Source organism: Microcaecilia unicolor, chromosome 3, assembly GCF_901765095.1.
Source record: "Microcaecilia unicolor chromosome 3, aMicUni1.1, whole genome shotgun sequence".
NCBI classification, from domain to species: Eukaryota; Metazoa; Chordata; class Amphibia; order Gymnophiona; family Siphonopidae; genus Microcaecilia; species Microcaecilia unicolor.
The window spans coordinates 396,259,443-396,403,621 of record NC_044033.1 but is presented as its reverse complement, the minus strand read 5'-3'; the positions used below and the strand labels follow the sequence as shown (position 1 = coordinate 396,403,621).

The window sequence follows — 144,179 nt, the reverse complement described above, 5'->3', positions numbered from 1 at the left end:
GTAGGTTCCCACCGCCTTCTTGCTCTGCCCGCAGCCCCAGTCCCAGCCCTCTCACACTCATCAGTCCCACCATCAGAAGTCCCAGCCGTCTCCCCAGTCACAGCAGGAAACCTGCTTTTGACTTTCTCCAGGAGAGCATAACCACAGTCCAAGTAACCTTCCTGGATCCACCTTCCAGTAGTGGGGGGGACCTCAGTTTTTTCCATCAAAGGTGGCCCCTTGTAATCTTTGATTGGTGAGTTCTTCAAATAGTCCATCTCTGTTGTGCACTTATTGGCACCAGAAACCACCAAATTGTTCACCCAGAGCATATTCATTACCTCTTGGAACAAGCAGGTATTGTAGAGGAAATCTCTGCCCTTCTACAGGCCAATGAGGTTGAACCCATGCCACCAGAGGAAGAAGGGAAGGGATTCTATTCCAGGTACTAATGGGCAGAATTCTGTCCCAACCTAGACCTAAGGGCCCTAAATAAATTCCTGTTCAAAGAAAAGTTCAGGATAGTTTCCCTGGGTACCCTTCTTCCTATTATTCATGAAAAGAATTGGCTATGCTCTCTGGACTTGAAGGATGCCTGTACCCATATATTGATACTTCCCAGCCACAGGAAGTGTCTCAGATTCTGAGTAGGGAAACCCCCATTACCAGTATCGCATTCTGCCTTTTTGATCTTGTATCAGCTCCCAGGGTATTCACTAGATGCCTAGCAGTAGTTGCAGTGTTCCTAAGCAGACAGGGAGTATACGTGTTTCCATATCTGAACCTTTGGATGGTCAAGAGTACATTGCAGGAGGGGGCGCAAGAGTCAATGCAGAGAACTATTCAGGTACTGGAGCTACTAGGGTTCATCATAAACTACCCCAAATCCTACCTTCTCTCAGTACAGCAATTGGAATACATAGGAGCTCTGCAAGCTCGGGCTTTTCTGCCCCAAGCGAGAGTGTATGCCTTGGTGGCAATTGTCTTGCAAGTCCAAAGCAGCAAGCAGATCACAGCTCGGCAGATGTTGAAATTGTTGGGTCACGTGACCTCCAAACTGCTTGTCACACCCATGGCTCATCTTCATTTGAGAGAGGCCAAGTGGACCCATAGCTTCCCAGTGGTCTCAGGCAACTGGGAATCTAGCAGTTGTCATCCAGTTCCCTCCAAAGTTGAATTTTTCTCTGGTGGACAATTCAGTCGAATTTGACTGTGGGACTACCATTCCAAATTCCGCCTCCTCAGAAGGTTCTGACAACAGATGCATCCAACCTGGGATGAGGAGTTCATGTTGATGAGTTTCACGGCCAAGGGACATGGTATTCTAAGGAAACAGATCTCCATGTCAACCTCCTCAAGCTGAGGGCCATTTGGAATGCTCTCTAAAGGTTTTCAGAGATCAGTTGCAGAAACTGCTCCACCTTACACTAAGTTTCATCATAATAAATGAGTTCTTCATACGCACCCTAAGTTCTTTCCTAAGGTAGTGGTGGAGTTCCGTCTTAACCAGTTAATTGTTCTGCCAACATGTTTCCCAAAAAACACATGCCCATCCTGGCAAAAGCGTGCTGCATATCTTAGGCTGCAAGTGAGTCTTAGCCTTCTATCTGGAATGGACTAAAGCCCATAGAAAGTCCACCCAGTTTCTTGTTTCTTTTGACACAAACAGTGGGCCTGGATGGGCTGGGGCCCACCTACTTAGGGTTCAGGCCCACCCAACAGTAGCACACATTTAGTGGTAGCTGGTGGGGATCCCAAGCTCAGCCAGCTGAAGACTTCCCCCTGATGGTAACAAAAACACTACTCTCCACGATACCGGCACCTGCGCATTCTCTGTTTTCAGAAAGAAGCATTTTCCCACCAGCTGAGATATTTTTTGGGTGGTGCTTGGGGGGGGGGGGGGGTTAAGCACTTGGTGCCCATCCACTTCTTGCCTAGGCCCACCCAAAATCTGTAGTCTGTCTACGCCCCTGCCTGGCACTGGTTTTAATTTTTAACTACTGGAATTGCGACTGAAGTCCTCTGCCAGGCAGACTTCTATGGTCTGTGTCCCAATTATGGCTGGACAGATCTGGTTGGACTGGTGAGGACTTCAATGGCAATTCCAGTAGTTAAAAATTAACTACTACTAACTACTGGAGTTGCTGTCTAAACATGGCTAAGTTTTGTTTGATTCCATTCTCTTTCCATATAGGAATCATTTGTTTATCCCATGCATTCTTGAATTTTGTTACTGCTTGTCTGCACCACCTCCCAGGGGAGGAAATTCCAGGTATCCACCACCCTCTTCATGAAGTACTTCCTGATGTTACTCCTAAGTCAACCCCCCTGCAACCTCAATTCATGTTCTCTAGTTCTATCACTTCCCCTTCTCTGGAAAAGATTTGTTTGTATATTAATATTTTCAAGTATTTAAATGTCTGTATCATATCACCTGTATCTGTTCTTTCCTCTAGTTTACACATATTCAGGTCCTCAAAGTCTCTTGAGGTGCAAACCCCATACCATTTTTGTCACTTTTCTATGAACTGCTTCAAGTCTTCTTATGTCCTTAGTAAGATATGACCTGAAAAACTGAACACAACTGAACACAGTACTCCAAGAGGGGCCTTACCAATGACTTTCTTGGTACCACATGTACTTTTATGCACATAGGGGTATATTCTATAAGTAGCACCTAAAAATTGTCACCAAAAATGTAACGTGCTTAGGGGCCCTTTTACCAAGCTGTGGTAAAAAGAGCCCTGAAATAGTGGTGGGGGCTGTTTTTGCTGCACGCCAGGCCCTTTTTACCGCAGTAGGTAAAAAGCTCTTTAAAAAATCATTGCCGTGCGGTAAGATTGTTCTTACCGTGTGGCCTTGTGGGGGAAAACACTTACCATCACCTACTGAGGTGGTGTAAGGTCTCTCATGGTAACCCAGTAGTAATTGGGCAGTGCCATTACTGCTGGGTTAGCACTGTGCTAGAAATTATGGAATAATTTTCTGTAGCGCTGGAAATCCCATGCTCAAGGCAGAACTACCGTGCTGGGCTGGTGGTAGTTCCCAGTTGTTGCGCAGCAACACTTTAGTAAAAGGGCCCCTTATGCATTGAAGAGTATACATCGTTTATAGAATCACTTAGGCATAAATGCATAAAGAGTATGCGTCCTTTATAGAATCATGCTTAGGCATAAACTATGTCTAACTATAGGCACCTGCAATTAGGTCTGCTATGAGCAGGCTTTTTTTTAGGCAAATTAATAAAGGAAAACCTTTCCCTTTTTAATTGGTTGCTCAAAGCAAGTTACATTCACATATACATGCATTCCCTTGTGTCATGATTGTGCCCATGTTTCATGCTCTCGTTCATTTTGCCACCTGGTGGTCATACCTGGTGGCTGCGATGGACTGGCTGCTTGCTGTTTCCCATGTTCCAGAAAGCATTCCGGTCCGGATCTTCCAGCCTTCCAGACTGTCTTGGGATTTTTGGAATTAAGCAGCACCCTTACCTGGTGACCTCCCTGGTATTTTGCCTTTATTAACCACCTGGAACCTTTCTAGTTTGCCTTTGCAACAGAGGTCCTCAGAAGAGTTTTCATTTGTGAGAGTTTGTTGCAGTGCTAACCTTGCTACTTTCAGTTTCAGCTAGACCCGGCTTGTTTCCTGGTTTATTCTACTGTTTGCTGCCTGCCCAAGACCCTGCTTGTCTCCTGGTTTATTCTACTGTTTGCTGCCTACCCAAGACTCTACTTGTTTCCTGGTTTATTCTACTGTTTGCTGCCTACCCAAGACTCTGCTTATTTCTGGGTTTATTCTCCTGTTTGCTGGCTGCCCAAGTCCCTGCTTGATTCCTGGTTTACTACTGATTGCCGCCAGCCTATAGCCTCTGTTTGGTTCCTGGTTTCCCTTCTGCTTTGCTGCCTGCCAGTAAGATTCTGCTTGATTCGTGGACTATTCTCCTGCTTACTGCTTATTGCTTCTGTTCCAGTCCAGCTGCTCCAGTCCGGCCTGTGCCCGTCTGTCTGGGGTCCGCCTTGCTGCCTGTTTGGGTGGTTCTCCTGCCGCTGCCGGCTATCGGTAGTGGCCCAAGGACTCACTTTTCCTGACCAGTGTGACAGAGTGTGACACCTTGTCACCAGAGGACTTCCATTCTAAGCTTCTATCTTAGTGGCAAGGTCTCATGCATTAACTGGGCGGCAACCGCCAGCATGCATACACTGATGACCACCACCCGGCTAGCACCACACGGTAGAAAATAGAAATCATCCTCCGCCGTGTGTTTTGGATGCGCATCAAAAACAGAACCACTGCCCAGCGTACACGGTATCTGGGCGGCAGTTCCAATCCGACGCGCATTGTATGCATGTAGGTACCTACGTACCCTAGCAAAAGGGCCCCTATGTGCATTGGTCTTGGAAAAAGCTGAAATTTCTTATAATTCTGGTACTCTTAACTGAACCAACAACAACAACAAACTATGCTGTGCTGGTACTAGAACTTTTGAAACCATGTAGACCTTTCCTCGGAGGCATTTTGAGTGGAACGTCCGTGTGCTGTAACATTTTTATGTTTCAACATTTTTTATTGGTGATATATTAAAACACACACAAAAAAAGAACAATATTTCAGCAACCTCTACACATTTCAAATTGCAAATCCAATTTGTTCAAATATGTGCAGACTAATACTTATATCATCCACATTTACACATTTTCTTTCCCACCCTGACCCCTCCCTAGCCCACCCCTCCTTCCACTGCTATTCACCAGAGCTTAGTTATTACCATATCAACTCGTGCAACCTTTACACTTGGTTGCTCAATAGGACGCAAGGTCTAGGAGCTAAAGAGATACATTCAATGTACTCCCTACTGTCATGAGCCATCTGGAGATCTTGCATTGATACATTCCCCAATCCAAAATTGACTTTGGTGGCTCCCCTCCTCCCCTCTTTCAGCTTAACCATTCTTTAGAACTCCAACCTGGATCTGTTACCGTTCCGTACGTCTAATACCATTTAGATGTCCCACACACTAAAACACCCCAACTTAACTGGATGAAAGATCATTCTAACTCCCTCCCTCCTAACAAAAAAAAGGGTCCTCCTCCTCCCCCTCCCTCCTAACAAAAAAAAGGGTCCTCCTCCTCCCCCTCCCTCCCCGGATCATCCTATGAGCAGGCTTAAATGAAAATGCCTACAGTTAGGAGTAGTTTGGCCATATACTATATCAATGCACATAACACTTGGGAATACCCCCATCCACGCCCCCAAATATGTACGTGCGTTAGGATTTATGCATTTATTATTATAGAAAACAATATGTGCATAAATCCTAATTATTGCCATTTAGTACTGATAATTAGTTATCAGTGCTGTTTGGCTCATTACTCAATTAAGTTATGCACGTTAAATTGGGCAGGCACCCAATATACCATGCGTAACTTTTAGCGTCATATTTAGAATTTGGCTCATAATTACTGGGGTAATTTTTATAAAAAGCCCTTTTACACATGTAATCAGGGTTTTAACAATGGCAAAAGTTAATAAAATTACTCCCATAGTTAGTAAGTAAGCCTCACTGAGAATAATAGGGCTTGCATTATTTAGGGTGCATTAAATCATATTAACTAGTTAAAGGCATGTAAGAAAATAGAACCTTAAATCCTGGGGCATAAAAAGCAAATAACTGAGAAAAAAGAAGAGAGAAAAGAAGAAGGAAAAAGACCCAGTGCATTCCAAATTAGTTACCAAGGAAAGGATACAGAGAAAAAAGATGTCTTTTTTTTTTTTTTACAATGAATTCAAATTTTCAGTGCTTTGAATTTCTTATTACATTTATCAGCAGCAGCTAATTTGAACTTATAAATCATATACATAGTATTCCTCCAAACCATATTATTTAACATACCACAGTCTTTCCAAGTATATGTAACATTTGTAAAGCAACAGCTAATAATATATCCAGTGGTTTACACTCACTAGACAACAAACTTCCCATGGTAGAACTGATCTCAAGATAATCAACTGATACAACAACTCTTGTTATAAATACAGAATTTGCTCCCCAAATTGCCTGCCAAACTGTTTGAACCTAAATTCAATCATAAACCATGTGTCAGAGCATTCCGGAATTGTTGGCACTGTAGAAGTCTTGTTTCGTTTAATTTCGCTGAGTCCATGCACTTCTGTGAGTACCATAGTAAAGAGATTGGATTTTAAACTAGTGAGCATGGCCATCTTCATCTATGTAATCCAAAATTAATTTTAGCAGAGGAGTAGCCTAGAGGTTAGTGCAGTGGCTGGGGGGTTCGAATCCCACTACAGCTCCTTGTGACTCTGGGCAAGTCACTTAGGGGTCCCTTTACAAAGACGTGCTGAAAAATGGCCTGCGGTAGTGTAGGCATGGGTTTTGGGTGTGCGGAGAATCATTTTTCAGCACACCTATAAAAAAAAGGCCTGGGGGTTTTTTTTTGCCGAAAATGGACGTGCGGCAAAATCAACATTGCCATACGTCCATTTTAGGTCTGACACCTTACTGCCAGCCATAGACCTAGCGGTAAAGAATTTGGGTGGTAATGACCTATGAGTTTCAGATGCCATTTGGCTCGCGTCCGCTACGCGTGCCAGAAAATAAAAAATATTTTTCAGACGTGCGGACGTGCACCAAAATTAAAATTACTGGAAGGGCCACTTGGTAACTCCAATTTGGCGCGCGTTGGGCTCATGTAGGCACCTACATGGCTTAGTAAAAGGGGCCCTTAATCCTCCATTACCCCAGGTACAAAATAAGTACCTGTACATAATATGTAAACCACTTTAACTGTAACCACAGAAAGACGATATATCAAATCCCATCCCCACATTTCTTATTAGTTTTAAATAGTCTTCCTAAACTCCCTGTTACACCCCAAAGATAGTGGTCATTGAGCTGGAAGAAACTGGTGAGCCAAAGCAACAATTCAGGTATCAGCAGTGACTGATGTGTGTTTAGTTAAAATAGGTGTCAGAAAAACAAGGACACCACTTATCTGGCCACAGATCAAGTGGGATTAGAGAGGCAAACCTATGCTTCAAAAGGAGTCACTTAATTCCCTACTTTCGGATGAAAACCATTAAGCTATGGAGGTCATTTTAAAATCTTTTCCATGTGCACATAGTGGCATTTATATGTACAGATTTTCAGAAATCTGCTGTTTACATGTGGGGTTAGTGAAGATGTAGAGTGTACTGGTGTTTTAGGGTGAGCCAAATATGTATATATGTATTATTCATATTACAATGGGAATACACATCACTGAAAAAAAAAAAACTTCCTCATTGGCTTCTGCACCAGCAGAAAGTTTAAGTTTTTGTTTTATTACATTTGTACCCTGTGCTTTTCCACTTGTGGCAGGCTCAATGCAGCAGGCAATGGAGGGTTAAATGACTTGCCCAGAGTCACAAGGAGTTGCATATGCCGAGTATCAAACTCAGTTCCTCAGGACCAAAGTCCACCACCCTAACCACTAGGTCACTCCTCCACTTGCAAAAGCCAAGAGGGATTAAGAGAGTAGTTTTTCTTAAACCCCTCTTTCTTATTTTATCTGAACATAAGAACATAAGTGTTGTCATACTGGGACAGACCAAAGGTCCATCAAGCCCAGTATCTTGCTTCCAACAGTGGCCAATCCAGGTTACAAGCACCTGGCAAGATCCCAAAGCAGTAAAATAGATTTCATGCTGCTTATCCTAGAAATAAGCTGTGGGTTTTTCCCAAGTCCATCTTAATAATGGCTTATGGACTTTTCTTTTAGGAAGGTAGCCAAACCCTTTTAAAAACCTGCTAAGCTAACTGTTTTTACCACATTCTCTGGCAATGAATTCCAGAGTTTAATTACACATTGAGTGAAGAAATATTTTCTAAGATTTGTTTTAAATTTACTACTTAATAGCTTCATTGCATGTCCCCTAGTCCTAATATTCTTAGAAATGGTAAACAAGCGATTCATGTCCACCCATTCCATTCCACTCATTATTTTATAGACCTCTATGATATCGCCCCTCAGCCATCTCTTCTCCAAGCTGAAGAGCCCTAGCCGCTTTAGCCTTTCCTCATAAGGAAGCCGTCCCATCCTCTTTATCATTTTCGTTGCCCTCCTCCGTTCTTCTTCTAATTCCACTATATATTTTTTTGAGATGTGGTGACCAGAATTGCACACAGTATTTGAGGTGCAGTCGCACCATGGAGTGACACAAAGGTATTATAACATTCTCATTTTTGCTTTCCATTCCTTTCCTAATAATACCTAACGTTCTATTTGCTTTCTTTGCGGCTGTTGTACACTGAGCAGAGGGTTTCAAACTATCATCAACGATGACACCTAGATCCTTTTCCTGGTCAGTGACTCCTAATGTGGAACCTTGCATCACATAGCTATAGTTTGGATTCCTCTTTCCCAAATGCATCACTTTGCAATTGCTCACATTAAATGTCATCTGCCATTTAGATGCCCAGTTTCCCAGTCTCTTAATGTCTGTTTGCAAGTTTTCATAATCCTCTTTCGAATTAACAACTTTGTTTCATTAGCAAATTTAATTACTTCACTAGTTACTCCCATCTCTAGATCATTAAAAAGCAGTGGTCCCAGCACAGACCCCTGGGGAACCCCACTATCTACCCTTCTCCATTGAGAATACTGACCATTTAACCCTACTCTCCATTTTCTCTCTTTTAACCAGTTTTTAATCCACAATAGGACACTACCTCCTATCCCATGACTCTCCAATTTCCTCTGGAGTCTTTCATAAGGTACTTCATCAAATGCCTTTTGAAAATCCAGATATACAATATTGACCAGCTCATCTTTATCCTCATGTGTGTTCACCCCTTCAAAGAAATGTAATAGATCGGTGAGGCAAGATTTCCCTTCACTAAATTCATGTTGGCTTTGTCTCATTAATTCATGCTTTTGAATATGCTCTATACTCTTTATAATAATCTCTACCATTTTGCTCAGCACCAACAACAAGCCCACTGGTCTATAATTTCCTGGATCACCTCTGGAACCTTTTAAAAAAATTGGCGTTACATTGGCCATCCTCCAATCTTCCGGTACCAGGCTTGATTTTATGGACAAATTACTAACAATAGTTCTGCAAGTTCATTTTTAAATTCTATCAGTACTCTGGGATGAATACCATCCAGTCCAGATGATTTGCTACTCTTCAGTTTGTCAAATGCGCCATTACATCTTCCACGTTTATAGAGATTTCTTTCAGCTTCTCTGACTCATCAGCTTTGAATACCATTTCTGGCATCGGTATCTCTCCCAAATCTTCCTCGGTGAAGACTGAAGCAAAGAATTCATTTAATATGTCCGCTATGGCTTTGTCTTCCCTGAGTGCCCCTTTACGCCTCAGTCATCTAGTGGTCCAACCAATTCTTTTGCCGGCTTCTTGTTTTTAATATACCTAAAAAAATTTTTTACAATGTGTTTTCCTCCAACTCAATCTTTTTTTCAGTCCTTCTTTGTCTTCCTTATCAGCACTGTGCATTTGAGTTGCCATTCCTTAATCTGTTTCTTCTTATTTTCAGTTGGATCCTTCTTCCATTTTCTGAAGGATTTTTTTTTTTTTTTTAGCTCTAATAGCTTCCTTCACCTCACTTTTTAACCATGCTGGCTGTTGTTTGGTCTTCCTTCCTCCTTTTTTAATACACGAAAAACATTTCTGATGTAAATTTTTGAACTTTGCAGCTGCTCCTCTAATTTTTTTTTCACAGTTCTTCTCATTTTATCACAGTCTCCTTTTTGAAAGTTAAATGCTAACGTATTGGATTTCCTGTGTGTACTTATTCCAAAGCCGATATCAAATCTGATCATATTACGATCACTGTTATCAAGCAGCCCCAGCACCATTGCCTCCTGCACCAGATCATGCGCTCCACTAAGGACTAAGTCTAGAATATTTCCTCCTCTTGTTGACTCCTGTACCAGCTGCTCCATAAAGCAATCCTTGATTTTGTCAAGGAATTTTACCTCCCTAGCATGCCCCGATGTTACATTTACCTTGCCAATATCGGGATAATTGAAATTGCCCATTATTATTGTGTTCCCCATTTTATTAGTCTCCCTAATTTGTGATACCAATTTTACATCCGTCTGTTCATCCTGGCCAGATGGACGGTATACACTCCAATCATTATCCTTTTCCCCTTTACACATGGAATTTCAATCCATAGGGATTCCAAGATATGTTTTGTTTCCTGCAAAATTTTCGATCAATTTGATTCAAGGTCCTTAACATACAATGCTACCCCTCCACCAATTCAATCCACCCTATCACTATGATATAATTTGTACCCTGGTATGATCAGTATCCCACTGGTTATCCTCCTTCCACCAGGTCTCAGAGATGCCTAATTATATCTAATTTTTCATTTAGTGCAATATATTCTAATGCTCCCAGCTTATTTCTTAGGCTTCTGGAATTCGCATATAGACATTTCAATCTATGTTTGTTGTTCCTATGTACATCTTGCTCACCAGCTGTCAGTGTTAATTTGTAATCTTTTGTCTGCTTTTTCTTTAAAGACACATTGAGGCATATTTTCAAAGCACTTTGGGAGGCTAAGTTCCATAGGTTTCTATGGAACTTTGGGAGGCTAAGTGCTTTGAAAATGAGCCTCCTGGTCTACTATGGTCTCTATTGTAACCTCGCTATCGGGATACCCTGTCTTCCCTGTTTTGGTGATATCTTTGAAAGATACCTTGTTCCAAACCATGTGCTTTTGAATGACTGTCGGCCTTCCCCCAGGTTCTAGTTTAAATGCTGCTCTATCTCCTTTTTAAATGCCGATGCCAGCAGCCTGGTCTCACATTGGTTAAGGTGGAGCCCATCCTTCCAGAATAGGCTCCCCCTTCCCCAGAATGTTTCCCAGTTCCTTACAAATCTAAAACCCTCCTCCCTGCACCATCGCCTCATCCACACATTGAAACTCTGGAGCACTGCCTGTCTCTTGGGCCCTGCACGTGGAATGGAGAGCACTTCAGAAAATGCTACCCTAGAGGTTCTGGATTTGAGCTTTCTACCTAAGAGCCTAAATTTGGCTTCCAGAACATCTCTCACACATTTTCCTATGTTATTGGTACCCACATGTATCAAGACAGCCGACTCCTCCCCAGCGCACTCTAAAATCTTATCTAGGTGATGCATGAGATTTGCCACCTTCGCACCAGGCAGGCAAGTGACAAGCGATCCTCATGTCCACCAGCCACCCAGCTATCTACATGCCTAATAATCGAATCACCAACTACAACAGCCATCCTAATCCTTTCCTCTTGGGCAGAAGCTCCTGGAGACACATCCTTGGTGTAAGAGGATGTTGCATCCCCTGGTGAGATGGTCCTGGCTACAGGATTACTTCCAGCTGTACCAGGGTGATGCTCTCCTTTAGTAGGCCTTCCTCCTCCAAGGCAGCACAAGGGCTGCCAGACTGGAGGTGGGACTTCTTTATGTACCTGTAGGCCCTGTAGGTCTCCTCTATGTACCTCTCTGTCTCCCTCAGCTCCTCCAAGTCTTCTACTCTAGCCTTAAGAGAATGGACTCGTTCTCTGAGAGCTAGTAGCTCTTTGCATCGAACACACACATATAACCTCTCATCAACTGGAAGATAATCATACATGTGACACTCAATGCAAAAGACTGGGTAGCACACCTCTCGCTGCTGGACTGCTGTCTGCATCTTAGTATTATAGAGTTATTTAATTAGAACTTCTTAAGGTACTGGGGATATCAGATGAATATAAAGAGCCTTAAAATTATATGCTGCAATATGTAATTTATTTATTTAGTGTTTGCTTCTCAGAAACTAATTAAATGTATTTAAAACTCTAATTAAACTCTCCTCTTGTTGTCCTAATTAGAATAATTCATATAAATGAAGAGTTGAGCTGGGGTGGGTGGAACCTGGGGAGGGAGGGTGGGAATGAGGACTATACTAGGCCCTTATATGCCTTCTAGAGTCTACCTGTTAATGCTGTGGCAGAAAATTCAAGTTTTAAAACTATGGGGGAAAGGTTATGGCAACTAGCTAATAACCTTTGCTTTTTTAAATTCTATCTGTGTTTATCAATATTCTATAATTCCTCTTTTAAACCCAATCTTTAAATTACCAAGCACAGAGCAAAATAATTTCACTTATCTACAGAAATATCCTCTTCTCTCAGAACTTCTCAGAAAGAAAGTTAAGTGGGACCTTTCCTCTCTATATAGTTTGGATTCTAAGGAGACTGTTTCAAACAAACTCTTTGATGCTAACTCAGTAATCAGATTACACTTAGTAATCTTTGCAAATATTCTACTTCCTCACACCTTAACACCTAATTCAGGTCAGTAGCAGTGCTACCTGTCCAGCAGGTAAAGAACAGAAAATAACTCTGTTTTAGGACAGTTTGAGCCTTGTTAATATCCTTTTAATACTCTTGGCTGTTAGATTTCTACCTCTAGAGAAAGTTTCAGTTTAAAACTATGTGGAAAATGATTGCACACAATGGAAACTAGTTAATAATGCATTCTTCTCTTCTTCTTTTTTTATTTGTATTTTTTTCTAAGACTGAAGTAGGCCATCCTGTGCCTTCTAGAGTCTATCTGTTAATGATGTGACAGAAAATTCAAGTTTTAAAACTATGGGGCAAAGATTATGGAGACTAGCTAATAAGTTTTGCTTTTTTGTTTTTATTTTTTAATTCTATCTGTGTTTATCAATATCCTACAATTCCTCTTTTAAACCCAATCTTTAAGTTACCAAGCACAGAGCAAAATAATGTCACTTACCTAGAGAAATGTTCTCTTCTCTCAGAACTTCTCAGAAAGAAGGTTTCTTGGGACCTTTTCTCTATATATAATTTTGATTCTAAGGGGACTGCTTCAATCAGACTGTTTGAAAGTTAACAGAGTAATCAGATTGCCCTAGTGACCTTGCAGCTATTCTACCTTCCTCACAGTACCTTAATTAACATCTAATTCAGGTTAGTGGCACTACTACCTCTCTTCCTGGCAAAGAACAGAAAATAACTTTTTTTTTAAGGGCAGAAAGTTTGAGCCCTGTTCTGCTACTATCCTTTTTAATGCTCTAGGCTATTCTACCTCTGACAGAAAGTTTCAGTTTAAAACTGTGGGAAAAAGGATTGTATACTATGGAAACTACTTAATAAAGTTTGGTCTTTTTTTTTTAATGAAGATCTTTATATACATCTCTTCTTCCTTCAGAAGTGATTAAGGGTGAAGAAGGGTAGTGATTGATATGATACTTGGGAAGGTGCAAGAGAGGGACAGTTTTCTATCACCTTTTCCATCTGCCCTGTCCTCACATTTTCATAATCCTGTCACCTGATGCATGCGAGATCCCATGCTACCTGCTATCCATTCTCTTCATCAACTCTGAACTGGTGTTCTATTCTTCTACCTAGTTCTTGACCCTGACGAGGTGAGAAGGTGTGCAGCTAGGAGATAGATGATGCTGTTGGAAATGCAGGTTGTCCGGTTACTGAAAATCCAAGGATACAGTTGTTCTTTTCTGGCTCTTGGCTTCCTCTACTCCTTTCCTCCTTCTATTCCACCTTCTGTCCTCGTTCTTCTCCTCCTCTCCTGCTCTTTTGTCTATGTTTCTCCTTGCTTGTTGCAGAATTTCCTGTTGCAATTGCCGTAATGCTTTCACTCCCTCCCCCATACTATGTAAAGTCAGCAGGTGGCTTTTATAGCATGGGTAAGCAGTGCTTAACGTGGTCAGGGATGGTTTAGTGACTGTCTTAGCATTCTTACTATGCATTCATTTGCATAGTCTTTTGCTCATTAGCAAGCATGTATATAGAGTAATATGGTTTATGGATCACAATCTATGTTTTAACAGGTATCAACATGCATACTAAGGCATTAGTGATGCTGTTTATCATGTGTACAAAATCAGCTTAGTGTACATGCTATTAGCAACCTTTAGTGAATTGGACTCATAGAACCTAGGTGATTGCTTATTTGAACATTAGAAACAGCTTGTCAGTTTTTAGGTATCAGGTCTAGTATAGCTCCTCCATTCTGGGTTCTATTAGCATTTTTATCAGAAGAGCTTTCTGAAGGAAATGCAGGGTCTCTCTACAGCAGTGGCGTACCAAGGGGGGGGCGGGGCGGTGGGGCGGTCCACCCTAGGTGCACGCCACTGGGGGGTGCTGCGGCGCGCGCCTGATCTGAGTTCGCTAAACTTCTTTGCTCGTTCGCTGCAGCTCCCTCTGCCCCGGAACAGGTTACTTCCTGTTCCGGGGTAGAGGGAGCTGCAGCGAACGAGCAAAGAAGTTTAGCGAACTCAGAGCAGGCACGCGCCACGGCACCCCCCCCAGCGGCGTGCACCCGGGGGGGGGAAGGTATAATTTAGTGGGGGGGGGGGGGGCGCATCGGCGCTCCGCCCTGGGTGCCATCCAGGCAAGGAACACCACTGCTCTACAGGCAACATTCAGTCGGTGGCAGTGAGTGTTTTTCTAAATGCTCATTGCTGCTAGCCAAATTAGACTCATGCCAGGCCATGTCTGGCATTGACTCTCCGGGTGAGAAGTGATACCTGGCAGCTATACAGGTACAGTCAATATTCAGGGCCTATCTGCATCACTAACTGGGAGAAGTTTGGATTGCATTTATGTGATTTTATTTGCCCAGTTTGCTATGTGGGCATCGGCATTGAATATCACCAATGCCCGCATAACTTCCAGGATCAGCACGATTTCAACTCAGCACTGCCTTGGTGGACAAAGCTGATATTCAGTGACTAGCCAGCTCAGCATGGTTTTAAGTGGGCAGGAGCATCTTCTGAATATCAACTTCTCCATTCCTAACTAACAATAGTGTGTGTTTCTCCACTCCCCATTTATTTGTTGGGGATGATAACCAGATTCAATCATCTGCTATCTGCTATCCTGTTATCTAATGTAAACTTCTGTCAGAGAATGACCTGAGCTATATTCAGCTACAATCTTGGTTCTCTTTTCAGACAGATACAGGTCATCATCATCTGTGAAGTATTTCATCACTGAAGACAAAATCCCAGTTTTCAATAAATTCCAAACTCGGCTCTCCCATCTTGCATTTGAAGTTCCTGTTGTGACGCAGCCTGTCTTCCCTTTTGCCATATATAGGTAATAGCTTAGGAAATCCAAATTTCCTTGACAGTTGCCTAAGACCCTCTGCTATTTTCTTGAACTCTTCTCATACTACACTAACTTGATTCTTAGCCAAATAATTTTTCCCTAAAGTGGCTTAAGACGTAAACCATGCCTTCTTTTCTTTTGTCTCAGCAATGCTAAGAATACACTGCAATCTTCAGTAGGTATAAAGGCACACACAAAGGGAAATAGCCATTCACACACCTCTCCTCAGTCTCACAAAGGATGGACACATTCACTCACACACATGCAGACTCAGAGGGACAGGCACAGAGCTATACTCTGGAAAGACAGACATACATGCACACACTGCTGCTTCCTAATCATCTGTTCCAAGTGTTGTACATTTTGTAACAAGCTTATTTCTATATAACATATCTCTTTCCAAGCCATACCTGTTTGTGTATTATTGTGCTACAAACCTCACTTACTGCCTCGGGGAGGTGAACCTCAGATCAAAGAAACGAAAATAAGAACAGCAGAAGATTACATACACCAGGCCTTCTGTCTAATTGAGGATCCCAATTGATATTTTTACATTTTATCTTCCTCCAGCCCTGTTTTCAGATCTATTTCTTTAACCTGAAAACGATCTACGAACAAACCAACTTCCGCAAGTTATTGAAGACACATCTTTTTGATAAAATTTACGGAAAGAACCAAAACACATAAAGTCCACACTCACTGTTCAGTAATACATCAATACATCCACTTATGAATTCTCAACCCCCTAATCTCACCACACTCATACCTCTACTCACAGAAAAATGTATACCATATGTCTTTTTTGTTATCATATAGTGCCCTTTAATTTCCCGTTGTTTCCTTCCGATGTTTCAATGTTCTTTTCCATTGATATATTCCTTAACGATACTTTGATTTTGTCTCGTTTAACTTTTCACAATGTAATCCATAACCTGATTTGTAACAAATTGTATTTCCATCATTCATAATATATTGTAAGCCACACTGAACCCGCAAAAAGGTGGGAAAATGTGGGATACAAATGCAATAAATAAATAAATAAATAAATAAATAAATAACGACAATCACATCCTTCTCTTCTGGAATCGTCTAATACTATACTTGAGCATCCCATTACTATGGACCTCCATCTTTAAATCTGTCTCCATATCAGATTCCTCTATGGTACTTTATTGCAAATGTCATTAAGGAGTTGCACAGCAATATCACTGGGGGATATGTCTTCTGACTCATGAGCCCATCATAATTATATGCTGGGTTAGACCAGTCTGGTGTCTTACTGGAAGCATGTACACTGCTGTGGGGAGTGTTCCCAGTTTAATTCCCAGGTTGGTCCTTATTCACCCTGAATTGGCTGAGTAAGGGGATATTGTGGAGGTACTGTTTGCAGCCCTTGGATGGGGAGGAGGAAAGAGATGGCGGGAACTATGATCGCTGTTAAGGGTGACATCTGGTAGCTTGATTTGGAGCCCATCATACAAACTTCCAGATGCAGCTATAGTGCATGGTTTCTTGTCCTCAGGATCATTGCTGCAATGACCAGAATAGAAACAGTAGGTCTATTAAACGTAGTGGGAAAATCCATAGTGCGCTATGGAAAAAGCATTTCCATGTTGCCTAACTTATATGGAATTTGTTCTCAACCAACCTTAAAAGTCTGGGCTAAACTTAGGCTTTCAAAACAAAACAAAAAACACCCCCAAAACAAAGTGTAGCTCTTTGAGCAGCATTTATCTCAGAGAAGATAACAAGAGTTGGTTATGTACTGCTAAAATTTATCTTAGGTTGAGAAAGTATGTTAGTGGTATGATGTTTTGCAGTTGTCTGTATGTGAAAATTGTAATTTATGGTTTTATATGAATGTAACTGCCTTGAGCCTTTTGGGATGGAAAGAATAAACGGGAGTTATATATTAAATAGGTTATAGAAACATAGAAACATGATGGCAGATAAAGGCCATATGACCCATCCAGTCTGCCCATCCTCTGTAACTCCTAATTCCTCCTGTTCCTAGGCAATCCCACATTCTTATCCCATGCCTTTTTAAATTCTAGAACAGTCCTCAACTCCACCACCTCCACCGGGAGGCCATTCTACGCCTCCACCACCCTTTCTGTGAAATAATACTTCCTTAGTTTACTCCTAAGCCTATCCCCTCTTATCTTTGTCATTTTGCCCCCTCATTCCAGAGCTCTTCTTTATTTGAAAACGGCTCTCTTCCTGTACATAAATGCCCTTCGATATTTAAACGTCTCTATCATGTCTCCTCTCTCCCTCCTCTCTTCCAGCGTATACATGTTGAGGTTCATAAGCCTATCCCTATAATTTTTGCATTCAAGACCGCTTACTAATTTCGTAGCTGCCCTTTGGACTGACTCCATCCTGTTTATATCTTTCCGTAGGTGCGGTCTTCAGAACTGCATACAATACTCCACATGAGGCCTCACCAGAGACTTATACAACAGCACTATCACCTCCTTTTTCCTGCTGGTCATGCCTCTCTTTATGCACCCAAGCATCCTTCTGGCTTTGGCAGTCGCTTTTTCTACCTGTTTGAAAGCTTTAAGGTCGTCAGACACAATCACCCCTAAGTCCCGCTCTTCCTTCGCACACTGAAGCACTACACCCCCTATACTGTACCGTTCCCTCGGATTTTTGTGACCGACCCAAGTACATGACCCTGCATTTTTTGGGATTAAACCTTAGTTGCCAAATATCTGTCCATTCCTCTAGCTTCACTAGGTCCTTCCTCATGTCATTCACACCCTCCAGGGTGTCCACCCTGTTGCAGAGTTTAGTATCATCCTCAAAGAGACAAACCTTTCCAGACAGCCCTTCCGCAATATTGCTCACAAAGATGTTAAAAAGAGCCGGCCCTAGGACCGATCCCTGCGGTACTCCATTGACGACCTCCTTTTCCTCAGAGCAAGCTCAATTTACCACCACCCTTGCACTGCTAAGATCTTAATACTCATTCCAACTAATCTGTATGAAAAAAAAAGGAGGAACAAGAGACTGACATGGGGAAGGGGACCTGCGGTAACTGTAGGGACGGGGACAGAGCCTGCGGGGATGGGGCGGGGACAGAACCTGTGGGGATGGGGCGGAGATGGGGACAGATCCCACAGGGATAGGGAGGAGATGGGGACAGAGCCGTGGAGACAGGAACAAACTTTGTCCCCATGTCATTTTCTACTTTGAAGCCTTTTAATGAACTGGACTGTTATTTATGTTTGAGTGATGCAGACGATGATATTCTGATTTTTTTGGAAAAACAAGCAAACATGCTGGCTACAACTAGCAAAATTTGCATGGGAGATCCTGTACATTCCTGCTACCCAGCACATCTTCTAAAAAGACAAGTTGCTTGTTTTTATTATTATTTTCTATTTGTGATTTATAAACAACAGTTGTACAACATATTGATCCTTTTTATACTTTAATAAAACGATTTAAATATAAAAGTATGTGTTCAAGGCTTTTGCAGTTGAGAACAGAGCCCAAGAGGATGGGTCAGAAACTGTGGGGACAGAGACAGGGCCTGCGGGGATGAGACAGGGACAGAGACAGGGCATGCGGGGATGGGATGCTTCATGTAGGGAAAATGGCCTAACGCAGGATGAATTAAAGCATTCTCTGCTTGTTTTGCTATTTGTTTGTGCTAGGCAGGGGCGTGGCTATGTGGGGCCACGGGGGCCTGGGCCCCTGTAGATTTGGCCCTGGACCCCCCTGCCGACTACCCTCTCAAACCCCCTCCCGCCGCCAACCCGCCGTTGCCTACCTTTGCTGGTGGGGGACCCCAACCCCCACCAGCCGAGGTCCTCTTCTTCCTTCATACAGGACGTCAGACTCAGAAACAGAACGAAGGAAGAAGAGGACCTCAGCTGACAGGGGTTGGGGGTTCCCCACCGGCAAAGGTAGGTGACGGCGATGGTGGTGGAGGGTTGGCGGCGGGAGGGGGGTCGAGAGGGTCGGCGGCGGGGGGGTCAAGGTGGTAGTGGCGGCGGCGGCGGCAGGGGGGGGTCGACAATGGCAGGGGGGAGGTGTTGGCAATGGCAGGGGGGCTAAAATGTACCCCCTCACCTCGGGCTCTGGACCCCCCCCCGCCAAAGTCTGGCTATGTCCCTGGTGCTAGGTGCATGGTATTAATTTATTTTTATTGGCAGAGGCACATCAGGGACAGAGAATGGTCATAGATGCACTAGTCAGCTAGGGTGGTGACATCAGTGTACGCTAACTGGTTGATGCATCTATAATCTGGGAGCCCTTAGCCCTTATTAAATAGGAGCTGCTAAGCGCTCCTGCATTAATTTTTTTAACGATCATGTGCTAATGCTAACATTAGCGTATGGCCAGAAATAAAAAAAAAACAACAACAGAAAAGTGCCTATTTTGTGAACGTGCTAGAAATGGGCTTACTGCTGGATTCTCTATAGCACGCCTAGAGAGCTGTGCCAAAATCCAGGCATATTCTATAACAATGCCCATAACTTAATTGGCTTAACAAGCTAATCAGCATTGATAACAGCACTTAACAAGCAATAATGAGCACTAATTGGCAATAATTAGAATTTACATGCACAACTCGCTATGTGTATTCTGTAATGAACTACGCCTAAATTCTAATGTGTGCAATTCAAAAGAGGCGTGGCTATGGGTAGGGAAATGGGCATTTTGTTGGCATTCCACAATTTATGCACGTAGTTATAGAATATGGCGCAGGGATCTATGACACATTTTCATTGGCCTAAATGGACGCACGCAGTTTTAGGCGCTTGTATATCAACTAAGCATATTCTGCATACCGTGCCTAAATCTAGGTGCTGTTTATAGAATATGCTGAGGCAGAAATGTTTACCTCGTGGATTTTTTAGACGCCATATATAGAATCTAGACCTTAGTTCATAGGAAAGTCCCACATTACGGCATGCTAAGCCCATTAACTTGCACAGCTTAGTAAAAGGATCCCACAGTAACAATGAACACTGAACCTCACTCCTAAGCCAAGGTATATGGAGCATGATCTCAATCTACTGCTGTTCAGAAAAACCTGAGGGGGTCCTTTTACTAAGGTGCACTGAAAAATGGCTTGCGGTAGTGTAGGCAGAGGTTTTGGGTGTGCGCCGATCCATTTTTCAGCGCGCCTGTAAAAAAGGCCCTTTTTAAATTTTTGACGAAAATGGACATACGGCAAAATCAAAATTGCCGCATGTCCATTTTGGGTCTGCGACCTTACTTTCAGCCATTGACCTAGCAGTAAAGACTCACACGGTAACTGGGCAGTAATGACCTACGCGCATCAAATGCCACTTGGCGCGCGTCCGAAAATAAAAATTATTCGTACGCGTGTATCGGACGTGCACCAAAAATGAAATTACCACAAGAGCCACACAGTAGCTGGGCGGTAACTCCATTTTGGCGTGCGTTGGGCACATGTAGACGCTTAGTAAAAGGGCCCCTGAATTTCCCTAGATATTTGCTCTCTGGAGCCCCAAAACCCAGGGATGACATTACTAAAGGCTTTCAACGTCATGCCATAATCAGTTCTCATACAGACTTATAAGGTCTGTGCCAGAGCCGGTGGTGGGAGGCAGGGATAGTGCTGGGCAGACTTATACAGAGCCGGTGGTGGGAGGCAGGGCTGGTGGTTGGGAGGCGGGGATAGTGCTGGGCAGACTTACAGTGGGGGAAATAAGTATTTGATCCCTTGCTGATTTTGTAAGTTTGCCCACTGACAAAGACATGAGCAGCCCATAATTGAAGGGTAGGTTATTGGTAACAGTGAGAGATAGCACATCACAAATTAAATCCGGAAAATCACATTGTGGAAAGTATATGAATTTATTTGCATTCTGCAGAGGGAAATAAGTATTTGATCCCCCACCAACCAGTAAGAGATCTGGCCCCTACAGACCAGGTAGATGCTCCAAATCAACTCGTTACCTGCATGACAGACAGCTGTCGGCAATGGTCACCTGTATGAAAGACACCTGTTCACAGACTCAGTGAATCAGTCAGACTCTAACCTCTACAAAATGGCCAAGAGCAAGGAGCTGTCTAAGGATGTCAGGGACAAGATCATACACCTGCACAAGGCTGGAATGGGCTACAAAACCATCAGTAAGACGCTGGGCGAGAAGGAGACAACTGTTGGTGCCATAGTAAGAAAATGGAAGAAGTACAAAATGACTGTCAATCGACAAAGATCTGGGGCTCCACGCAAAATCTCACCTCGTGGGGTATCCTTGATCATGAGGAAGGTTAGAAATCAGCCTACAACTACAAGGGGGGAACTTGTCAATGATCTCAAGGCAGCTGGGACCACTGTCACCACGAAAACCATTGGTAACACATTACGATATAACGGATTGCAATCCTGCAGTGCCCGCAAGGTCCCCCTGCTCCGGAAGGCACATGTGACGGCCCATCTGAAGTTTGCCAGTGAACACCTGGATGATGCCGAGAGTGATTGGGAGAAGGTGCTGTGGTCAGATGAGACAAAAATTGAGCTCTTTGGCATGAACTCAACTCGCCGTGTTTGGAGGAAGAGAAATGCTGCCTATGACCCAAAGAACACCGTCCCCACTGTCAAGCATGGAGGTGGAAATGTTATGTTTTGGGGGTGTTTCTCTGCTAAGGGCACAGGACTACTTCACCGCATCAATGGGAGAATGGATGGGGCCATGTACCGTACAATTCTGAGTGACAACCTCCTTCCCTCCGCCAGGGCCTTAAAAATGGGTCGTGGCTGGGTCTTCCAGCACGACAATGACCCAAAACATACAGCCAAGGCAACAAAGGAGTGGCTCAGGAAGAAGCACATTAGGGTCATGGAGTGGCCTAGCCAGTCACCAGACCTTAATCCCATTGAAAACTTATGGAGGGAGCTGAAGCTGCGAGTTGCCAAGCGACAGCCCAGAACTCTTAATGATTTAGAGATGATCTGCAAAGAGGAGTGGACCAAAATTCCTCCTGACATGTGTGCAAACCTCATCATCAACTACAGAAGACGTCTGACCGCTGTGCTTGCCAACAAGGGTTTTGCCACCAAGTATTAGGTCTTGTTTGCCAGAGGGATCAAATACTTATTTCCCTCTGCAGAATGCAAATAAATTCATATACTTTCCACAATGTGATTTTCCGGATTTAATTTGTGATGTGCTATCTCTCACTGTTACCAATAACCTACCCTTCAATTATGGGCTGCTCATGTCTTTGTCAGTGGGCAAACTTACAAAATCAGCAAGGGATCAAATACTTATTTCCCCCACTGTATGCGGTCTGTGCCAGAGCCGGTAGTGGGAGGCGGGGCTGGTGGTTGGGAGGTGGGGATAGTGCTGGGCAGACTTATGCGGTCTGTGCCAGAGCCGGTGGTGGGAGGCGGGGCTGGTGGTTGGGAGGTGGGGATAGTGCTGGGCAGACTTATGCGGTCTGTGCCAGAGCCGGTGGTGGGAGGCGGGGCTGGTGGTTGGGAGGTGGGGATAGTGCTGGGCAGATTTATGCAGTCTGTGCCCTGAAGAGCACAGGTACAAATCAAAGTAGGGTATACACAAAAAGTAGCACACATGAGTTGTCTTGTTGGGCAGATTGGATGGGCCGTGCAGGTCTTTTTTCTGCCGTCATCTGCTATGTTACTATATGTTCATTGTATTCTATGAGCCATCATTTTCCATTCACGTTGGGTACTGCTTTTCTTATTTTCAACGGTGTTATCACAATAACTTGTCTACCTTTTAGTTCAATGAAGAAACTTTATTTTTATAAGTTCCACAGGTGTAGAAGATATGTGTACTAGTATTCATACAACCTATAATAATAATTTTTACATCTTTCAAATTATAGCTTGGTTTGTTGTCAGAAATAGCATCTTATTTTGTGGGACTTCTCAGTGAGCACTAAGCAGAGGGAGAAGGGGTGCCACAGGTAGCCAACCCACATTTTTTCAAAAACATTAAGAACAGTCAATCAACATTAAGCCCCTCTGAAATTCACTCGCCCCTCCAATCAGCCATATTCAAATCTGTCAATCAAGATTATTGTTTTAATTACATAATGATTTTGTTGAAACAGTGATTAGAATGCATTGCACGTTCACAAAGAGAAAAACAACTCTTGGTCTGTTGTATGTCAGATTTTTCAGAAACCCAGCAGTGGTTGCCATCAAAGGACCATAACTGGGACTTAATGTTCCCTCTTCTGCCGTTTACAACATAGTTGCAGGTTTGACCTCAGATTCTTTCACTAGGTTGTTATATCACTGAACAAAGGGCTGAATTTAGCAAAAGTGTCCCTCATTCTGTGCCAATGAGGAAAGCTGTCCAGATCCCCCAGAATCACTTTTCTAACCACAGGTACATAGTGATCTTTTCTTTTCCCCTTTTCTAATTGCAACTAATAAAAGAAATCTTTTACAAAAAAAAAAAGGGCTGTAAAATAGCCCAAGATTTGCAGTATTGGAGATGAAGTCAGCCTGTAGCGTCCTCATCTTTTACCCCTGGATATGGCTATATTACAACTTTAGGTCACAAGATGACTTTAAGGATGGATGGAGTCATTTATCACTGGCCAGAGAAGTCTAACATTAATGTCTGAATTTTATGTTCTTACATATTCTCTTATAGTCTTGGCCACAGGCAGATAAGATCTGTGGACAGAGTGGACCAAAAAGCATAGAGTTAGGGATTTCTGCCAGTCTGAAACATTAAAAACCAAAACGAACTTCAACACTCAATTAAAACAAACACATTTGACAGTGTGCTTCCTTTTAAAGTTTAACGGGTTGAGGCTGCACAAGCTCCATTCACAGTGCTCCCCCTGAACACACAACTCTACCTTTGGTTTTATTTCCCTAGAACTTTATCATACAGCTGTCATATCTAAGTTGTCCTTCCACTTGCCTCAAAAAACATTAAGTAGTAATGTAAGATTACCAAGGACAAATTTTCATTGCCTGTGCATAATGAAATTTTTAGTTGCTTAGCTATTGAACACGGCTTCATATTCTCAGCCTATTCAAGTATACATTTTTTTCTGTATATTTTGAGGGTCAGGGCTGGCAAGTATGATTAGAAGGCTATAGAAGAGGCAGCTATATTAACTGTAGCTCTTCATTAAGGAAAATGATGCTGGTGGCAATACAACATCCAGAAGAATGGAAAAGTGTCTAGACATTAAAAGAACAGCAATAATTCGGAGAGACAGTGCATTAATAGTGAAGGGCCCTATTTCCTTTCTATACTTATGGTTAAAGTTCTATTTAATATCAGTGCTGTTTGCCAGACTAGACCATATCTACATCCGAGAACCTTCTTCATCGGTGGCATAACACAATAGTCTTTCCAGCCCAGTTCAGGGAAACAGTAGTTTTAACTGTATTGTTTTGTCTGCAACATTGTCTTCATCATCTTCAAGTACAGGTTCTTCTAAATATGCTCCCAGGATTATGAAGAAAAAGTCAATATTAAATAAACTTCTAAGACCTTTGGATCAAATAAAAATGAAGCCAGCTGGTGCTTGATCAGCAGTTCTACTAAATGTATTAACTCAGCCAAATCTATCTAAGAACTTTTGGGGTCAGGCTCCACCTAACCTTGAGTGGTTACTATTGGGCCTTCAGAAAAAGGACTGGAGTCATCTATTTCGGTAGCTCTGTGAGAAGAATGTAAGCATCCCATTCAAGTCAGGGCTTTTCTTGGAGTCTAATATCTGCTTTTTTTTCCACAGGCTAGTACTGCTTTTAGTTCAAGGGAACATGCCGTGACTGTATTAGTTTTGCCTCTCTCTTATGTTTATTTTTTTTTTTATTTGTCAAAAGTCAAACCCTCAAATCTATGGAAGTCTTCTTATCACTTAGAAGTGTTCTTCCAGAGTCACATCAGATCATCCAGAAGAAAGAAACAGAAGAGTGATTTTATTAGAGAATATTGTCATATTTTAGATGAGTCTGAAGTACATAGGAGAAGATGTCCTTTAGGCTAAGACGAGGCTATTCCAGGAGTCTTGTTTAGAGCTGGTTTGCGGAGATGTAGTCAGAGCAGAATGGTGCCCTTGTGGAGAAAGCTTCAGGCTTGAGAGATTAGGGTGAATGGAAGAACCATGCCCTGAGATTGCAGAAACCGATGATGCCTAAGAAAGGTAAAGGACAAAATGACATCAGAAAACATGTCCATGGATCTCAAATGCAAACAAAACACAATGGAATCTCCATTTAAAACCATCTTTCTGATCTTCCTCTCCCATACCTGAGAAATGGCACTTGTGTGTCCATAATGAGATGAGAGGCCTGGTTCTATTTTTATAGGCCGTATGTCCTCTACATTGGTGCTGGAGTTGGTGGAGCTAGTGGTAGGAGTTAGACTCTCGCTACTGCCTGACCCTAAAAGAAAACAACAACATTATAGATGGATACTTTCTATGGTTTGTTATCTATTCACATTTTTAGCACAAGAAATGCTAAAGCATCCTTCCAGAAAGGAGGTAGAAAATATCTTTTGGATGTTGTCACCTTCACAAACATAGAAGGAAAGGCAGAGAAGCACAGAAAGCTCTGATTTGTTTGGAAGCCCACTCTAGCCTAGTAGGACTATACACCCTTCCATGCATACCTAAGATGCAAAATCCTTGGCGGTTCTCTCAAATGTTAAAATATTACAATACTTTGCCCACTTTACCCACTGTGCACCCTAAAACACACATTCAACAAGCTAGATTAATTTTCTCAGCCCCAAGAACATGCTATCATGTAAACCTGAACTTGAAATCTCATTGCCATAACCTACCAAGAATCCCTATGAGTGGCATTGAAGAGACTAGGGAAGATAGGACACTGGCAATACCACAGTTATGAGTCTGCGTTAAAATAAGTTTGTGAAGGAGACATCTGCACAAGTTTTTCTCAGCCCATTCCTCAGAACACACCCAGTCAGTCAGGTTTTCAGGATATCCATAATGAATACAAAGGAAATAATTTGCATGTAATGGAGGCAGTGCATTCAGATCTATCATATGCGCATTCATTGTGGATATCCTGGAAACCCGTCTGGCTGGGTTTGTTCTGAGGAATGTGCTGAGAACCACTGATCTATATTGTAAACCTGAAACCATTAGATGCTTTCACCTTAGTCCAACCCAGAGTCCATATGATAAACAATAATATGACACCTGCAGAAGCAGAAAAGTAATTCATTTTAAGTCTTTTGCTTTATAAACTTTTTTTTAAAGTTATCATCTGTAGCTCCTCCAGGAGCAGCAATATGAGAATCAACTAGTCCATACAGTGACATTATTTTTACTTGCTAATTTACCAGTCCCAACCAGCAGATGGGAGGCAGAGAATTTTTTTTAATGAAAAATCTTTATTCACTTATCTATACATACATTGAGCAAATAATCTACAGATTGTATCTTAATTATCAAATATGTATAGTATCCCTTCTCCTCTCCCCTTCCCCTCATCTAGGAGTGCTATAAATACTAATTCTGCTTACTCATTCTTGCTTAAGGAGCCCGGAGTAAGGCACAATCGAGAAGGCATGGAAGGCAGAGAAATTTGACTATTCTGATAACGTCAACTGACAAAGCTTATAATAGGTAAACTACTTTAAAACAAGAAGGAAAAATAAACAAGAAATAAGGACCCCAGAACCATCCCAGGAAACTCTTTGATATCCAATATTCTTCTTATAAAATTATATACCTAGACAGCAGAGGGAAATAAAGAGTGCCTCAAACAGAATCATAGACCTGATGTCTTTACAGGTGGGACACTGGACTGTTCTAGTAGGACTCAAGGAAAGGAAATTTAGAAGGTAAGAATAATTTCACCTTCTGTATCATCCTGCTAGACCAGTCCTAACCAAAGCTTTATCCCTCAATAACCAACCTGCCAAAGGCACTATCTTCACATGCCAATACATCAGTACTGTAGTACTTAACAAAAGAATGCAGTGACTACCAAGTCACTGCCTTGAAAATTTCTTCTGGGAGAACCACTCCATATTCAGACCAAGAAGCCATCTGTGATCTTATAGAATGAGTCAGGAGACACTTCAGTATCATTCTGTGTTTAGAGATGTATGTTGATTCAATTGTCACCTAGATTCACCAGACAATAGTGTACTTAGAGGCAATGAGCCCTTTATGTGGACCCCTGAAAAGGACAATGAGATGGTCAGATTTCTAAACAGAGGAAGCCCTGCGAACATCCAGTTTATTAAACATCCTCTCAAGTCCTTGCTTTTTGGTCACCTGGAACGGCAGGAGAACCAACGCCTGATTCAAATGAGATGATACCACCTTGGGTAAAAAGGATGAAACAGTCTGAATGGATACAGAATCCCCTGTAAATTGCAAGAAAGGATCCCTACATATAAGGGCTTGAAACTCAGAAACCTTATGAGACAAAGAATTGGCTTCCAGGAAAACTACTTTCAAGGATAGAATGATGTCCTCTTCAAAGATTCAAAGGGACGTTCTGAGAATGTTTACAAGACTAGATTGAGGAAGCGACAACCTGCCACTTCATATATAATCCTTAGGAGGAAACATACATCTGGGTGGGAGCCCAAGAACGGTTTTCTAATCTTTCCCTGAAAACATGCTAGAGCTGCCACCTGAACTTTAAGTGAATTAAGAACCAAACTCTTATCCAGAGTCTCCAAGAGAAAGACCAAGATCAGGTGCAGCTCTGCCCTGTGGGGCTTGGCACTCCAGTCTACACATCAGTGTTCAAACGTCTTCCAGAATTGCATATAAGATAAGAATGTAAAGGGCCTACATGTTCTAAGAAGAGTTGCTACTACTGAAGGATCATAACCACAGATACTTTATCTTTGCCTCTCAAGAGCCAGGCTGTAAGCCGAATGGATTCAGATCCTTCAGAATGACTGGACCTTGTCACAGAAGGTCCAGTCCTCTGGGAAGTAGGTAAGGAGGTTCCCCCAGTAGCTGGACCTCACCAGATCCATGTACCAAGACCAACATAGCCAATTTGGGGCAATCAAAATTACCAGAAAAGGATGTCTTGTAATCCTTAAGATCACTTGACTGACCAGAGACCAAGGCTGGAAGACATAGAGGGGCTGCTGCCAAACCCAGTGTTGAATCAGAGTATGTATTTCCAATGCACCCTCTCTTTTTCTGTGATTGAAGAAGGCTGGGCACTTGAAACTCCTCTGAGCTGCCATGAGGTTGAACAGAGGCTTTCTTCAGTGATCCACTATCAGCTGAAACACAATGGGATTCAGTTCCCATTCTCCCAGGTCTAGAGTTTGGTGACTGAGAAAGTCTGCTCATACGTTTTCCACCCATGCGATGTGTTTCGTTGAGAAAGCAAAGAGATGAGCTTTTCCCCAGCTGCATAGTACTGTAACCTCTTGAGTTACTGCTGTACTCCTGGTGCCCCCTTGCTTGTTGACATAAGCCACTGCTGTGGCGTTGTTCAACAGTCTGACAACACTCATACTGCCTTTCCTTCCAGGTTGGGTAGAAAGTGAAGGAGAATGAAGTGAATAGCTCTTGTATCTAGCAGATTAATTGAGAGAATTGCTTCCAGAGGTGACTAGTGCCGCTAATTTACTTGGTTGCCTGACAGACTGGAGAGTCCGGGGAACTCCCTCAATAGATAATCTGAACAGGACCACCAGGTAAGCTGGTCCTTGAGATAGGCTGGGAAAGGAAGAATCACTTTCAACTGCAGACAACTGGAAGACCAGTGGGACAGCAGGGCCTGTTGAAGCAGATGTATGTGTGCTTTCGTACAGGTCACCTTCTCCAAGGTCACTACCATGGAACTCAAAAGTTGCAGATAAGCCCAGGCTCTTGGAGCTTGAAGGGAGAAGTGAGACCACCAGGATGACAGCTTGTTCACTCTGTTTTGAGTCAGAAAGACTGTGCCCTGCTCTGTGTTGGACAGTACGCCCAGGTATTCCAGACACTGGGTTGGAACCAAATGACGCTTGTTAATTCACTACCCAACCAAGACAGTCTAACAGGTGAATTGTCCTTGTTGTTGCAATTCAAGTGTCTGCGTTTGAGGTTGCTTGAATGAGCTAATTGTCCAGGAATGGATGAACATTGATGCCCTTTTTGCAACGGAAGGCTGCTGCAATGACCACCACCTTGGAAAAGTTTTGGGGTGCTGTGGCAAGGTCAAAGGGGAGAGCCCTGAATTGAAATTACTGCCCCAAAATGCAGAACCACAAGAATTTCCGATGTGGTTCCCTGATATGATATACAGAGATAAACTTCTGAAAGGTTCAGAGATGTAAGAAAAACTCTCCTGGTCTCATGAAAGCAATCATCAAATGAAGAGTTTCCATGTGAAAATTGGGAATCCACAGGGAGGCATTCACTTAGTAAGGATCAAAAGGAGCCTTCCTTCTTTGGGACTGCAAATTAGATTGAATAGAGCCCTGCATCACATTTGGCGAGTGAACTGGTTTGACTGTTTCCAAGGACAACATGCATTTTAAGGTCAGGCAAACCACTAACCACTTTAGAATCAAGCTACAGGGGCATACCATAAAGGTGGCTGAAACAGGCTCTGCGAACTCCAGGGCAAATCCAAGTTGGACAACCTCCATAATCCACTGGTCTGGGGTCACTAGAATCCACTGCTGGAGAAACAAGCAAAGTTGGTTGTCAACCTATACATCCAGGAAGCAAGCCCATGCCCCATTATGGGCCTTTAATAGAGGAGGAGGAAAAGCAGGAAGGCTCAACTTCTCTGAGCCTCCTCACCCCTGAAATGGACTGGCTTCTGGAAAATCTTGAGCTGGTCACTGAAAAGGAGCTCTTGTGGTTCAATCACCAGTGACTTCAATCTCTGAACCAAGATCTAGATCCCACAGGCCTAGAGCCAGGGGCTTTATCGTTGGGAAGACACTGAGGCCTAGGACCCCCCACTTAGATTCTTGACCATTTTCTAAGGCCTCTCCAAACAAGATCCCTGCCTCAAAGGGGAGCTTGCTGAGACGTATCTTAGAGACACCCACCTAGCCATAGGCCCAAGTTCAGTATCAGAATTTCGGTCTTAAGTGAACAGTAGATGGCAAATAAAAGAGGACAAAGGCACCCTTACAGACTATGTCAGCAGTCTTGTTCTCTGTTCCTTTGCTATTATGGAGCCTTTGGCTGGCTCTGTTTGCAAAGTTCTAAAAATGATATCTAGAACCTGGCCAGCAGGGCAGGCAGGCACAGTGTGGATTCCAAGGAGCCATGCCCATAACAAGCCGGGATGGCAGTCTTTCCCCTGTGGCACTGTGTGTGGTGCTGGTGCCATCGTGCCGTGCACACTGCAGGGAGTAGGCAGTAAAGCGTGGTGCGGTGTGCAGCTGAGCTCTTACATATCAGTAGAGCGACGCAGGCGCAGCAGCGGCCGAGACTGAGTTAGCAGCTTAGCGTGGCTGCGAGAGTGGTGCGGGATGGCAATGCAGAGCTGCCTCTGCCAAAAAGCAGGTGGGAGGTGGCTGAGCGGGCTGCCACATGACGGCTGAAAGGCTGTGGCTGCTCTGCACTTTTGGTGCTTAAGCTGGGTGGGCCTGAGCCACCCATAGCTATGCCCCTGATGTGTAAGTCTGCATAATGTGTATCTAGCCTTGTTTTGTTTCTGAATCTTCATATTTCCAGCATTCTTTGCATATTGAGCTGCCTCTTCTCAACACCTACCTGTTGGTGTCTTAGGTTTATTGAGGTTCTTCGGTTTACGTTTCCTAGTCTGAATTCCCTCTTTCTTCATTGCTAGAGGCCTTGGTACCTACATATCAAAAGGACTAGTTTCAGTTTATATGTAAACAACATGTTGAAATTACAGTTGAGAAAATGGTATATAGCATATTTGTATAACACATCATGATGTATCTCAATCAACCAGAGCAAATTTATGGTACCCCCCCCTAGCGTCAAGTACAATGTATAATAATGCTGGAAAGTATCACCCTAATGAATCATAAAGAGCTATTATACTGGAACAAATTCTTGCATGCTTTGTGGCATTGAATATCACCAGTGCCTGCATTATATTTCATTGAATCTCGTAAGGTACAAATTGGATTACAATAGTAATATAATTACAAGAACCAGCAAATTCATACGGAAGTACAAATAAAATTAATTGAACAGTATGTAATTAACATAGGAAAGTTTGAAATAAACATCTAAGATCCCTAGGTAGGGAATTCAAACATCGAACCGCCTGAAATCTATAGGAACTCTTGGAAATCCTTGAGTAATGCACACCTTTTGATGAAGGAAAATAAATAAGTGATGTATGAAACCTAAGATTGTTAGGAAAAGAAAACAAGTCAGGTATTCTGGTTCGGCTGCTTTGAAGATCTTAAAGGGAGAACAGGCCAATTTGAAATAAATATGTGCATGAACTGGTAACCAATGTAACTAAATTATCAACGAAATAGGCTTTAGTTTGTTTTCTTGTGCATTTCTAGCTGAAGGGTAAAGGAGAGGGTGGGTTGGGGAGCTAGGGGAATTTTCTTTTTAAGTTCATAGCTTAGCCACTTGGCTTCATTAAGCTTCCTTGTTGTTATTTCTCTTTCAACGGACCACGGTTCTTAGTTGACCTGATGCCTTTAATATAGTTCTTGGATTGTGATTGGGAAGAGTTTGTCTAGTTGACGTTGACCTAATCATTTCTGACTTACATGGCTTGTGGTATTGTTAATCGCTGATCTATTATTTGATTCAACATACCTGCATTCACCTTCGGAGGGTCATAAGAGCCCAGACCCTCTGCGGTAGTCTTTAGTGATTATAGGGAGGAATTGGGTAAAGTGGTGGGATATTGGATGATGTTTGTTTGTTGAATTTCATGTCATTCTGGATCCTCAATAAAAATTATTTAAACATAACAAAGGAATAGGCTCCAGACCACCACAGCACTGCCAGCTCAAGTTAGCTGGAACCTCTTATGCCTACTTAAACCACATTGAATATTGACCCCATAGATTACATGTTTGGCTTGGATGTCCCTAGTTATACCTGTTTTTTCTATATCTGAGCCAAATGTATAATGAATCGGGCCAATATTCAGCTACCATGGTCAGAAAGTTTTTATTTTTAATACTGGCTGCGATGATTAGTGCCACAATCCAGATAGTGGCTGATGCTGAACATCCAGATAAAGCGGTCAGTGCCAGAACTTATCTGGAGAGTGGCAATGTTCAGTCTGCTCTCTGGATAGTTTATCCAGGTGACTTAGGACGGCCTTTCATCTGTGCTAAGTTACCTGGATGCAGTGGCGTATTTAAACAAGGTGCATCAGTGGTGTATACACCCCGTGTCAGACCTGTCCCATGCCCCCACTTTAAAATCCTGTCTGCAGTGTTAATTTGTTCTGATAATGTTTTTGTTATTTTATTGTGTATGTTGACTTGTGATCCGCCTAGTTGTAGGTGGAATAGAAATGTTTTAAATAAATCAATAATATTGGAACATAGTCTTTGAACTTAGGTCCTCCAGTTCCCAGCCTGCTGCTCTACCAGTTAGGCTACTCCTCTCCTCTTCATACAAACTCTGGTCCCAAGTAAAAATATTATTCTAAGCTACACATTCAACACAACTTCCATACTATGTTGAATCTCCTAGGAGAGCTATGGTGAGCATTGTGGGAATGTGGTTTATCCTTTCAATGACAATCGTAAAATTGCTGAACACTTCATATGACATTTGGGTCTTGGCTCTGCTCTACTGCTGCTCAGTTCTTAGGTTTCTTAGGTTTTTGTCTCGCTTATATATTTCTAGTTAAGAACAGTTATCAGATTCACTCTAACTGCATGACAGCCTGTCTACATTCCATAGGATATTAGAAATGGCTCTGAGAAAGGCTCATTACCCCGTGTAGCTTCATGTATAGCCCACAGGCGTTACAGACCGGTTCACCCTCTGCATTCCTGCGCCAAAGCGTAGTGGTGGTTGTATGGCAGTTGGCACATGATAGTCCCACACGGCGGGAGGCTGACTGTAAGAGAAAAACAAGCATCCACATAATGATGTTGGTAACTGTTCACCTTGAAAAGCGTTACTAGTGCCACAAACTTATTCAAATGTTATAATCACACCACCCTGCGCATTTCCAGCGAATGTACTTCAAATATTTTACTCGCCACCTCTACTTGCAACCAAGTTTCATGATTGTTGACAGTGTTGTAGAGTGGTTAAGAGCAAAGAGCTGTGAATACAAATGTCCTGATTCTCTTCTCTTCTCCATCACTATGTGTGATCCAATCCCTTCACCTCCCAGTTCCTTGATTCAAAATGTAAGGAACCTTGGAGCCTGACATAGACATGTTCCACTTCAAGGGTCACAGTTTTACTAGATTCATTTCTTTTTCTCTCCCAATGTTATTATCCCTCAGACTATATTTCCCAATCTCCTTATGCCCTTATCTTTTCCTATCCATCCTTTACCCTTTATTTTTTCCACTCCATCCTTCCTCTCCTTATCCCTTCCAATCTCTTTCCTTTTGCTTACCCTTCCTTTGTTTCCCCTGACTTACTCAACTCACTTTTCCTCAAAACCCCACTTTCACTATGTTTACTACAATTTAAAATATTCTCCTTAAAGACTTGTAATTGTCTTTACTATGTAAGCTGCATTGAGCCTGCAATGTATGGGAAAGCGCGGGGTACAAATGTAATAAATAAAATAAAAATAAAAAGTGTTTCCCTGTTCCTTTACATTTTTCCTACTGGTGGTTATCTTGTCTCTTCATTCCACCCCCCTCAAAATATGAGCCTTACTGAAAACTGTTTGAAATCTCTTAATGCATGTCACACAGGAGCAGTAAAGGTTAGTGAGATTCAACATAACTCTGATAATGTTGTTTTTTTTCCAGTAGAGGGAGCCAGAATCATCAATAAGAGCTTTACAGAGACGACCTTGGTACCACCAATGATGCACAACAAAGGGGGAAAGCTAAAACAGCTATTGTTAATCTGGCTTGTTAAATTTAGCTGTTAAACTCTAATCTCTAAAACATATGAAATGTGACAGAATTACAAAGTGCTGCAGTGGGATTCTGAGAATTTTATACTGAGCTGAGAATTGTATACTGGCTGAACTCTGCCCAGGACTTCTGATTTCTTATTGGCATATTATCACTGAATCTGCCCCCTGCTGCAGAATTTATTGTTTCTGCAGAATTGCAGGAAACTAAAAAAAAACTTTGCTCTTGACACTTCCTGTCACCGAAAAATGTTACCTTCTGATTTAGAAAGCCACTATTCACACATGCATGAATCATATAGAGGCAGGCGCCTTTACGTACGTATAATACTGAGCAATTTTATATTGTATAAATGCCTGCTTGAGTACATGAAATACTGTTTTACATGTTGAAGTTGCTTATAAAATGATCCCCTATGGGGCAAATGATCTATAACTTGGTGCCACCATATAGACACCTGAGGTCACGCGGTAGGAGCCTATTTTATAATGGGGCCTCCTACATTCAATTTACTCCCAGAGGTTCTACATATAACTTGAGACTACCTCTACTTCAGGAAGCAGGTGAAAGCCTGGCTTTTCTCCCAAGCCTTTAATATATAGGGTGACAGACTATATACTCATTCTGCACCAGGACTAGCTTGCTACACACATTGTAACTTAGACCAGTTCCTTACATCTTGCTTAACTATACAAAGAACTTGCCTTGAGTTTAGCTAACCATCAAATTATCCCAACTGACTCCGTACCACGCATCTTCTTCCCATCATATCTGCTCTTGGTCCCTCAGCTATCTGGTAAACCATATTGTAAAAAATCTTTTGCATCATATCTATGTTAGTTGAATGTTCTAGTGCATGTTTATTAGGTGTATCATTAGTATTATGCTAACATTGTATTATGTCTCTGGTATTTGAATTCCAGTGCTGTTAAATGTGTATATTTTTGATCCTGTTTCATGGTAGTTCTATTATTAGGCTTCAATTTGCTGTTTTTAAGTTTACCTCATTTACATCAAGGGCTTCCTAAAGACTAGAACATATCAAGTGAAATCGAAATCGTCCGTATCATCCCCATGGAAAGCAGACTGTGGAGTACCTCAAGGATTGCCATTATCACCGCTCCTTTTCAACCTAATGATGACCCCACTAGCCAAGTCCCTATCCAATCAAGGCCTCAACCCTTTTATATACGCGGACAATGTCACATTATACATCCCTTACAAAAATGATCTAACAGAAATCACCAAAGAAATCAAACTCAGCTTGAACATCATGAACTCATGGGTGAATGCATTTCAACTAAAACTTAACGCAGAAAAAACACACTGTCTCATCCCAATATAACACAACCAAACCCACCAACATAACCACCCCAGACAGGGCCATGCCTAGGGTCTCTGGTGCCCCCCTGCAGACTATCAGTTGGCGCCCCCACCCCCTCCGTCTAGCAGAGCAGGAACAGAAGGGAGCAGTCAAGTAAGCTGGACCTCAGGAAAAAAATAGCACTGTATGTATCCCTCATTAACTCTGACCTCTGACTAAAGTTTAGCAATTTCATTAAAGCAAAATGTATTTTCATAACACTTCAAAGATTTCCAACTCAAAATAGGAATGCTAATTCAAAATGTGAGCAAAGTCCTCTTAGTTTCCAAAGATTCTTTTTCTAATCTCGTTTGCACCAAAGGATATAATTCAGATCAAACATTTGTCTCTGATCAACTATCTCAGATCAAATATTTATTTCAGATCAAATATTAAGGTTTCCTTGCTTACAGTCACTTAAATCTACCTATCCTTTATATAGCTTATAGGATTTAAACACTCTTAAACTGAAATTCACCCTTTTCTATTCTTCATAAACTTCAAGTAATCCTGAAATATTCAGATCCTTTTTCACTAGAGAAATCTCAAACTTCAATCTCCACCAACCTCTTTTCATTCATATTTTCTCATTTACCACATAATCTGGCAGTCTTTTATAATTTCAGTCAACACACACAGGAACTCACAGCTGCATGTCTCTCTTGGCCAAACCGACAGTCAGTTGCTGTCTCACTCTGTTCCCTTCCCTGGCAGATTTCTAACAGAAGCTGATCATCCAATCAGAGAGCTGTATTTGAATGCAGATTAACATACAGACACTGTAATGGGAATTTTTAGTGAAAAACACTAGATAAACCCTTCGTTTTTGGACCAAACTTCACACTTTTGATCAGAGCCATGCCCTAACATTAAGGCTGTAAACTCTTCCATCATTTTTTATTCATAAATATGCAAATGAGAACCTCCCCAAAATGGACTAATTTGCATACGATTTAAACAAATCTGAGCATATGACAACCAAGTACAGACTCCCAGCACCTGAATTCTGCAATTAGATTTAATACAAATACTTTTAAAACTTATTTTTAGCACTTTTAAAATTTCAGGTTGTCTTTAATTTGAATGCTGTTCAAGCTCTGAAGCTCACCCTGAGTGAGGAGTTAGCCCCAAACCACAGCATATATAGCAATTTGGTTGCATTCTTTAAAATAACTTGAAGAGCCTGCCTGCCTCAGTGATTACTGCTGTTGCTTTCACTTCCGGTTTGCCATGAAGAGGAGGGTAGGGGCGATCCCAACTTCAGGTAAAAGATTTTGGAAGTGAGTGGAAGGCAGGGACCGCAGGGCAGCAGCGCCCCCCTGCCTTGCCTACCTGGCTTACCGCATTGGCACGGCCCTGACCCCAGATTACACCCTCCCTATCTCAGACAGCCTGAAAATTCTCGGAGTTACAATCAACCGAAATCTCACACTAGAGAACCAAGTGAAAGCCACTACAAAGAAAATGTTTCACTCAATGTGGAAGCTCAAACGAGTGAAACCTTTTTTCCCCCGAGGGAAATATTTCGCAACTTGGTGCAATCCATGGTACTAAGCCATCTAGATTACTATAATGGAATCTATGCGGGATGTAAAGTACAAATCTTAAAGAAACTCCAAACTGCTCGAAACACAGCAGCCAGGCTTATATTGGGAAAAACAAGATTTGAAAGCGCCAAACCTCTACGAGAAAAACTGCACTGGCTCCCAATCAAAGAATGTATTGCATTCAAAATCCGCACCCTGGTTCACAAAATCATCTACAGCAATGCCCCGGGATACATGACAGACCTCATAGACCTACCAACCAGAAACACAACAAGATCAACACGAACATACCTAAATCTCCACCACCCAAGCTGCAAAGGACTCAAATACAAATCAACCTATGCATCCAGCTTCTCTTATATAAGCACGCAACTATGGAATGCACTACCAATTGCCGTGAAAACAACATACGACCACCTAAACTTCAGGAAACTCCTAAAGACTAACCTGTTCGAAAAGGCATACCCTAATCATCCGACCTAAATGCCTTAACCCCGCAACACAACAATATAAAAGTTCGTACTGGACATAACCTAACTCTTCCTCCTTATGACCCCCAATGTGTCTATCACATTTGATCATTACTCTACCATAACCTCACTTTGTATTTGTTCTTACCGGTATTGGCGATCGCCTCTACTGTACTAACCACCTTATAATTGAAAGAGAAGAACGCCTAGATTTCGACCCAAATCGGGAGATAGACGTTTATCTCACAAAAATGAATAAATCGGTATAATGGAAAGGCGATTTTGGACGTTTTCAACTGCACTCCATCGCGGAAGCGTACAAAGTTGACAGGGGCGTGTCGGAGGCGTGGCGAAGGTGGAACTGGGGCGTGGTTATCGGCCGAGGAGAGATGGGCGCCTTTCGCCGATAATGGAAAAAAAGTATGCGTTTGTAGCTAGAATTTAGGGCACTTTTCCTGGACCCTGTTTTTTCACGAATAAGGCCCCAAAAAGTGCCCTAAATGACCAGATTACCACCAGAGGGAATCGGGAATGACCTCCCCTGACTCCCCCAGTGGTCACTAACCCCCTCCCACCACAAAACATGATGTTTCACAACTTTTTATTTTCACCCTCAAATGTCATACCCACCTCCCTGGCAGCAGTATGCAGGTCCCTGGAGCAGTTGTTAGGGGGTGCAGTGGACTTCAGGCAGGTGGACCCAGGCCCATCCCCCCCTACCTGTTACAATTGTGCTGCTTAATGCTTAGTCGTCCAACCCCCCCAAACCACTGTACCCACATGTAGGTGCCCCCTTCACCCCTTAGGGCTATAATAATGGTGTAGACTTGTGGGCAGTGGGTTTCGAAGGGGATTTGGGGGGCTCAACACACAAGGGAAGGGTGCTAAGCACCTGGGAGCTCTTTTACCTTTTTTTTTGTTTTTGTAAAAGTGCCCCATAGGGTGCCCGGTTGGTGTCCTGGCATGTGAGGGGGACCAGTGCACTACGACTCCTGGCCCCTCCCACAAACAAATGCCTTGGATTTATTCGTTTTTGAGCTGGGCGCTTTCATTTTCCATTATCACTGAAAAACAAAAATGCCCAGCTCACAAATTGTCGAATAAAACATGGACGTCTATTTTTTTCGAAAATACGGTTCGGTCCGCCCCTTCACGGACCCGTTCTCAGAGATAAACGCCCAAGGAGATAGACGTTTTCGTTCAATTATGCCCCTCTATGTAAGCCACATTGAACCTGCAAATAGGTGGGAAAATGTGGGATACAAATGTAACAAATAAAATTTATTCTATTTATGTGTATTCTTGGTTATTTTACTATTGTTATGCTGTTAACAAAATTGTAAGTTTTATACTAAACTGTACCTGCTGTACACCACCTTGGGTTAATCTCTTCATAAAGGCAGTTAATAAATCCCAATAAAATAAATAAATAAATAAATAAATAAATATCATACAGCATTCTGTAAGCTATGCACATTAATGGGAACCCTCCTATGTCCCATCTATGCTCTGCCCCTGTGTACAAGCTATATAAGTTAGGTGGGTATTTGCAGAAAGCACTTAGGCACCATACTAGCATATGCATGCAGATATGCGCGTAAATGCTAATATCCTAAAACATATGCACATAACGTGCTCCGAATTGTTGGCACCTAGGTTAGAGAATTCCTTTTACATGACCATTCAAGGAAGATTTAATGTTTTGCCAAGAAATCATACCCAAAACAAAATCTCCAGCACACAGATGTTTGACACCTATAGCATTAGAGTGCTTTCTGCTTTTCCTTATTTTTGGGGTTCTCTGTGTTTAATTTTGAAATGCTTTGTATTTACACCGGCCTTTGTCGATGACCATTGTAAGGTTTTAAAGACAGTTCTGTGTTTTCATTCCACATTCTGGGGATTAATTCCTTTTGTTCATTGAAGTCCTAATGCAGGCAATTACGCCGAAACATGGCACATGTCGAGTCCTTCAGAAGTTAATGTTTTGAAAACTTAAATAAAGGATGCCTTGTTCCACTTGGTTTCCCCCCCTTTTTGTGAGTCTCCTAGTTACTCATGTATCTTATAGAATAGTGTAAGTTATGTGCTAAAATGCTGACTCATTCTAGTTTTCTATAACAGAATTAGAGCTCAGCACATGGCATCAGCTTGCCCAAATTGTGTGTGCCCAGTTACAGAATTGCCCCCAGTGGGCAGAATACTTTTGGTTACTGATATGTTGAGCAGGGACTGTCTCTTCATGTTCAAGTGTACAGCGCTGGGTACGTCTAGTAGCGCTATAGAAATGATAAGTAGTAGTAGTAGTAGCAGTAAATGTGATGTAACTAATTGATGAACCCAAACTCTTGATGCATGGGAATACAAAAGTGTCTCCTTACCAGCCTTCTCTGGGGCTTGATCAGGGGTCGGTTGATGCCATTCATCTTGTGGTACAGACCACATGCATTGCACAGGTAGTGGCCAGTGCCATCCCTCCTCCACAGTGGTGTAGACATCGCTCCACAGTTGACACATTCTCGGCCTTCTGAGAAATCATCAAAGAATTCTGTGGAGAAGATAATGAGAAATTCAAAAGAATCATTTAAATACAGTACCTTCTCAATTATCCGAAGTAAACGGGACTGACTCATTGTTGGATAAGTGAAAAGTCACATAATACGGAAAGTAATGTATAAACCAAAGCATAGAGTTCCCGATTTCCAAATATTGTTCTAAAACAAAGATTTTTAATAGAACTAAATGCAATGATGTCATGGGGGGGGGGGGGGGGGGGGGGAGGGGGAGTGACTGTTGGATATGCTGGATGGTCAGATTAGCAAAGGTTGGAAAATTGAGACTGTACTGTAAAATAAAAAGACCTTTATCGAAGAATATGTACTTGTGACCTGGCTTGGCCACTGTTTGGAAAACAGGTTTCTGGGCTAGATGGACCATTGGTCTGACCCAGTATGGCTACTTTTAAGTTATGTTCTTATGAAACCTGGTATAAATCCTGGCATGAAAGCTAGGTGCAGATCCCAAGTATTCAGTAATACTGTGCGCATCATTGGTGAACGCCTGTGACCTGCCGATGCCCCTCCCATGGCCACACCTCCTTTTGAGTTGCACAATATAAGATTTGTGTGTGGATCTTTACAGAGTAGTGCTTAGCAAGATGTGCGCGGAAATCAGAAATGTTGTCAAATAATGCCAATTACTGATTGATAGCACCCAAGTATTAACACTAATTGGCTCATTAGCCAATTCAGTTACTCTTGCATCTCAACACCATTTATAGAATCTGGCCAAAACTACACAAATCAGTCTTTGAAATATTCCTGATACCTAAGCATGTGGCGGTCTAACATTAACTACTAAACCACATGCTTTCAGCCACCCCTTCAACTCAAACAACCGTTTAGCTTTGCTACATCTGGATCCTTATCTGCGAATGGGAACAGCTGTATATCATCAGCATAGAAAAAACTTCAATGACACGTCTCCTAGCTACAGGGCTCTTTTACTAAGGTGAACTAAGCCCTAATGCAGGCTTAGCAAACTGAAAAAGGCTTACTGTGAGGCATGCTACAGCATCCTGTGGTAATTTTTCCTTTTGGGCATGCTAACTTGTGTGGTATTTATTTTTTGGAGAGGTGTGGCATGGGTGGAGAGTGGGCATGGAAGTGCTAATCAGCTAGCGTGTTCACATTACTGCACACTGACTTAACATAGGGGCATTTACCGCCTCCTAAATGGGAGGCGGTAAGTGCTTCTGCTTTAATGTTTTTTGCTGGTCTCATGAGCTAATGGAAAAATTAGTGCAGGACTGGCAAAAATTTTAAAAATGAAAAATCCTTATTTTACTGCCGTAGTAAAAATAGGTGTAGCATACCCTAATGTGGGTGTTTCCTGTGAGCTAAGCCTAGTTTTACCGCAGCTTAGTAAAAAGGGCCCTATCAGGCTCATTTTCGAAAGAGGACGCCCATCTTTCAACACAAATCGGAAGATGGGCGTCCTTCTCACAGGGTCGCCCAAATCGGCATAATCAAAAGGCGATTTTTGGCATCCCCAACTGCTTTCTGTAGCGGGGACAACCAAAGTTCACAGGGGCGTGTCGGAGGCGTAGCGAAGGCCGGACTTGGGTGTGCGCACTTGGACGGCTTTACCTGGTCCTGTTTTTCTTACGACCAAGGCACAAAAAGGTGCCCAAACTGACCAGATGACCACCAGAGAGAATCAGGGAATCACTTCCCCTTACTCCCCCAGTGGTCACTAACCTCCTCCTACCCTCAAAAAACATCTTTAAAAATATTTTGTGCTAGCCTCTATGCCAGCCTCAAATGCCATACTCAGGTCCATCACAGCAGTCCCTGGAGCAGTTTTAGTGGGTACTGCAGTGCACTTCAGGCAGGCGGACCCAAGCCCATCCCCCCCTACCTGTTACACTTGTGGTGGTAAATGTGAGCCCTCCAAAACCCACCAGAAACCCACTTTACTCACATCTAGGTTCCCCCCTTCACCCGTAAGGGCTATGGTAGTGGTGTACAGTTGTGGGTAGTGGGTTTTGGGGGGGGGGGGGGTTGGGGTGCTCAGCACACAAAGTAAGGGAGCTATGTACCTGGGAGCAATTTCTGAAGTCCACTGCAGTGCCCCCTAGGGTGCCCGATTGGTGTCCTGGCATGTCAGGGAGACCAGTGCACTATGAATGCTGGCTCCTTCCACGACCAAAGGGTTTGCATTTGGTCCGCTCTGAGATGGGCATCCTTGGTTTCCATTATCGTCGAAAATCAGAAACGACCAAGTCTAGGGACGACCATCTCTAAGGACGACCTAAATTTCAAGATCTGGCCATCCCCGACCGTATTATCGAAATGAAAGATGGACGTCCATCTTGTTTTGATAATACGGGTTTCCCCACCCCTCCACTGGGACATTTTGCGAGGACAACCTCAGCAAAACTTGGGCGTCCCTTTCGATTATGCCCCTCCACATCATCTAATGGTTGAAGATAAACACTGAATAGAAAGGGCAGTAGGGGAGGCTCCTGACACGCACCTCACTTCCACCAACATTTCTGGGACACATGCCCTTTATATCAAACCTGAAAGGAACAATAACTCAAAAAAGAAGAAATCCATGTTTATCCACTCCTACCCTAGCTGATATAACATTTAATCATCTCTCTGACCTCATGTACAACTTTTCTTAAATTGGTCACCTTATTTTCTAACTCCTCTTACTCTCTTACCTATCTATATGTTCCATCTTTGCTTATACCCTACACTATCATTTAAAATGTTCTATTACGTATTGTGTTGACATTGTAAGTAGTATACTATCCAGCTTATAATCGAAAGAGAAAAACGCCTATATTTCGACCCAAATCGGGAGATGGGCGTTTTTCTCGCAAAGGCGCCCAAATCGGTATAATCGAAAGCCGATTTTGGGCGTTTCCAACTGCACTCCGTCATGGAAACGAATAAAGTTGATGGGGGCGTGTTTGAGGCGTGTCGGAGGCGGGACTGGGGCGTGGTTATCAGTTGAGGAGAGATGGGCATCTTTAGCTGATAATCGAAAAAAAAAAGGCGTTTTTACCGTGATTTTGGGTCACTTGTTTTGGACCCTTTTTTCACAAACAAGTCCCAAAAAAGTGCCCCAACTGCCCAGATGACCACTGGAGGGAATCGAGGATGACCTCCCCGGACTCCCCCCAGTGGTCACTAACCCCCTCCCACCAAAAAAAACCCACTTTAAAAACTTTTTTTCCAGCCTCTATGCCAGCCTCAAATGCCGTACCCACCTCCATGACAGCAGAATATGTTCGATCCTGTCACAGCCTTTCCCTGGGTCAGATGTGGCTCTCGGGTGCAGTACAGGGTCACATCAGCATTGCATTGTGGTGGGTGTAGGGTATTGGGCTCCGTGATTTCATTAGCTTGTGTTACAGTCTCACGATGTTGGTAGTTGGTAGGCTCTTCTTCCATGGTGCTTTTCCCCCTGTCTACTGGGTCAGAGTGTGCCCTGTTGTGTTTCCGGTAGTCCATGAGGTAGTGGCCATTTTTGTAAGCCAGTTTTAGATCCCTTCCATGTGTTAGCCACGTTAGAGAACTTAGTTCTTACCTTGAATGTGGCTGAAAGAGGGCATGGTACAGCATTCTGCCAGCTCTGACCTACTGCTAATCTCACTACCAGGGAGACTCGTTGCCAGTGGTGGGGCACAACCTCTGATCTGCAGTTAACTGTGAGTAAGCGTGCTTATTCCAATAAAGGATGCTTTCGGAGAGATTAGTCTTCAGGTGTAAACTGGTGTGCCAATGTTATACAGCAGTAACAAGTCCTAGAGGCCTGCGTGTATGCAGGTCCCTGGAGCACTTTTAGTGGGTACTGCAGTGCACTTCAGCCAGGTGGACCCAGGCCCATCCCTCCCTACCTGTAACACTTGTGCTGGTAAATAGGAGGCCTCCAAAACCCACTGTACCCACATGTAGGTGCCCCCTTCACCCCTAAGAGCTATGGTAGTGTTGTACATTTGTGGGTAGTGGGTTTTGGGGGAGGGGGGTTGGGGGTTGGGAGCTCAGCACCCGTGGTAAGGGAGCTATGCATGTGGGAGCTTTTTCTGAAGTCCACTGCACTGACCTAGGGTGCCCAGTTGGTCTCCTGGCATATCAGGGGAGCGAGTGTACTACCAATCCTGGCCCCTCCCACGACCAAATGGCTCGGATTAGGACGTTTTTGAGCTGGGCGTTTTTAGTTTCCATTATCGCTAAAAAAACAAACGCCTAGCTCAAAAACGTCCATTTTTTCGAAAATACGGTTCAGCCCGCCCCTTCACGGACCCGTTCTCGGAGATAAACGCCCATGGAGATAGGCGTTTCCATTCGATTATGCCCCTCTATGCCATACTTTGTATTGTTAGTTGAATATTTTTACTGCTGTAATTAATTATTGGTCATGTTTGATTTATTCTTACTGTACACCACCTTGAGTGAATTATTTCAAAAAGGGGGTGAATAAATCCTAATAAATAAATAAACTTAGGGCTGGATTCAGTAAATGGCATTGAAAGTTAGGCACCAGAAAGAATCAGTGCTCAGAGGTATTCTATAAATGGGACTTCAGGATGAGTTCTCTATATAGAATAGGACTTCTATAACACCTCACACATCTTTTGAGAAGTTCCCATGTCCCTTATATGGCCATGCCCCCTTTTGGGTTGCCTGCAATGGGGATTTGGGCACACAGCATTATAGAATAGCACGAAATCAGATGCACACGCAACTTCTAAATGATGCCAATTATCAATAGCTGATTGTTAGCACCCAATTATAGATATTAATTGGCTTGTTAATCAATTAGTTGTGTTCATATCCCAGGATCACACACAAAATTGGGCTCTCAAATTTCAGCGACCTTTATAGAATCTGGGGGTTAATTAGCATCCCTGATATCTCTAGATTTATGCATCTATCTAAAAGTAGCGATGGTTCAACAAGATCAAATGCTGAGGATAAATCTAATGCCACAAGAAGCAAAGTGGTGTTCTTGTCCAACCAAAATGAAATATCATCCATCATGGCCATTCACATGGTCTCTGTACCACTGCCAACTCGAAAACCTGCTTGAACTTTATTTAAACTGTGATAATCTTCTAGAAAATCACTAACCAGTGAAACCACAACCTTTTCTATAAATTTCGCCAAGAACTGAAGATTTGAAATTGATCAAACATTGGCTGAAAAGTGATCATCCAAGCCATCCTTCTTCAATATTGGAGTAACAACTGCTTCTTTCAACTGGATGCAGTAATAATATCAAGTAACCACGACAACATAGTTTTAAGGAAATTTACAGGTACAGAATCCAAAAAGCAAAAAGCCCTACTAGATGTATGCAGTGCTACACAAATAGTTTCCTGGACTTCTCCTTGAACCCTTTTAAAAAATTGGTGTCACCTAGGCTACTCTTCAGTCCTCAGGTACTGTCGCTGTTTTAAATGATAGGGATATTATTTATAAACAGCATTTTGGAAGCCCACATAAAATGTATTTCACAAGTTAAAAATTTTAAAAAGACCAAACAACTGCCAGTATGGCAAATAGTGTTGTGAAAGGGGCTACTAGACTAAAAAAAAAACATCCTTAAGTAATGGAAAACAGGACCTAAGAAGAAAAGCAGATAAGCAGCAACAAATTAGATGTAAAGCATCAATAAGACAGGCAAAGAGAGAACTTGGAGAGATGCCTGCCAAAAGCAAAAAAAACTGCTATTTTTTTTCCAGGAACATCAAGTGCAAGAAACCTGCATTAGAATCAACAGGACCATTAGATAGCCAGGTCCCATTTCTGCCAGGCTGTCAGATGTACCGATGCCTTCTGCAGGGCCAGTACTAGATATGATTGGGCCCAAGGCAGACCTAGGGAGGGAGCCCAGGGCAATTGCCCTGCTTGCCCACCCTTAACACTGCTGGCCCTCTGTGTTGCTCCTGAATGGGATGCTTGCTGCATCTGGACCCATCTCTTCAGAAACTGAACTTGTTACCTTTGTTAAACAATTTCCTTCTTGTGACAAGGCAATATCTGCAGCACCCAAGGAAGACAAATTCTTATCTGTATCTACAGTAGCTCTCCGGTGTATTTTAAAAGCATTTCATGTGCTGAACAGCAACAGTATAACTAATTTAGGGCTCCTTTTACAAAGCTGCAACGAAGTCCGTTGAATTCCTATGGGCTTTATTGCATTTACCACGTGGGAATCATTACCACGACTTTGTAAAAGGAGCCCTAAGTGACACTGTCTAGCCTACTAATATTTGAGATCCTCTTTTATTATAAGATTAATATCATCCTTCTGAGAAGTAGGATGTATAGAGTGTCTGCATATGACTGTAATTCACAGACTGAACTCCTTCAAGAGGCAAATGCAGGGATCCACACTCATACACCCGGACTTACAGGCTGCTGCTCTGGTGCCATTCCTACCTCAGTCCCCAGATGTCAAGCTACAGTCTTGGATACAGGAAAAATCTTCTACTGCATTCACTGCTACCTCAGTTTCTAACTGCCAGGTCCCACATAGACTTTGGTATTACGCCTGCCAAGGAATGCTGCAGAATGCATGGGAGAGGGAAAAGAAGACAGTATGCAGAGCCTAAGTAGGGGAGAGTGCACACCGAGAGGCTGGAATTTGAAAACAAGGGCATACACTTAAAATTACTCCACATGCTAAGAAAAATTGTATAGGGGATGCTGGAAAGAGTGACCAAAATAAAATATTCCCCTCAACTATTTATGAGTTAACATATCATAAAATAATCCCCTTCCCTCAGGGCTACCATACAAACAAAACTCAATCGCCCTAAATGTTTCTTAAAAGGAAAGTACATAAGTATTGCCATACTGGGACAGACTGAAGGTCCATCGAGCCCAGCATCCTGTTTCTAACAGTGGCCCATCCAAGTCACAAGTACCTGACAAGATCCCAAAAAAGATCTCATAAAAACAATGTAATTTTGATTTCTCCTTAGATAAAGAGGAATAGCATGCTACTATCGTGAAGACCCCTGTTCTTTCTGGTCGTCTGAACCCAATTTGACAAATAACAGGAAGTTCTTTGTATAGTCATCATATGCGGAAAATGTTTTACATACATAGCTCCACTAACTGCTCATCGGAAGGAGTAATCTATGTTGTTATGTGCCCGTGCGATAAATGGTATGTGGGTCAAGCAAATAGAAAGATTAAGTTGAGGATAGGTGAACACCTCAGTAATACTCGCAGAGGACGCTTAGAGGCGCCTCTGGTTACTCACTGGATCAGCATGAAACATTCAATTCAAGAATTAAAATTTTTGGTTTTATTTCAAATAGATAAAGGTAGAGGAAGCAATGTAACACAAAGATTATTGGGAATTGAACAATGAACAATTTTCATGTGGCAGACATATCACCCTCATGGTCTTAACAAAGAAGTTGAGTGGAATGAACTCATTTAATGTGATGTTTATATCAAGCACCTGTGATTTGTAATGATGTATGGGTAAGGAAGGGTTGGTACCTAGATTTAAGGACAGCCCCGTTACACATACATCAGTATTGTCTGGCGGTTGATTCCGCTGTCCCGCATCCGAAGCTAATATTGTGAATATCGAATTCATTATAAGAATGTAAGTTATAAGAGTTTTTCAAAGGGATTTATATTTGGTTTGGCAATGGTATGATTGTTATATTCAAATTCCTGTATTGTCTTCATTGTGATTAATAGAACAACCATTATGCTGTGGTAGTATAATGAACGGCTCCTGAAGACGCCTATGGGCGAAACACATGCTTTGTGTAGAGCTGGTTCTGAGGAACATCATTGAATATGATTGCAACTTTCTATGAGTTGTGTCGAAGGATCATCATTGAATGTGATTGAAATTTTCTATCTTCGGGAAGAAGCTTTGGTTCAGTGGCTGGAAAAGAAGATGCTTTTCACTGGCATTTGAGCCATGGACATTTTATTGCAAGTGTCTGTTGTATGTATTTATAATAGGATCAGTACATAGATATGGTTTCAAAGTATTGAACATTTGATGATATTTCAATACGGGAATATCCTATATAATAATTCTCACTTCCAACATTCTAATGTGCCTGGTACCGTGGCTCCCTCGGAGGTGGTCTGCTAGGCAGTTTAGAATGCACTGACGTCAGTGATGTCACTGACAGCTGATTCCAAGGCAAGGGGAGGAGTAGGGAAACATGCGGAGTGTGTTTTCCTACTCCTCCCCCTGCCTGGGAAACAGCTGTCAGTGCCCCCCCCTCGGCGCAACACCCAAGCCCCTGCCCTGCAAAACCACGAGCCAGGCAGGGGGAGGAGTAGGGAAACACGTGGAGCGTGTTTTCCTACTCCTCCCCCTGCCTACCAATCAGCTCTCAGTGCCTCCCCCCCCTCGGCACAACCCCCCGGTGCAGCACCCAAGCCCCTACCCCCCCCTCGACGCATCACCCAAGACCCTCCCCCCCTGGCGCATCACCAAAGCCCATACCCCCCCTCTTGGGCACATCAACTCCCTCGCCACCCGCAGCCACCAATACTAACACTGTCCGGCCGCTGCTGCTTCTCCTGTGGAGCAGCAGCAGCTGGTACAAAAAGAAAAAAGCCAAAAAAAGATTTTTAACCTGAAACGCAGCTCCATAGACAGCCATCTGGCATTGGCTGTCGTCACTGCAGCCGCTCCTCCTCTCCCCTCCACGTCACTGCCCCTGCAGGAAGACCCCGGAGGAGCGCAGCGACGTCAGAGGGGAGAGGAGGAGCGGCTGCAGAGATGACAGCCAATGCCAGATGGCTGTCTACGGAGCCGTGTTTCAGGTTTAAAATCCTTTTTTGGCTTTTTCTTTTTGTACCGGCCGCTGCTGCTCAACAGGAGACGCAGCAGCGGCCGGACAGCGTTAGTATTGGTGGCTGCGGGTGGCAAGGGGGTTGATGTGCCTGAGGGGGGGTAGGGGCTTGGGTGATGCGCTGGGGGGGTAGGGGTTTGGGTGATGCGCTGAGGGAGGAGGGGAGGGGGTCCTGAGACCAGATGGGTGGCTGCAGGGGAGGGCAGGGGAGACAGAAGGGACGCTGCAGGGAGGGCAGGGGAGAGAAGAGGGTCGCTGGACATGGGTGGCTGCTGGGGGGCAGGGGAGAGAGGTGGGTCGCTGGACATGGATGGCTACAGGGGGGGCAAGGGGAAAGGAGAGGAGTGTCACTGGACATGGGTAGCTGCAGGGGGAGAGGAGGGTTGCTGGACATGGGTGGCTACAGGGGGGGCAAGGGGAAAGGAGAGGAGTGTCGCTGGACATGGGTAGCTGCAGGGGGAGAGGAGGGTTGCTGGACATGGGTGGCTGCAGGGGGCAGGGGGAGAGGAGAGTCGCTGGACATGGGTGGCTGCAGGGGGAGAGGAGGGCCGCTGCACATGCGTGGCTGAAGGGGCAGAGGAGGGTTGGTGGGGAGGGGGTCCTGAGACTAGATGGGTGGCTGCAGGGGGGGCAGGGGAGACAGGAAGGACGCTGCAGGGGGGGGGGGATTACCTTACTAGCGCCCGTTTCATTGCCTACCGAAACGGGCCTTTTATGCTAGTATATAATAATCTCTGGACTGATGCAGTTAGTAGATAAACCTTGACAACGGAGGCTCCAGTGAAATGGAGATTATAATGTATAGATGAATTTGTATAATAGGGAGAAATTTAGCTTAGGAGCCACACTTGCACAATGTATAATAAGTAGATTCAGAGAGCTTTTCTAGTGAGAGAAGTTATGAGTGCTGGTTTAGACTGTTATGTGAAGAATTTTTGCATATGTTTATAATAAAATGTAGTGTGAAAGTTATTTAAAACCTTGCCAATTACAAAATCCCAATTGAAAGGACTGGGATTTGTAAGATGTAGAGCATATTGCACCCTAGTCCTAGGGTTACAGAGAACAGGAAGATATATATATATATATATATATATATATATATATATATATATATATATATATATATATATATATATATATATATATATATAAGAAGGTGACATTTCCTGTTTCCAAATAGTAGATGGAATGATTGTGAGTATAGCAAGGGAACTTGACGTTTGAGGGAGCTATGCTATCTGGGACATAGACCCCCTAATTCTAGAAAGTTGCATGCCCAAATTTGCACACGCAAGTTATAGAATAAGGTCAGTTACACATATAACTTAACTTAATAAGGAGCTGATAATAGGCTGTAGTTGACCTTAACTGGTGCTAATTGACGCCAATTAGCTATGCGTGTGTCTGCCCTTAGTCGGTAGTCTATAAGTCTCATGCTAAATTCTAGAGCATGTAACTTCGAAGGGATGTGGACCTGGGAGGGGCATGGGCAGGTTGGGGTTTGTCAGGCAGTTACACATGTGGGTTATAGAATACCAGTATTTACGTGTCTAAGCGCCTACAGTTAGACATGAGCATTTACACCAGCCATTGAGCTGGCGTAAGGGCTTGGGCCTAACTTTAGGCATGTAAATGTGGACCTACACTAGTATTCTATAATGGCAGCCACGCACACAACTGCCGTTATAAATAAAGGGAGGGTAAAGGTAAAGGGTCATGGATTTGATATACCGCCTTTCTGTGGTACAACCAAAGCAACTTACATAGGCAGATACATTTTCTGTCCCTAGTGGGTCCACAATCTAAGCTTTGTACCTGGGGCCAAGTAACTTGCCCAGGGTTATAAGGAGCTACAGAAGGTATCAAACCTAGTTTCCCAGGTTATCAGCCCACTGCCTAGTGCACATCATCCTGGTGCCTAACTGTAGGCAATCTATTATTATGAGTTACCCCAGGGTGGGGAGAAGAAAGAAGACCAATCTCAACCAACGTGGATCTACCAATCACCATACATATAACATTTCAATTACATGAAAGAGAGGAAAAGGCCTCAGAATTCTGTGGTTTGCAATATGCATACAGTACCCTGAAGACAGTCTTCAATCATTGACCAAAAAACCTCATCCTCCCTACCTATATCAATAATGCATTTTTATTAATTTTAAAAAAATTTTCAAACATTACAATTTCATAGCACATTTATCGCAAGAGCGTCTTGCTCTTTATTTCCTGGCAGGGACCCATTTCACTTTAAAGTTTTGCCAGGGGTAGCGTGCTTGTAGATTCTTTTTCTAAATCCAAACTCTTTTCACTTACTTCTGAGGCCTTTTTCCTCTCTTTCATTTAATTGAAGTGTTATATGTATAGGGTTTGGTAGATCCACATTGATTGAGATTGGCAGTCTAGGTTTGGTGGACTGTTTTTCCTTGTGTTGTTTGAGGAGAATGAAGGGACATTCCCTCAGTAAGTGGTAAAGAAAGGATCCAAAAGAGAGAAATTCCCCTGTGACTTTTCCTGATAGATGAAAGTCAGGATTTGACCTATAATAGACCATGGTGAATTTGGAGATGTCTTCCTCATCAGTTGGAGAGAACTGTACTAGAAGGCTTAGGAAGGTATGACTAAATAGGCCTTCCGAGGTTGTGAGTACCGAGGACAACAGCAGAACAAAAGGTACCAGTAGGATATTAGAACTCAGTAGGAACCTTAGCCTTCCAATGAACTCTATAAAACATTTTACTATCCAAAGGAGTTTGCCTCGTAACCGTGTAGATTGTCAAAGTTATACAATGAAGACATGGATGTAATGTGCCTACTGGTGCTTTTACATAGTTTGCTGTTTGCCTGTGATTTGGACAAGTAAAAAAAATAATAATCTGGATTTAGAACCACAGCTATCATTTCCTGAAGGGATATGCGCAGGTCAAAATTATTAATTCATTTTAATGTTTCTGTATTTTTGCGCATTTATTCCAGTTCATTTCACATATTCAGTTTAATAATTTTTTATAATATGCATTAGAGCTTTTCAACATGCACAAATCAATTGTACACATGTTGATTTGTAAGTTGGTGTGCACTAAATAGATTTTGAGTGCAATGACATTTTTAAGGCATTCTGATGGACCAAATGCATGGTACTGAATGCACGTCTTTAGTGTCCTAAGATTGATTGGAGAGAGAATGATTTGGTGTCAGTGGGATGCCCAACAACATACTCTGTCCTATCAGGATATAGGGTTTTATGTGCTTGTGTGGCCAGGGCACTACTGATGTATGTAGTAGAATGCCTTGAGAAGAGTGCCACTGTGTTTCAGTACATTTTAGCACAAACGCCAACCACTCCTCAACTCCACCCTCCAGGTATGTGTCCACCTTTCTAGGTCATATAAACATGTATGTATAGTATGTACACAGGTTTCCATGAATATGCTCCGTGCAATTATAGGAAAAGCTATTTAAGAACATAAGAAGAAAAGCATTGTGTACTGGGATAGACCGAAGTCCAGTATACTGTTTTCAACAGTGGCCAAGCTAGGTCACAAGTACCTGGCAAGATTCTAGAAAAGTAAAACATATTTTATGCTGCTTATGCTAAAAATAAGCAGTGGATTTCCCCAAGCCCATCTTGATAATGTCTTATGGAGTTTTCTTTTAGGAAATCATCCAGATCTTTTTTAAACCCTGCTAAGTTAACGGCTTTTACCACATTCTCTGGCAACCAATTCCAGAGTTTAATTACATGTTGGATATTTTAACTGTGGAAATGCTTTTTAAAATTGCCCTCTATGGGAGTAATTTTATAAAGCACTTTCAATGTATAAAGCATGTTTTACATGCAGAAAGTGACTGTTTAAGACGGTGTGAGGGTATGTAAAATGTAGGTCCATTGCAAGAGGAAACCTCCCTTTATGCAATGTGTATATAGGTCTTCCCTGGGGTATAGTTTGGGTGGAGCAGAAACAGAAAAACAATGAACACATGTTCTTTTTAAAATACACGTGAACACACAAGGCAATTCTGTAAGTCTGTGTTTCCATCTATGCACTTCAATGCTGCGCAATGAGACCTTAATCTATAACAGCATAGGTGCATGCAAAATCTATTTAGTGCACATTAACTTACAAATTAACATGGGTACAATTGGTTTGTGCACATTGAGAAGCTCTAATACATACCTACACTCGTGAGTCTTTTCCTATTATTGAAATTAGATTATAGTAATGTGCACCAATATTTTATTGAAGAGGTTGCAAATGATGCAGAATTTAGCTATAACAGTGATTTTTTTTTCTTTACGATTGGATGTATCTATTACTCCTTATTATTATGAGTTACATTGGCTCCCAGTTATAGCAAGATGTCATTTTAAATTGTGTACACTGGTTTATCAGACTCTGCAAGGAAATATTCCTGTTTATTGGGTGGGATTTTTCTCCGTATTGAAAAGACAGATTTTGAGGGAGCAAATATCTTTATTTCCTGTAGTTAATTCAGTTAAATATCTTAAACAACTTTCGGCTTCAATCCCGTATCAAGCCGCAACAATATGAAATTCTCTTCCGTCTTCTGTTCACTCTATCTTATTTGTGGTCCTTCCGTAAACAACTGGAGATGGTTTTATTTAACAAATATGTGAAATAATTCCTTGTGATCCTGGGCAAATCACTTAAAACCCTCCCCCCATTGACTCAGGTACAAAGTAAGTACCTGTATGTAATCCCCCATTATAGTAGGGGTTACTAGAATCATCTGAATGCTGCAGAGTCTCTGAGGGAAGGGGCACCTAGAGTTGTGGGACGTCATCTGAGATGTGGGAAGTAGAGGATCCAGCCCGAGGGGGTGGGCTCCTGGAATAAGTTGCAGAGGAAAATGTTTCCAGTTAGTGATTGACAGTAGAGGTGGAGTTTGAAGGTAAAAAAAAAGTTCCTTTTTGTCTGAGCACATGGTCTTTGGTTGCCTTCACCCCTGCCAGGACCCTAGAGAGGAGAGAGGGTATCCTGGAAAGGCCAGATAACCTAAGGCTAAATTAAAGGGGGTGGGTGTTATTGTCATCCAAAGGCAGTAACTGGTTGAGAGAAGTGCTCTGGGTGGGCAAGGGGAGCTCAGCTCATGAACAGGAACAGAGAAGGGCCTGTTCAAGGCCAGGGGGTACAGCTCTGGAGGAGGACAGACAAGGAGGTCTGATCCTGGAGGAGTTTGCTGGTGACAACCAACAATCTTGGATTACACAGCCCAAAGGGATGGGTAATGAACTGGAGGAGTTATAAATCTCTCTATATAAAACGCACCTCCAATGTTCTGAAGCCTCCACAAGTCCCAACATTCCAAATGCATGGTGGTGAAACCCAGAATTCGCCCAGGAGTGTTTGCCCCGCCCAACGCATCAAACGTCATGACGTCGAGGGTGGACCAATGACAAACAACCAATCACATCGCGAACACGTTACTAAGCGACGGCACATGACGACCGACACATCGCGGAACAAAGAAAACCAGCAGCACACAGTTGCTACGCAACGACAAGAGCAACGCTACAAGGACCAATCACGCAACAAGGCTACCAAACAAGGGAGCAGAAGGAAGAACACAAATCGGGAACTTCAAAAACAACAAGGAGACGACAAAACTCGCTGGAAGCCGATGCAAATTTGGAAAACCATGCTTAAGATCATGGTATGTGCTTTCCCAAGACAAAACGCCCTAACAAAACAAAAAAAAGCTAATCAACAACAGAAGTAAAAAAATCCGACTGCTAAGAAGGAGCATACAACAAAAACCAACGAAAAACAAACACTGCAGTCAATAATACGTCCTTAGCTTTCACAATGTGGGAAGAAATACACCATATAGATCTCTGCTCTCCACACAAACAACGGACACGGAGGGCATAGGAAGGAAAGAAAAAAACAGCACATACACACTCACTCACACTCTTACCTGGCTATAATGAGCAAATGACCTGCCACTATCACAGGGACTGCTAGCACCTCTCTCTCTCTCTCTCTCACACACACACACACACACACACACACACACACACACGGGACACAAAGGGAATGGAAGACAAGGAAAGAATCGTTGGGTATGGAGGGTGTGGCAGGGGAGATAAGGCAAGAACTGCCACAAAAGGTTTATAATGCAGACTCTTCATTTTGATCCTACCCTTTCACACTCTCTTTCACACAGACGCACAGACACACACACTTACACTGTCTGTAAATCACACACACACGCACCCACACACATATACACACTCTCTCACACAGACACACAAACACGTCTCAAATGGTTCAGCTGCCCTATGTACAATTTCACTGCTGCCTCTTCATTTACACACTACCCTTGCACACTGTCTTTCACACACACACACACACACACACACACACACACACACACACACACACACACACACACACACTTTCTCTGTGTCACACACACACACACACACACACACACATACATATACACACTCTCTCTCTCTAAAACCTTGCTAGCGCCCGTTTCATTTGTTTACGAAACGGGCCTTTTTTACTAGTTTGTATATATTTCAGGAGTTGTTATAAAAATCCATTTAATTAGTGGATGCATCCAATAGTCTTGGATGGACAGAAAACCTCTTAAACCATTAACTAATTGTATATGAGGATTTATGGAGTTTGGATTTACTGCCTGTTGCAGAATTCAGTAACATTTTGCATAAAAGATAACTTCATGGTGTGGTGAGTATTCCTTGAGAGTAGAGAGCTGCACGGGAACGGGGTTTGCGGGAATCCCGCGGAACCCGCAGGATTCCCGCAGGGACGGAAGCAGGTCCTGCGGGGTTCCCGTGGGGACGGAAGCAGTTCTGCAGGGTTCCCGCGGGGACGGAAGCAGGTCCTGCGGGGTTCCCGCGGGGATGGGAGCAGTTCTGCGGGGTTCCCGTGGAAGTGTAAGCTGCACTGCATCAGCCTCTCATCTACCGAGTATCTTGAGTGCTGTCTCCTCCTCCTCCTCTTCCTCCTTGCTTTAACAGCACAAATATGGAAAGTCTGCCATTAAGGAGGTGGTAGAGACACAAATGATGAAGGAATTCAAAAAGGCTTGGTTGAACACAGAGGATCTCTAATTAGAAAATGGAAGTTATAAAAATCCTAACCTTAAATGGCTGCATGTGTGTGGATGTGTCAAGTGACGCTTAGATGGCGACTCTGGCTGTGATTAACTAGGGCCGATACCAGGCAGACTTGTATGGTCTGTGTCTAATATATGGCAGTCTGGTTTAGGATGGGCTAGAAAGGGCTTAGACAGCAACTTCAGTGGCTGGAACATAAGGACAGTGCTGAGCAGATCTTTACGGTCTGTATCCCACAAATGAGAAGACGAATAGACTGGAGTGGGCTTCAGCGAGAACTCCAGCAGCTGGAACATAAGTATAGGGCCAGATAGACTTCTATGGTCTATGTTCCAGAACCACGAAAGAAAGTATATAATATCACACTCGTTGATTTAATCATGAATTGATAATGAGTGTGACTATTGGGCAGGCTGCATGGACCATTCAGGTCTTTATTTGCTGTCACTTACTATGTTACAATTAATCCTCTTTGCTCCCGGGCTGATGCGCAGACCTCAGCTCTGACACAGGCAAGAGCATCGGATGTCACCTGACCTACTGGCGCGTGCATGTGGTGACCTCTCAGCACACAGTGCCAGTAAATCAGAGACAAATCTTACATGTGCACACCAGAGTGTTCTAAGTTTCAGCTTCCATTCCTTCCTTGCCTACAGTGATGTGGATCAAATCCAGAGAGAGACTGAGGGAGCTGACCAGAATTTTCTTTTATGTACCATTAAATTCTTGCGGGGACGGGTGGGGACGGGTTAAATTCTTGCGGGGACGGGTGGGGACGGTTTGGGATGGATTAAATTTTTGCGGGGATGGGTAAGATTCCTGTGGGGACGGGTGGGGATGGGTGAGATTCTAGCAGGGATGGGCGGGGATGGGTAAGATTTCTGTCCCCGTGCAACTCTCTACTTGAGAGACAGAGTGAAGAGCTTACTCCAGGACTATTGAGGAAACTCAGAATAAAGCCTAGCTTAACATTCTATGGCCTTCTGGATCTTTATCTGGCCCAAGCCTGTGCCCAAGCTTGAACCCAAAGGATTGAATGAGGTGTGGAGAGTGAGTAGTGTTTTTTATCAGGGCTAGTACAATGTCAAGTCACCTATGCTGTGGTCAGGGTAGTCTTTTGTCATTAGGAGGAACTGCCACCACTGTGACCCAAAGCATCCCCTGGCCATCAAGCTGCACAGAAAAGGCCTGGTATAAAAGAGAAAGGTAAAAAGAGGAGAGAAGGGGCTGAAGGGAAGGAAGCATGAAAAAGAAACAGGAAGAGGCTGGATGGAGGGGAGAGGTAGGGCAGGGAAGAAAGTGAACGGAGGGGAGGATGAATGTGGAGAAAGGAGAGCAAAGAAAAAAGCAAAATAAGTATAAAGAAAAATCATTCTTCTTGGTTTCTAAAATGTTGGCTGGTGTCCAAGTTTTCTATCTATTTTTCTGCCCTTGGATCCTCTCTGCTATCATCCAAGAAGGACCCTGGCTTACTGTCTGCGTACAGTTGAAAATGATACTATTTAATGTTTTAATGTACCATTGCAGGCTACGGCTGAACTTTCGCATTCGTTTTCAAATCCCCGTTTTACCATTCTTGATTATGTGCCTCTAAAACCGGATTTGTTTTAACAGCCCTCATGGTTCGCAGCCAAAGGCACCTTATAAAACTTTCAGCTGTTTGGCAAAGCATTAAATCGTGCAGCTATGGGTTTCTTTTGACGTCTTGTTTGCTCTTTGCCCCTTCCCTTCTCTGCTCAAGCAGGCTGAAAAGGAAACATTTATTCAGGCAGCAAATTGCCTGAACAACTCCCACTGGGATCAGAACAATGAGAAGCAGAGAATGCACTTTCTTTCCAAAGCACTAGTCACCCAGAGGCCAATAATTTCCCTTTCACAGGTCTGATCACACAGGGTGACAGGTCACATTATGCTTGATGGATAGAGGAAACCGTAATATTGGATTATCACCAGGACTTGAATGCTATAGAGCAGGGCTTCTCAATCAACCCAGATCTTGGGACACGTTAGCCAGTCAGCTTTTCAGGATGTTGACAATGAATGTATATGAGACAGATTTCTATACCATGGAAGTAGTGCATGCAAATTTATCTCGTGCATATTCATTGTGGATATCCTGAATACTTGACAGGCTAAGAGGGGCATTTTCGATATAATGTCTAAAAATCTGATTTTGAATGTTTTGCTGAAAACGTCCAAAAATCAAGTAGCAAACACAGCGATTTTTGAACCAGAAAAATTTCTATCTCTTTGTTTTGAAAATGGCCATTTGCTAGATATTTTTGTTTTAGAAAGGGCTTTAAACAATGCAACAGACTAAAGCCTGAAAGACGTGCATCACACAACCAAACAGCAGCATATCACAGGATAATTAGTTACCTTCCAGATGATCATGTTTTCATTTGACTAATTTACTTATCTGTTTTATTAGGATTTATTTACCGCCTTTTTGAAGGAATTCACTCAAGGTGGTGTACAGAATAGATCAAACATGAGCAACAGGCAATGACAGCAGTAAAAATATTCAAATAACAATACAAAGTATGGTATAGTATACTATTTACAATGTCAACACAATACATAAGAGAACATTTTAATTGACAGTGAAGGGTATCAGCAAAGATGGAACATATAGATAGGTAAGCGAGTAAGAAGAGTTAGAAAGTAAGGTGACTAATTTAAAGAAAGTTGCACATGAGGTCAGAGAGATGGTTAAATATTATCTCAGCTAGGGTAGGAGTGGATAAACTATTCCTTTAAGTCAGAATGTTGCCTGTTTTCCAAGACGTCATCTGTTGGGACTTACAGGATGAAACAAAACAACAACAAAAAAGTAACCCCTTACAGCTTTTTGCCATTTTCTCAGCAACCGCTTTGAATTTCAACTAGAAATTTGCTGTACTTATTTAGTCATCATATGCATTGTACATATTACTATTAAAGAATATTTAATTATTTTAAGCCGCGTTGATGTTGCTGACATTTTAGCATTACTATGTAGTGATTTTTGTGCGTTAAAAATGTTCAAGTATAACACGGTAAAATAATGTCATTCAACCGATACAATTAACAATTTGTCCGAATTTCCCAATCACTGTGAATGTTCAGAGTGTGTGTGCCCTCAGCTTTAACACAGACCTTCAGTCATTTTGGGAAGTTAGTAACAGCCTTGTTGATTGCTCCTTATGACAGGCTGTCCCAGTTGTTTGCAGCTTTGGGTGGAGCTTGTGTTAGGCCTCCAACATTGCTACCCAGACAAAGGTCTACGTCACTGTGACGCCATTACAGTAAGCTGATAACCTGTTTTTCTTTGTTCAAATAATGGTAGTTTTACAATGCAAACATTTTTTAATGCACAAAAATCACTGGGTGGTCACACTAAAAATTCTGCAACTTTTAAAGATAATCTCATTCCATTTAGCACATAATCTAATCTACTGTAATCTACAATTTATAGACTGCACTAGCCTCAGCAAGAGGTTCAAGGCGGTTGACAAAAAAGATAACTGAATACAAAATGAGGAATTACAAAGTTTCATAAAACATTAAAATACAACCTAAAATTTATCGAACAAAAATGTTTAAGTTTTTTGCATAGGTGCATGTGATTCATCTCAGAACAAATTTGCATAGGAAGGGCACTCCAAATTGTAAGTGCCCAAGAGAACAAGGCGTTTTAATCGAATGCCATTAAATGCAGGAAGTTTCAACAATAAAGAATCACACAATCTTGATGAAGAAGAAAAAAAAAAGATCAGGAAACATTTGAATAAGGAATTCATAAAGTATTACCATACTGAAATATTATACAAACGGATTTGAAAGCAATGTTTGCTTTAATGGGAAGCCAATGAAGTCTTCAAAGTCTTTCAAAATATTGAGACTCTCTATCAAATTTTTTCTGATGAAAAATCAAGCGGATTGCTGTATTCTGAATTAACTGCAATTTATACATAAGTTAAGAATTGAAATAATCGAGATGAGGTAACATCAGCATCTGAACTAATATTGCAAAGTGTGGCTCAGAAAAATAAGACCTAAGTAAATGTAGTTTTTTTCAGACGATAAAAAGTATGTCTCCATAAACTTTTAATCTAAGATTCACAAGTGAGGGAGGAGTCAAGTACCACCCCCAAAACCCTCGACTCTCTCTCCAACTTTAAGCATTTACCACCTGCCAAAGGTATCAAATCTGGAATAGTTAACAAAGAGATGGCAAACCAAAGAACCTTAGTTCTAACAAGATTCAATTTAAACATGTTTTTCAAAACCCAGTACTGAATTCTATCAACAGAAATCTGAGACTTGAGTAAAAGGAGTGGAGGAGTGGCCTAGTGGTTAGGGTGGTGGACTTTGGTCCTAGAGAACTGAGGAACTGAGTTCAATTCCCACTTCAGGCACAGGCAGCTCCTTGTGACTCTGGGCAAGTCAATTAACCCTCCATTGCCCTATGTAAGCTGCATTGAGCCTGCCATGAGTGGGAAAGCGTGGGGTACAAATGTATAAAAAAAAATAAAGTATCTTCCAGAGAAGGACAAGTTGGTATCAACATTAGAATATCGTCAGCATATGAAAATAAACGCATATCATCAACAAAGGAAATCGAACCAAAAGCACTCATAAAAAGATTATATAGCATAGGAGACAAGGGGGAGCCCTGGGGTACTCTGCAATCTGCATGCCAGTCCTTAGAAAAGACCCTACCTTTCCAAACCTTGTAGGAATGATTGACCAAAATTTTACCAAACCAGTTCAGAAATGGGCCCACCTGACCAAGTTCACTTAGCTTCATTCGCAGTAACTCATCTGAGTCAAATGTAGCAGCAGAAATATCAAATTGTAACATCAGTAGTTGTTTTTCCCTACACAGATAGTTGCGAACTACTGTTGTCAATACAAGTAATAAAGATACAGTGCTATGCTGGATTCGAAAACCAAATTGGGATAGATGTAAACAAGAGCTAGAGGTAGAGGACAGGTCCAAATCCTTGGATTTAGGTATCGGCGTAAGTACTAAAAGGCCCATCTCTGAAGGAAATTTTCCAAGAGTCAAAAGATTGTTCTGAAAAGTCACAAGCCAGAAGATAATACTAGGTGGAGGATAAGCGAATAAATAAGAAGGACAAACATCAAGCATACAATAACAATTTGTGATTTGGGCAATAAAGTGCTAACATCTTCAGCAGTAATACATTTAAAAGCAGTGGCGTAGCTATGGGGGGCCAAGGGGGCTTGGGCCCCCCAAATTGGCTCTATGCCCCTGGTTTGGCTGGTGGGGGTCCCCAACCCCCACCAGCTGAAGCGTTTGTCCAGTGCTGGTCTCTGGTGCTGCCGCATTGCCTGTCCTGTTCTCTCTTCCCCTCACATCCAGCACACTCGTTTTAATGAAACTAAGCATGCACACAGGTATGTGTAGCAGCAGCGGTGGTGCTTCAGCTGGCAGGAGTTGGAGACCCCCGCCAGCCAAGGTATGTGTAGCAGTGGCAGCAGCGCTTCAGCTGGCGGGGGTTGGGGACCCCTGCCAGCCAAGGTATGTGCAGTGGTAGGTGGGGGACGGCAGGGTGGCGGTGGGGGGGTCACCCGTAGGTGGACCAAAATGTGCCCCCCCCCCACCTTGGGCTCTGGTCCCCTACTGCCTTAAGGTCTGGCTATGCCCCTGTTTAAAAGTATTCCACACTTGATTAGCTGAAATGAATGAATATGCTAAATATGCTAAATATTCTATAGACCACCATGCAAATGGAACGAAAACCAGGCGGACTTCATGGACTTTGTTTCAAACATATGTGTATCTAACTCCAACACACTAGTTTTAGGAGACATTAACCTTCACCTTGAAGACCCAAACTCTACCAACGCACGAGAATGCAAGGACTTCCTTCATTTATGCGATCTTACATGGCCACACATGCAAACAACCCACGCGAAGGGTCATCATACACTCTACTTCTCACACAAACTGTCCACTGATCAGAACTTAACCATAACACAAACTAGATGGACAGAAACACCATGGACCGACCATTACAAATTAAATCTATCCATAAAATGGCGGAAAAGGGGCTCTCCCCACACACAAGACCATACAACTCACACCACGAGAGGCCAAATAGACCCGGTTACTTTCTGGCAACAGATATACAACAACGACTGGACCGCACAAACGGAATCCATATATTACCTCTCAGATTGGGACAAAAGATGCAGACACATATTAGATGAAATAGCACCCTTACAAACAAGAACTTCACGTAGACACAACTCGATACCGTGGTTCAATGAAGAATTGAGAAAACTAAAAACACAATCTAGGAAACTGGAACGCGCGTGGAAAAAAATAAAAAATGAACACACACTCAACGCATGGAAACAATTACAAAGGAAATACAAAACTAAAATTGGGCCAGACTACAAAAACACGAAGAAACTATACCATCTCGTGAACAAACTACTGGACACAACGCCGGTCACCACAACCAACATTGACATCCTATCTGCAGACAACCTTGCTAAATATTTCAACGAAAAAATCGTAAATCTACACAAAACCCTACCTAAGAACAACGTGGACATAGAAAACTTCATTAATGGTCTAGACCCAACCCCTGGCGAATACCCTGCTGACTGAATATGGTCAAATTTCACCTCCCTCAGCACCGATACAGTTACTCAGCCGATTAAAAAATACTCCAACAGCCACTGTCAACTGGACACCTGCCCCAGTTACCTAATACAATCTGCCCCCCACCGCTTCATAACAGATCTCACATCCCACTTAAACTTCATGCGTCAGCAGGGTATCTACCCTAAAGAAAAAGGTAACATCCTGCTTACCCCAATACCAAAGGACACCAAGAAAAAAACAAACGACATTGCCAACTACCACCCAGTAGCATCTATCCCATTAGTAGTCAAACTAATGGAAGGATTGGTGACCAAACAACTCAATGACTACATAAACAAATTCACTATACTACATGAGTCACAATCAGGATTTTGACCCCTACACAGTACCAAAACAGTATTACTTACTCTCCTAACCAAATTCAAACAGGAAATAGCAATAGGCAAAAGCATTCTCCTCCTCCTCCAATTTGACATGCCAAGTGCTTTCGACATGGTTAACCATAACATACTGCTAAAACTTCTAGAATACTTTGGAATCGGGGGGCAGCACTCTCAACTGGATCAAGGGTTTTCTAACCAGAAGAACTTATCAAGTGAAATAAAAAACAAACATATCATCACCGTGGAAACCAAACTGCGGAGTACCGCAAGGATCACCACTATCACCGATCCTTTTCAACCTCATGATGACACCACTAGCCAAGACCTTATCCACCCAAGGCCTTAACCCATTTATCTACGCTGATGATGTTACATTATATATCCCCTACAAACATGATTTGGCAGAATTCACCAACGAAATCAAGCTCAGCTTAAACATTATGAACTCATGGGCTAATGCATTCCAACTAAAACTCAATACAGAAAAAAAACACTACCTCATCATCTCATCCCAGTACAACACATACAAACCCACAAACATTAACACCCCAGGATACACCCTCCCTATCTCAGACGGCCTGAAAATTCTTGGAGTAACAATCGACCGTAACCTCTCACTAGAGACCCAAGTGAAATCCACCATAAAGAAAATGTTTTTCTCAATGTGGAAACTCAAATGCATGAAACCATTCTTCCCAAGGGAAATATTTCCTAACCTGATACAATCAATGGTACTAATCCACGCAGACTACTGTAATGGAATCTATGTGGGATGTAAAGATCAAATCATAAAAAAACCGCCCAAAACACAGCAGCCAGGCTTATATTTGGAAAAGCGTGTTTTGACAGCGCCAAACCACTCCGAGAAAAACTGCATTGGCTACCAATCAAAGAACGTATCACCTTCAAAATCTGCACGACTGTTCATAAAATTATTTACGGTGAGGCACCTAGATACATGACAGACCTTATTGACCTGCCAACCAGAAACCCCACAAAATCTGCACGATCATACCTAAACCTCCACTACCCAAGCAACAAAGGACTGAAATACAAATCCACCTATGCATCCAGCTTTTCCTACTTAAGTGCACAACTATGGAACGCACTGCCAAAAATAGTAAAAACTATGCCAGACCACCTTAGTTTCCGGGAAGCACTAAAAACAGACCTGTTCAAAACAGCATACCCCACCGACCCAACATAAAAATACATGGACACCTGTGACACAATCCAGCTCATTTTCGAAAGTGATCGCTGGCCATCTTCCGACACAAATCGGAAGATGGCTGGCGATCTCCTGAAACCGGCCAAATCGGTATAATCGAAAGCCGATTTTGGCTGGCTTCAACTGCTTTCCGTTGTGGAGCCGGCGAAATTTCAAGGGGGCGTGTCGGTAGGGTAGTGAAGGCGGGATGGGGTGGGACGGGGGCGTGCTCACAAGATGGCCGGCTTCGCCCGATAATGGAAAAAAAAAAAGCCAGGCTTGATGAGCATTTCGCCGGCTTTACTTGGTCCCTTTTTTTTCACGACCAAACTTCAAAAAGGAGCCCCAACCTAAATGACCATCTGAGGGAATCGGGGATGACCTCCCCTTACTCCCCCAGTGGTCACCAATCCCCTCCCACCCAAAAAAAAATCCAAGTGGTTGTCAGGGATGTCCTAAATCAAAGCTATTCTTGCTCTGCTTTTTCAGTAGTACCAGTGGGATTTGAACCAGCCACCACTAGATTACAAGACCTGGGCTCTAACCACTTTGCCACAGCTCTACTTACTTGTATGTCCCTCCCTTTTGATTATGCTCCTTTGGGTCTCTCTCAGTCAATCACAGACAGGGGTCTCTCTCAGCCAATCACAGCGCATTTAGCTGTCTGTGAGTGGCTAAGAGAGACCCCTGTCTGTGATTGGCTGAGAGATACCTGAAGGGGCATAATCAAAAGGGAGGGATATCCAAGTAAGTGGAGCTGTGGCCAAGTGGTTAGAGCACTGGTCTTGTAATCCTGAGCTGGGTCAAATCCCACTGGTGCTACTGAAAAAGCCTAAGCACTTGGATTTTTTTTCCGTTTTTTTGAAGCCGGCCATCTGTAAACCCGGTGATCTCAACATTTGACCTAAATGTTGAGATTTAGCCGGCCCCAACCGTATTATCGAAAGAAAAGATGGCCGACCATCTTTTTCGATAATATGGTTGGCACCGCCCCTTTGTGGAGCCGGCCCCGAAGATGGCCGGCCATATAGATGGCCGGCGCTGTTTGATTATGCCCCTCAATGTAACCAAAGAACGAAATTGACATTACCTGACTCTTCCTCCCTCCCCCCTCCCTAAGTTCCCCCCAATTGTACCTACCATACATGTACCTTATCTACCACAATATCACCTTGCATTCATTCATACCATGTATTTGTTCAGACCGGAATCGGCTTACGCCGCTAACGGTAATATGTAAGCCACATTGAGCCTGCAAAAAGGTGGGAAAATGTGGCAAATGCAACAAATAATAATAATGAGGGTCATTAGCTCTGACCATCTGATATTTTTCAGGTACTTAAGACGGAGCATTCTAAAGGTCTTCCCGAATTACTGAAATCTTATTACAGAAAAAATCAGCCAAAGCCTGAGCAGACAATTGTGAATTAGTAATTGAAACAGAATCTGTTGGAGAGGCTACCAAATTCTCTACCAGCTGAAATAACATCTTAGAATCTACCTGATCAGAACCAATAACTTTTGCATAATAAGCTTTTTTTTAAGCTTCAGAATCATAAAATTTGTAAGACCATAGCATCTCTCCATTTACTTTTAATGGCAATATTCTGCTTTTTCTGCCAACTTCTCTTTAGTGGCTTGCAATCTTGTCTCATCCCCCTCAAAGACTCACAAAACCATGGGGCAGATTTAGAAGAACAAACTACTCAGATTTTTACAGAAGCCATAGTTTCTAAAGTTGTTGTAATAATTTGATCCCAGCTTCGTTTCTGAGTAACTGGGTCAGTTTCAGTAATGTCTAACTGATTAGAAATCATAGTAACAACAAAGCTGTAAAATTTCTCTTTGAAATTCCAAGCAGTTGCTGAGAAAACAGTAAAAAAAACTTTAGGGAGTTACTGTTCTTTTTGCCTCACCCTGTACAGCTAGACTTACTGTCAGAAAGAGGCTCCAGGAACATTCCTTTAGGAATATTTTACTTTCATGATTTATGTCAAAAGCTTCTTGAACAAAAATCTGGTTTCCTAAATTTATTTTAAAACTTGAGGCTTTCTTAGTCTTATTTTGACATTAAAATGTTATTGCATGTGTGCTAGCAGGGTGAATGTGGGGACATCCTCTGCTAATGTGTGTCATAGGGCATGACTGAGCCTGGATTTGGTATTCAGCTCAGCTGTGCTTATTTGGCTTCTCAGCCAGAAAAAGGCCACAGTTAGGAATCGGCAGGCTGAAATGAGATATCATTTTGTACCTGCCGTATTGGGACATTTCAAATCACTGAAATGGCTGTGCAATCTGCTGAGTGTATGTGTGTGTGTGTGTGTGGGGGGGGGGGAGGAATTGGGGGAAAGTCCCAGGGCTGTGGCTGAGGCTTTGAGGCCATAGTAGTTTGGGGACCCTGGGCATAAAGAGTAACAGTCCAGCATCTCCCCTCTCCCTCTTCTCCTGTGGTCTAGCATCTCCCTCCTTTTTCCCATACTGCCATGGTCAAGCATCCCCTCCATCTCTGTTATGTATCCCTCCCTTCCACATGGTCTAGCATCTTGCCTTCTCTCTTCCCTCCCCCACACCATGGTTCAGCATCTCCTTTCTTCTTCCTGCTGCCATTGCTGCATCCCATTTTTTAAATAATGCAAATGACTGAAGAATCATTTTTAAAAAGAGATAACGACTGGTATAACTTTACTAATTTGTACATGCATGATTCTTTTTAGGGAGGTGCACAGGGCAGAAATTTTTGATTTATTTTCAGTTCATTTTATCTTTTCTCCACATTTTCTGACTTGTGCACTAAGGGGTCCTTTTACTAAATTGCATAAGTGTCTACGCGTGCCCAACGCGCACCAAAATGGACTTACCGCCCGACTATCGCGTGGCTCTTGTGGTAATTTCATTTTTGGTGTTTGCCCACTACGCGTGTCTGGAAAATATTTTTTATTTTTGGACACGTATAGCGGACGTGCGCCAAGTGGCATCTGACGGGCGTAGGTCATTACAGCCCAAATTCTTTACCACTAGGTCTATGGCTGGCGGTAAGGTCTCAGACCCAAAATAGACGCGTGGCAATTTTGATTGTGCCGCTCGTCTATTTTCAGCAAAAAAAAGTCTTTTTTACAGGTGCGCTGAAAAATGATTCTACGCACGCCCATAACCCGCGCCTACACTTCCACAGGCCATTTTTCATGCTGACATACTGAATGCGTGCTAAGGAGCGCACATCCCTCATCCTTTTATTTCTCCCACTTCTAATGAGCCCAGCTCCCACAGCTTATGAAGATATAGGGATATGGCATGCTGAAAGAGCAGAAAAGGGTGTGAGACCACTTTTCAGACCAAAACCACTGCATCAATGACCCTATCATCGGGATACTAAAAGGGAACCTTAAAACAATCCAAAACTTAAGACTCTTCAACCTAAAGTGATCAGATACTTGAAATTGATAAGAAAGGACTTAACAATAGTATGGGTTTCCTATCACATTAGAAACATAAAATTCTACTGCTTTAACACCTTCTGATCATCCATCCATCTCTCCATCCTCTCCTTCCCTTCCCCTCAAGCCTTTTCCCCTTTTGACCATCTCTAAAATGCTTTTATGATTCACATAAATATTCTAGTATTGTAATGTTCTGCTCATACTGTCCTGACCTGAGAAAGGAGATTTTAGCTCCTGAAAACTAGTCAAAAAAATGTACTTTTAAGACAGTCCAATAGAAACATATTACCTTGTATTTTTTGTTTTGTTTTTATTTAGTTATTAATCTGTATTTCTTTACAGAAATGCTGTTCTGTGTGTTCCTGTTTACCATTCTCTATTCAGTTCTCTAAGGATGAACACAAGACAGCTCTTCATTCACAAGAATTTTGGGGTCAGTTTCACCTTCCAGTATTTGGTAGCAATTGCGCATTTTTCTGCTGTGCTAAAAGTGACATCATTGCAAGCAGCGTTAAGCAAGAGCAGGCAGGGGTTCTTTACATCTTTCACCTCACCTCTCTTGTGCCTGGTGAAAGTGGATCCCCTTAGACTATATGCTGCAAGTTTGTTTACAATTGGAGGGAAATGTAATACCAACACCCCCTATCAAAATCAAGGGCCACACCTTAAGAAAGGCAAGGAAAGATATCTTTTCAACCCCAGAAAGGCACTTACAATGTTTAAACAGTCCCAAAAAGGCCTCTGCCACTGAGAAACAATCTGTTATGATAAGAAGTGAGACAAATACTTCAGATTCCTGTATGGATTGCATGGGAGCCTTCCCTGTTACCAGAAGTGCCTTTGTGAACTCATGGCTCATGCCTCAGATCCCTTGTACTGTAGGAAGGTATTGCATGGGTGGTTTGCTTCATGTAAACTCTTCGATTCTTTCCAATGGGAAAAAAGCTGAAATTTTTGCTTGTGTTAATTGACTATAAGTTGTATATCACATTAGGCTCCACCTACTAAGCTTTTTGACCATGTTCAAGGAGTGGGAAAAATGGCTTAGCAAATGAAGATGATACCTTTTTTATTGGACTAACAATACATTTTTGATTACCTTTGAAAGCTAATCAAAAAATGTATTGTTAGTCCAATAAAAAGGTATCTTATTTTCTTTTCTATGTTTTCTTTTCTTTTATTTCTATTGATTACCAAATCAAGAGAGAAAGCAATGCCATTTATTAGAGTACACATATAATTTTAATAATGTAATGCTAAATGCACAAAAATTTAATACTGCTGTCACGTTTCAATATATTGAAAATTAAATATACACATTTTCTAACTTTGTTCTCTAGGATTTTATACTCATTACCATGGTGTTTTTCCTGTTCTCATCTATCATCTCCTGATTTTTTTTTCCTGGTTCTTCCCTTCCCTTATCCAAGACTGCCTTCAACCTTGCCATGCAGGGAGGCCAATGCTGCCACTTGCACCCGCAGGAAATTATAGGCCAAGCCTTTGTGTACACCATCCTGCAAAAAGTCCAGAATCGGCGAGACAGGAGCCCGCAACGGAGAAAGCGCTCTTGAAACACACCAGAATTCAAACTGGTGCCAAATCCTGGCATGAGGCACGGAAGTGGAGCGCTTACGGGCCTGCAGGAGAGTGGAAATTACCTTATTTGAGTAGCCTTTATCTCTCAATTGCGCCCTCTCAATTGCCATGCCATAAGACCAAAGCGGCAGGCGTCCTTCATGGCCACCGGACCCTGTGACAACAGGTGCGGAACCAGAGGTAACGGAAAGGGAGCCTCCAACAGCATCTGTTCAGTTCTCTTCATTTCACTTTTTTTTTACCTCTTCTTTCTCTCTTTTATTGCCTTATGATTTGTCTTCCATCGTTCATCTCTGTTTTCCACTTACCACCACCTCCAGTTTTCTATTCCTTCTTTTCCCCTTATTGTCTCATTCACTGTCCACCTCTCCCTTTTCCAGCTCTCCTCTCCTCCTTTTGCTATCAGACTTCCTCAACTCTGCTCTCCAACCCTCCCCCACCACAGAAGCCCTCAAATATAATGTTATATCTTAGCAGAGACATTATGCTTGACACTCTGGAGGTAGAAATGGCAGCAGTAGATGGCTGTCATGGAACAGGACATTGGGCAGCATGAACCTTGGGGACATTGAGGGGCCCTTTTACTAAGCCATGGCAAAAAAGTGGTGCCTTTTTTAAGGGGCCGGAAAATGAACGTGCGGCAAAATAAAAACCAGCATGCGTCCATTTTCAGCCTGAGACCTTACCCACCTATTGACTTAGCAGTAACGTATCACACGCTACCTGGGCATTAGGCATGCGGCACCAGCACACTGCTGTCCACCGCTGGGAAGTGCCATGTAGTAGAAAATAGAAAATATTTCCAACTGCGTCTTTTAGGCACGCGCCAAATTCAGAATTACTGCCCGGGGCACGCGGTAGCTGGGCGGTAATGGCGATTTGGCGCACACTGGATGCGCATAGACCCTTACATGCCTTTGTAAAATGGCCCTTGAGGGACTACAAGTTCACTGACATGTGGCAGCCACTTGTCCTGGGTCAGACTGTAAGCCCTACAGGTGCCAAGAGAAGTGTGCACTAGGAGCAGAGCTGAAAGAAGGTCTTCAGCTGGGACAGTAAGCATGTGCTTCCTCTGTCACCCCACTGCTCTCTCCCTCCCTGGGACCCTAAATGAAGGATAATGACCCGAGGGTCTCCATGAAGATTTGGGATGCCATACCTTTGTGGGGCTAACATAAAGATTATCTAAGAGAGAATGTTCTACATAAGCTTTCAGGACTTCTTCAGATGGCATTCCTTTCCTTTGGTGGGGTACTCGATTCAAACTTCAGCATCTCTCGCATGTCCTGTGGGGGAGGAGGGGTGACATATATACCAACTACACAAGTTTATATTGGCTTGCATAAATTTAATTTTATGGCAGAGTATTTGGAAATTGCACGGTCAAGTGGATTAACACAGAAAGGCTACTACCTTCCTGCAGAAGAATGAATAGATGTGTGAAGCTGAAAACAGGATTATTTTAGAGAACCTCCTGGTGTCCAAGTCCATGCTTTCTCTGGGCAACTTTATCCAGTCATTGAAACACCAGTCAAACCATCTCTACCACTCACTCATCTCCTTCTGAACAATTCAGGCTTTCTGCAGACAGTCTCTCTGTTGTCTCATTTCAGACCATTCCTCCAGTGTCTCCATGTGGAGTTTTTTTGTTCTCTCCCTTCACCGATTCCCTGTCCTCTTTTACATCTGTCTGTCTTTCAAGCACCCGTTCATTTTGTAACCCCCTCCTTAGTTCAGTCTCTCTTCCAGGTCTTCAGGCTGGCATGGAGACTGATTAAGTAATAAAATGTGGGATTGTATCCATATGAGCCTAGCAAGGGAGTAGCCAGAAACTTTTTACAGAGGGTGCATTTCCTCTCCCCCCCCCCCCCCCCCCCGTAGTTTAAAATCATAGGATGCCGCAGCATGCACAGGGACTTCCTCCCTGAACAGTCCCGCCCTCAGGGAGGGCATCCCAGTGCAGGCCACGGGCAGCCTATGAGTCCTGCTGCCGCTGCCCAGGTGATGACTTCAGCACAGGATTTTAAGGTGGGAGTGGGGTTGGGGGCCGGGTCAGACAGGGTGTGCATACACCACTGATGCACCTGGTTTAAATACACCACTGGAGACCAGTATTCATAAAGCACTTAGACAATTGGGTGCTTATTTTATAAGCACTTTTGATGATTCAGACATGCATACACCAGCATTCAGATGCCATTTATAAGTACATAAGTATTTCCATACTGGGACAGACCAAAGGTCCATCAAACCCAGCATCCTGTTTCCAACAGTGGCCAATCCAGGTCACAAATACCTGGCAAGATCCCCAAAAAGTACAAAACATTTTATGCTGCTTATCCCAGAAATAAACAGTGTATTTTCCCCAAGTCCATTTTAATAATGGTCTATGGACTTTTCCTTTAGGAAGCCATCCAAACCTTTTTTAAACCCTGCTAAGCTAACCACCCGTACCACATTCTCTGGCAACGAATTCCAGAGTTTAATTAAATGTTGTATAAGCATCTAAATCATGATTTTATAATGTGAGGATTACATTTTTTTAACACCAGAAAAATGCACAGTTTCTGCTAAATGCTGGAAGGTGAAACAGACCAGTACTGAATGGAGAATGTTAAACAGGATCAGACATGAGTGTATTTCTACTCTAGTTCAGTAGCATCATTGTCTTTTTAGTCCACTTAAAAATAAATAAATAAAGATTAAGAAATAAGAATAAAATAAAAATAAAAGAATATAAGGTGATATGTTTTTATTGGACTAACTTAAATACATTTTTGACTAGTTTTTGGGAAGCTAGAACTTAAGAACATAAGAATAACCATAGGGCCAGACAAATAGTCCATCTAGCCCAGTATCTTGCTTCCAACAGTAGCCAACCCAGGTCACAAGTAGCTGGCAAAAACACAAATAGTAGAAAGATTCTATGCTACCAATCCTGAGGCAAGCAGTGGCTTCCCCCAGGTCCATCTCAATAACAGACTATAGACATTTTCTCTTGGAACTTGTTCAAATCGTTCTTAAACCCAGATACGCTAACCGCTGTTACCACATCCTCCGGTAATGAGTTCCAGAGCCCAACTATTCTTTAAGTGAAAAAATATTTCCTCCTATTTGTTTTAAAAGTATTTCATTGAGTGTCCCCCGGTCTTTGTACTTTTTGAAAGAGTAAACAAATCGATTCACTTTTACCCGTTATAGACCTCAAAATATATCCCCCCTCAGCTGTCTTTTTTCCAGTTGAAGAGCCCTAACCTCTTTAACCTTTCTTCATATGGGAGAAGTTCCATCCCTTTATCATTTTGGTCACTTTTCTTTGAACCTTTTCTAATTATTCTATATCTTTTTTTGAGATACGGCGACCAGAATTGAATGCAATACTCAAGGTGAGGTCGCACCATGGAGCAGTACAGAGGCATTATAATGTTCATGGTCTTATTTATCATCCCTTTGCTAATAATTCCTAGCATCCTGTTTGGTTTTTTGGTTGCTGCTGCACACTGGGGAGATGATTTCAGCATATTACTACAATGACACCTAGATCTTTTCTTGAGTGCTGACTCCTAAGGTGGACCCTAGCATCAGGTAACTAAGATTTGGATTATTCTTACCAATGTGCATCATTTTGCATTTGTCCACATTAAATTTCATCTGCCATTTGGTTGCCAAGTCTTCCTTTTTCCTAAGGTCTTCCGGTAATTTTTCACAGTCTGCATGTGTTTTGACAACTTTGAATAGTTTTGTGCAAATTTAGGGCCCTTTATATATATGATGTATATAAGGCAAGTGTTTGTCTCTAATATCTTTGACCATTGGTTTTATTATATGTTTTTATCATATGTCCATAATTTATTTATGATTATGTTTTTTGAATTATATACATGTTTTACTCATGAATACAAATATTGCCATGCGAGATATGCATGTATATATTCTTTGTCATATCTTTCTTTCTATATATTTCTTATGTATTAAAAAAAGTAAGTGTCTTTATGGTATATACAAGGCATATTTTTATTATTATGTTATTATTACTTGTTTCGCCTTACTCGAGATGAGGGGTACACTAGTATTCTCACCATGTGTATGGAGTCACCCACTGTTGAATTGCCCTATATATATATATATATATATATCATGGATATTTATTTCCTTTATGTGTAGCTTGCGAATAGAAACCCCAATGTTTGGCACTTCTACATATGACTTATATGTACATAGTCATACAAATAATTCCAAACATCCAGATTAAATGGTTTTCATTATTCCCTCAACGTCCTGTTCAATGATGGACACATATATATCTATATAGTAGACATACACCTGGGTTTGTTTCTTAGACAATACATGCCAAGAGTGACATAAAATCCCCTCACCATTCCAACCTGTGCAACCCTCTTTGTTTCATATTCATAATCATTTACTGTTTTAATCTACTGTTCCACCTAGCAATTCTGTGTTTGCATATGCTCTGCCATTGCTGCTACTGCTGACTCCTCCTCCTATCTCCCCATCCTTCACCCCACACAGGGTCTGGCAGCCAGTTCTGCTGCTCCTCTTTGTGATTGAGTTTAGACCTGTGTGGATCCTACCACCCTGGGGATCCCTCTAGTCATGGAACTTAAGGGTCTGGTGTGGTCTCCTTGTCTGTATCCCACTAAGGACAATCCTACCCACTTTCTCTTTCCACCTATAGTTTCCAAGCACAGACTCAGAACTGTCTTATAATATCTGCTTGTTATACTACCATTAGGTTTCATCATTATAATGTTGCCCAGGATTCTTCTGTAACACTACATATGTCTTACACTATGAGGCATATTTTCAAAGCACTTTGGGAGGCTAAGTTCCATAGGTTTCTATGGAACTTTGGGAGGCTAAGTGCTTTGAAAATGAGCTATGTGCTTGTTATCCTACTATTATGTTTTATCATTATCATGCTGCTTAAGATCTTTCTGTTACACTACATGTATATTTTCTAATCTATTTTCACCATCCATGTTGTACTGTAAGCCACATTGAGCCTGCAAAGAGGTGGGAAAATGGGGGATACAAATGCTGTAAATAAATAAATAAATAAATAAATAAATAAATAAATAAATAAAATAAAGTGATATTCATCTTGTGCCCAAAAACCTACTTGTTCTGTAAGATAACACTATACCATTCTTGGTATTACCCATATAGAAGTGATTAGCAGGAGGGAGTCCTGAAATATGCAGTGAGTCTGGGCCCCCTGTCCCAGTGATAATGTGCTTGCTGTTGCCTCCTGTGCACTGTTCCTGGTTGGTCCCACCCACTACACCAATGAGATCATCAGAAAGCAAATGTATTCTGCTACCAAGGATGACCCAGGGCCAGAGGCAGGGCTCTTTGCTGGCATGTCCCGACAAAAGGGCATACCAAAGGGGCATGTCCTTTGACATACCCCTTGAACATAATCTAAACATAGCTTTTTGGCTTTTGCTAGTATAATGATATTAGGTTCTTTTGGACAACTCCAGTCTTGAAAACTAAAACACATTTTTTTTTTGCAGAGATTTTGCTATCATCTGTTGCCAACGAAACTAAAGAAAGGAAGTCATTTTTTTTCTTCTCTGCTATTTTTACATAACTTCTTAATTTTGGGAGTGGGATATGTGTCAAGGCTTACTAGGGCAAAGGTTAGAGGACAAATAAACTAGTCTTTGGCAGGAGACATGATGTGTATTGATTAGCTGTCTGGGAGGTTTATTTTACAATATAGTTTAACTACTTACAGTAAGGTTGTAGGGAGAACAGGACTAATGGCCCTGTTGCTGATAAGCCAAAGAACCTAGTTAAAAATCTGCCTAAACAATTTTAAGGAAAAGAAGTAATATAGCCAAAGGGCTAATTAATGTCCTAGAGTCACGCCATTTTGTAAGTTTCCAGGCACAGTGAATGGCTACAAGTTACGTGGAAGGGCATAATCAAACGGGGCGCCCAAGTTTTCATGAGGGCATCCTCGCAGGATGGCCCTGTGAAGGGGCGGGGGAACCCGTATTATTGAAACAAGATGGGCGTCCATCTTTCGTTTCGATAATACGGTCGGGGACACCCAAATCTCAACATTTAGGTCGACCTTAGAGATGGTCGACCTAAATGTTGAGATGGTCAACCTTAGAGATGGTCATCCCCGGTTTTCAGCCATAATGGAAACCGAGGACGCCCATCTCAAAAACGACCAAATCCAAGCCCTTTGGTCTTGGGAGGAGCCAAAATTCGTAGTGCACTGGTCCCCCTCACGTGCCAGGACACCAACCAGGCACCCTAGGGGGCACTGCAGTGGACTTCAGAAATTGCTCCCAGGTATATAGCTCCCTTACCTTGGGTGCTGAGCTCCCCAATCCCCCCAAAAAACCCACTCCCCACAACTGTACACCACTACCATAGCCCTAAGGGGTGAAGGGGGGGCACCTACATGTGGGTACAGTGGGTTTCTGGTGGGTTTTGAAGGGCTCACATTTACCACCACAAGTGTAACAGGTAGGGTGGGGGGTGGGCCTGGGTCCGCCTGCCTGAAGTGCACTTCAGTACCCTCTAAAACCGCTCCAGGGACCTGCATACTGCTGTCGTGGAGCTGGGTATGACATTTGAGGCTGCATAGAGGCTGGCAAAAAAAAAATTTAAGTTTTTTTTTAGGGTGGGAGGGGGTTGGTGACCACTGGGGGAGTAAAGGGAGGTCATCCCCGATTCCCTCCAGTGGTCATCTGGTCAGTTCGGGCACCTTTTCACAGCTTGGTTGCAAGAAAAAATGGACCAAGTAAAGTCGGCCAAGTGCTCATCAGTGACACCCTTCTTTTTTCCATTATTGGCCGAGGATGCCCATCTCTTAATCACGCCCCAGTCCTACCTTTGCTACGGTGCCGGCACGTCCCTGTGAACTTTGGTTGTCCCCGCGACGGAAAGCAGTTGAGGACGCCCAAAATCGGGTTTCGATTATGCCGATTTGGGCGACCCTGAGAGAAGGACGCCCATCTCCCGATTAGTGTCGGAAGATGAGTGCCCTTCTCTTTCAAAAATAAGCCTGTTAGCATCCTGAGGAAGCTCAACGAAGAGTGAAACGGAGAGCCCCGTTGAGATCCAAAGCTAAGTGCCATAGAGAGTTATAATTATTTAGTAATATCAATAAGATTCATGGAATGATAATTGATTCAATGAATAAACAAGTGGAGTTTTTGACTGATGATAATAACGGAGTCTTGAAGAAGCTGGCATTGAGAATAATATCCGTTCTGCTGCCATGCGTAGACTAATGAGGTCTTTTTCTCCACTATATTAATTTGAATTACTTCAGATAGTACTGGCTCATGGTGATCGGATTGCATCATTATATTCTTGGAGTTGGAATTTTTTGAAACTTCAGCTTGCTAATAGTATTTCATACTTGATTTCGCTGAAAGATTGTTTTGGTAGTACTGTATTTTTAGATCAGATACAGCTTGTGAGGTGGGTGATGTATTTAAGGACCTAAAATCATCTAGTATGTTGGATTCAATTTCCGAAAAAGTAATTAACTAGCTATTACAAAAGGATTTGCCCTTCATGACCTGTATGGTTATTTTTCCTGGAAAGATGGGGAGTTTCCATGCAAACTAAAGAAGGCAGTGATTATAATCATTCTTAAGAAAGGAACAGGAATATGGTAATTGTTCTTGTTATCATTCAGGGTTTAAAATTCCTTTCATACAGAATATAAGACTAAATTCTATAAACTGCGTGAAAACCTATCACCAAAAAAAAGCACTAAGCACTATTCTATATACTGAGCTCAAAGTTAGGCTCCATTTATAGCAGGGGCATAGCCAGACTTCGGTGGGAGGGGGGTCCAGAGCCCGAGGTGAGGGGGCATATTTTAGCCCCCCCCCCCCGCCATTTTAACCCCCCTGCCATTTATGGCCTCCCTGCCGCCACCACCACCCTTGACCGCCTCAGCACCAACTTTTTGACCCCCTCTTCTCGCCGCCACCAACCCTCCCCCGGTGCCGCCGTCAGGTACCTTTGCTGCTGACATCCTGCACGTATGGGCAGGACGTCAGACTCACAGAAACAGAAGCCTGCCCTTGCAGATCAGCAACGCGGCTGCGCCGGAGAAGAGGACTTTGGCTGGCGGGGGTTGGGGACCCCCACCAGCAAAGATACCCGACAGCAGGGGAGGGTTGGCAGCGGGAGGGGGGGGGTCGAAGGAGTTGGCAGCAGGGGGGCCAGGGCCAAATCTACGGGGGCCCATGCCCCCATGGCCCCACGTAGCTACACCCCTGATCCATACTAAGCTAGTATTCTGTAAAGGAGTCTCTGTGTGGAGCTTCCTTTATAGAATACTAGTAAAGTACAAATTTCCCCTCACGCCGAGAGATCTGTGCTGAAATCTAGACAGATTCTATAACAATGAACGTAACTTAATTGGCTTAAGAGGCTAATCAGCATTGATAACAGCACTTAACAAGCAATAATGAGCACTAATTGGCCATAATTAGAATTTACACGCACAACTCACTAAGCGTATTCTGTAACGCACTGTGCCCAACTTCTAACAGATGCAGACAAAAAGGGACATGGTTATAAGTGGAGAAATGAGCGTTTCATGGGTGTCCAAAATGTACTCGCATAGTTACAGAATATGGCCCTCTGCACCTAAATCTACGCACTGGGATTTACGCCATGTTTTCATTGGTGTAAATGGATGCATGTAGTTTTAGGCGCTGGGATATCAACTAAGTGTATTCTACATACCAAGCCTAAATCTAGGCACTGCGTATAGAATCCCCTTCAGGCCTAATTTTGGGCGAGACCAATTTATGCCTACCAAAGGCTGGTTTAAATGCTCACGCTCAACTGATAATAATAATAATACACTGGTCTTATATCCCGCTAATACCTCACAGTTCAAAGCAGGCTACACAATCACAAGAGACCAGATTCAGTTATCTGGGAAGAAAATAACACTGTTAGATATAATTAACAATCTGAATGCAAAACGTATTTCTGAGGCATACAGGTTTTCATCCTTTTCCTAAAAATATGATTGAGAAGAGTGAAAAATATCAGCGATATCATTCCAAAACCTGGCTGTTAGGCACACAAATGCAGGTATTCTATAACATCATGTCTAATGCCTCTGACCCACTCATGCTCCTCCCATGGCCACGCCCAGGGCCACCGACAGACACAGCCGGGCCCAGGGCAGGACTGTACCTCCCCCAACACTCGGGCTGCTGCCCCTGATCTGTCAAAAAAACAGCAAAACTCTCAACTTGAAACTAGTGCAGTGAAGATGGAGTCTGAGCAGGGCAGCACCACCTCCCTGCACTCCTTGTCTCAACTCGCCCGACACTCCGCTAGCAAGTTGCAACCTCTCAAGCAAAGTCCTCGCCGTTCTTCCTGGCCTGGTGCCACCTGGAGCAAAGGGAGGTGCGTGTGCTCAAACAGTTAAACTGTTGGACACAGCCACCTCCCACTGCACACGCTCTCTAATTTACATCAATTGGTCACTCACTCAGCCTGGCGGTGTCTCGTGATTTACAAAGAAGGAAGGGATTATTCCCGGAAACAGCCAACCTTCCGTTCCCTTGAAATGTTGCCGGCTTTGGGCCCTCCTTTGGAGGCCGGGCCTGGGGAATCTTGCTCCCCCTGACCCATCTCTCGGTGACCCAGGCCATGCCCCATTCTGAGCTTCAAACTAAGAAATTTGGATGCATATATTTTTTAATAGGTCATTGAGCAGGTCCAGGGCCACCGAGAGGGGGGGGGGGACAGGGGGGACAAAATTCACCGGGCCCGGGCCTCCGGGGGGGGGGGCCGGCGCCGCTGCCGCAGTCCAGCCCACCCGCCCTTCGTCGCTCCCTGGCATTGAATATAAGCACCTCACCTTCAAAAGCGCAGCAAACAGCGGCAGACCACTCCTTCCTTCCGTGTCCCGCCCTCACCTGATGTAACTTCCACGAGGGCGGGACACAGAAGGAAGGAGTGGTCTGCTGCTGCTTGCTGCGCTTTCGAAAGTGAGGCTCTTAAGGTCAGTGCAGAGGGCCCGGGGGTGGAGAGAGGGCCCGGTGGTGGGTGGAGGGGGACGCGGTGACCTCGGGTGGGGGGCCCTGGGGGCGGCCTTGTCCCGGGCCTGGCCCAGTCTCTCGGCGGCCCTGGGCAGGTCCGTGTGTAACTCCTTATTACTGCCAATTAAGTGCTTGTTAACTCCAATAATTGATTATTAGTGCCTAACTGACTAATTAGTTTACTTATGACCTGGGATCCACACCCAAATTTAGGCGATCTATCAGTGGCATAGCTAGGTGGGGTGCCAGGGGAGCAACCACTCCCCCAAATGGACCGGACGGCACCGGCGCCTTATTTTCCAGGCGGTCCATCACACCTATGCAGTGCACGCGTGCACCTCTCCGCTCCCCCTGGCATCACAACCTGGCTACGCTTCTGAGCCCTTTACAGAATCTAGGGGGTGACTGGTTGGGAACATGCTGAGAATGCCCTCAACAGTTGCCACACAGGCTTTGCACTTACCTATGGTTAAAAGCAAAAAATTAGCATGTGACAAGTGCAAAACTTTACTGCACTTTAGGCAAAGGATCCTCTAGTTCATCTTGTCTGGGGGAGGGGAGAAAAAAAAAAAAAGGGAAAACATTGTTTTTGCTTCCAAAACAAGAAAGTGGAAGTAAGTGAATACCAATTATCCAATCTTGTTAAAAGAAGTGGTGTCCTATTTCCCCTTTTCATTCTATAGACTTCCAAGTTTGAGTTATGAACAGTTTTTTTTTTCATTCCAAAAATTCTCTGTGTTTTGAAAAATCTCTCACTATAACGTTGGCTCTTACATATTGTGGATGTGACAGGAGCAGAGTTTAGGAATAGTTGGGTACAAAAAACAACTTTCAATGTGAAGAGGTCTTTTCCCCCCCCCCTTGTTTGTGATATGTGATAGTAACAGTTGTCAGTTTGTTTTCTATGTATGATTATTTATTGTGTATGTTTTAAATTTGGAACCAACTTAGGTTTCCGGCAGGCTATAAGTGAAATAAATTTCCACTGCCTTCAGATGTTTTTAACTGTTTCATCTTGTGAAGCACAGAACAAGCAGGAGCAGCACAAAAACCTGCTTGCACTCACTGTTTTGCCATTCTTCATTCCCCTAATCTGTGGTGTAAATAACAGATAACAGCAGGTGTAATTAGTCACTTTGTTTTTTGAGTAATTGGTAACCTGGGACACATTTCTTTTGTGTGCCTGGGGTTAACTTAAGGCTGCGGGATCCTGAGATTCCTTCAGTTTCTCTTCATGGACAAGGCCTCTTTTTGGGTTGCTAGGGCAATGAGTGGACACTTGCTTTGGCCACATACTGGCAGCTAAAAATAACCACTTTGCTCTCTTGCTATCCTTGGACTGTCTCTTCCTCCCAGCAGATGGCGCTGCTGAGGTTTCCATGCTATTCCCCTCACCAGAGACAAGAAGAGACTTCTATCAGTCCTTTCTACCACTAATATGCCTCAGCAGGCCTGCTCACAGGAATACTGCTGTCTGCTGGCAACGAGGGGAAGCACATATGATAAGAAAACAAAAAAATTGTAGAGAGCTGAGGGTCCCTTTTACAAAGGTACGCTAGCATTTTTAGATCCCCAGCCTTTCCTGCCCGCTGCTGGCACTAACCCCTTTCTTGCTGCATCACTCTTTAAAAACGGCTGCCGAGACTTCCAGTGGCGGCCTCGCGAGACTTCTGCTGAAGTCTTGCGAAGCCGCCGTTTTAAGTCTCGACAGTCATTTCAAAGAAGGTGCGGCAACAAGAGGGTCAGCGCTGGCAGTGGGCAGGACAGGGTGGGGATCTTTCCTACCCTGAAGAATTCACTAGACCACCAGGGTGGCTTCAAGTATGTGCCGAGAGGGCACCCTGCGGCTCGGGGGACTGGGGGAGTGAGAGGTCTGGAATAGGTAGATCTTTCTTTATTGTTGAATTTGTATTTAATCTCACTTATATTTTCAAACGTGCTGGCTTGTACATAGGGATGTACACAGACAGAGGAAATGTAATAATGGAATAACGTTTCATAGATAGAGTAGTAACTTGTTATAAATTGTAATCAGTGTGTCATATGGAGGGGCTGGTTATAGGGACCCCCTAGAATGTGTTATATTCGTGCAGAGATTTTTTTTTTCTCCTGGTAAAGAGCCACTAATACAGACACCATGTTATGAGAATCAGGTGCTCAACATTCAGAGTATCTATCTATCTATCTATCTATCTATCTATCTATCTATCTATCTATCTATCTATCTATCTATCTATCTATCTATCTATCTATCTATCTATCTACTTATGGCATTTTATCCCACATTAAACATGAATTAGATTGGAACCTGGGAGCATTTAAAGTCTTTTTTTCCCCTGTGCCTACAGAAAGAAAAAAAGATGGCATGTGGGAACTTGCTCCTTTTGCTTTGTAGAATGCAGTGGTATATTATAAAAATGCACTTGCCTTTTTTTATTACTACTATTTCACAGAGAAGGTATTGATTAATGAGGGAAGAATTTAAATATGCCAACATTATCCAGTTCAGCACACTATTAGCAGCCAAGTTCGTACAAAGTTAATTATGAGCATGGCATTTGATTTGGGCTATAAATATTTATTGTTTAATGGGGGGGTCTTATGGTTTAATGGGAGCTCTGCCATGAGGGGGAAAAGAGAGAGAGAGAGAGAGAGAGAGAGAGTAATGCATTTCCCCCTTCCAGTCCACCTCTGCACCCTCCCTGTGCTCCCCTCCCAAACTGCAGGGCAGAGAGAGAGAGCCCGTTGTTAAAAGTTTACCAGCATACCACTGGTAAGAGGGTCCACCAATTGGCAAATACCCTCATATGTTCTAGCTGTGATGCTATAAAATATGCATGTATTCACTTTAATGTGTATGTGAAAAGGGGCAGACCATGGGCGGAGCTTGGGTGGTTCTACCGGATACACATGTAAGTACGAATGTGGTGCCACATAGCCACAAACACACCAGCTACTGACATGGTATAAGTGATCATGGCTATATGTCCACAAGTAAGTGACACCTAATTCCCATATTTATTTTTTTTTAATTTTTGTTACATTTGTACCCCGCGCTTTCCCACTCATGGCAGGCTCAATGCGGCTTACATGGGGCAATGGAGGGTTAAGTGACTTGCCCTGAGTCACAAGGAGCTGCCTGTGCCGGGAATCGAACTCAGTTCCTCAGTTCCCCATTCTGTAATAGCATTTATTTATTTGGATTTATTAATCATCTTTATTAAGAGATTTGAGAACTGCAACCATGTTTCTGTATTTTGCCTAAGTTTTCTCTTTTTAAAAGAAAGTTAAAGACTTCCCTTTTTAAGAAATTTGTCTGATAGGTCTCCCCAGGAGTTTGTCCTGGATATTTTTTTAATATTGTAAACTGCTTTGAACCCTGTGGTGTTAGCGGAATAGAAGTATAATATAATGTAATGTAATGTACAGTTTAACATTAAACTTAACAATTTTGTTAACAGAATAACAATAGTAAAATGACCAAATATAAACATATATACAATTAATGAGGTAAAATTGGAAATGGCAAATTGAAACCTAATAATAGGATTAACATGAAATAGTATCAAAAATATACACAACAGCACTACGGAATAATCATATAACAGAAATATAAATGTCAGTACAATACAAACACTACCATAATAGACAGCATGAAAGAACATTCAAATATCACATATAATACAATGTCAGCATACTAACAATGGACCATCAGTACTAAGCACTCATTAGAACATTTAAATAACTTAGGAGGTCTTTTACTAAGGCACGCTCACGTTTTTAGCGTGTGCTAAAAATAGGCGCATGCTAAGCGTTAGAGATGCCAATGTATTCCTATGGGTGTCTCTAATGTTTAGCGTGCCTAATTTTAGCGAATGCGCCTTAGTAAAAGACTGCCATAGATATGATACTAATGCTGTTCCTACAATACAATGAGACATCTTACTACGTAGCCAGGGACCAAGTGCAGATATATAGACGGAGGCAGGATGAGTAGTACAAAGTCAATGGGATAAATAGATGAGTGGCTAAACTCAAGGCAAGTTCTACGTATAATTATACAGGATATGAGGAAGTCATCTAGTTACAAGGTGTGCAGCAAGCTAGTTCAGAGATGGAATGAATGTATGGTCAGGCACCACATGAATGAAAGGCTTTGGAGAAGAACCAGGCTTTCACTTGCTTTCTGAAGCAGAGGTAGTTATTTATTTATTTATTTAGATTTTGCTCACACCTTTTTCAGTTAGACGTAGTCCTTCTGGGAATAAGTTCCAGAGTTTTGGGGCAACCCCTGAGAAGGCTCGCTGGCAGGTATCACATGGTACAATTCATTTTGACGAGGGTACAGATAGTGAGTGATGCTCCTTGAGAGGAACTTAGAGATCTCAAAGGTGTGTAGAGGGTTAACTTAGTCTTCAAGTACTCTGGTCCATTTTGTCTGAGGACCTTGAAACTCAAACATACAGTTTTAAATTTAGCCCTGTAAGGTACCGATAACCAGTGAAGTTTCTGCAGAAAGCGTGTGATGTGGTCACGCCGCTTGCAGCCTTCTATCAGTCATGCTGCAGCATTCTGAATTAGTTGGAGCCAATGCAAGCTCCTTTTGCTTTGAACAGTGTACAGGGCATTACAGTAGTTCAGTCGTGATGTTATCATGGCACAAAAATCAGTAGATACTGCTTTGAAACATCTTTGCAGAGAATTTCACCAATGATTAAATTTGTTCTGCGATAACCCCAGAAGCAAGCTTGATGCCAAAATGCTCAATTTTCTGTTAGCGACAGGTGTCACAATGTGCTTCAGTGCTGAACTTTTGTACAAGATAAGTGACTTTTTCTAGTCCTATATTTTGAATGACTGGCTTTTAAAAGGTTTTTAAATTTTACAATCGTAGGGTGAAGGAATGACAAATGGTTTAAACCCTTGTTGGAGTCTCGGACTTGAAATAGCGTCGCTCTATAAGAGGTCCTAAGACCATACTATCTCTATTATGATTCAGCTCTCAATATACTTCAATATACTTCAACCATACTTTTATATTCATAAGAGGGTATTATTGCATTTTTTTAGGATCCATCAGATTTTCCTATCACCATCACACAGGCTAATAATGTGAGCCAGGCACTTTTGTGATGGGTAGGTATTCCTCACTTGATCCATTTTAATTAAATTTCAATTTTAGGAATTTTTAGCTATTTTTCTCTAAATTTCTCTAATTCCTAAAATTGAAATTTAATTAAAATGGATCAAGTGAGGAATACCTACCCATCACAAAAGTGCCTGGCTCACATTATTAGCCTGTGTGATGGTGATAGGAAAATCTGATGGATCCTAAAAAAAAATCTGATGGATCCTAAAAAAATGCAATAATACCCTCTTATGAATATAAAAGTATGGTTGAAGTATATTGAAGTATATTGAGAGCTGGGTAATATTTTGTGAGATATAGTAATACCCCCTCTATTAAGTATAAATAAAAGAGATACCATAGTAGGTGGATCTCTATTATGATGTCATTCCCTCACTGAAATAGATTATATAAATTTGCCTTAGATTATTATTATTGTATTGTTCTAGGCAAAGTATAGTGTAGCTTAAACAGCCAGCATAAACCATCCCCAAGTAGAAGCTTTACCAGTAGGTTCAATTATTAAGCAAATCTGCTTTATTGTAGTACTTAGAATAACCAAAGAAAATCCAGCCTACAAAGAATTGTGGCCTTTTGCCCATAGATTCCGTATCTAGCCACCTTAGAGGCAAGGAGATGGCCAGAACTTCAGCCCAGCTGAGATTAAAAACTGCAACACTTAAAGAACATAAAGGGGAGAACTCAGAGAAAATAAATGGGAAATGACTTGGGAAGATTTCTTGGGAATAGTGAAAAATCTTGATGGAATTAGGATAGATTAAGCAGCCCTAGAACAGTTGCTGATCACAAAGGCATGCTAGGAAGACTGAGCTCTCTCAAACAGCCCCCACAAGGCAGAGAGGGAGGGCTGGTCCTAGCGCAGCGCTAACAGCCAATAGGGAAAGCTCACAAGAAGTCAATCACAGGAACTGCAAACTAGCAGTGCTAACTATACACTGACAATGCAATTAAATACAAATAATACTCATATTAAATATACATCAAAATATACCCTGCCTCCATGAATATTGGGGCAGAACAATTATTCTTTTGCAAACCATTGTTTATATATTCCCCTTGTCTTTGATTGATATTCTATAAGTTTTGCCAGGAAAGGAATATTAGAGACTGACCGCTAGTTTTCGAGCTTGTCCTGGTCAAGGGAGCTCTTTTTCAGTACGGGGCACAACACAGCTCTTTTTAGTGTTGTTGGCAGCTGCCCTTCCACAAGAGAGGAGTTAGCAATTTTTGTGACCCCCTTCAATAAGGCTTGTGCTTGCTCACTGTACTATCTTTGCTGGGCAGGTTGTCATCAGTAGACCTATCAGGATTTTTTCAAGTGCGTCCTCTGTGACCTGGGTGAATGAGTCCCAGTTGGCTGTGCATGTAGGAGGAGAGGGAGTGTTCTCCTCATTAGCGGGTGGGAGGTTTGATGGGACTGTCTGTAGGTTCTGATGGAGCCCTTTAATTTTGTTGTCAAAATATGTTGTAAAATCATTGCTGGGAAGGCTGGTTCTGTTGTGGGGTTTGCAATAGGCTGGTTGAATTTGCAGCTTGTTCAATTTACCTGTGAAAGTGCCCTTATGGAATACCGCTTGGCACCATGATTTCTGGCACTAATTTTGTGGTGTCTCATACTGAATTGCACCCATATTTTTTAATCTTAGTTGACCTGTCTAATGTTTTTATCCCTACAAGAAATTGCCCTCTTGAAAATGTTTCAGTAGTGTATTTGATGACAGCAATTGCTGATTTCAGCATCACCCGGTCCCTACCAGGAAAGGAGTCTGATCTAAGGAGGCACTTTGCCCTTTAGTGTAGAAATCACTCCTGCTCTCACGGAAATGAACCTCCGCTGGGAGCATGCCTGAGTCATTCTTTTAGAAAGCAGCCACCATTTTACAAAAGCTTGTGACACACCATAAAGTGTTCACATTTTACTTGTGCGTCTTTCTCTCCATTGTTATGAGTCCATGCATTGGATCTGTGCAAGACCCGCATTTTGAGAGCACCTGTTAGTGAGGTTATTGAGAAAGGAAAAGGGACTACTACAGACAGCCCATTTATCCTTGCCCAATCACCAGATTATGTTCATAAGAACATAAGAGCAGCCATACTGGGTCAGACCAATGGTCCATCTAGCCCAGTATCCTGTTTAACAAACAGTGGCCAAGCCAGGTCACAAGTACCTGGCAGAAGTCCAAATCATGGCAACACCCCATACTACAAATCCCAAGGCAGGAAGTTGCTTCCCATGTCTGCCTCCATAGCAGACTATGGACTTTTCCTCCAGGAATTTGTCCAAACCTTTTTTTAAACCCAGATACGCTAATACACTATCCCTCTAGTTCTCAAAAATGCGTCTCGAGTTGCATGCACAAATTTGGGTGTGCACCCAAATTGATCATGCATCTTAATTGAATAATGAGCCAATTAGCACTAATAATTTGCTTTTTAGCAAGCAATTATTGATGTTAATTGAAAACTATTAACATGCACACGTGTAAATGTAGGCACATGATCCGTGCCTAGATTTTACGCGTCCCAAAAAAGGTGCATGTAGATGGGAGGATCATGGGCATTTCGGGTGGATAGTTATGCATGCAATTATAGAATAAAGGGTCTCTGCGCATGAATTTAGGCATGGGCATTTGTACCACATTTTCGTTGGTGCCTAAATTTATGCACAACCCCTGCACTTAGGTGCTATTCTATAAACTGTGCCTAACTTTAGGCTCAGTTTATAGAATAGCGCTTAAGCGAGTTTTTTCAGCGTTGATTTTTTAGGCTCTGTTTATTGAATCTATCCCTATTTGTGAAATGCATTTGGACCACTGAAAGAAGCAAGCAAAACCTTCAGGATTGATGCCTCTGAGGGTCAAAGGTTCAGACCAGGCTGTTCCAACCAGAAGTACTGTCAAAGCATCACAGGTGCCCTCAGCAAGCCTTTGTAATCTTCCCCAAAATAAATCTCCACGTTTGAATACAGACATTCATTGTGATATGTGGCACGTCTTAATGTCACCTAACTTCCATCCCAGTTTTAGTAGAAGTCCCAGAGTCCTGATAGAATATATTTACTTAAAGAAACTTTGGAAGCAACATTTTCCCCATCAGTGCCATCACCACTCTCTATTAACCTTTAAGAGATTACAATTGGTGACAGTTCCTCTTACCTTGCCAGTGAGGAGTTGCCCTAGTGACTCTTGTCGGCATCGCTGTGGTTCATGGATAAAAGGGGACTTGGGAAAGAACATTTAAAAAGAGAGGTATAACCATATGATTTTGAGGACAACCAGTGGGTCCAGAGTCTGATGTTAATGGGGGGGGGGGGGGGGGGGGAGCTTCAACCTGATGCCAGCTTGGGCGATCATGGCAGGCTTCAGGAGGAGCCTTGCTTGCCCAGGGTGTGGGGATCCGAGAAGCCAAAATATCGCTGGACTTGGCCTGAGTGGTGGAGGTCCCAGAAGTCTCTGCAGCTCTGGTCAAGGGGCCAAGAGATTGGGCAGCAATTCAAATTTTGGATGCCACAGGAAGCAACACCCAACCAGAAGTTTCCTTTCACTCTGGTGGGTGGGGGGGGGGGGGGGGGGGGAAGAAGTAGGGTCAGGGATTTATAAAGCAGTGCCTTTGGGAAGCCATACTGGGTGAGACCAATAGTTCATCTAGCCCAGTATCCTGTTTTCCCAACAGTGCCCAACCCAGATCACAAGTACCTGGCTTACTGGATCAGCGGTGCATTCATCATGGCAGAAGGAGGTTCAACTACAACCCCAGTGGCGGATGCCAATGAGATCTCGTTACCGGCTGAGACTTCTCATTTGGATTCTCCTGACCAGGTGAGTGCTGCTGTTTCTGATACTGTTATAAGTCCCATTTTGCCTCCTGCCCGCATATCTAAGGAGGCAGCCAGGGACGCAATTGCTACAGATGCAGCCCCACCGGCAATAAATAAAACTAAAAAAGCTGGTGAGGCTTCTTTTGCCCGCGCACCAGCTGCATGTTGCTCTTGTCTGGTTCTGCTTCCTTAGACATATTGGGGGGTTACTGGTGACATCACTCCTGAGCTGATTCTGTGCATGATTTGGTTATTTCCTTGCCTGATTCTGCTGCTAAGAAATGCGGCAGGGGCAGGCCCTTGGATCAGGGTGCTAGACATGGCCTTCGTGGTGGTGCTGGGCCTTCTTTTCCCCCTATGGAGAGTCTGCCTGGGAGGAGGGTGGAGAAGAGGAGGACTGGGATTACCCACCTCCCCCGGCATGGGGTTGGGAGGGGGAGTGGGACTTGATATACCACCTTTCTGTGGTTTTTGCCACTACATTCAAAGCGGTTTACATAGTATATACAGGTACTTATTTGTACCTGGTGCAATGGAAGGTTAAGTGACTTGCCCAGAGCCACAAGGAGCTGCTGTGGGAATTGAACCCAGGCTACTCCTCCACTTGGTGGGAGCACCCTAGACCCTGTTTGGATTGGGAATGGGGAGACTGGGAGTATCCTTACCCGCAGTGGGAGGAAGTTGAGCCTTGTGGGCGAGGTGGAGGCTAGACATAAGCGGTGTCCTTTGCTTCCTGGGATACTGCTCTTGCTTCTCATTTTCCACAGGAACAGATAGAGGATGAGGTGCAACAGTCCGCAGGATCTGGAACAGGGCTTCAGTGTTGGAGTCTCCCTACTCGCCAGAATCTGATCTCACCAGTGGAACCCTCTTCTTCTGCATGTTCAGCCACACCAGCGCTCATGGATCAATTAGAAGCTCCTGTGAGGTTGGGGAGCTCTAGTGGCTGATCCTGTGAGGGCAGACACATTGACCTTGTCTAGCAAAACAAAATCAAAAAAGTCTAAAACTTATAAACATAAGAAGGGAAAGGGTAGGAAGCGTAGAAGGTCTCCTTCCTCATCTTGTTCTTCCTCTCCTACCTCCTCCTCCTCTTCAGTATCTCATCCTGCCCCCGAGCATTGGTTCTCCTCTATTGCACCTGCTGGCAGGGGGCCACCTGCCCTACTGACATTAACCGAATTGTAGGAATCAGTTTCCAAGTCATGCGAAAAAAGATTTAAATTGTACATGCATTGGCATTTTAAACGTAAGCATAAGACTGCAAAGAAGTCAAGTCAGGCTCCGCCTCCAAAGGTAGGATGGTTTTGAGAAATGTGGTGAACTGGGTCTGTTCTTTCCTATGCTTGGCTAGCGTTTCGGGGCTCAGTATGACCTGTTACTTAGATATGCTGACACTATCCTTGACATGTATCAGCACTACAGTGGTTGGTGTTCGCTTAACAATGACAAAGAATTCAAAGACAAGATGGAGGAAAACCTTCACACGTCTTGGTGGACCCAGGATATCAACCTGTGGCTGACCCATATGCAGAAATCTACAGGAGCTGCTGCGCTCTCAAAAGCCTCAGGTGCCTCACCTACTGGCAATCCCTGATCCTTTTGTCCCTCACCAGCCGCTCAAGCAGCAGCTAGGAGCTCCTCTGCTACAGACTTGTGCTGGAGGTACAAGAAGTCAGATTGCCCTTTCGTGAACTGCAACTTTAAGCACATCTGCACTGGCTGTGGCATGGCACACTCTATCACCAAGTGTCCCAAAAGAGGACTCATCCCACTTCTCAGAAAGGAAAGTGACTTGGTTTTTGGGCTAGCTCCCACGCCTGTTAGCATTCACGTTCTGTGGTCTTGGCTCTGGACCTACCTGCACAGGGCCGGTCTTAGGCAGAGGCGACAGAGGCGGCCGCATAGGGCCCCACGCTTTGGGGTGCCCCGCACGGCGCGCCTCAACTCTGCGTCACTCCGACCGCCCCCCGCTTGGACAACCACATCATGATCCCGCTCGGCCGCCGCCACTCTGCTCCAGCCACGTTGCGGCGCGGTGCCCCCCCCCCCCCGCTGAGCCCGTCGTCAGCAGCCTCCTGCCTCTCTGGACCCCGACAGTTGCACCAACGGCCCCAACAGACACCCCAGCGTTTTACTTCCCCCTCAATGTCCCGCCTTCTGATGAGGTATTTCCTGTTTGGCGGGCGGGAATCACTGAGCGGGAAAGCTGCCTGGAGCCTGGTTGGAGGTGAGCCGGTGTGCGAGTGAGTGCGACTTAAAAATAAATAAAGACAGTCAAGTGGAGCTCGAGCTATAGTAAGTTTGTGCCACTGTCATTCAAAGGTAAGCCAGGTATGATGATAGCTTTTCTTATAAGGAAGAAGGAAGTTTCAAACCCCTTTTGTGCCATTTTAAAGGTAAATACTATTGCAGTAGTCTATTATTCTCCCATCAATGATTAAGTCAAAATTCAGTGTTTTATGAAGGGCAGTGACAGGAAAAGATCAAGAGGTTAGCTAAAGTGGTGCGTGTATATGAGGGGTGGGGACAGGGGTAAGTGGAGAGGGCTAGTAGTGTCAGACTTTACTGTTAATTTGCCCAAAGTTATTGAAAACCTAAAGAATCCCAAGTGGGCAGACTAAAAATTGTCCATCTAAAGGTACTTATCTTGCTAAGCTGGCCAGATCATGTGCATTTAGGAGAATTTGAGTTTCCAAAGCAAATAGCATTGTAGCCTCAAGAAAGAGGGGCATTTCTCTAAGCATGTTCAGCTTAGGAGAGGAAAAGAGCACATATAAAATCAATTTCCAAGGAACCTTTTTAAATTAAAAAATAGGGGAATTTGAAAGTACTGGATCTTTTCTTAGTATTTTTCCTTTATTCTCCTTTGTTATGAGAATTGGAACTACTAATTGTAGTGGACTTGAACTGAATTTCTGGGGAGGGGGGGTCATGATAGCATTGTGCTTATTATTTCAATCAGTTTTTTGTACAAGTTGTACAAGTTTAGGTTCATTTGTCTTTATTTGAAATTTCATAAATAAAAAATTTTCTAAAAATGGAATAATCTTATCAATGGGGTGGAGCTAGGGTGGGGGTGGAGCTAGGGTGGGGCAGGGCTAGGGTGGGGAGGGGCTAGGATGGGGCCCCACCAAATTGGTCTGCATAGGGCCCCGCACTTGCTAAGACCGGCCCTGTACCTGCATAGAGTGGCAGCAGATATTCTTTTATCAGTTTTTCATCATTCTAATTCCTTTCAATGGCTCAATTGCAAACGTGTCTGTTCCTAATTCAGCCTCCGCTGTTAAACTGGCCGATGTGGTCCTTGCCAAACTCGGTGAAGAGGCCACCTTGGGTCATATCACAGGCTCCTTTTTATTTCATCCTCTTTCAGCCATGATACTTTCCCCCTTTGGCTGTCATTCCCAAAAAAGAACCAGGCAAGTTTTGACTCATCCATAACTTGTCCTATCTCCCGGGCTTATCGGTCAATGATGGCAGCCCACGAGAGTTTTGTGCAGTGAGTTATGCTTCCTTCGATCAGGCGGTAGCTCTTGTATGCAGATGTGGTTCATGTTTCTTGTTGGCCAAAGTTGACGAATCTGTTTTTCATCTGTTACCTTTCCACCCCAAATCCTTCCTGCACTTGGGTTTCTGGTTCCATGTTGTTTACTATTTTGACATGTGCATGAACATGGCCTATTTCAAATGTTTCAGTTCCTTTGTGCACTGGGTTGTGGAACAGAGATCAGGCCTATCCACCTTCCTTCACTATCTGGATGATATTAATTTCATTGGCCCCACATCATCGGATGATTGCCAATCGCTACTGTCTTTCTTTTTGCGATATGACTTCGGTATATCACTCTCAAGAAATAAGACAAATAGGAATATAGAAGTGAAACACAAAAGCATTCCAATGACAGTCTCACAGGAAGAGGGTGGAGTGGGTTACCTGAGAAACAGAGAGAGAGAGCTGGGTGGGTGAGAGACAGGGAGAGATGGATGGCTGATAAGAGAGTGAATTTTATGATTTATAGCAGGATAGAAAGTAAAGATCTTTGTTAAGTCCTGTCTGGTGGGAGTCAAAATATTTCATCATTTTGACTTCAAAGTTCTTAAATTCCTGGATTGTCTTAAAATTTCCTTTTAGTATTCTTACCATAAGATCATTGATGCAGTGTTCTTTATTTATTTATTTATTTATTTATTTGTTTGTTTGTTTATTTATTTTGCTGCATTTATATCCCACATTTTCCCACCCATTTGCAGGCTCAATGTGGCTCACAATATAATACAACAACACATTGATGGAATCACATTGATGGAATAAGAAAATCAGAATATAGATAACAGATAAGGTGCAAAAAATATATCATGGCAACTGAGAATTTCAGCATTGTTGCAGATAAGGTGCAAGGAAAATTGTGTATAATAAGAAGTGGAAAATAGATAAAACATAACATAGTGATATCAGGACAAGATATAATAATCAGTAATTAGGGTGTAAATTAAAGTAAACAAATTAGAAAAGGTCATTATAAATGTATCTGGTGAAGTTTAGGTGTCAGTTTCTTATGGGGGATCTTTTTTGTACGTCAAGTAGGTCTTTAGTAACTTCCGGAAGGTCATCAGGTCATGTGTTGTTCTCAAGGTGGTCTGCAATTCATTCCATAGTTGTGTACAAATATATGAGAAGCTAGATGCATGTATTGATTTGTACTTAAGTCCGCTGCAGTTGGGATAATGGAGGTTCAAGAAAGTGTGTGTTGAACTTTTGTTATTTCTCTCTGGCAGATCTATCAGGTCTGACATGTAGGAACTTAATGTTATAAAGCACTGTCCCACAGAGGTGGCATCCCAGTTGGCATTTGAATGTTTTATATTGAGTCTATGTAAATTGAGCCTCGTCTTTAGCATTTGTCTTGTTTCTCCAATATAGCACCCCTTTTCACACTTTTTGCATTAAATGATATATACCACTTTTGAGGATAAGCATGTGAAGGATCCCCTTACGCTGAATGTTTTTCACATGTGAATGACTGTGGGATCCTGTGAGATGTGTTTATTTATTTATTAGGATTTATTTACCACCTTTTTGAAGGAATTTGCTCAAGGCAGTGTACAGTAAGAATAGATCAAACATGAGCAATAGACAATTACAGTAGTAATAATATTCAACTAACAATGTCAACACAATACGTATATTGATTGGCCACAGTTTGCAGCTAGGTATATTGCAGGGACATGTGCCATTTTCTTCTTTTTGAGCTTGTATTGGGAATTTGCTTTTCACTAATTTCTGTTTCAAACGAGGCGGCTGCCTGAAGGCCAGCACTGGTGGGGCTGGGAATATTTCTTTCAGTAATTCATCCTCCTGGAATAGCGGCTGTATATATCTTTTATGATACAAGGGGGATTCTTTCTGTGGCTTTCTTCTCTTGTACTACAGTATGTTTTCGCTAGATATTTTAAGGCAAAATGCACACTTTCTATTTATCTAAAGGTATATAAAAAAAAGAAACAAATGAGAATTAGTGATAGACCTATGAGAACAGACAAAGAAGGAACATTTAAAAGAACAAATGAATAATACCTTTATATCCTGTTCTTTTATTCCATCTGTGCTGTTTCCTATTTTAATATAATGATTACTTCCTCTACAAATCCTTGCAATAACCATCCCCACCATCATCGTAATCATTATTTTGAATTTCCAGCATTTTTCAAGAGTAGCACCTTTCCCAAAGAGCTCACAGTATAAGTATGTACTTCTCCTTCCCTGGTTCTGCATTTTACTCTCCACATCTAGCTCCTTTCTGGTTTTGAAATGTTATGTGCTGTTGATTTTTTTGTCCTCCCCGGACAGACGAGAGAGAGAGAGAGAGAGAGAGAGAGAGAGAGAGAGAGAGAGAGAGAGAGAGAGAGAGAGAGCAATCATTTTCCAATAACTGATACAATATCTAAAAAGGTCAGCCCAGACTCAGACTTTCACATGCGAGGGAATCCAAATCCGATGCAAACCTGTTCCAAAAACTTATCAGGAGAGAAAAATAACATACAGTTTTCAAACTCAATTGGTTGAACTTTTTATCTTAAATGACAGGCATTGCAAGATAGGAGGGGTGGGGGGAGGGGAAAAAAGCCAGCCTTCAGATAAGAGCCAGAATGTAGAGGGCTGAACGAGATCAGATTATGCCCGGGTTCAAACTCCCACCTGCTCAGGACCGATCAATGAACGTCTCTTGGCACTGTCCTCTGAGGTTTTGAAACGTTGCAGAAGTTTGGTGAACTTTGAGACTGCTCCGTTTATTCAGCGATTATGATTAACCTGCTAACCAGTTTCCTATTGATTAAGCCCTGAATAGACGTGACAAAGTTTGACTGAATTTTCGTTATTATAAAGGGATAAGGATCCAGAAAAAGGCCTCCTCCCTTTAAAAATAAAGCCGTGGAATTTGGGGAGGGGGGAGGGGAGGCAGTGCAAGCGAAAAAGGACTTTTCTGTATAAAAGTAACTTCTGTACGTTTATCGCTGGAAAGTTAATCTTTGGTTAGGGGGACTGGCGAATAAACATTGTCACAAGCAGCTCTGACATTCTTTGTTTGCCTACATCTGGTAGGAGTGTATTAACGCTTCGGAAATGTGTTTTATTTTAAATGATGTGTTTAAACATTACCTACTTAACCTTTTACTCTCCTCCGTAAACGGCCAAAATTCCTAACATATCATTAAGCAAGTTGGACTCCTGTAATAATGATCGTTTTATTTCTGGCACGGCCCATCCCATAAAGTCAGAATTAAAAAGAAAAACAGAATCACATTTTTGTTCGCTTCAAGATGCCAGATATTACTAGAAGGCTTGAAGAACATAGGTTTGTTTTGGTCAGCAACAGTGGGGGCAGAAACAAATCCCCGACCCCTTTCAATGAAGGCCAGAACAGGGGGCCAGAGTCACCCAGGAGCACTTTCTCACTACACATAGTTCGTCTCTTTTGCTGTAATATGTTTCTACATGTATTTTTGAAAATCGTCTTCGTTTTGATCTTTTTTATTGTGTTTTCGGGAGATGCCACTTTAAGGGATTCCCCATAAAAATGTCTTTTTACGCCGTGCTAGACAATGTATCAAATTTGTCAAGTTGGTTACTTCTGACAGAGTACAGAAATTCTGAAATATTTGTGATCTCATAATTAACTCCCCTCTAAGCAAAAAAAAAAAAAGAGGAAAGCGTTCAGAAAAGTGCAAACCAGGGAAATAGATGTCACATTTCATCCTTTTGCATGACATTTTCAAACATCCGTCTTTGAAAATGCGCGTATGGTTCTTCAGACTTTCCCTCTAGTTACAAGGTGTTAATAAAATGTTTTAAAAAATGCAGACGCAAAAGTATGTCTATTATTTTGTTTATATTTATTAAACTCGATATACCGCTTAATCTGGCCAGCAGGATCGCGCGCTAAAGTCTCTGGGCAGTGGAAGAACAGTGCAGTCTTCGGATCCAAATTAAGTGAGCGCTAGAGTTGTGCGCGTTAAAGTTGAAAGTGGATACTCGTTTCTCCACGCTCTTTATCTTAGTGATCAGCAGAACTTCTAGAGCACAATTACAGATTTTTTTTAAAGCACAAAAATTGAATGCAAAGGCCACGAGGGAAAAATCTGGCTGATGAAACTGTCACGTTAAACTCTTCATAAAAGAGCCCAGGAAAATGTAGCGATTCGTACATCATAGTCAGATTTATAGATCCGTAAGGCTGGGACTAATATATTTTTGCTGGCTCGGCTTTGGCAATTTGTGTCTACATGTGTACAATTCTTCTTGATTTTTAACATTAGTATTAATAGTATAAACACAAGGGAGTCAAAAAGCAGAGTCACGTTTGTAAACGTTAAGGATTTCATTAAGGCTTTGAATGCATCCAGCTGCTGCCTGCCGTGTAATGGTTTTAAAAATCACAGCTGCTTGCTGTGTGAAGATCCAAGGAAATTCAATATCCGTCTATTTCTTCTCCATAACGCACTCGAATAGCCCAACATACTTCAAAAGGGGAGGGGGCCTTGGAAAGTTTTTTTTCTCGTTAAAACCATCAAATGTGGAGATTATGGATGGAGCAGCCGTTGCCAAAACATTGGAAAGACGCAATAGTCTGTTAATTTCGATGCGTCGACAGAGAAACGTACGGGAGATGATTTATAAAAAAAATAATTGATTTTGGGGAGGGTTGATATTTCCGAAGTCAGTTTTTCACTCGTGCCTAATTTTAATCAAACGAACTTCGCTGGGGAAGATCCATTACGTTCGGTGAACTGAGGTGCAAATGAACATTAAACACAGCTGTCGTACACAATTTGACGTTTCTTTATAATTATTGCTCTTGTACAGGGCAAAGGACTCCTTTCACAGCTTTATTACAATGACACCTGGAAACAACTTCTGGATATCGTGCAAAACGGACACTCGCAGGCATTGATTTCTTTCTGAAGTCCGATAAAAGTTCTCAGAACATCCAAAGTGTCCGATTTTCTCAAGACCGCTGTGACATTGCATAGGACTGAGGATCGACCATCACGGGCGTCTTTTGTTTGTAATCCGATGAAACGGAACAGAAATGCTCACATTAAATTATATCTTCCAGAAACATCTTTTCCCTCTACTGCCAGTCTTCTCTCAATAGCTCAGAGCTCTATAGCCATCAATAGTTAAGAACATTTCCCATAAGCAGGGGCATAGCTGCGTGGGGCCACGGGGGCATGGGCCCCCATGGATTTGACCTGGCCCCCCCCCCCACCGCCAACCTCTTTGACTCCCCCTCCCGCCGCCAACCCTCACCCGCCGCCGTCGGGTCCCCACACAGAGACTCCTTTACAGAATACTAGCTTAGTATGGATCAGGGGTGTAGCTACTTGGGGCCATGGGGGCATGGGCCACGTAGATTTGGCCCTGGCCCCCCTGCCGCCTTCAACCCCCCTCCCGCTGCCAACCCTCCCCTGCTGTCGGGTACCTTTGCTGGTGGGGGTCCCCAACCCCCGCCAGCCGAAGTCCTCTTCTCCAGTGTGGCCGCGTTGCTGATAAGCAAGGGCAGGCTTCTGTTTCTGTGAGTCTGACGTCCGCAGGACGTCAGACTCACAGAAACAGAAGCCTGCCCTTGCAGATCAGCAACGTGGCCGTGCCAAAGAGGACTTCGGCTGGCAGGGATTGGAGACCCCCACCAGCAAAGGTACCTGACAGCGGCGGCGGGAAGAGGGGGTCGAAAGGGTTGGTGCTGGGGGGGGGGGGTCAAAGGTGGTGCTGGCGGTGGGGAGGTCAAAAATGGCGGGGGGGGGGGGGGGGGGGGGGCGGGGGGGGGGGGGGCTAAAATGTGCCCCCTCACCTCGGGCTCTGGACCCCCCTCCCTCTGAAGTCTGGCTACACCCCTGCCCATAAGTATTTGTGAAATTCATTTAAATCTAAAGAAATAATGTTCCCATTTTCAAATTAGGGGTCCTTTTACTAAGCTGCAGTAAAAGGTGGTCTGCGCTACTAGCATCAGTGTGTGTTTGTGATGCGCACTGAGGCAACCCCTTTACCACAGCGGGTACAAGGCTGTCTTTTTTGCTGGAAATGGCCGCAGCTATTTCGGGGGGGGGGGGGAGGGAGGGAGAGGAGCACTTACCATCACCCACTGAGGTGGTGGTAAGGGCTCCTGTGCTTATCTGGCGCCAGCATTACCAAAATATAAATATTTTTGTCAGGGCCACGGAGAGGGGGGGGGGCAGGGGGGGATAAAATTCCCCAGGCCCTGACCTCCAAGGGGGGCCCGGCTCTGCAGTCCCACTCACCCGCCCTTGGTTCTGTCGTCGACCATCCGCCACTGGGCCGGGCCCCCTGCATTGAAATTACAGCTCCTCACTGCTGTGTGAAAGCGCAGCAGGCAGTGGCACATCGCCTCCCTTCGGGCCTCCTTCCCTCCCTGTGTCCCGCCCTCATCTGACGTATCTTCCATGAGGGCGGGACACAGGGAGGGAAGGCCCAAAGGGAGACGATCTGCTGCTGCCTGCTGCACTTTCACATGGAGGTGAGACATTGTGATTTCAATGCAGGGGGTGGCGGTGACCTCAGGGGTGGCAGCAGGGCCCTGAGGGCGGTCTTGCCCCGGACCCGGTCCAGTCTCTCAGCGGCCCTGATTTTTGTAGCACCGGAAATGGCATACACTGAAGGTGGGAACTACCGCTGGGCTCCTGCAGTAGCCTGGTGGTAGGTCTGGATTGGCATGTGACAAAGCCTCTTGCTGTGCACCAACCCTTTAGTAAAAGGGACCCTGGGTTTGGATCTTTTAGGAATTTTTATTCAAGAAAGGACTGATTCCCCCCCCCCCCCAGCACTCTAACAAAAGGCAGGAGCTGGTTATGGGGCCCTTTTACTAAGGGGTGCTAAGCCCTAACCCAGCTTAGAGGCTGATGCTCACAGCTGGGTGCAAAAGTGCACAACGCAAATGCCCATTAACACAACAGCAATGCAAACAAATAGAAAAGTGATGCTGAAAAGAAAGCACATGCAAATGATATACACAATTAATTTGTGCATATAACCCAAAAATAAGGGGAGGAACATGCCTGGCACATGCACACAAAGGTTTCGTGTTAAGTACAGCTCTTGTGCACAAGCCAAGACAAAACCAGAAGCACGAGCATACATCGGTGCTGTTGTGCACTTTTAACTATGAGCTTTCCAAAATTGCACTTAAAACTTTTGAAAGGCTCATATTTAAGTGCAGAGAAAACAGCTGCCGATGTGTGCTTTCACTTTCGGTTTTTCTCAGACTTGCGTACATGTTTATTTCTTGCTATCAGCACTTGCATGGGCTTCCTTCTGCTTGTAAAACTTGCAGTTCGATGTGAAAAACTGACAGAAATCTTCTGAAATCCTTCAACGCTGCCCCTGACCTGGTGAAAACTTTTTGACATTTTAGGCCACCATTTCCTTCTGTCTGAACATAGAATCCAGGGGGTAGCATGGAACGGGGTGGGGAATGGGCATGGGCCATGTCTTTTAGATAACACAAGGTAACAAATCAGGCATTGCTACACAGCTGGTAATGCAAGCTATCAGGCATGGAGGAGTGGTCTAGTGGTTAGAGCACTGCTTCTGCAATCCAGAGGTGGTTGGTTCAAATCCCACTGCTGCTCCTTGTGACCTTGGGCAAGTCACTTAACCCTCCATTGCCTCAGGTATAAACTTAGATTGTGAGCCTCCTGGGACAGAGAAATATCCAGCGTACCTGAATGTAACTCACCTTGAGCTACTACTGAAAAAGGTGTGAGCAAAACCTAAATAAAAATAATAAAATTGCAGTGCCATCTCACTAAATGGAGTTCGGTTTTTTTCTATGGGGAGATGCTAGACATGCCCCCAACAGCTCCTAGAGAAACTTTGGCACCAAGGGCCAGATTCTATATATGGTGTCTAAAACTCCACATGGAAAACATTTCCGCCTAAGCATATTCTAGAAGTGGTGCCTACATTTAGGTGCAGTATACAGATTACGCTTAGTCGATATCTTAGTGCCTAAAACTACGCGCCTACATTTACACCAGCGAAAACATGGTATAAATCCGGATGCTTAGATTTAGGCGCAGAGGACCCCATTCTAGAACAGTGTGCATAAATTTTGGAACGTCCATGAAATGCCTATTTCCCCCACCTATAACCACACCCCTTTTTGTCTGCCAGCGTTAAAATTTAGGTGCTCTGCATTACAGAATACGCTTAGCGATTTGTGCATGTAAATTCTAATTTTTGTCAATTAGTGCTCATTATTGCTTGCTAAGTGCCGTTAACACCACTGATTGGCTTGCTAGGGTTATTATGCGCACTGTTATAGAATCCATTTGGATTTCGGCGTGGAATGCTTGACGCATTATATAGAATCCAGGGGCAAGTGCTAAATTGTAGGGTGCCGGGATGGCCTGGCTCCTAAGATTCTTCTGCCTTACAGAATTACAGTCATCCATAGCTGATGAAACAAAAGCTATGTGCAGGTTCTTAAAGAGATATATTCCTGACAGAGGTGGATAGAGGACGCAGAAATGAATTTGTTTCTCACTGTTTCTTCTTTACAAATAAATACCAAATCAGAATCCAAAAGTAGTGTGAAGCATGGGTTTGCTCTGCACATAAGGAGTACACTGGCCCTGTGAATAATTGCTCTTCTGCTGCTTCATTGTATTTCTCTTGCAGACCAATAGTTTACTCTAAGTTAACAATGTCAACAGGGCCATTTAGAAGAACTGACAGTCTGTGGATTGCACTAATCCACAAAAATAATAGGATCTTCATCAGATGAAGTTGCCCCTGGTGTCCCTACAAGAAAAGGGGACAGACAGACGGTGACAAGGCAAAGTGTTAATTAGGTCCTCCACCTATAAAGTCATTGCAAACTTGATTTACTTTTCTTTTTTTGACATGACATTTTAAGTTATTATTAAAAAAGAAGGGGAAAGAAGTGGGTGGGGCATCTGGGTTTGGTTCTTATCACATAACTTTCATTGGTTTTCTTTAAATTACTCTGGAGGTATTGGATGCTGCTAATTAATATGCAGATATTTTTTTTAAAGTCGCTCACTACATTTCTGATCTTCTGAACCCAGGCTATGAAGTAGCTTTTGAAACTCCTATCTCCAAAAGTAAAATTACTGACAACCCCAGGTTAACTAGGCAACTATAAAAATGACCCCAAACAAGAAATGAGAATCCCAGGTCCTTGTATTGTGCATACCTGAAAAAAGAGACCCTTCCAATCACCTCCAGAGCTCATGAGCACTGTTCAGGTATCCATGAGAGACAGTCCCTTCTCCATGGAGCTTACCATCCAATAGGGACCCATTAACAAGACAAATGAATTTGTAGTAATCCCTTAACTATTACAGCAAAGATATTTGAAGAGAGGAGGCTAAGATCTGGAATCAGTGTGCGTGTGTTTGTGTGGGGGGAGGGTGAGGGGTAGGAGGGGGGGGGGGGGTTGGATTCAAAAGCAATCTCTAAAGAGATGTTGTTTAGGTGGGGCTTGAATGGAGAGGGAGCATGAGGAAACCTATTCCAGGTATGTGGTGCAGGGAGCTCCAAGGCAGTTCTGCCTAATAAATTCAGCCATTGATTTTATGCCATCCTCCCAAGCTTTTAAACAAACTGCTATTATTTCTTCAGTGATTTATGAAAATGAAATAAAATCATTTAATGTCTTACCCAAGGAGTGCCTGCTCCAGTGTGGATTGGAATTCTACCTTGAACTGACAAATACTTGTATGCATGGTTGACTGGGGAGGAGGGTATCCATTTTCCTTTTACCGGGTTTCCTTTAGCATAATCAATATATATCTATATCTTTCTATCTATATATCAGTCTATTTGTATCTATATCTGTATATCTACAGTAGCTAGCTAAATAAAATTCTATTCATTTCATCTCTTGGTGCATTCAGCCATTACATTGGCTTTCATACACACTTTGTACCTGGTGTGAGGAGACAGGAGGAGAAGGAATTGAAATTACTTACTTTTACAAAGACCAAAATCATGTAGGGGCCCTTTTATAAATCTGTGGTAAAATCTGGGCTTAGTGCATGTAATACAGGAATTTCCCATGTGCTAAGCCCAGATTTATCACAGCAGTTGATAGGGCTTTTTATATTTGTATTTATTTTATATTTTTGCAGGTCCCATGCAAATGGAAACACTAGCATGTGAGACCTGCAAAAACTTAATGCGGGAGACCCATCTGCAGTGGTGTGCTGGAGCAGGCTCTCACAGGCTCGCAAGAGCCGGTTGTTAAGTTTTTGTGTGGATATGTGGCTAAGCACTGTCCTGTAAATATGTGTATATCTGAGACTATTTTACAGGTGGGTATACACATGTGTGTAGGGTGCATGTTTATACATATAGCTTGTAGAATACCTTTGGAATTTAGGCACACACACATACCCACTCAATGACTGGTGGAATTTCTTGTGCCTAACTGGTTACACTAGTAGTTTATAAAGAAAAGTAAATGCCTGCTTTCCTTTATAAAATATGCATCTAGCAGGTGCCCCCTGGGTGTCTATAACCTCTTAACCTGGGATTGGTAGAATGGAATTTAAACAACAATAATAGCACATGTTGCACTATATCACTAAAGAGAGGGGCCCATTGAATAAAGTGCTGTCACCCGTCAATGGTCAAGACAGACTATTATGTGGGTGTGTAAATCTCTGAGGGCACTCCTCTCCATCCACAAAATATATCTGTAATAGTTAAAGTTTGTTTGTATCAGTACATTTTCCTGGTTCTATTGAGTATCAGTTGAGAATCTTACCAGTGAAACAGGTGATTGTTTTGTTTTTTGATCATTTTATTTATTTATTCAGATTTTGCTCACACCTTTTTCAGTAGTAGCTCAAGGTGAGTTACATTCAGGTACACTGGAATTATTTATTTATTTTTGTTACATTTGTAGCCCACGCTTTCCCACTCATGGCAGGCTCAATGCGGCAGGCAATGGAGGGTTAAGTGACTTGCCCAGAGTCACAAGGAGCTGCCTGTGCCGAGAATTGAACTTAGTTTCTCAGGAGCAAAGTCCACCATCCTAACCACTAGGCCACTCCTCCACTCACATATTCATATATATGCTGGGATTCTAAACATTTATGCGCGTAACAGTCACGCAAATTTTACAGAATTACTCGTAAGTTCTCAAAGCAAATTAGAAAAGAGCCCTCAAGGTTTCTACATATATTTCTGTCTCTGCATTAGTTCACTATCATTTATTGAAAACTTGATATCTTCCAGCACAGGCAGATCAAAACAGTTCACAATATTGATAAAATTAAAAAAAGAACGGTAGGAACTACAATAAAAACAGGAAAGGCACAATCAATTCACAGTAAACCAACATTAAGATCCAAATTTCAAATACGAGTACCACCACAACCTCATAGTCCCTAGGCCAACTCCCCAAAAGTCATCTGAAACAGGTTTGTATTTAATGTACTTTTGAATTTGACATAGGACAATTCTGATTGCAAGCAAGAAGTCGATGAATCCCAATGAGTATGGGCTAAAGGACAAAGGATCCGCCAGAGCAGCTCCAACCCAAATTCCCCACTCCACAGGAACAGTACCACCTACAAGAACAGTAAAACTGGTCCATACATTGCTTCAACCAGAGCCGCTAATTATGCCAGCATACCAGCACACAGACCCACAAGAGCACAAACACGCACACAGTTGGGACACCTCAAACTGTGATGTGCATTAGCAAATGATGCTATCTGGACAAAGAGACAACACTCAACCAACAGAGATAAAAATCAAAAAACCCTACCACTCACGAAAGTGAACACAATCAGACATAACCCAGACATACCTGGACCCAACCAATCTGCAAACACACAATCAATAACACACACTGCAATGGCCCTAGTCCACCATATACCAATCTGGAGACACTTCAGACCAACAACCACACTCAAAACAATATTTCCACCTCACCATAAGGCAACCGTCAAGCTCCACAAACTAATCACTCACAACAGGAGACCAACCCCAGTTCCAGATACCCCAAATAAAACCCCAGAACTCCATGCTAGACCCCAAACCCCCAAGAACTACAAATATCTCAAACCAATTCACACCACTAAAATAAAACAACAATCCCCTACCCATACAGATCAAAGGATGCTCAATACAGGTTACTTTTTTTTTATTTGTACCCCATGCTTTCCCACTCAGGGCAGGCTCAATGTGGCTTAGGTACTTATTTGTACCTGGTGCAATGGAGGATTAAGTGACTTGCCCAGAGTCACAAGGAGCTGCCTGTGCCTGGAGTGGGAATCGAACCCAGTTCCCCAGGACCAAAGTCCACCACTCCAGGGGTGTAGCCAGACAGCAAATTTTGGGTGGGCCTAGGCAAGAAGTGGGTGGGCACCAAGTGTTCTCCACCCCACCAAAAACATATCTCAGCTGGTGGAAAAGCAGTCTGCAGCAGGCAGGCGCTGAAAACTGAGAATGTGCAGGTGCCAGTATTGTGGAGAGTAGCGTTTTCGTTACCATCAGGGGGAAGTCTTCAGCTGGCAGAGATTGGGATCCCCACCAACTACTGCTAAATGTGTATTACTGTTGGGTGGGCCTGAGCCATATGTGGGTGGGCCCTGGCCCACCCCAGCCCACCTGTGGGTAACTTTTGCAGACTGCTTATCTGATTCATGACATTAAAAATTGGCCATTCTCAACATTTTGGATCTGCTACTTTAGACACCTTTCCCCATAGACGGTCCCATAATTGTTTTAAGTTTTTTTTTTCCTTTGTAATTGCTTATCGTATCTATATAAACTTGGTAATAAAAAAGAGATAGACTTTTTTTAAAACTGGGACTAGGATTTAGATTCAGATGTTTTTTAAATGAATGAAAGGACAATGGAATGGAATTAAGAATTAAAAAGCGAGTGGCTATGATATGCTATGGGGAAAGAAATGTGAGAATATATTAGGGAAGAGACAGTGGAAATCTATGGGGTCCTTTTAGTAAGTTGTGCTGAGGCCTCATTTTACCGCAGCGGGTAAAAGGCTGTCTTTTTGTAGGTAAAGAAATGGCTGTGCGGTAAGTGCCGGAGAATGTTGATAGCAGCTGGCCTTACAGAGTTTAAGGGGGGTTTGGACAGATTCCTGAAGGAAAAGTCCATTGAACATTATTCAATATTTTTTATTTTGCCAGGTTCTTGAAGCCTGGATTGGCCACTGTCTGTGACAGGATGCTGGGCTTGATGGACCCTTGGTCTTTTCCCAGTATGGCAGTGTTTATGTGCTTATATGAAACACTTACTGTGCGGCCATTTTGGGGGGGAGGGAGCCCTTATTGCCACCCATTCAGATGACGGTAAGTGCTTCTGGGCTAACCCAGTGGTAATTGGGCAGCAAGCGACACTGCCTGATTACCACTGGTTAAGTTCTGGCACTACAAAAACAGGACGTATTTTTGTAGCGCCGGAAATGGTGCACGCTAGGGGTGGGAACTACCATCAGGTTACTGGGGTGGGCTTACCGCTGCTTCTTAAAAATACCCCTATGTTATGGAGCAGAAAGGAGAGAGAATGGAGCTGTAGCATAAACTTGGCTTCCCCGGTGCCATTTTGCACTGGTGTGGGCCTAGACACCAAATTTAATTTTTGACACACCTAATTGAAAAACTCTCAACATTATTTTATGAGATTTGAGAGCCTGCCTGAGCTTGAGACTTCAGTGTGCTAATTCCCAAAAATAGTATCATAAGAGGCAATAGTCATTTTTATGTGAATCTATGGGTATTTATCCATGTAAAAATCAGTTTATTGCAACCTATCCCTGCCGCTTAATATGGATAGGAAAGGCAAAGTTTGCATGGAAAGTTAATTGTCAGATCAAATGTGTGAACCTTCATGTGTGGATTCTACCATCTCCCTTCAGTGCCATGTGGTGACGTTTACAATAGGGGATTTAGTAAATGGACAACAAGGGGGACTCGGTGGCACCGATGTGGCACTTCCCACATCCACAAAAACAAGAGGGGCTTTGTGGCCCAAACACCATACTTCTGATTCCAATAAAAAACAAGAAGGGTTTGGGAGCCCAAACACTATACCTTCCACTCCAACAAAAAACAAGAAGAATCCGGGGGGTGAATACCATACCAAACACCCCTCCAATTAAAAAAAAAACAAGAGGGGCTTGTTTATTTATTTATTTAGATTTTGCTCACACCTTTTTCAGTAGTAGCTCAAGGTGAGTTACATTCAGGTACACTGGATATTTCTCTGTCCCAGGAGGGCTCACAATCTAAGTTTGTACCTGAGGCAATGGAAGGTTAAGTGACTTGCCCAAGATCACAAGGTTGACCTCAACACAACACCTCCCACTCGGGAGCCTAGGTGTCATGTATGCGTTTGCTCTAACTTCTAGAGATGGAAATAGTAATTAGACCAACTGCTAAAGATGAGAAATTGTACACTTCCTGATGTTCAAAGAGGCTCCTGGCTATTTAAATCTGCTGCTGAATATCCACGGAAAATGCCTAAGCCGAAACTGGCTAACTTGTAGGTGTTCCAAGGGCAGAGTCGGCACTTATGTTGTTAATTGCCGATATTCAGCCCTTTGTCATTGAATAACCATATTTCAATGTTGATAAAGAGTTCCTTTTTCTTGTTAAGACGAGTAAGAAAAAATGTTGAGACAACCTAATTCAGGTTGCTTGTTCAATCACTACTACTTTCTAAATTAGATTATTGCAACCTTATATTTTTGGGAGCTCCCAGGTGCAAAAATTACAGTCAATGCAAAATACATCTGTGAGATTAGTTCTTTCATTGCATAAACATGACCAAATTTCTCAATTCTATGTTGAATTACATTGGTTGCCAGTGGAGGCGAGGATCTCATTTAACTTTGCTTGTGTATTGTTTAAACTTTTAAATGGGGATTGTCCAAGATATCTAATATCACATGTGGAGTTTACGATTTATAACAGGATTAGAACTAATAATTCTCTACAATTTTCACCTCCTTCTCCTAAAGGGATAAAAAGATTCAGTTTGTCTGAGCCATTATTGGCTTTTCAAGCACCTACAGTCTAGAAAGAGCTATCACTAAGGCTAGATAATTTGCATAGTTATGTCCTCTTTAGGAAATATCTTAAGACCACTCTTTTTAAAAGATTTGTATGTTAATGATTAGTTCTGCTGATGTTACGATTGATATTGTAAGAGTTTCTGTCTCGGTTAATTGTTTTACATTTTGTAAACCACTCTGAACCTAGTAGTACAATTGTAATAATAATTATCCACATAAATAAGAACATAAGAATAATCATACTGGGTCAGACCAATAGTTCTAACCCAGTATCCTGGGGCCCTTTTACTATCAGGCTTATTTTCGAAAGAGAAGGGTGCCCATCTTCTGACACAAATCGGGAGGTGGAAGTCCTTCTCTCAGGGTCGCCTAAATTGACATAATCGAAAGCCGGTTTTGGGTGCCCTCAACTGCTTTCCGTCGCGGGGATGACCAAAGTTCACGGGGGCGTGTCAGCAGCATAGCAAAGGTGGGACTGGGGCGTGCTTAAGAGATGGGCGTCCTCGGCCAATAATGGAAAAAAGAAGGGCGTCCCTGACGAGCACTTGGCCGTCTTTACTTGGTCCATTTTTTCTTGCGACCAAGCCTCAAAAAGGTGCCCAAACTGACCAGATGACCACAGGAGGGAATCAGGGATGACCTCCCCTTACTCCCCTGTGGTCACTAACCATCTTCCACCCTAAAAAAAAAAACTTATTTTTTTTTGCCAGCCTCTTATGTCATACCCAGCTCCATGACAGCAGTATGCAGGTCCCTGGAGCAGTTTTAGTGGGTGCAGTGCAGTGCACTTCAGGCAGGCGGACCCAGGCTCATCCCCCTCCCCTACCTGTTACACTTGTCGTGGTAAATGTGAGCCCTTCAAAACCCACCACTAACTCACTGTACCCACATGTAGGTGCCCCTCTTCACCCCTTAGGGCTATGGTAGTGGTGTACAGTTGTGGGGAGTGGGTTTTGGGGGGCTGAGCACACAAGGTAAGGGAGCTATGCACCGGGGAGCAATTTGTGAAGTCCACTGCAGAGCCCCCTATGGTGCCCGGTTGGTGTCCTGGTTTGTCATGGGGACCAGTGCACTATGAATGCTGGCTCCTCCCATGACCAAAGGGCTTGGATTTGGTCATTTCTGAGATGGGCGTCCTCGGTTTCCATTATCGCTGAAAACCGGGGACGACCATCTCTAAGGTTGACCTAAATGTTGAGATTTGGGCGTCCCTGACTGTATTATCGAAACGAAAGATGGACGTCCATCTTGTTTCGATAATGCGGGTTTCCCCGCCCCTTCATGGCCCCAGGAAAACTTGGGCGCCCCATTCAATTATGCCCTACTACTACTACTACTATTTAGCATTTCTATAGCGCTACAAGGCGTACGCAGCGCTGCACAAACATAGAAGAAAGACAGTCCCTGCTCAAAGAGCTTACAATCTATGTGTTGTAAGTCCAACGTGGGCTTACTGCTCACTATTCCGGAACCACAGCAGTAAAGGGGGCCTCAGCGTGTGTCAAAAACATGTGATGACACTAGGGCAGGCCCCCTTTTAGCTCAGCTTGGTAAAGGGACCACCCTGTTTTCAACAGTGGCCAAGCCAGGTCACAAGTACCTGGCAGAAACCCAAATAGTGGCAACATTCTATGGTACCAATCCCAGGGCAAGCAGTACCTTCCCCATGTCTGTCTCAATAGCAGACTATGGACTTTTCCTCCAGGAATTTGTCCAGACCTTTTTTAAACCCAGATACGCTAACCACTGTTACTACATTCTCTGGCAAAGAGTTTCAGAGCTTAACTATTCGTTGAGTGAAAAAATGTTTCCTCCTATTTGTTTTAAAAGTATTTCCATGTAACTTCCTTGAGTGTCCCCTAGTCTTTGTATTTTTGGAACGAGTAAAAAATTAATTCACTTCTACTTGTTCTACACCACTCAGGATTTTGTAGACCTCAATCATATCTCCCCTCATCCGTCTCTTGTACAAGCTGAAGAGCCCTAACCTCTTTAGCCTTTCCTCATACGAGAGGAGTTCCATCTCCTTTTTATCGATCTTCTTTGAACTTTTTCTAATTCCGCTATATCTTCTTTGAGATATGTAGACCAGAACTGAACGCAATACTCAAGGTGAGGTCGCATCATGGAGCGATACAGAGGCATTATAGTATTTTTGGACTTATTTACATCCCTTTCCTAATAATTCCTAGCAAGATTTCAGCATATTATGTATAACAACAGCTAGGTCTTTTTCTTGGGTACTGACCCCCCAGGGTGGACCCTAACATCGGGTAACAATGATTCTGACTATTCTTTCCAATGTGCATCACTTTGCATTTGTCCACATTAAATTTCATCTGCCATTTGGATGCCCAGTCTTCAAATTTCCTAAGGTCTTCCTGCAATTTTTCACAGTTTGCATGTGTTTTAACAACCTTAAATAGTTTTGTTTTATCACCTCAACTGTCGTTCAGATTTTCAGATCATTTATAAACTAGCCGTTGAGCCTGTAAAAACGGGCTAGTAAAGGAAAAGGGGGGGGGGGTTGAAAGCCCCCCTACAGGGGTCGCTGCCGCTGCCACCCCTCCCCCCCCGGGGTTGCTGCCGCTGCCCCCTCCCCCTGGGGTCGCCGCCACCCCTCCCCCCGGAGTCCCCTCCGCCACCCCTCCACCCGGGCCGGGTACCTAGCTTCACTATTCAAACCGCCAGAACGCAGCACACAGCTCATCTGAGCTGCAGTCGTCTTTCCTTCTTCTCTGCGTGTGTTCCGCCCTCGTGTGATGTAACGTCAGCGAGAGCGGGACACAGGCAGGTAAGGAAGGCCAACGGCAGCTCAGATGAGCTGTGTGCTGCGTTCCGGCGGTTTGAATAGTGAAGCCAGGTACCCGGGCCGGGTGGAGGGTGGGTGGCGGCAGCGACTCTGGGTGGGTGGGGGGAGCGGTAGCGGCAACCCTGGGGGGAGGAGCGGTGGCGACGGTGGTTCCCTCACTCGCAGGTGCGCAGGTTCCCTCTCTGTCATGCCCCCGTCATCACATATTGATGCGGGGGCGGGACAAAGAGGGTCTCTACTGCGCATTCGCGAGTGAGTACGCCTATTGCCATTTATATGTTTGATATGTTAAATAGCACCAGTCCCAGTACTGATCCCTGCGGCACTCCATTATTCACCCTCCTCCATTGAGAAAAATGACCACTTAACCCTACCCTCTGTTTCAGTCCAATAACCAATTCCTAATCCACAGAAGGACATTGCCTCCTTTCCAATGACTTTTTAAGAGTCTCTCATGAGGAACTTTGTCAAAAGCTTTCTGAAAATCTGGATACACTACATCAACTGGCTCAACTTTATCCACATGTTTATTCATGCCTTCAAAGAAATGAAGGAAATTGGTGAGGCAAGACTTTCCTTGGCTGAACCCATGCTACTCTGTCCCATTAAGCCTAGTTTATTTATGTTTCATAATTTTATTCTTTATAATAGTTTACACTATTTTACCCGGCACTGGGCAGCATAAAGTCAGTCCTATCTTTATGTGGTTCATCTTATGCTGAATATTGTCCTTAACCACATTGGTTTTAGCTGGCAACATACAACTAGATATTCGATGCTGGTGTCCTGATATGGGCTGGCATTGAGTATTTGGGAATACAGCAAGTGGTGGATGCAAAAATGCTGCTCATTGGCGACTAAATATCAGCCAGTCACACCTCTTCAGATTTTTCTGTCAGATTTCAATTTGCAGAGTGCACACTGTGCACTCTAGATACACATTCACCATTACAGAATTACCGCCTAAGGGCCAGATTCTATATATGGTGCCTAGATTTGTACACTGAACTGCAGGCACATTCTTAAACTACTTGTGTAACTTAATTGGCTCAACAAGCAAATCAGTGTTTTTAACAGAACTTAACAAGCAATATTGAACACTAATTGACAATAATTGCAAGTTACGCACACAAGTAGGTAAGCGCATACTATAATGAACTGCGCCTAAATGGAGAAGCGCGCAGTTCAAAATAAATGCGCACAGTTCAGAAGGGGCATGGTTTTGGGTGTTTCTTGGGTGTTCCAAAATTTACGCATGCGGTTATAGACCTCAGTGCAGTCCACCTAAGTCTACACGCCAGGATTTACGCCAGGTTTTCATTGGTGTAAATGGGCATGTGCAGATTTAGATGCGATGATATCGACTAAGCGTATTCTATATACTGCACGTAATCTGATAGAATGCGCTTAGACATATATAGAATCTGGCCCTAAGTGTGTGCAGGTTTTCTATCTTTCTTGATTCTTCTTATTATTTATATAACACCACAAAGTGTGCACAATCAGTTACAGAGACACATAATTAATAGGCTTTAGTACTTGGAGCTTAAACCTGGTCGCGACAGATAGATATATAGACAAGACACATTCAAAAAACAAGGGGGTGGGGGTTAGAAACAGCCTCATTTCGGTCAGAGCCCCTGTTTTTCTGTGGAAGATCTGTGGCATACAGTATTTGCAGAATTTTCTTATAGTTTCATGTTTCTCAGTATACAGAAAAATCTGGGGGCAAGTCAGGTGTACAAAGTACCACATGAATATGTAGGTGCCATGTCCACTTCTCTTTGTGCCTTTATTCAGCGGTGCTATCCATTTACACTGGACCACGGAATGCGCAATCCCAAACTTAGTCAGACACGTTATCTGTTTAAGTTAAGACTCCAATTCCAGCATTCCCCCTGCTAAGTGGATAAAGTTATCGAAATAGCAGCTGAATATAACTATGAGCTGCATAATTTTTAGCCTCTCCCTGAAATGCCTCTAATCCTTCCGAAACATATCATTTTTGGCAAACACAAGCTGTCCTGTCCTTCCAAAAGCTATGCTTAACCAGTGCAAATTCCTTCAGGCATAGGGCTTATGCAGTTCACACCAAATGCTGACCACATAAGTCCTTTTGAATGATGAAATCTTTACGATGAAATCTTTACTTTCATTTAAATATTTCACTTTGGTTTTAAGTCATAACATGACCTCCTTTCCCCTTGCACTCTTATGTCCTACTTTCTTTCCCTCGTCCTAGTAGTGGACACTAAGGGACTGTCTACACAGACACATCCTTTTCAAGTAAGGGTTCCCTGTGCTACCCAGGAGCACTGTCTGGGGTGGGGGGAATTCAATAATGAATAAAACATACAGAAAATTCCTATACCTAAAATATATTTGTACAGAGGTAAAAAGCAAAAGACAGAAATGGGGTAAAAATGCCTGACATAAAAATACAAAATGTTAAAAGTAAAGGAGGAAAACTAATTTATAAAAAAGCAATTAGGGTAACAGTACCCTGACCCCTAAAACCAAATGAAATGAGGTCTCTGAAGACTCAATAGAAGAAACTCCCCACAGTTTGGGTGGGAGAATGGGTGAGGGGTAAAGGAGGAGGAGGGACTCCAAATCCTTCCCTAAATATTAGAACAATATTATACTTGATAGGAGCCAGCTCTGTGAATGCAGAGTACCCCCATGGGCCTACTGGACCCAGGCCCAGGGGCCAAAGGTCTTGGGGGGGATCAAGGCAGGTTTTGCGTAGCAGCCTACCTGTACAGTCTGGTGGTTATGTTCTTTATGACTGTGATAAATCTATGTATAAACTCTGCTGAAACCCTGGCCTTTACATTGCATGTCATGGGTCCACAGGCTGTATGAAAAAGTTACATGTTTGAGCCTCTGTAACTTAAAAAGAAATTTTTTTCACATAAAAGGATGTGGTTTCACTGTTGTATTACAAATTGTTTGTTCTAATACTGCATTTTATTTGGTTCTGGTGACTTTAGTTACCACATGAAGTAAAAATGGTGGCACTGAATGCAAACAAATGACATACATAGTCATTGCAGAAATCCAGAACAGCTAATTGGATTAGATTTGTGAACCTCTGGCCTAAGCAGTAAATAAGAACTAACTTCAAGTCTTCTTTACAGCATCAGTAGCCTAATGGTTAGTGTAACAACCTGAGAACCAGGGGAACAGAATTCATATTCCTACTGTAGCTCCTTGTAACTGGGCAAGTCACTTAACCCTCCATTGCCCCAGGTACAAAATAAGCACCTGTATATATGTAAACTGCTATGATTGTAACCATAGAAAGGCAGTATATCAAATCCCATCCCCACTAGACAGGGATGTGAGCAGGCCAAAAAATGTCAGTTGGTTTTCAGAATGTTCTGAATATTTTAAATGTGCATTAGAACTTTTTAAAGTGTGACTCTACACGTGCTAATTCATAGTTTTACATGCATTAGATTGATTTAACACATACTTTGTTACGAATGAAGTGAATACACATTCCTAGCCGGGGAGGGGGGGGGGGGGGGATTCTCTGGGAATATTATTACACTGCCTTCCTTCACCTGAACAGCATTTGCATACATTGTAATTAGCTAGTTTGCATGACCTCTCCTTGACTGAACTGTTCACAGTGAGATGCACAAGCTGTTGGGTTGCAATTGACAACCTCCTGCTTCATTGTAAACAGGTTTCCTTAGTTTTGTACCAGCATTGTTGCTTGACTGACAATGGGGCTCATTTTCAAAGCACTTAGACTTAACAAAGTTACATAAGCTTGGGGCTCATTTTCAAAGCACTTAGACATACAAAGTTCCATAGGTTAATATGTAACTTTGTAAGTCTAAGTGCTTTGAAAATTTGCCTCTAAGTAGATGTAATTGCCCTGTGCGGAATGTTGATTGTTCTGAAAAGGCAGTGGTTCCCAAACCTTTCCTGGGGGAACCCCATCCAGTCAGGTTTCTGGATATCCTCACTGAATATGCATAAGAGAAATTTGCATGCAGTGGAAGCAGTGCATGCAAATCAATCTCATGAATATTCATTGCAGACATCCTGAAGACCCGATGTCTGGGGTTTCTCCAGGATAGGTTTGAGAATCACTGGCTTAAGGAGCTGCCGGCACAACTGACACCAGTCCACCCTCTTCACCGTTAATTCTGATTGTGGTCATGCTTGGAATACTCTCAGTACTCCACCGAGGTAGTGGGAAGGACACAAATGCAAATATTACAAAAACCCACTAATATATTATATAACTACAACTGAATTGCATAACGAAATTACAGTGGCGTACCAAGGGGGGGCGGTGGGGGCAGGCTGCCCCAGGTGCACGCCGCTGGGGGAGTGCCGCGCGCCTGTTGGCTGAGTCCACTCGTTCCCTCCCTGCTGCTCCCTCTGCGCGGAACAGGTTACTTCCTGTTCCGGGGCAGAAGGAGCAGCAGGGAGGGAACGAGCGGACTTGGCCAACAGGCGCGCGGCACCCCCCCCCAGCAGGTAAAAATGCACCCGGGGGAGGGTGTAATTTTGCCGGTGGGGGGGCTGCGATCCGCCCCAGGTGTCAGGCAGCCTAGGAACGCCACTGCGAAATGAATGGCATTCAAGATGCAACAATTATTTAAAGGATCCTGAAACAGACTCTTGCTGAAACATGGTACCATGTCAAGATCTTTAACAAGCATTCAACATTATTTTCTCATTTCATCTTTATTTGATATACTGCTAATCAATAGTATATCAAAGCAGTTAACAGCTAAAAATACAGGAGGGAAAGAGGTGAAAAACCACAGTGGGAACAGAAAGAAGGCCAAAGTTACAATAGTAAATTCTAATAAAAGTACAACATTGCCATTATTATTACTGATAGAATAAGACACATTCCCAGGGATTCTATATATCGTACTGAGATTTCCACGCAGAAATCGAAGCATATTCCATAACAATACGCTTAAGCAAATTTCACTTCAGTGCCGGATTTTTCGGCATGATATATAGAATCTAGGGTTCCTTTTACTAAGGCAAGCTGAAAAATGGCGTGCGGTAGTGTAGGTGCTGGTTTTGGGCGTGCAACAATACATTTTTCAGCATGCCTGTAAAAAAGGCCTTTTTAAAATTTTTGCCAAAAATGGACATGCAGCAAAATCAAAATTGCCATGCGTCCATTTTGGGTCTGCGACCTTACCGCCAGCCATTGACTAGTGGTAAAGTCTCACATGGTAACCGGACGGTAATGACCTTGTGCTCCAAATGCCACTCGGCGTGCGTACAATACGCGCGGCCAAAAATAAAAATGATTTTTTTCGGCTGCACATATTGGACACTCAGAAAAAATGAAATTACCACAAGAGCCACATGGTAGCCGTGCGGTAACTCCATGCTGGTGCATGTTGGGTGCGTGTAGACACTTACGTGGCTTAGTAAAAGGGTCCCTAGTCCATTAGGGGGTCGGGCAGCACATGTAAACAAACCAGGACAGAACAGGGCTGAAAGCCACAGCCAGTAAATGACATAAGCTAATGTGGGAATGCCTGTTTGAAATAGTAGCTTTTAAGATCTGATTTAAATTTCTTGGGCAAATTCTCTAGAGACAAATTCTCAGTGGTAGGCTGTTCCAAAGCATAGGGGCTACTACATTAAAACAAGAAATTCCTAGTGCGATCTAGACACAACTGATGGATGAGTAGGAATAAGTTGAGTATGAATGGAGAATATGGTGTGAACAAACTAAACAAAAAAAAGAAGGCAATCCAGAATGATAAACCTGATGGGTGATGACAAGAATTTTGAATAGTAACCGAAAAGAGATCAGGAGCTAATGTTCTTTGACTAAAGGGAAGTTGAGTTACAGAAACATATTTTTGGCTCCAACAAGCAGATCAGCTCCTGTATTCTGGATCAACTGTCACCTTCTGATACGAGAATACTTCAAGCCCTAAAGTACTACCACTACTACTTATCATTTCTATAGCGCTACAAGACGTACGCAGCACTGTACATTTGAACATGAAGAGACAGTCCCTACTCAAAAGTGCTTACAATCTAATTAGGTCAGACAAACAGGACAAATAAGAGACAAGGAAATTACTAAGGTGGAAATGAAAAGTATGGGTACTGAACAAGAATGTTACAGGATAGAAGTCAACTTTTCACCAAGATTATTGAGGGTGCTAAACTCAACAGAAATGACAGTCAAGGAGTTTGTCCAATGTTGGGGGTGCTCAAGCACCCATAGAGCTGGCTTCCATGACTGTTACAGTAATCTAAAGTGTGAGAGTACCAAGGAATGAAGCAGGCGGTGAAGAAGACTGAAGTCCAAAATGGAGCAGATGTTACACAGTTATTTTAATGTAAAAGCTTTCCTGGTTGATGCTTTTACAATTCAAGATTTTTAATTATTTATTTTTTATATTTATGCTTGGAAATACTCACACCAGTTCTTGCAATATCAATGACAGCAAATAAATAAATAAGTAAATCAATAAATAAAATAAATAAAATCACATGATCGGTGCAGGAAATGAGTTGGATGATATAGGAGGCCCTTCTGAAAAGATACATGTATTTGGAAATTGCTTGTAGCAGAGGTGAGAGCGATAGTGAGTGCATCTAGGTAATTACTTCTTTTAACTACTTCCTCAATATTATATACTTGTGATCTCAGAACAACTTCTGCATGGACATTGTGCTGTGTTCCTCTTCTGCTTTCAGAATCCAAAAAGTTAAAGGTATGTACTATGAGAAACAGCACTTTAAATGAAGTTTCTGGAAAAGCAACAAAGAGCTTGAAATAGAGTTCATTGAGTAGCAGCCTTGTATATTTTATTTATTTACTAGCCGTTGAGTCCGTTAAAATGGGCTAGTATGGGGTTTTGGCAAGGTCCCCTCCCCTCACCGCTGCCCCCCCCCCAGAGTCGCCGCCACCACCCATGCACCCGGCCCGGACCCTCTCTTCGGTATTGAACTTACATCAGCGAAACACAGGCAGCACGCAGAATAGCTGAGCTGCCGTCAGCCTTCCTTCTCTGCCTGTGTCCCGCCCTCGTGTGATGTAACGTCGGCGAGGGCGGGACACAGGCAGGGAAGAAAGGGCGACAAGGGCTCAGTTGTTCTGTGTGCTGCATTTCGCCGATGTAAGTTCAATACGAAAGAGACTGCTCGAGCCGAGTGGAGGGGGGGCAGCGGCAACCTCGGGGGGGGGGGAGCGGTAGCGACGTCGGCGGCTTCGTGCAGTTTCCCTCTCTGTCCCGCCCCCGTCATCACGTATTGATGCGGGGGCGGGGCAGAGAGGGAAGTCTGTACTGCGCATTTGCAAGTGAGTACGGTCACTCGCCATTTATATGTTTGATTTATTTGCTGCATTTGTATCCCACATTTTCCCAACTATTTACAGGCTCAATTGGCTTACAATATATATAGAGCTCCTGACAGCCTCCCAGCCTGTGCTAGTGGCGGTGTCCATTTGTAAAAAGGCCATTTTGGGGGGGATGGGGGTGAGGAAGCACTTACCACCAGCCATTGAGGTGGTGTTAAGAACCAGTGCCGTAGCGAGGGTGCCTGATACCCGGGGCGGGTCGCCGCTGCGCGCACCTCCCCCAGGTGCAGGGCACGGCGCCCCCCCTCTGGAGCGCCCCCCCCCGAAATGCACCCTACCTTTCAGTGGGGGGGGGGGGGGCAGGCGGGAGGGCTGATCCGCCCCCAGTGCACGTCACTGGGAGCTGCATCGGCTCTGCTGCTTCCCTGCTTTCTCTGCCCCGGAACAGGAAGTAACCTGTTCCAGGGCAGAAAGAGCAGGGAACCAGCGAGCCGACACCCCCTCCAGTGCGTGCACCCGGGGCAGACCGCCCCACCGCCCCCCCTTCCTACGCCACTGGTAAGAACTCCCGCACTAACCTGGCGGTAACCCCTGTGCTAGAAAAGCAGACTTGATTTTCTGTAGCACTGGAAATGACGTGTGCCGAAGGCAGAATTACCACCGGTGCCTGCGTTAGGCCCGCAGTACTTCCGATCCGGCTTGTGCCAACCCTTTAGTAAAAGGGCCCCAAAGCTAATCAAAGGGATCCAGTCCAAACCTTTCACTTGGTTTTATTTAATTTGTGTTGTATGTCATTTCATTTGTAACAATCTTAGACTAGATAGATAACGCAGGCTATAAATTTGTGAAGTAAATCAATAAAATAAATCAGAAGCTGTAGCTTGTCAGCACCTTTTCGCCAATCCTGGACTGAGATGGAAAGCATGATTTTGTGATTCTTGTCTCAAGACTTGGGCTGGTAACAGGAGATGATGAGCTTCTCTGGTTGCCTGGTTGGAAGGAGTATTATATTTTCTCTCATGGGATACGGGTTCCATCTAGAGACCTGCACAGGAACAGAGTTTGCGGGAATTCCACAGAACCCGCGGGATTCCCGTGGGGACAGAAGCTGTTCTTGTGGGTTTCTCGTGGAAGTGTATGCTGCACTTGCGCCAGCCTCTCACCTACCGAGTACCAAGTTCTTTGAGTGCTGCCTCCTCCTCCTCCTTGCTTTAACAGCACAGATGCTGAAAGTCTCCATTAAGGAGGTTGTAGAGATACAGATGGTTATGAAATTCAAAAAGGCATGGGATGAACACAGAGAATCTCTATTTAGAAAATGGAAGTTTAAAAAACCTAAACTTAAATGGCTGCTTGCAGGGCCGTGCCAAGGGTCTCTGGTGCCCCCCTGCAGACTATCAGTTGGCTCCCCCCCCCCCCCCCGTTTGGCATAAGATGCAGTTGGCGCGCCCCCCCCCCCCCCCCCAGAAATTTCCTCCTTCCCTTATCTTAATCTTTCTTTTCTTCCCCAGCTGGCCTGGTTGGTTCCAGTTCCCGCCCCAACCTGCAGCCTCAAATGTAACTTAACTTTCTTTATCGATAAGTGTAGGCCAGCCTGCTGCCAGCCATTTCAGTAATGAAAAGTTAACAAGGCGAAACCGTCCTTACCGATGATGTCCACAGTCCACCAGTCTGTCTCAAAAACGAAAAACCAAAATTAATGCAGACTTGCGGAGAGCTGCGGGAGCGGGCAGCAGCAGCTGATCATCCAATGATCCAAGGGCGCCGGCTCTTCTCTCTCCCAGCACTACTCCAGTCTCCAACGTGGCGGCAGCGGCGGCAAACACCCGTCCTTCGGAGTCGAACTGCCTGCGAGGCTCCAGGCGCAATGACGTCACGCCGTGCGTCACGCTGGGGCGGTGCTAAGCCTAAACTAAACAGATGAACAAGCGCAGGCTGCAGCGCACAGGAAGGCAGCAGCCAGAGCCAGCAGCGCATGCGCATATAGGCGCCAACGTGACTCGAGAGGTTTGTATTTTTTAATTTTATTAAACACAACACTGACTCGGCCGGCGGCGGCGCCCTTGAAGGTGAGGCGCCCCCCTGCCGTGCTTACCCCGCTTACCGGGATAGCACGGCCCTGGCTGCTTGTGTGTGGATGTGTCGAGTGACAGATGGCGATGAACTAGGACTGATACCGGGAGACCTGTATGGTCTGTGTCTCATATATGACAGTCTGGTTTAGGATGGGCTGGAAAGGGTTTAGACAGCAACTTTAGTGGCTGGAACATGAGGACAGTGCTGGACAGACTTTTACAGTATGTGTCCCACAAATGAGAAGATGAATAGGCTGGAGTGGGCTTCGAGGGCAACTCCAGCAGTTGGAACACAAGGATAGGGCCAGGTGGACTTCTATGGTCTATGTCCCAGAAATGCCACAAAAAGACCATAATCAAGTATATAATACCACATTCATTGTTGATTTAAGCATGAATTGATAATGATTGTGACTATTGGGCAGACTGGATGGACCGATCTGGTTTTTATCTGCTGTCGTTTACTATGTTACTATTAATCCTCTCTGCTCCCGGGCTGATGCGCAGAGCTCAGCTCTGACACAGGCATGAGCATCAGATGTCACCAGACCTACTGCCGCGTGCATGTGGCGATCTCTTAGCACACAGTGCCAGTGAATCAGAGAAGTCTTACATGTGCGTACCAGAGTGTTCCAACTTCCGTTCCGTCCTTGCCTGCAGTGCTGCGGCTCAAACCCAGAGAGAGACTGAGAGAGCCGACAGCAATTTTTTTTAATGTACCATTAAATTCTTGCGGGACTGGGTGAGGACAGGTTAAATTCTGGCAGGGACAAGTTAGATTCCCCGTGGGGACGGGCGGGGATGGGTTAGGTTGCCTATGGGTACGAACGAGGATGGGTTAGATTCCCTACGGGGACGGGAAGGAAGGGTTGGATTTCTGTCCCCGTGCAACTCTCTGGTTCCATCACTGTCTTAAATCCTGAAATGGGTGTGGCAACGTGGGTGTGCCTGTTTGTAAAGATTATTTATAAGAGAAAATCCGCCGCAAGGTGGAGAACTCAAGACTCCCCACGGAAAACAACAATAATACAAAAAGTGGGAGGACGACCCTTGGTCATTTCTGTCCTACCAAAGCTGTTTGGGCTTCTATGAATTAGGAATACTGAATGTGTAAAGCAGTGACGATCCTAGGTCGGCTGCCACCTGGGGCGGATCGCCGATGCGCACCCCCACCAGGTGCAGCACAACACCCCCCCCTGGCGCAATGACACCCCCCCCAGCCCCCAGTGCATCAACCCCCCCCCCCCCGGGTGCATTATTGGCTGCTGGGAGCAGCCGCGCAGCTCTCGGCTCTGCTGGCTCCCTGCTCCTTCTGCTCCGGAACAGGAAGTAACCTGTTCCAGGACAGAGGGAGCAGGGAAACAGCGGAGGCGACATGTGTGTGGCTGCTCTCTGCACCCCTGCAGTGGCATGCACCCGGGGCGGACCGCCCCCACCGCCCTGCCCTTGCTACGCCGCTGGTGTAAAGGATCTTTAACCATAAAATCCACTTTATTTTGGACACACAGGAGGAGATTCTATATATGGCAGCTAAAAAAATCAGCACTGATTTGCATATTCTATAATCGGCACCTAGATTTAGGTGCCGATTATGGAATAAAGCTTAGTTGATATTTCAGCGCCTAAATTGGCGCACATCCATTTACACCGACTGTAACATGGTGTAAATCCCGGTGCGTAGATTTAGGCGCACTGGGCCATATTCTATAACTAGGTGCCTAAATTTCAGAACGTCTGCGTTCATCACCATCCTTTAGGATTTCTAACTGTACATTACATCTTGTAATTATATTGTGTGACAAGGGAATGCCAGGTTATCCTATTTATAGGACTCCCGACCTGTGCACCAAAACATGGCAGCTGTACCGAGTCAATTGACTGTTCCTCAATAATGATTTGGAAATACATACGTCTCCCTCGTGTTTGGATAGAGCCTACCTATCCTATTCCCTTCCCCTTTGTCTTAAATTTCAGAACGCCCACGAAACCCCCATTTCCCCGCCCATAACCATGCCCCTTTTTGCCTGCACGCGTTAGAAGTTCGGCACATACTGCATGCTGGACAGGGCTCACCATTCCTCCCTAATGATCTACAAACACTAACACCAGCTCGGAGCTGGAGTAGGGTTTGCCGCAGCCAGAGACCCAAATTTTGGTCCGCTGACCGCTGATCATTGGCGATGAATGCGGTAAGCCTTGTTTAGCATGCATTAGCATTCTACTTGTGCAAAGAGCCCTTGAGCGTGTTGTTTCACGTGCTCGAGGGCTCTGATCATGGGGCGGTAGCAAACGCCGGCACTAGTATGGCGCTAACAGCCTCTAGACGCTTCAGCTTTTTCCTCATAGGGAAGTCTTCCGATCCCCTTTATCATTTTTGTCGCCTTTCTCTGTACCTTTTCTAATGCCACTATATCTCAATAGCAGACTATGGACTTTTCTTCCAGGAGATTATCTAAACCTTTTGTAAACCCAGATATACTAAAATTCTACGTTCCTTGGCTCTTGGCTCTATACGTACCATTTTTGGTCTTATTCCCGATCCCCTGTATTTTATTTCTTGTATTTTCTCACATGTGGCCACTTCATTGCAGGTTTTTTCTTATTATGGCCACACTGCCTGAGGTTTTAATAAATCTGTCTCCCTACTCCCTGTCTTCAGCGTCATTACCAGATTCCCTCCACCCTATGGAGCTTAAGCTGAGTCAGAACCATGACCAGGATCTGGTACCATAACTACCTGGGATTGTACTCCCTATTTTATAATGCCCCTTCCCCCCAAACTTGCTTAGCCCAGTCTCTGCAGTGATAGTCCTCAGCTGTAACCATGTACTCTAAATCCATCCACTAGTAGTCACCATTGCACAGAGACTGCCGCACCCCAATCGAATCCAGTCCAACCAGTGTACTTATATGCTGTCAGTCCCCTCCCCCCCAAAATCAGGGATCAAAGCAGATCCCAGAAAACCAGTCATTCATAAAAAATAACAATAAAAAGAAGTTATCAGAACAAGTAATAGAATCATAAAAAATAGAAAACTAAAAAAAATTTTTTTTTTAAATGTCGACTTTTAAAGACGTTGCAGGGATTAAATCAAACTGTGTTGAAATCAGCTCAAGAAGCCTCCCAACTCGTGAGTAAAATTGACTCTGACTATTTCCTTAGAAAAAGCTAAGCAAGATACGGTCTTACAAACTGAACAAATTCAATAAGAAGTAAAATCTGAGACTTTGGTATTAGATAAAATTATGATGCACAAGAAAATTGAACACATAGAAAATTTTAATATACGAATGAATTTGAGAATATTGAATTTTCCCTGGATACAAGGACTGAGTTATTGAAAAAATATCTACAGGAAATTTTGCTATATCCAGCTTCAGCTATACCTCCATTAAATAAAACTTACTATTTACCGATTCCTGTACAAGCTGAACCTGGAAGTAGTGGTGACAAAATGACACATTTAAGAAATTTATCTTCCAACCAACAAAATGTACAAGAACCTTTGCACATTTCTTTAATATTAGAAACATCATTGTCTGAAATAGAACAACGTAGAACTCTGCTGGTTTCATTCGTTTTTGAGCAGGATTTAAACTCTGTGTTGAAGCTATATTTTAAGAATTCCTTAAAATCTTTTTGGGGTCAAAGAATATGGGTGTATCCCGATGTTTGTAAGACAACTCAAGATAAAAGAAAAACATTTCTGACTTTGAGAGAGGAGACTCGAGCTCTAGGGGCAACGTATTTACTGGCGTACCCATGTAAATGTTTCATTAAGTTATGGATGTTAAATATATATTTTTTGAGCCAGAACATCTTAAAACATTTTTAGAAATGAAAAAGCTAACCATTAAACCTAAAGAGTAAATGAGAGATAATAGACTGATTATTAAGAGAAATAAAGGGATTATAAAGGCCAGACCATTTACCTTAATGATAAACAAATGATTCTTGTTTGATCTCCTATTGTCTCAATCACCCCCCCCCCCCCTTCATTATTTCATTAGTGGTCTAAAGAATTGTATAACTTGATTTATGCTTATCTTCTTTAAAAGTAACTTTGACAATTTGAATTCAATGTTATTCAATGTGTTTCCAATACATGTTATTCGTGTAAGAAAGTAAAAATGTATTTTAAAAAAATGTCGACTTTTGATGGTAATTTGTTTCTGTTTAGAAAGTTTGATTTTTATGGGCCCTGTTTACTAAGCTGTGCTATAGGTGCGCTAGCATTTTTAGTGTGCACTAACGCTAGAAAGTGAGACGCCAATAGGAATATATGGGAGTCTCCAGCATTTAGCGTGTGTTAATTTTAGCGCTGCTAGAAACGGTAGTGCACCTTAGTAAATAGGGCCCTATATGTATTATTGACATATACATACTTTTCATTGAGTGCTTTATTACAGTGTTGATATGGTAACCTGTCAAAATTTCAATAAAAAGTATTTCTCAAAAGGCTTTTTGTTTTAAATTTTCAAACTTAGCAAAGAGATTTTTTTGTTGTGTGTTTTTTTTTAAATTTAATTAGAAGATGAATGCACATTCTTTTCTCCTACTTTTAAGTACTAAAGCAGTCCAGGAATTAGAGAGGCCCCTTTTACTGAGCCAAGTAAGCGTCTACGCACGCCAAATGTGTGCCAAAATGGAGTTACCGCACAGCTACCACGTGGCTGTTGCGGTAATTTCATTTTTGCCACGTGTCCGATATGCCCGGCTGAAAAGTTTTTATTTTCGGAGATGCGTATCAGACACGCGCCAAGTGGCATTTGGCGCGCATAGGTCATTACCGCCCGGTTACCGAGTGAGACTTTACCGCTGACAGTAAGGTCGCAGACCCAAAATGGTCGTGCAGCAATTTTGGTTTTGCCGCACATCCATTTTCGGCAAAAATTAAACAAGGCCTTTTTTACAGGCGACCTGAAAAATGGATTGGCGCGTGCCCAAAACCCACGCCTACACTACCACAAATCATTTTTCAGCACACCTTAGTAAAAGGACCCCAGAGTATACAAATATATCCTCTACTATGGCTTCTGACTTCACATCAGTTTAGCTGTAACACAACTGTGCTATTAAATGTTGCAATACTGTCCTCCTTGTATGTTGCACAAGCATGACTTTATCTCGTCCATTTGCACTATTTAAATTCCAAACACAATGTAATAATCCATTCCACACCTCATTTAGATATGCACACCCACAGGCATATGTACTGCTTATAATATAACATGTCATAATGCAAGGAGTCCGTTTACTGCAGAGTGTTAGTGTTTACACAGGCATTACCTTGCACTCATATAGTTTATTCAATTTATTATAGTTTATTACATTTATTGTACCGCTTTACATAAATTCAATATCAAAGCGGCTTACAGTATTTTATTTGCATGCACTTAAGCACTGTATCACAGAAGAAGGAGGCCAAGGTGGGAGGAGGTAAGGGGCTGTTTTCCTGCCAGCATGGCTTTTAGGTGACTAAGAGGATGCCTGTCTTCAGGGAAAGAAGGATGTTGGAAGGCCCGAAAAGGACATTGGTGTTTCAAGAAAAGGGGTGGGGGGTGGGGTGGGCTAAATGCTTTTACTTTAGTGTTATTAGTGCAAACAAGCCTGAACTTCCTAATACAACAGCATTACCATACAGTGGTGTAGCTAGGACTGAATGGGCTCCAGCTGGAAAAATTAAGATGGGTCCCTTATAACAACATCTCTCCCAAGGTAGTGAGGTCAAGAGGGGCGGGGGGGGGGGGGGGGGGGGGGGGGGAGGGGGGTGGAGGAAGAATCCTTTCAGAGCTCCAGTAAACAGACCTGTATAGAATACCTGTCACAGTAAATCCAATTAAATAATAGAAATAGAAACTGAAATGCAAAATATCAAAGATACACACTTCCCAAAGCTGACATATCACAGTTAATAAATATAGAAAAAAAAAGAAGCAAACCTTTTTTCTACCTTTGTTGTCTGAGCATTACTTTCATCCCAGTGTTTCTTTTCTGATTTTCTCCCCTTTCCAGGTCCAGTATTTCTTCCCCTCCTTTGTTCCTGGTCTCTCCATCATCTCTACTCTTCCCCTTGCCCTTGCTCCAGGTCTCGCTTTCTCTTACTTCTGCTTCCCTCCCCCTAAGTCCATCATCTCTGCTGGTTCTCCAGATGTGTGGCAGTCATCAGCAGAGCTGATCATCAGAGAGGCAGGACGTGGCACAGGGAAGGCCCTAGTGGGACCAGCTCACAGGCAGCCTGTGTTCAGAGCTGCCTCTGCCGATGACTGCCACAAATCTGGAGGACTGGTTTGGGTGGGGCAGGGCTGGAGAGGTGTCAGGACAGAGGAAGGGAAGGATGATAGACTTGCATGGGAGGGGGAGGGTTCGCTCAAGGAGATTTTATTGACAGCAGATGATGTCATGTGGTAAGGCTGAAGCCATCTACAGCCAAGGAGGTTTAATTGCTTCCCTTCACAGCTGCTGCCATCTTGATACACTCAAAATACATTACTTTATATGATAGTAAGCTCTACTGGCTTCAGGGCAGATAACGGGCAAAGCACGCTCCCACTGTCTCACAATTAAACCTCCTTGGGTTCAGCTGCACACGGCACTGGTCAATATGCTGAGCATGCTCAATGGTAGCCATGCCCTTGTTACCATGGTTAAAGTATCATTAAGAGGTTCATTATAAAGATGTTCAGTTTTCTATATTGGTTATTAAAGCCCAGTGCTGCCAATGTTAAAACTGGTAGGTAACTTGCATAAGTTAAATTAGTGGTTCCCAAATCTGGTCCTTGAGGCACCCCAGCTAGTCAAGTTTTCAGAGATTTGCATGCAGTGGAGGAAGTGCATGCAAATCTCTTTCATGAATATTCGTTGTGGATATCCTAAAAGCCTGACTGGCTGGGGTGCCTCAAGGACCAGATTTGGGAACCACTGTGTTAAAGCAATCTCTGAAGACAGAAGTGGTTCCATGGGACTACAGAAGAGTGAATGTTTACCTTCATCATAAGAGTGGCAATGGGGATGAGGCGAAAAAGTACAGGCTGGTTAGTGTCTTCTCAGTTGTACTTAAGTAATGGAGACTCTACTGAATATCTTCAGTCCAGCAGGATGTGATATCCAAGGCAGCATGATTTTATGAGAGGAACATCATGTCAGCTGACTCTGATCCACTTCATTGATAGGGTGACTAAAAAATTACACCAGCAGTATACATTGGATAAAGAAGTGTACTTGAATTTCAACAAAGCTTTTGAAACTGAGGCTCATAAGTAAACTGGGCAAGCTTGGGTTTGCACCCCCCCCCCCCCAAAAAAAAGTGATAAGCTAGCTTAGAAACAGCTTGAGTGATAGAGAAAGGATTGAGAGCAGTGACACATGGAAATCAACTTGAAGAAAGAGAGGTGAACAAGTGCAAAGTGATGCATGTGGGAAAGAGGAACCCGAATTATAGCTACGTCATGCAAGGCTCCACGTTAGGAGTCACGGACCAAGAAAGGGATCTAGGTGTCGTTGTTGATGATACGTTGGAACCTTCTGCTCAGTGTGCTGCTGTGGCTAAGAAAGCAAATAGAATGTTAGGTATTATTAGGAAAGGAATGGAAAACAAAAATGAGGATGTTATAAATGCCTTTGTATCGCTCCATGGTGCGACCGCACCTCAAATATTGTGTTCAATTCTGGTCACCGCATCTAAAAAAAGATATAGTGGAATTAGAAAAGGTGCAGAGAAGGGCGACGAAAATGAGAAAGGGGATGGGACGACTTCCCTATGAGGAAAGGCTAAAGTGGCTAGGGCTCTTCAGCTTGGAGAAAAGGCGGCTGAGGGGAGATATGATACAGGTCCATAAAATAATGAGTGGAGTTGAACGTGTAGATGTGAAGCGTCTGTTCACACTTTCCAAAAATACCAGGACTAGTGGGCATGTGATGAAGCTACAATGTAGTAAATTAAAAACGAATCAAAGAAACTTTTTCTTCACTCAATGTGTAATTAAACTCTGGAATTCGTTGCCAGAGAATGTGGTAAAGGCGGTTAGCTTAGCGGAGTTTAAAAAAGTTTGGACGGCTTCCTAAAGGAAAAGTCCATAGACCGTTATTAAATGGACTTCGGGAAAATCCACTATTTCTGGGATAAGCAGTATAAAATGTTTTGTACATTTTTGGGATATTGCCGGGTATTTGTGACCTGGATTGGCCACTGTTGGAAACTGGATGCTGGGCTCGATGGATCTTTGGTCTGTCCCAGTATGGCAATACTTATGATTAGTGGAGTGCCCCAGAGACCAGGGCTGGTTCTGTTTAACATCTTTATGAATGATATTGTAGAGCACTTAGAATGAAAATTTGCCTTGCTGCAGATGACATTAAGATCTGCAAAAGAGTGGATATGAAATATGATTTCAGGAAGCTTCGTGGTTAAAAATGCAGAATCACACATTGGCTCTGCATCAAAACAAACAAAGCATTATACAATGTGGGGAAGAGGAGAGCAGAGGGTAGATACCAGTGAGGACAAAGACATCGGGGAGCTTGAGTCTGATGACCTCCAGATGGCAAAACAGAAAGGGGTGCTAGACCTCCATAAGGAGAGGCAGAATCAGCCAAAAAAGGATGCTCTAGTGCCTCTGTACAGGCTGCTGGTGAGCAGGGGCATAGTCAGACACCCAATTTTGGGTGGGCCTGGACCCAAGATGGGTGGGCAGAAGAACTCCGCCTTGTCCCACAAGTGATTTGGTCTCTCCCTCTCTCGCCTGCATACCATAGGGTCTCTCAAACTCCCCCCCCCCCGCATACCTTTTAAATAGCAGATTTTCACTGGCAGCGAGTAGCAACTAATACACACTACTCATGTTGGCCCCACAGCATCTATCAGTCACTGCTCGCTGCATCAAAGATCTGCTATTTACAAGGTATGCAGGAGGCACAATTGTTGGGGAATTTTCGGCTGGTGGGTCTTGGGGATCCCTGCCAGCCACATCATAGATGTGCTGCTACTGGGTGGGCCTGAACCCAAAGTGGGTGGGCCAGGGGTCCACCTGGGTCCACCCTTGGCTACGCCACTGTTGGTGAGACTCAATCTAGTGATCCAGAGACAGGTTTCCAAGATGATGCAAGCTCTACTCTGAACTGAGGAGTGTGAATGAAATGATGTGTGAAGATAAGGGTATATGAAAAGAACATTGGAATGCTTCAAAGATACAGAAGGAGCACAAGAAGCAAATGTTTTGAGATGAATGAATTTCCCAGTATATAGGATGAGGCTCAAGAGCAACATCAAAATATATTGTTCGCAGAATGGATGGCTTCCAAGTGGAGCGGATGGATATAAGAATGGTAAAGGAATTCAAGAAAGTGAGGCGAAAGCACAGGAACTCTAACTATGAAGAGAAAGCCAGGGAACTGTGTTTTACCAGCAATGAAACTGTGCAGACTAAATGGGCCTCATGCATCTTGCCTGCTGTCATATTCTCTGTTTTTGTTTTTATGTGGTTTACTACCTGTTAATCAAAGCATTTCTTATGATGCATGAAGGTTTCTTATTTATTTATTATCAGAAGTTCAAATACTTGTAGGACTACCAGTGGCGTTCCGTGCTTGGCTGACACCCGGGGCGGATCGCCGCTGTGCGCACCCCCCCCAGGTGCAGTGCAACATGGCGCCCCCCCCCCGGCATGGAACTGCACCCCCCTGGCGTCGGCACCCCCCCCCCCCCCGACGCAGCGCCTCTCACTCCCCCCCGACAGTCCCCACCTGCCTACCAGCTGAGCTCCGGCCGGCACCTCCAATCTGCAGCGCTGCTGACTTTAAATGAAGAAAACCGTCTTGTCATTGGCCCTTCACTACTGAGTCCCGCCCTCTGATATAACTTCCTATTTCCTCGAGGGCGGGACTCAGTGAGTGAAGGGCCAATGACAAGACGGTTTTCTTCATTTAAAGTCAGCAGCGCTGCAGATTGGAGGTGCCAGCCGGAGCTCAGCTGGTAGGCAGGTGGGGACTGTCGGGGGGAGTGAGAGGTGCTGCGCCGGGGGGGGGGGGGGTGGACGGAGCACCCCCCCCCCCACCCATTGACACCTGGGGCAGACAGCCCCCACCGCCCAGCCCTTGCTACGCCACTGAGGACTACTATAGAAATTACCAGGCTAATATTCAGCCAGCGGTGGTCAGTGGTTTTTTTTTAAAATGTTCTGTTGCTGACTAAATTAGATCTGGATATTTAATGCCAAGCCTGTTCAGATACTGGCATTGAATAACTGAATTTCATCAGACACATGTTGGCCCCAGGAACTTATACGGGTCCTGGCTGATATCGAGGTGCAATCTCCATTCCCGGCTCCCATGTCTGACCCCCCCTCCTACCCACCCCCAAGTCTAAACAGGCACACCCAGACCTACCTTAACAGGCCTGGTTGACTAGTGGTCATCAGGGCAGGAGTGAATCCCACTCACTTCTGCCCCTTGCAGTTTCTGATTGAAAATGGCTGCCGTTAAAGACTTCAGTGGTCATTTTTGATCAAGAACCATAAGAAGCAAGTGGGGTTCACTGTTGCCCTGATGGCTACAAGACCACCAAGCCTGTTATGATATGAGTTTATCTTGTTGAGAAAACTGGATGGACTGTACAGGTCTTATTTGCTGTCATCCACTATATTACCATGTTATGTTGGACTGGAGGGGTAGGCCTGCTTGGATTGGGGAGGGGGTGGAAAGAGGTTTGGACATGGTTGATGGACAAGAAGGGGGACTGGACTTGGTTGGGAGCAGGGGGTTTACACCTTGTTGCGGTGTGGGGGGGCAGCAGCCCTTATATCACTCCATGGTGTGACCGCACCTCAAATACTATGTGCAATTCTGGTCACTGCATCTCAAAAAATATATATAGTGGAGTTAGAAAAAGTACAGAGAAAGGTGACAAAAATGATAAAGGGGATGGGATGACTTCCCTATGAGGAAAGGTTAATGTAGCTAGTAGGGCTCTTTGGAGAAAAGACAGCTGAAGGGAGATATGATAGAGTTCTATAAAATAATGAGTGGAGTAGAATGGGTAGATGTGAATTGCTTGTTTACTCTTTTTTTTTTTTGGGGGGGGGGGGAGGGTTGCCGGGTTCTTGAAGCCTGGATTGGCTGCTGTTGGAGACAGGATGCTGGGCTTGATGGACCCTTGGTCTTTTCCTAGTATGGCGGTGCTTATGTACTTAGCACTGAGTACATCTAATAGCGCTATAGAAATAATAAGTAGTAGTAGTAGTAATAGTAGGTCTAGTTTTCAATGATGCTGAGTGCAACAGCTCAATCAAACTTTTAATTCTAAGATGGAGAGCTTTGATTTCTTTTTTCTTTTTGCACCCCCTCCCCCCCCCCCCCCCCCCCCCCAAGTGTGTAAGGAACATTGTTTCTCCTTTTTGCAACTCCACAGACTGTGCCACCATTTCCAGATAGCTTGCAGTAAGGGAAGCCTGTAGCTCCGCTCCGCTGTATTTGAACAACATTAATGCCTCCTCACCACTCACCCTTAGCATCAGCACTTAACTTGTGCTCAGCCTCCAGCACCAAATTCTTCCCGTGCTGTGTTAAGATTCAAATCTGGCCTGGCACCAGCTTTCAGAGCACTGCTTCCTTTGCAGCAAAGCAACGGCAGAGGAGGCTGATAACATTGCAAAGAAGCTAAAATGAACTGAAACAGCTAAAAGTCCTCTGTGAGCCAAGGACGGGAGTTACTTTGTACATTTTTACTGTCAAAAGAAATAATGTAATGGGCTAAAGAGGAAATGTTACATAACTGTTCCAAGCAGGTAGTGCATAATGTTTATTTTTATTTAATTTAGAGTTTTCAACCCCTAGCAGGCTTATTTTTGAAAGAGAAGGACGCCCATCTTTTGACACAAATCGGAAGATGGGCGTCCTCCCAGGGTCGCCCAAATTGGCATAATCGAAAGCCGATTTTGGGCGTCCTCAACTGCTTTCCATTGGCGGGGATGACCAAAATTCCCGGGGCATGTCAGAAGCAGAGCGAAGGCGGGACTGGGGCATGCTTAACACATGGGCGTCCTCGGCTGATAATGGAAAAAAGCAGGGTGTCCCTGATGAACACGGCCAATATTTTCTTGCGGCCAAGCCTCAAAAAGGTGTCCGAACTGACCAGATGACCACCGGAGGGAATTGGGGATGACCTCCCCTTACTCCCCCAGTGGTCACTAACCCCCTCCCACCCTAAAAAAAAACTTTAAAAATATTTTGTGCCAGACCCTATGCCAGCCTCAAATGTCATACCCAGCTCCATCACAGCAGTATGCAGGTCCCTGGAGCAGTTTTAGTGGGTACTGCAGTGCACTTCAGGCAGGCGGACCCAGGCCCATCCCCCACCTACCTGTTACACTTATGGTGGTAAATGTGAGCCCTTCAAAACCCACCACAAACCCACTGTACCCACATGTAGTTGCCCCTCTTCACCCCTTAGGGCTATGATAGTGGTGTACAGTTGTGGGGAGTGGGTTTTGGGGGGGGGGGTTGGGGTGCTCAGCACACAAGGTAAGGGAGCTATGCACCTGGGAGCAATTTATGAAGTCCACTGCAGTGCCCCCCAGGGTGCCAGGTTGGTGTCCTGGCATGTGAGGGGGACCAGTGCACTACTAATGCTGGCTCCTCCCACAACCAAATGCCCTGGATTTGGTTGTTTCTGAGATGGGCGTCCTCGGTTTCCATTATCGGCAAAAACCGGGGATGACCATCTCTAAGGATGACCACCTCTATGGTCGACCTAAATGTTGAGATTTGGGCATCCCCGACTGTATTATCGAAACGAAAGATGGATGCCCGATTATGCCCCTCCAGGTCTACTTGCTAGTTAAGGCAGTATATCAAGTCATTGTAATAGATAAATAAATAAACAAAAAAACAAACAAACAAATAAATAAATACTGGCTATTTCTTAAACCACCCAGTAGCAGCACACCTATGATGTGGCTGGCAGAGATCCCCAAGCCCCGCCAGCCGAAAACTACCAACAACTGTCTCTCCTGCATACCATGTAAATAGCAGATCTTCACCTGCATTGAGTAGCGACTGATACATACTGCTCACACCGGCCTCACAGCCTTCCCTCTGATGTATTCTTGCCTATGTGGAAACAGGAAGTTGCATCAGAGGGAAGGCTGTGGAGCCAACATGAGCAGTGTGTATTAGTTGCTACTTGCTGCCAGTGAAAATCTGCTATTTAAAAGGTATGTGGGGGAGGGGAGATGTTTGAGAGACCATATGGCATGTAGGTGAGAGAGAGACAGACCAAATCACTTGTGGGACAAGGAGGAGTTCTTCTGCCCATCCATCTTAGGCCCAGGCCCACCCAAAATTGGATGTCTGGCTATGCTCCTGGTGTATGTAATAATCTGGTTAAAATTTTTGATGAGAACTAGCAAACTGCCAGAGGAACACATGCATCAAACCCAAGGACTCCCTATAATTGAGCCAGTTAACAATGTATGGCCAAGTTAAAGTACATTGGGTATGAAGGTTCCATTAACTTCCTCATGGCACCTGGGTACATAATCTGAGGAATTTAGCATGTCTGTTTATCCCTAACCTTTTTTCCTGTAGTGGTCAGCGGCTGTGGTTGGTAGCTGCAGCAATATTGGGTAGCAATTCAGACAACCTGCTCAGGCCAACCCAAGCCCTCTTTCTAATGCTTCCCAGGTATGCGGAAGCTAGAAGTTATGTCAGAGAGAAGACTAGGGTGTTGGCACTAGCAGGCTGTCTGAATTGCTACCCGCTGCTGCAGACGGCTACAGAAGAAATTTTACAATACCAGGTCACAGGCTGAGTGCAAGACAGGGGTGACACAAAAATTCCCGCGCTGCTGCAGACAGCTACAGAGGAAATCTTATAATACCAGGTCACAGGCTGAGGGTATTTGTATTTGTTGCATTTGTATCCCACATTTTCCCATCTATTTGCAGGCTCAATGTGGCTTACATAGTACCGTGATGGTGAACGCCAATTCCGGTATCAGAAATACATAGTGGTAATTGCGTTAAAGTTCAAGAGTAACAGACCTGCTTATAATCGAACGAGAAAAATGCCCAAGTTCCGACCTAAATCGGGAGATGGACGTTTATCTCACAAAAACGAATAAAGCGGTATAATCGAAAGCCGATTTTTGGACGTTTTCAACTGCACTCCGTCGCGGATGCGGACAAAGTTGATGGGGGCGTGTCAGAGGTGTGGCGAAGGCGGAACTGGGGCGTGGTTATCTGCCGAACAAAGATGGGCGCATTTCACCGATAATGGGAAAAAAGTATGCGTTTTTAGCTAGAATTTAGGACACTTTTCCTGGACCCTGTTTTTTCACGAATAAGGCCCCAAAAAGTGCCCTAAATGACCAGATGACCACTGGAGGGAATCGGGGATGACCTCCCCTGACTCCCCCAGTGGTCACTAACCCCCTCCCACCACAAAAAAATGATGTTTCACAACTTTTTATTTTCACCCTCAAATGTCATACCCAGCTCCCTGGCAGCAGTATGCAGGTCACTGGAGGAGTTGTTAGGGGGTGCAGTGGACTTCAGGCAGGTGGACCCAGGCCCATCCCCCCTACCTGTTACAATTGTGCTGCTTAATGCTTATTAGTCGTCCAACCCCCCCAAACCCACTGTACCCACATGTAGGTGCCCCCCTTCACCCCTTAGGGCTATAGTAATGGTGTAGACTTGTGGGCAGTGGGTTTTGAGGGGGATTTGGGGGGCTCAACACACAAGGGAAGGGTGCTATGCACCTGGGAGCTCTTTTACCTGTTTTTTTGGTTTTGTAAAAGTGCCCCCTAGGGTGCCCGGTTGATGTCCTGGCATGTGAGGGGGACCAGTGCACTACGAATCCTGGCCCCTCCGACGAATAAATGTCTTGGATTTATTCGTTTTTGAGCTGGGCGCTTTCATTTTCCATTATCGCTGAAAAACAAAAACGCCCAGCTCACACATTGTTGAATAAAACATGGGCGTCTATTTTTTCCCAAAATACGGTTCGGTCCGCCCCTTCACGGACCCGTTCTCGGAGATAAACGCCCATGGAGATAGGCATTCTCGTTCAATTATGCCCCTCAGAGTGTCTTAGATAGTTGAGGAGGAAAAATTAATTGTCCTTTTCTGGTACAAGTTTCGATTGTGTTGCAGGGTTCGGTTGTTTAGGTTGGATCGTTGTGGTAGGCTTTCTTGAACAGATAGGGTGAGACAGGAATGACACAAAAATTCCTGCGACACACCTGGGGAACAGCTGTGGCATACCAATGCGCTGCGCGGCACACTGGTTGAAAAACGCTGCTATAAAAGGTGCTCATCCTGGCGCCCTTTCTAGAATAATGCTGTGCACTGATTTTTCCCAGTACCTTTTTTTCAGTGCTATTCACTGAATCCAGCCCTTAATGTCTGTATTCAGCAAGGTTATTGGCCAGTAAGATCTGAAATTCGTTCTGTCTTTGCTGGTTTTATATGATTCCCTGTACAACCTATTCTTAGAGGATGGAAGTGTGTCAAAACAGTACAATCTCCAATGCAGGAGCGTAGCTGCTATGGGGCCACGGGGGGCCTGGGCCCCCATAGATTTGGGCCTGCACCCCCCTGCCGGCGACCCTCTCAACCCCCCTCCTGCCGCCAACCCGCCGCCTGCTACCTACCGCCGCCAGCCGAAGTGTTCTTCCTTCATTTGGTTTCTTCTGACTGAGTCTGACGTCCTGCACGTACAACGTGCAGGACGTCAGACTCACAGAAACAGAACAAAGCCCTGCAGATCACAAGGCTTTGTTCTGTTTCTGTGAGTCTGACGTCCTGCACGTTGTACGTGCAGGACGTCAGACTCAGTCAGAAGAAACCAAACGAAGGAAGAACACTTCGGCTGGTGGGGATTGGGGTCCCCCGCCAGCAAAGGTAGGCGACGGCGGGCGGGGGGGGTCGAGAGGGTCATCGGCGGGGGGGGGGGGAGGGGTCAAAGTTGTTGGAGGTGTCAGCAATGGCAGGCGAGGGGGAGGTGTCGGCAATGGGGGAGGGGGGTCGGCGGTGCCGGGGGGGGGGGCTAAAATGTGCCCCCTCACCTCGGCTCTGGACCCCCCTACCACTGAAGTCTGGTTATGCCCCTGCTCCAATGTAAACTCCACTATATAAAGTCTGGCAGAAACCAAGCACAATCTTAAGCTCTTCTCTATTGTACTTAGGGCTCTGCTTACTAAGGTGCGCTAGCGTTTTCAGCATGTCCTAAAAATTAGCGCGTGCTAAACTCTAGCATGCCTCTAGTGCATGTTAATCGTAGCTAACACAACGATTAATGGGTTAATTATGAGGCATGATTTAAAAATGTAATCACGATTAATCTTTTTGTCTGCCTCCCTCCCTCCCCCACCTGCCCACACAGTCGGTCTGGCATTTCTCCCTCCCCTCCCAAACCGCCAGCAGCTCTCTCTCCCTTTCTCTTCCCTTCCTTTCCCTCCCAACCCGGTTTAACTTTGCAGAAAGTTTCACACGCAGCACCAGTGGCAGTCGTATCAAAAGGCTGCCTGCGGTCTGCACCGGGCTTTTCCCTCTGACCCGTCCCATCCCCTTCTGATGCAACTTCTTGTCCAGAAAGGGGTGTGATAAGTGAGTGGGAAAAGCTCAGTGAAGGTCTCAGGCAGCCTTTTGATATGGCTGTCGCTGGAGCCGCAGGGTGAAGACTTCCTGCAAAGGTAAACTGGGTTGGGTTGGGAGGGAAGGGAAGGGAAAAGGGAGAGAGATCCGCCATTGGTCTGGGAGGGGAGGGAAAGATATCAGACCAACCATGCGTGTGGCCGAGGAAGGGAGGGCATTGAGACGGAACCACGGGAGTGGGGGGAAATTGAAAGAGAACCAGGGAGGAGGAACTGAGAGAGAACCACAGGTGGGGGAAAGGGAGGGGTTACTGAGAGAGAAGGGGAGGAGGAATTGAGAAAGAACTGGAGGAGGAGGAACTAAGAGAAAATCGTGGGCAGGGAGGGGAGGGGAGAATTGAGAGAACAGTGAGCAGGGAGAAGGGAGGGAGGGAATTGAAAGAGAACCATGGGAGGGGAGGGGTAGGCAGGGAGGAATTGAGAGAGAACTGGGTGAAGGGGGAACTGAGAGAGAAAGACGGGCAGCAAGAGAAGGGGGAATTGAGAAAGAACCTCAAGTGTGTGTGTGTGTTTGGGGGGGGGGGGGGGGGGGGGGAAACAGGCAGGGAAGAATTCAGAGAGAACCACAGTGGAGAAAAAAAAGGCCTCTGAGTGAAATTCAGTAGCTCAAGCCACTCCAACTTGAGCACCATACAAACCATCACCGGACAAAAAAAACTCTACTACTATACAGGATTATATTACAAAGCAGTCTATTGTGTGGTACTTGCTAATTTACTTCTAATAGAATTTTTTTTTTAATTTTGAAAGATTGAATTTTTTTTCAAGCTTTTATAACAACATAAGAATAGCCATACTGGGTCAGACCAATGGTTCATCAAGCCCAGTATCCTGCTTCCAACAGTGGCCGATCCAGGTCACAAGTACTTGACAGAATCCCAAATAGTCGCAAGATTCAAACTGCTGATCCCAGCAAGTCAAGTAGTGGCTTTCCCCACGTCCATCTCAATAGCAGATTATAGGGCCCTTTTACTAAGCCGCGTAGGCATGTTCGCGCATCCTACGCATGTCAATTTTTGAACTACCGCCCAGCTACTGAGTGGCCTGGTCAGTAATTTTATTTTTGATGTGTGTTTGCTACACACGCTGGAAAATATTTTTTATTTTCCCATATGCGGCGCTAATCGGGCGGTAATTGGCATTGTATGTGCCAGGAGCATAGCTACGTGGGGCCATGGGGGCATTGGCCTCCGTAGATTTGGCCCTGGACCCCCCTGCTGCCAACCCCTTTGACCCCCCCCTCCTGCCACCAACCCTCACCCACCGCCATCGGGTACCTTTGCTGGCGGGGGTCCCCAAGCCCCGCCAGCCGGTCCTCTTCTCTGGTGCGGCCGCATTGCTGATCTGCAGGATGTCAGACTCACAGAAACAGAAGCCTGCCCTTGCAGATCAGCAATGCGGCCGCACCGGAGAAGAGGACCGGCCGGCGGGGCTTGGGGACCCCCGCCAGCAAAGGTACCCGACGGCAGCAGTGGGAAGAGGGGGCCGAAAGGGTTGGCACGGGGGGGGGGGGGGTCAAAGGTGGTGCTGACGGTGGGGTCAAAAATGGTGGGTGGGGGGGGGGGTTTAAAAATGGTGGTGATGGGCGGCGGCACCCGGGGGGGGGGGCTAAAATGTGCCCCTCACCTCAGGCTCTGGACCCCCCCTCTCGCCAATGTCTGGCTACGCCCCTGGTATGTGCACTGACGATTACCGCCTGGTTAACGCATGAGACCTTACCGCTAAGTCAATGGCTGGCGGTAAGGTCTCGGGCCCAAAATGGACACGCACCAATTTTCATTTTGCCACACATCCCTTTTTGGCCAAAAAGGGCCTTTTTTTGCAGGTGCGTTGAAAAAATGGATCCGTGCGCGTCCAATACATGCGTCTACACCAGCACAAGCCATTTTCCAGCACACCTTAGTAAAAGGACCCCTATGGATTTTCCTCCAGGAACTTGTCCAAACCTTTTTTAAACCCACATTCACCAACTGCTGATACCACTGCAATGAGTTCTGCAGCTTAACTGTTGGTTGAGTGAAAAAAGTATTTCCTCCTGTTTATTTAAAAAGTATTACCATGTAACTTCCTTGAGCGTCCCCTAGTCTTTGTACTTTCTGAAAGTGGAAAAAAATCAATTTACATTTACCCTTCTGCACCACTCAGGAGGATTTTGTAGACCTCTATCATATCCCCCCTCATTTGCTCTCTTTTCCAAGCTGAAGAGTCCTAATCACTTAAGCCTCTCCTCACACGACAGGAGTTCCATCCCCTTAATCATTTTGGTCACCTTGTTTGAACCTTTTCTAATTTTGTTATATCTTTTCTAAGATATGGAGGCCAGAATTGCACACAGTACTCAAGGTGTGGTTGCTCCATAGAGCAATACAGAGACATTATAATGTTCTTGGACCTATTTTCTATCCTTTTCCTAATAATTCCTAGCATAAGATTTCAGCATATCATCCACAATCCTGCTTATAATCGAACGAGAAAAACGCACAAGTTCCGACCTAAATCGGGAGATGGACGTTTATCTCACAAAAACGAATAAAGCGGTATAATCGAAAGCCGATTTTTGGACGTTTTCAACTGCACTCCGTCGTGGATGCGGACAAAGTTGATGGGGGCGTGTCAGAGGTGTGGCGAAGGCGGAACTGGGGCGTGGTTATCTGCCGAACAAAGATGGGCGCATTTCACTGATAATGGGAAAAAAGTATGCGTTTTTAGCTAGAATTTAGGACACTTTTCCTGGACCCTGTTTTTTCACGAATAAGGCCCCAAAAAGTGCCCTAAATGACCAGATGACCACTGGAGGGAATCGGGGATGACCTCCCCTAACTCCCCCAGTGGTCACTAACCCCCCCTCCCACCACAAAAAAATGATGTTTCACAAATTTTTATTTTCACCCTCAAATGTCATACCCAGCTCCCTGGCAGCAGTATGCAGGTCACCGGAGGAGTTGTTAGGGGGTGCAGTGGACTTCAGGCAGGTGGACCCAGGCCCATCCCCCCTACCTGTTACAATTGTGCTGCTTAATGCTTATTAGTCGTCCAACCCCCCCAAACCCACTGTACCCACATGTAGGTGCCCCCCTTCACCCCTTAGGGCTATAGTAATGGTGTAGACTTGTGGGCAGTGGGTTTTGAGGGGGATTTGGGGGGCTCAACACACAAGGGAAGGGTGCTATGCACCTGGGAGCTCTTTTACCTGTTTTGTTGGTTTTGTAAAAGTGCCCTCTAGGGTGCCCGGTTGATGTCCTGGCATGTGAGGGGGACCAGTACACTACGAATCCTGGCCCCTCCCACGAATAAATGTCTTGGATTTATTCGTTTTTGAGCTGGGCGCTTTCATTTTCCATTATCGCTGAAAAACAAAAACGCCCAGCTCACACATTGTTGAATAAAACATGGGCGTCTATTTTTTTCGAAAATATGGTTCGGTCCGCCCCTTCACGGACCCGTTCTCGGAGATAAACGCCCATGGAGATAGGCGTTTTCGTTCAATTATGCCCCTCAATGACACCTAGATCTTTTTCTTGGGTGCTGACTCCTAGGGTGATCTTGCTGACCTCAGATATATAGAAAGTCTTTTTATGATTTTCATTGAAAACTCCCCTCCAACACTTCCCACAAACAATGCAATCAATTAACAAACACCCCATAAGAACATAAGCATTGCCAAACTGGGACAGACCAAAGGTCCATCAAGCCCAGTATCCTGTTTCCAAAAGTGGCTAATCCAGGTCACAAGTACCTGGCAATATACCAAAAGAGCAAAACAGATTTTATGCTGCTTATCCTACAAATAAGCAGTGGATTTTCCCAAGTCCATCTTAAAGGCTTATCAACTTTTCTTTTAGGAAATTATCCAAACCTTTTCTAAACCCTGCTAAGCTAACTGCTTTTACCACATTATCTGGCAACAAATTCCAGATTTTAATTACACGTTCAGTGAAGGAATATTTTCTCCAATTTGTTCTAATTTTACTATTTAGTAGCTTCATTGTGTGCCCCCCAGTTCTTGTATTTTTGGAAGAAATAAACAAGCGATTGCAACCATTTCCACTCTACTCAGTATTTTATAGGCCTCTATAATATCTATCCTCAGATAGATATGATAGCTGAAGAACCCTAGCTGCTTTAGTCTTTCCACAAAGGGAAGTCCTCCCACCCCGATTATCATTTTTGTTGCCCTTCTCTGTACCTTTTCTAATTCTGCTGTATCTTTTTTGAGATGCGATGACCAAAATTGCACAGAATATTCAGATGCGGTCTGCACCATTCCGTTCAACCAGTGGGGAACATTCACCATGGCAGTGTGGATCATTCCTCCCAGACAAGTCCAGGCTAAGATCCTTGAGAAAGTCCCCCTAACCCCCTCCCCCCTTACCCATAAAGCAACTCCTGAAAGATAAGGGCAATGCTAGTTATATGAACGCTAGTTCTTTCAAAGCAGCACTATAAAAATGATTGAAATTGGAGAATAGTGACATTTAAGCCCTGGCCTTTCTTTTCACTCTTTTCATTGCTGAGGATATTACAAGCTTTTGGAAGGTAGTCAGATATTATTAGGAATCTATGAAAATCGTGAGCTTCTTTTCCTGTTAACTCTCATCAAACTTTCCTTCAGGCAAGAGAGGCACAGCCCAGAGACTTAAAACAGGAATGCGCCTCTTATTTTAAACGCACAAAACAAGGGTCGGGTAAACGACCAAGTCGCAAAGAGGAAAACGAGACATCAAAGAGCCGCACAAGTTCCATATTTTAAGGACTCTTTCGGTTTGCACTCCTGTTTAACTTTTCCCTTAACGGCCCTGCTGTAATTAGCTAAGTTATGCCACGGTGCCTTGAGAACTCCAACCTCATCTATACGTCATGAAAACTAAGAACGAAATAATCTTTGCATCGTCTCTGGAGCGCACATACAGGTTAATTAATATGGTACAAATCCTAAAGATTTCGCATATTTCTTGACAAAAAAAGGTCACTTAACATCTGTGACTTATATGATGACTTATTACTGTGATTTGTCCTGACATTGAACCAACCTCGACCTCGAAGGCAGTGTCTTCGCGAAGTCGGTGTTACATAAAAATTAAAACAAACAAACAAACAAACAAAAAAAACCCTAAAAAAATTACAAAAAAATAAAGGAGCTGGTGAATTCCTGAGCAAAACCATCAGTGCAAGTGTTTGATTTTAACAAGCAAGAGTAATCCGGTTGAATTAGCCCCAAGACAAATTGACCCAAATATGCCCTCTCTGCCTTGGGACAAGGTCGTGCTTACCTAGACTAGGGTGTCTGACAGCTCCAGGCGCCCCCCGGTTCTGCAGGTTGTGAAGCATCGAGCTGTCGAAGGAGGTGGCAGTCCAAGCGGTGCCCACGTCTGTGCCCATATAGGCCGTATAGGGGTTGGGATAGGAACCTCCCAGACCTCGGCTGTACTGCTCCCTGCCGTTGGTCGAGATGGCCAAGGGGCTGCTGAAGGCTCCCTCCCTGGAGGATGCAGCCGTGATGGGAGGACTGGGGGAGAAGGAGAACCTGGGGGACAGGGGAGGGTGAGAAGATCCCGGGTTGTAGGCAGCCGCCTCGGCTCCCGGCTGGGCCCAGACGTTGTGGGCCGAGACTGGGCTGCCCTGCTGGGAGGATCCGCCACTCTGATGGAGATAAGGCAGGCTGGGGATCATGGAGGTGACTCTGGTGGTGGGCACATAGACGGGAGAGGTGGCGGCTGAGCTGTGCATGAACCCCCCAGCCCCTTCGTACGAAGAAGGCCCGTGGTTGGCAGCCATGGCTAAGCTCTGATACATCCCTGCGGCAGCAGCACAGCCAACCTCCAATGTCCTTCTTGGACGATCACAAATCCAGAGTCCGGGTATGCCGTTGTCCGTACCCGCTGCCTTCACAGAAGGACGCGTATGTGCTTGATCTTGGGCGAAGTCCAGGCAAGCGTGGAGACAGAGGTCCTTAGGGAGGCTGAAGGCCAGGGCTGCATTGAGCTCTTCACAAGTCAAATCCAGCAGTTTCTACTGCAAAGACTTCACGTCTGGGGTGTCTCCTCCTCCTCCCTCGGCTGATCTACTTATACCTACCAGAAAAGAAAGAACGGAGAACAGTTTTAGAACAAGGCACCTCTTTGAATATGGGTCGAAGAGATAAGCGGGTTAGAGACTGGGCGGTGGAGGTGAGAGACGCTGCTCCGACCTCCCGTGGCCTCCTTCACTTTGCCTGGAGCCAAACTTCTCTCTGCAGGTAGAGAGAGGCTTTTGTGGTGTTAATTCACTGAGCAAACCTCGTTTGATCTGAAATCACATCAGTGGCAATGAACTAGCTGGAAGCCCAAATTAAATTAAGCCAGGCACTGCGGACAAATATTCATGGATGGGAAACAAAATGGCCCTGGAGAGTGTACCCGCATGGACAAAAAGTAATTTTGCTTACTTTGGGTTTTGTTAATGGGAATGAAAGTTTTCTAGAGAGAAAAATTAAAGTTATCCTCTGGGGTTATTACAGAGTTAGCTCAGGGTTCATCAAAATCATATACTTAAGAATTGTACCCAGTACACTGCGGATCTTCATAAAGTCTCCACGGGTTTGACAAAATGTTTTCAGCTATCTAGTCTTCTGCCTTTATAGATATTTTTATTAATAAAATTATTTTTAAGAAATATAACAAGGCACCAAACTTTGAAAAATAGAGCAGTGTCGTCCATATCAGCAAAATGTATGTACACTTTTTCTTTTAATAATATTTTTTTAATTTAATTACAATCTGTTGGGGAAAAAAATCAGTGTCTTTGAACCTGGAAATTTCGAAAGGTGGAGGAGATAGCTGGTGGGGACCACAAACTATTCCTTCTCATTTCATTTTTTTGTTGGGGTGGGGGTAAAATCGTGTTTTGAATTTCGATGCAAAGGTGAAAGCTGTCTGGCATCGAATTTTACAGAACAGAACAGAACTGAATTATCTCTGGCTTATTCAAGGGTGGACAGACAGAGCTGGATTTCAGCGGATTTTAAAGAAAAGCACCATTGAGAAAAAAATTTCTTCAGCTCTAAACAGAGAAGGATGAGGTAAAGAAAGCACCACTCCGAAATAAAAGTATTACAAACTACTTTAAACATAATAATGTAGAAGTAAACTTTATTTGCTTTAGGCCTTTGGCAGAAGACGTTAAGAAATAGGTGTATTAAAATATATTGATACTTATGACATAATTTCCACTAAAGTTTTCTTCGGGAAAATAAAACTCTTTAAATCGTGATTTAAAAAAAACCCACAAAGTCTTCCTGTAATGAAAATCGGACAGGTATAACAGAACCCCTGTTTTTCATTAAGGATCTTAAATCATGACGCATTTTAAAATTAACTCGGCTTGTTATTAAAGAATTCAAATTTAGCCGCATTTCAAAGCCACTATGCTAAGGAGTAAATATTACATTTTTTAATGTGAAAAAAAAAAACCCCACCAATGCACCCAGCAACCAATCACCAACAGGTTTCATGAAAATGAAGGATCCAGTGTGGTTTTTCTAGTAGAAGATTTTTCTGTATGGCTTCCAGATGCCGCAATTGATTCGGCTCGGGAAGGGGAACTCTAGCAAAAAAACAAACAAACAAACAAAAACAACCCCCCACCAAAAAAAAAAAAACCTCTGAACTTAAAATAAGGCAGAAATCAAAGGTAAGGGGGTTTCCGAAACTGACCAGCCCCTTCACCCTGCTCTTCCTGACCGGCCGCAGCTCACTTTCAGAATAATGGCTGTCGTTTTTAACATTGTGTTTGTTTTTTTGTTGCTGCAAGTTTCAAAGGGAACCCCACCTCCTAAAAAAAAAACCCCAACAAACAAAACTACATAAATAAGAGGTGAAATGTATTCAGAATAACAAACACAGGAAAACGGGATTAGGATTAAACCTTCTAGTTGGTGCTCACTTGTAATTTTCCCCACAACCTGCAACGGTTTGTGTTCTATTACCCCCCCCCCCCCCCCTTTCAGAGTTGAGAGCTTTTTATGATTACTGGAAAGGATATGGTTAGCCAGGGAAGAAAAACTGATCGACATGTCTGGGAGGAGAAATATCTCTTTCTCCCACAGTGATCGGGACCAGAAAACTCTTCTCGGAAGGGCCCAGACGTGGGCCTTTTGTTACGGGGCACAAGATACCTGCTCTTACTTAAACCTGACAAACAGTGCCCAGCTCGACACCCCCTCAACTTCCCCGTGTGAATTAGGAACGAAAGACAAGAGCAGATAACGACAGATAACCAGAGACAAGGGGGCGAGGTCTGCACACCAATCTCCCGAGCCTCACGGAACGGGAATTTCCTCGATGGGGCTATCCTAGTTTTATTTTATTTTATTTTATTTAGCTCGTTAAAGTTTTTATTCAGGCTTGAAACAAATTGGGTAAGAGAGACTTGCAAGGACGGCTACAGGAGAGACGTCCTGACCACTGCCATAGTACAGAGCAACTCTGTCCTTGCAGGTCCACACTCCAGACTGGA

At 43.7% G+C, this 144,179-nt stretch overlaps 1 protein-coding gene across 1 annotated transcript; it reads right to left on the bottom strand.

Moving 5' to 3' along the window:
• Nucleotides 1-23,152: 23,152 nt before the first annotated feature.
• Nucleotides 23,153-141,679, bottom strand: GATA4 (GATA binding protein 4). Its single transcript, XM_030198718.1, has 6 exons — nt 140,957-141,679; nt 39,852-40,018; nt 32,977-33,102; nt 30,798-30,885; nt 25,373-25,506; nt 23,153-25,256 (listed from the first exon to the last, which is right to left on the bottom strand). The coding sequence occupies exons 1-6, from the start codon at nt 141,477-141,479 to the stop codon at nt 25,101-25,103; spliced, it is 1,194 nt and encodes a 397-aa protein (XP_030054578.1). The 5' UTR covers nt 141,480-141,679; the 3' UTR covers nt 23,153-25,100.
• Between the last annotated feature and the right edge of the window lie 2,500 nt (nt 141,680-144,179).

Excerpts from the sequence above, each read along its gene's own strand:
- GATA4 (XM_030198718.1), bottom strand. The coding sequence starts at position 141,479 with ATGTATCAGAGCTTAGCCATGGCTGCCAACCACGGGCCTTCTTCGTAC. Across the intron at positions 30,886-32,976 it reads TATACATGAAGCTACACGGG|GTACCAAGGCCTCTAGCAAT; the intron begins GTAATGAGCCTT and ends TTTGATATGTAG. Across the intron at positions 25,507-30,797 it reads TAAACCTAAGACACCAACAG|GGTCAGGCAGTAGCGAGAGT; the intron begins GTAGGTGTTGAG and ends GTTTTCTTTTAG.